The sequence below is a fragment of the Stigmatopora argus genome, chromosome 22 (assembly GCF_051989625.1).
Source record: "Stigmatopora argus isolate UIUO_Sarg chromosome 22, RoL_Sarg_1.0, whole genome shotgun sequence".
Lineage (NCBI taxonomy): Eukaryota > Metazoa > Chordata > Actinopteri > Syngnathiformes > Syngnathidae > Stigmatopora > Stigmatopora argus.
This window is the reverse complement of record NC_135408.1, coordinates 5,781,718-5,905,447: the sequence shown is the minus strand read 5'-3', so window position 1 is coordinate 5,905,447 and position 123,730 is coordinate 5,781,718. Positions and strand designations below refer to the sequence as shown.

The 123,730-nt window shown below is 44.9% G+C and overlaps 19 protein-coding genes, 2 long non-coding RNA genes and 7 other non-coding genes across 43 annotated transcripts; 16 read left to right on the top strand and 12 right to left on the bottom strand.

Moving 5' to 3' along the window:
- Positions 1-3,459: 3,459 nt before the first annotated feature.
- caln2 (calneuron 2) lies at positions 3,460-9,328 on the top strand. The gene is made up of 6 exons (XM_077592111.1): positions 3,460-3,753; positions 5,299-5,423; positions 6,889-7,032; positions 7,105-7,217; positions 8,227-8,380; positions 8,612-9,328. Exons 2-6 carry the CDS (start codon positions 5,306-5,308, stop codon positions 8,737-8,739), a joined length of 657 nt encoding a protein of 218 aa, XP_077448237.1. The 5' UTR covers positions 3,460-3,753; positions 5,299-5,305; the 3' UTR covers positions 8,740-9,328.
- A 573-nt stretch (positions 9,329-9,901) lies between these two features.
- On the bottom strand, positions 9,902-12,286 carry sdf2 (stromal cell-derived factor 2). The gene is made up of 3 exons (XM_077592104.1): positions 12,001-12,286; positions 11,223-11,419; positions 9,902-10,438 (listed from the first exon to the last, which is right to left on the bottom strand). Exons 1-3 carry the CDS (start codon positions 12,215-12,217, stop codon positions 10,136-10,138), a joined length of 717 nt encoding a protein of 238 aa, XP_077448230.1. The 5' UTR covers positions 12,218-12,286; the 3' UTR covers positions 9,902-10,135.
- A 311-nt stretch (positions 12,287-12,597) lies between these two features.
- supt6h (SPT6 homolog, histone chaperone and transcription elongation factor) lies at positions 12,598-23,404 on the top strand. Of its 2 annotated transcripts, none has more exons than XM_077592054.1 (37): positions 12,598-12,740; positions 13,509-13,619; positions 13,679-13,843; positions 14,400-14,470; positions 14,539-14,716; positions 14,793-14,874; positions 15,001-15,259; positions 15,786-15,887; positions 15,968-16,081; positions 16,204-16,293; positions 16,795-16,937; positions 17,014-17,159; positions 17,624-17,731; positions 17,800-18,080; positions 18,152-18,306; positions 18,378-18,573; positions 18,651-18,790; positions 18,866-18,983; positions 19,043-19,119; positions 19,211-19,346; positions 19,415-19,552; positions 19,616-19,783; positions 19,850-19,977; positions 20,051-20,258; positions 20,330-20,477; positions 20,547-20,689; positions 20,782-20,922; positions 20,989-21,184; positions 21,270-21,415; positions 21,480-21,572; positions 21,650-21,763; positions 21,827-21,951; positions 22,025-22,137; positions 22,218-22,301; positions 22,363-22,544; positions 22,622-22,842; positions 22,944-23,404. In XM_077592054.1, exons 2-37 carry the CDS (start codon positions 13,520-13,522, stop codon positions 23,143-23,145), a joined length of 5,211 nt encoding a protein of 1,736 aa, XP_077448180.1. In that variant the 5' UTR covers positions 12,598-12,740; positions 13,509-13,519; the 3' UTR covers positions 23,146-23,404. The 2 variants fall into 2 exon arrangements, with proteins under 2 accessions (XP_077448180.1, XP_077448181.1); XM_077592055.1 differs by having other exon boundaries at positions 12,611-12,740; positions 13,512-13,619.
- A 183-nt stretch (positions 23,405-23,587) lies between these two features.
- rab34b (RAB34, member RAS oncogene family b) lies at positions 23,588-26,492 on the bottom strand. 2 transcript variants are annotated; one of them, XM_077592103.1, is made up of 11 exons: positions 26,236-26,492; positions 25,955-26,009; positions 25,783-25,874; positions 25,554-25,619; positions 24,982-25,094; positions 24,849-24,913; positions 24,727-24,778; positions 24,132-24,213; positions 23,970-24,060; positions 23,803-23,910; positions 23,588-23,728 (listed from the first exon to the last, which is right to left on the bottom strand). In XM_077592103.1, the coding sequence occupies exons 3-11, from the start codon at positions 25,810-25,812 to the stop codon at positions 23,667-23,669; spliced, it is 669 nt and encodes a 222-aa protein (XP_077448229.1). In that variant the 5' UTR covers positions 25,813-25,874; positions 25,955-26,009; positions 26,236-26,492; the 3' UTR covers positions 23,588-23,666. The 2 variants fall into 2 exon arrangements, with proteins under 2 accessions (XP_077448229.1, XP_077448228.1); XM_077592102.1 differs by having other exon boundaries at positions 24,982-25,083; positions 26,236-26,485.
- Positions 25,990-27,900, top strand: LOC144067983 (uncharacterized). The gene is made up of 6 exons (XR_013298073.1): positions 25,990-26,798; positions 26,862-26,889; positions 27,076-27,146; positions 27,334-27,393; positions 27,579-27,638; positions 27,821-27,900. It is a non-coding gene; the product is annotated as an uncharacterized LOC144067983 (long non-coding RNA).
- On the top strand, positions 26,928-27,004 carry LOC144068626 (small nucleolar RNA SNORD49). The gene has a single exon (XR_013298222.1). It is a non-coding gene; the product is annotated as a small nucleolar RNA SNORD49 (small nucleolar RNA).
- Positions 27,190-27,263, top strand: LOC144068629 (small nucleolar RNA SNORD65). The gene has a single exon (XR_013298225.1). It is a non-coding gene; the product is annotated as a small nucleolar RNA SNORD65 (small nucleolar RNA).
- On the top strand, positions 27,436-27,509 carry LOC144068628 (small nucleolar RNA SNORD65). Its single transcript, XR_013298224.1, has one exon. It is a non-coding gene; the product is annotated as a small nucleolar RNA SNORD65 (small nucleolar RNA).
- Positions 27,679-27,752, top strand: LOC144068627 (small nucleolar RNA SNORD65). Its single transcript, XR_013298223.1, has one exon. It is a non-coding gene; the product is annotated as a small nucleolar RNA SNORD65 (small nucleolar RNA).
- A 116-nt stretch (positions 27,901-28,016) lies between the features above and the next one.
- LOC144068630 (small nucleolar RNA SNORD65) lies at positions 28,017-28,088 on the top strand. Its single transcript, XR_013298226.1, has one exon. It is a non-coding gene; the product is annotated as a small nucleolar RNA SNORD65 (small nucleolar RNA).
- A 241-nt stretch (positions 28,089-28,329) lies between these two features.
- nsrp1 (nuclear speckle splicing regulatory protein 1) lies at positions 28,330-30,557 on the bottom strand. Its single transcript, XM_077592099.1, has 7 exons — positions 30,329-30,557; positions 29,987-30,077; positions 29,848-29,904; positions 29,647-29,775; positions 29,375-29,582; positions 29,198-29,300; positions 28,330-28,929 (listed from the first exon to the last, which is right to left on the bottom strand). Exons 1-7 carry the CDS (start codon positions 30,346-30,348, stop codon positions 28,401-28,403), a joined length of 1,137 nt encoding a protein of 378 aa, XP_077448225.1. The 5' UTR covers positions 30,349-30,557; the 3' UTR covers positions 28,330-28,400.
- Positions 30,558-30,623: 66 nt separating this feature from the next.
- ssh2b (slingshot protein phosphatase 2b) lies at positions 30,624-39,749 on the top strand. 3 transcript variants are annotated; one of them, XM_077592080.1, is made up of 18 exons: positions 30,624-30,869; positions 31,650-31,693; positions 32,322-32,434; positions 32,514-32,578; positions 32,657-32,778; positions 32,842-32,907; positions 32,987-33,052; positions 33,133-33,327; positions 33,400-33,493; positions 34,682-34,810; positions 34,888-34,934; positions 34,993-35,139; positions 35,825-36,025; positions 36,115-36,457; positions 36,555-36,965; positions 37,074-37,387; positions 38,183-38,273; positions 38,356-39,749. In XM_077592080.1, the coding sequence occupies exons 1-17, from the start codon at positions 30,807-30,809 to the stop codon at positions 38,205-38,207; spliced, it is 2,445 nt and encodes an 814-aa protein (XP_077448206.1). In that variant the 5' UTR covers positions 30,624-30,806; the 3' UTR covers positions 38,208-38,273; positions 38,356-39,749. The 3 variants fall into 3 exon arrangements, with proteins under 3 accessions (XP_077448206.1, XP_077448203.1, XP_077448205.1); XM_077592077.1 differs by having other exon boundaries at positions 36,555-37,387; XM_077592079.1 differs by having other exon boundaries at positions 36,555-37,506.
- Positions 36,472-49,181, bottom strand: LOC144067956 (arf-GAP with Rho-GAP domain, ANK repeat and PH domain-containing protein 1). Of its 7 annotated transcripts, none has more exons than XR_013298069.1 (28): positions 48,732-49,180; positions 48,474-48,556; positions 47,289-47,326; positions 46,777-47,082; positions 46,649-46,708; positions 46,304-46,469; positions 45,879-45,980; positions 45,545-45,649; positions 45,404-45,464; positions 45,215-45,335; positions 44,779-45,043; positions 44,384-44,583; positions 44,221-44,306; positions 43,963-44,145; positions 43,830-43,898; positions 42,853-42,952; positions 42,728-42,784; positions 42,530-42,656; positions 42,345-42,444; positions 42,076-42,277; positions 41,951-41,996; positions 41,103-41,299; positions 40,529-40,741; positions 40,294-40,399; positions 39,964-40,105; positions 39,836-39,900; positions 39,423-39,500; positions 36,472-38,251 (listed from the first exon to the last, which is right to left on the bottom strand). XR_013298069.1 is itself a non-coding variant. In XM_077592059.1 (27 exons), exons 2-26 carry the CDS (start codon positions 48,554-48,556, stop codon positions 39,856-39,858), a joined length of 3,180 nt encoding a protein of 1,059 aa, XP_077448185.1. In that variant the 5' UTR covers positions 48,732-49,180; the 3' UTR covers positions 36,472-37,496; positions 39,836-39,855. The 7 variants fall into 7 exon arrangements, 5 of the variants coding, with proteins under 5 accessions (XP_077448185.1, XP_077448187.1, XP_077448188.1 ...); XR_013298071.1 differs by having other exon boundaries at positions 39,836-39,897; XM_077592059.1 differs by lacking the exon at positions 39,423-39,500 and having other exon boundaries at positions 36,472-37,496.
- A 251-nt stretch (positions 49,182-49,432) lies between these two features.
- On the top strand, positions 49,433-57,307 carry LOC144067982 (platelet-derived growth factor receptor beta-like). The gene is made up of 26 exons (XM_077592115.1): positions 49,433-50,341; positions 50,413-50,507; positions 50,778-50,976; positions 51,041-51,301; positions 51,388-51,518; positions 52,003-52,084; positions 52,165-52,239; positions 52,305-52,494; positions 52,557-52,672; positions 52,729-52,840; positions 52,939-53,041; positions 53,101-53,209; positions 53,463-53,557; positions 53,617-53,749; positions 53,827-53,931; positions 54,046-54,150; positions 54,227-54,329; positions 54,509-54,585; positions 55,207-55,322; positions 55,398-55,520; positions 55,590-55,701; positions 55,771-55,870; positions 56,036-56,141; positions 56,212-56,314; positions 56,375-56,519; positions 57,104-57,307. Exons 1-26 carry the CDS (start codon positions 50,254-50,256, stop codon positions 57,171-57,173), a joined length of 3,054 nt encoding a protein of 1,017 aa, XP_077448241.1. The 5' UTR covers positions 49,433-50,253; the 3' UTR covers positions 57,174-57,307.
- Positions 51,939-86,219, bottom strand: LOC144067985 (uncharacterized). 2 transcript variants are annotated; one of them, XR_013298075.1, is made up of 8 exons: positions 85,879-86,219; positions 61,660-61,756; positions 57,306-57,436; positions 53,425-53,545; positions 52,745-53,206; positions 52,575-52,659; positions 52,284-52,420; positions 51,939-52,158 (listed from the first exon to the last, which is right to left on the bottom strand). It is a non-coding gene; the product is annotated as an uncharacterized LOC144067985 (long non-coding RNA). The 2 variants fall into 2 exon arrangements; XR_013298074.1 differs by lacking the exon at positions 52,745-53,206 and having other exon boundaries at positions 85,879-86,212.
- Positions 57,429-66,732, top strand: csf1rb (colony stimulating factor 1 receptor, b). 4 transcript variants are annotated; one of them, XM_077592065.1, is made up of 22 exons: positions 57,429-57,535; positions 59,199-59,468; positions 59,539-59,838; positions 60,987-61,120; positions 61,191-61,350; positions 61,415-61,739; positions 61,870-61,985; positions 62,054-62,162; positions 62,241-62,395; positions 62,582-62,688; positions 62,790-62,919; positions 62,999-63,100; positions 63,187-63,297; positions 63,746-63,890; positions 63,975-64,036; positions 64,111-64,202; positions 64,280-64,402; positions 64,729-64,840; positions 64,902-65,001; positions 65,081-65,201; positions 65,267-65,360; positions 65,439-66,732. In XM_077592065.1, the coding sequence occupies exons 1-22, from the start codon at positions 57,484-57,486 to the stop codon at positions 65,501-65,503; spliced, it is 2,985 nt and encodes a 994-aa protein (XP_077448191.1). In that variant the 5' UTR covers positions 57,429-57,483; the 3' UTR covers positions 65,504-66,732. The 4 variants fall into 4 exon arrangements, 3 of the variants coding, with proteins under 3 accessions (XP_077448191.1, XP_077448190.1, XP_077448192.1); XM_077592064.1 differs by having other exon boundaries at positions 61,173-61,350; XR_013298072.1 differs by lacking the exons at positions 64,902-65,001; positions 65,081-65,201; positions 65,267-65,360; positions 65,439-66,732 and having other exon boundaries at positions 61,173-61,350; positions 64,111-64,176; positions 64,729-64,837.
- tmprss15 (transmembrane serine protease 15) lies at positions 67,011-73,470 on the top strand. The gene is made up of 27 exons (XM_077593039.1): positions 67,011-67,122; positions 67,202-67,332; positions 67,391-67,458; positions 67,565-67,701; positions 67,759-67,824; positions 67,905-68,024; positions 68,094-68,184; positions 68,284-68,393; positions 68,834-68,974; positions 69,053-69,202; positions 69,333-69,438; positions 69,519-69,669; positions 69,739-69,880; positions 69,965-70,054; positions 70,168-70,293; positions 70,458-70,601; positions 70,671-70,781; positions 70,870-70,993; positions 71,420-71,515; positions 71,607-71,656; positions 71,728-71,784; positions 71,985-72,129; positions 72,241-72,416; positions 72,811-72,906; positions 72,999-73,138; positions 73,213-73,267; positions 73,342-73,470. Exons 1-27 carry the CDS (start codon positions 67,011-67,013, stop codon positions 73,455-73,457), a joined length of 3,051 nt encoding a protein of 1,016 aa, XP_077449165.1. The 3' UTR covers positions 73,458-73,470.
- Positions 73,503-83,659, top strand: LOC144067954 (A disintegrin and metalloproteinase with thrombospondin motifs 2-like). The gene is made up of 25 exons (XM_077592056.1): positions 73,503-73,933; positions 74,730-75,100; positions 76,959-77,136; positions 77,208-77,311; positions 77,366-77,449; positions 77,672-77,755; positions 77,815-77,968; positions 78,084-78,189; positions 78,272-78,415; positions 78,551-78,683; positions 79,153-79,266; positions 79,343-79,488; positions 79,589-79,681; positions 79,879-79,961; positions 80,171-80,304; positions 80,664-80,787; positions 80,962-81,042; positions 81,118-81,281; positions 81,409-81,568; positions 81,636-81,768; positions 81,989-82,196; positions 82,253-82,382; positions 82,462-82,527; positions 82,597-82,708; positions 82,850-83,659. The coding sequence occupies exons 1-25, from the start codon at positions 73,864-73,866 to the stop codon at positions 83,355-83,357; spliced, it is 3,684 nt and encodes a 1,227-aa protein (XP_077448182.1). The 5' UTR covers positions 73,503-73,863; the 3' UTR covers positions 83,358-83,659.
- On the top strand, positions 85,278-86,385 carry ndufa2 (NADH:ubiquinone oxidoreductase subunit A2). The gene is made up of 3 exons (XM_077592114.1): positions 85,278-85,456; positions 85,890-85,996; positions 86,194-86,385. Exons 1-3 carry the CDS (start codon positions 85,353-85,355, stop codon positions 86,283-86,285), a joined length of 303 nt encoding a protein of 100 aa, XP_077448240.1. The 5' UTR covers positions 85,278-85,352; the 3' UTR covers positions 86,286-86,385.
- A 245-nt stretch (positions 86,386-86,630) lies between these two features.
- Positions 86,631-87,960, bottom strand: LOC144067980 (ribonuclease kappa-B). Its single transcript, XM_077592113.1, has 3 exons — positions 87,677-87,960; positions 87,127-87,209; positions 86,631-86,995 (listed from the first exon to the last, which is right to left on the bottom strand). Exons 1-3 carry the CDS (start codon positions 87,752-87,754, stop codon positions 86,851-86,853), a joined length of 306 nt encoding a protein of 101 aa, XP_077448239.1. The 5' UTR covers positions 87,755-87,960; the 3' UTR covers positions 86,631-86,850.
- Positions 87,961-88,234: 274 nt separating this feature from the next.
- On the bottom strand, positions 88,235-102,753 carry nup98 (nucleoporin 98 and 96 precursor). Of its 2 annotated transcripts, XM_077592556.1 has the most exons (35): positions 102,605-102,753; positions 101,326-101,435; positions 101,026-101,121; positions 100,760-100,951; positions 100,489-100,628; positions 99,780-99,887; positions 99,459-99,639; positions 99,097-99,263; positions 98,879-99,016; positions 98,672-98,810; positions 98,454-98,546; positions 97,707-97,850; positions 97,477-97,610; positions 97,191-97,378; positions 97,006-97,122; positions 96,161-96,350; positions 95,973-96,072; positions 95,792-95,905; positions 95,264-95,402; positions 95,024-95,201; positions 94,800-94,961; positions 94,512-94,727; positions 94,114-94,231; positions 93,793-94,001; positions 93,536-93,711; positions 92,838-93,076; positions 91,818-92,075; positions 91,591-91,748; positions 91,349-91,489; positions 90,429-90,577; positions 90,132-90,353; positions 89,812-90,053; positions 89,295-89,449; positions 89,123-89,240; positions 88,235-88,786 (listed from the first exon to the last, which is right to left on the bottom strand). In XM_077592556.1, the coding sequence occupies exons 2-35, from the start codon at positions 101,402-101,404 to the stop codon at positions 88,593-88,595; spliced, it is 5,394 nt and encodes a 1,797-aa protein (XP_077448682.1). In that variant the 5' UTR covers positions 101,405-101,435; positions 102,605-102,753; the 3' UTR covers positions 88,235-88,592. The 2 variants fall into 2 exon arrangements, with proteins under 2 accessions (XP_077448682.1, XP_077448683.1); XM_077592557.1 differs by lacking the exon at positions 101,026-101,121.
- A 1,746-nt stretch (positions 102,754-104,499) lies between these two features.
- LOC144068486 (odorant receptor 131-2-like) lies at positions 104,500-105,420 on the bottom strand. The gene has a single exon (XM_077593057.1). The coding sequence runs from the start codon at positions 105,418-105,420 to the stop codon at positions 104,500-104,502; it is 921 nt and encodes a 306-aa protein (XP_077449183.1).
- Positions 105,421-106,617: 1,197 nt separating this feature from the next.
- LOC144068485 (odorant receptor 131-2-like) lies at positions 106,618-107,568 on the bottom strand. Its single transcript, XM_077593056.1, has one exon. The coding sequence runs from the start codon at positions 107,554-107,556 to the stop codon at positions 106,618-106,620; it is 939 nt and encodes a 312-aa protein (XP_077449182.1). The 5' UTR covers positions 107,557-107,568.
- A 1,677-nt stretch (positions 107,569-109,245) lies between these two features.
- Positions 109,246-110,404, bottom strand: LOC144068440 (odorant receptor 131-2-like). The gene has a single exon (XM_077592986.1). The coding sequence runs from the start codon at positions 110,393-110,395 to the stop codon at positions 109,457-109,459; it is 939 nt and encodes a 312-aa protein (XP_077449112.1). The 5' UTR covers positions 110,396-110,404; the 3' UTR covers positions 109,246-109,456.
- A 1,739-nt stretch (positions 110,405-112,143) lies between these two features.
- On the top strand, positions 112,144-116,792 carry trappc14 (trafficking protein particle complex subunit 14). The gene is made up of 13 exons (XM_077592364.1): positions 112,144-112,426; positions 113,132-113,442; positions 113,511-113,606; positions 113,809-113,938; positions 114,386-114,472; positions 114,532-114,652; positions 114,752-114,899; positions 114,972-115,054; positions 115,109-115,260; positions 115,799-115,935; positions 116,005-116,083; positions 116,147-116,261; positions 116,333-116,792. Exons 1-13 carry the CDS (start codon positions 112,228-112,230, stop codon positions 116,481-116,483), a joined length of 1,809 nt encoding a protein of 602 aa, XP_077448490.1. The 5' UTR covers positions 112,144-112,227; the 3' UTR covers positions 116,484-116,792.
- Positions 116,793-117,034: 242 nt separating this feature from the next.
- On the top strand, positions 117,035-117,107 carry trnav-uac (transfer RNA valine (anticodon UAC)). The gene has a single exon. It is a non-coding gene; the product is annotated as a tRNA-Val (tRNA).
- A 187-nt stretch (positions 117,108-117,294) lies between these two features.
- On the bottom strand, positions 117,295-117,366 carry trnaa-cgc (transfer RNA alanine (anticodon CGC)). The gene has a single exon. It is a non-coding gene; the product is annotated as a tRNA-Ala (tRNA).
- A 961-nt stretch (positions 117,367-118,327) lies between these two features.
- On the bottom strand, positions 118,328-122,562 carry LOC144068068 (endosialin-like). Its single transcript, XM_077592292.1, has 3 exons — positions 122,511-122,562; positions 121,304-121,648; positions 118,328-120,124 (listed from the first exon to the last, which is right to left on the bottom strand). The coding sequence occupies exons 2-3, from the start codon at positions 121,644-121,646 to the stop codon at positions 118,569-118,571; spliced, it is 1,899 nt and encodes a 632-aa protein (XP_077448418.1). The 5' UTR covers positions 121,647-121,648; positions 122,511-122,562; the 3' UTR covers positions 118,328-118,568.
- Between the last annotated feature and the right edge of the window lie 1,168 nt (positions 122,563-123,730).

Sequence of the window (123,730 nt, the reverse complement as noted above, 5' to 3'; positions counted from 1 at the left end):
TAAACCGTGAAGAAGAACAGATGTCACCGGTGTCGACCAAGGTGTTGCGATTGACAGCTCGGCCGTTGGAACGTTATTAGATTTCCGCGCCGCGGGGATTGTCTTTTCCTGCAATAAGCGCCACTTTTGCCATTTTTAGGGGGAAGTTCTCCGGCCCGTTGCCATGGAAACCCGAGCATAACGCACTTATTGGGCCCGCTCCGCCCACGGGGTCAGCGTGGGGTCAAATGCTGGAATAAGAATTGAGAATTCAACGCATGACATGTTTGAAAACCAATCTAGTTATCGTTTCTCAGCCCCTCCCATTTGAAATAAAAAATACCCAGAAACACTTCTTTTTTTGCATTTAATACAGTTTGTTCAAATGTCATTTTTGCAATACTTTGATTTAATCTTATATTAAAAAAAATATTTTTATTATATTTATATTGTTGATGACTCATGGCTGTTGTCATTTGAGTTTTTCATCTTTTTATTTATTCATCACTATTTGAATATGTTTAATATGTTTGGTTCCCTTCATAAATTCATTCATTTTATTTTCAATTGTTTATATAAATATAGAATTTTCACAAGGGTCCCAGGGGGTGCTGAGAAAACCCACACAGGCTCAGGGAGAACATGCAAACTCCACACAGTGAGGACCCAGCTGGGATCGAACCCTCGGCCCTAGAACTGTGAGGCCGGCGTGCTAACCACTCGTCCACCGGGCTGCCCACATGAATGTAATAATAGAAACATTTAAAATCTTTGATTTTGTGAACTTTTCAACTGTGACTCAAAATTGGTCTTTAAAACGAGTGGTAGGAAAAGAGATCTAAAACGCAAACGGCCGGTCAGACGCACCCTCATTTCGTTTCGCTAATTGGCTTATCATCCAACTAAAATCTTCTTTGAATCCGCATTGATTAGCCGAGTGGGCGTGCATGTGAGCTGCTTTGATATGATTAAGTCATTGCCTGTGAAGTGAAATATTTTCACATGACCGCGTGTAATCCTTCATTGCTTTTTAATCATGTTTACTTTTAATTATCTTGCTCTCGTTATCTCGATTTCTGTGTCTTTGTCGTCCGTGCGGTCATTCCGTGAACAGACAAATTCCTTACATTCTTATTTTAAAGCAGAGAATAGACTCTCCTTCGCCTAATTGGTCAGCCGGCCATTAAATTTGGTTGCTAGGCAATTTAAGACTGTGGAATAGGTTCAATGGTTTTCTTTTCTCTTATCAGATGAAAACTTCATTGTCATTCGTTCTTTGTCTGTATTCTTCTTAATACATTTCCTTTTAAGGTCATGTTTTAGATTGGATTAAACCTTTGCCAAAACTATGGGCGTAAACTTCATTGTTCATTTGCATATACATTTAAAAGTGGGTGTGTCTTGAAGGGTGGCAGACTGGGCCGTATTTTCTAAATATTTTGGTTCTGTGTGTTTTGTGGTTGTTGTTGTTTACCTTCTCCTCAAAAATTTGCAAGAACACACAAAAACTACAGCTGTCATTGGCTGCCGTCCCTCCCGCTCCAAATAGTTTGGACGTGTATTGCCGTCAATGGCGTTGAAACACACTTGTTCATCGCCCTTATTGCCTGACGTTCCCTTCTGTAAACAACTTTGTGTATTTTTCCATAAAAACGCTCCCAAAAGTGTGTCTTTGATGTTTTGTGAGTGTTGATAAATCCAAGTCGTCCCGAAATCCATAAAAAATGTAAACGTTGTTCCAGTTGAGCTTTTAAAAGGTGCCAAAACTTTATTAAATTATGATGATGCTGCATTCAAATGCACTTTGAGGGAAGATGTGTGTGTTTGTGTGTTGCTAGCGAGCATTTCAGAATACCCTCTTTTCTTGTTCTTCATTATTTCCACATGCCGGCGGGTTGTTAGCGCGTTTAAGCGGGCGCCGCTAATGTCATTAGGGATTTTAAACCACGCTCGGATTTCCGGACTTTTTAAGGGGTAAAAAAAATCAAGCACAAATGGCAGGAAGTGAAAAGTTTTCGGAAATTCATGCAAGTCCCAACTTATTTGGGGGTTGATTGAATTTTTTTTATGGGGGAGGTTTGCTGATCGTAACTCTCGTTGTAAAAGTGACATATTTTTTATGATTTTGTTGTGCAATAAATTATGGTCGGGCCAAAATAGCCATAAACGGATGTGCAAGCATTCCCAGTCAAAAAGAATTGGACATCTAGCATCAATGGCGTTCAAGCATGAGCATTCCAAAAACAGTCCTCCCTGTTTAAAGATGATCTAAACTATCATTTGAGGATTTTCTGATGAACACGCCTCCAGAATCCTAGCACTAACACGACAAAGCAATGTCAAACATTTATTTCATCTACGTTTTTTTTTTATTCAAATTTTGTCAGGGTTATCAATGTCCTTATTCGCCCCAATGTAACAATATTCAACTGTGACTAACTTTTCAGGACCTTTAAATAATTTGGATATTTCTCAGTCAATGGCAGACACTTTCTTTCCTTTTAATTGTCCTCTAGATTTCACTCTGTGTTACAATGACAAGGGGCTGCCTTCATTTATCTCATTGGCGGAGGTATCACACAGTTAACATTCGGTTGCAGTGTCCTAATGTTCTCCTTGTTGCTGCTTAAACACACACACACACACACACACACACACACACACACACACACACACAACCATCTTGTGAAAAGGGAGTGTGTGTGTTGAGTTGAATTATTCATGAGACTCTGCAGACTCAAACCTCGCAGGACCAGGCGCAACTTTTACCTCCAGCTTGACTACATTTTGTGGTACGATGCAACTCTATGCTCTGAGCATGTGCGTTGCTGTCTGTGCGTGTGTGTGTGTGTGTGTGTGTCTGTTTGTGCATTAGCAATATTACACCAGCTCCCGAAATGCCAATATCTATCAAATCTGGATACCTCTGGATTTGATACAATTTGCGATACAAGGCTTATGGTCAGATATTGTTGATACTTGGCTCACGAAAAATATCTGAGAGAGGCAAAGCTGATTTATTTTTTAACTCAACACAAGGTATTTCAAAGTGTTTGGCATCACATAAATATATATCATAAATCACGGGTGTGAAAGTGGCAGCGTGGGGGGCCAGATGCATCCCACCCCACATCACTTTGAAAAGTAAAAATCAGGTTTCATGATAAAATTGTACAGAGAATATCAAATATAGAGAGAGTATCTATAGAATCTTAATTCGTTTTTTATAAGAAAATAAAACAAATTCTTTTTTCTCTTTCAAATATTTAGTTTAAAAAAATGGATCTAAAAAAAGGACTGTTCTCTGTATTTGTTGTTATTTTGAATCACAGTATCAAAGTGGCAGATCAGGCCTGGATGATTGAAAAAGATGGATGATGGAAGAAAAAAAACGATGGGCAGGTGGGAGAATGTGCCAATGTATGTCTCTCTCTCTCTCTCTCTCGCTCTCTCTCTCTCACCCAACCTCCCCCTCTCTCGTCGTGCGTGGCGTCGGTCTTTCCCAGCGTTTGAAGATGAGATGGAACATTTGATTTGACGCCTCCCGTCCGGTAAAAGAAGAACGCTGGCTTAATTGATCGCCTTCCTAATTCCATGGCTCGCCCGATTGATCATTCTCACAAGTGGGACGCGTGCGGATGAGAGGACGCGGTACGCGCGCTACGAGACGGAGTCGAGCGGCAGCCGCCTCCAGTGTCCCGATTCCTCGGAGACCCGTCTCCAGCCGGGAGGGGACCCCGGCGCGAGGGGGCCGGCTGGCTCCGCGTGCCGCAGGTAGGCTGCATGCGGGAATAGGTTCTGGATCTGGGCGGGTGGATGGGTGCACCTGTTGTGACACATATGACTCAGGGAAGCGAGCGCCATGGCCAGCATCAGCACCATTTTGCACCAACTCCAGTTTGAAGCTAAATCGGGATTCGCTAGATCATCCAGTTCCAATGCAAATAGTGATTTAGCACGTGCCCCACTTTGGGGTGAAATGAGCGTTTGTTACAAACTTTGCTTTAAAGTGAGATTGCAATTTGCATACCTGTCAACCTCTGCCGATAACTGCCCTTATAAATGATTATGATTCCCCTTACAAACCCCCAAAAAACCTTACAAACACCGTACGACGAGTCGTACGGTGTTTGTAAGGTTTTTTGGGGGTTTGTAAGGGGAATCATAATCATTTATAAGGGCAGTTATCGGCAGAGGTTGACAGGTATGGACCCAGGTGTTTGTGATTGTCATCAACCCTTGTCTGTGTATATAAACCTCGTGTTTTTGTATGGCGGTGTGGAAAATGGGGAGGACTGGAGTGGAACCCAGGAGCAGGAAGTTGGCAATGAGAGCAAAGGGCTGGTGCACAAATTAAGATTCTAATGAAATGTATAACTATTAACCTAACAGATAATTTAAAAAAACTGGGCAAAAAAACGAACTAAATCAATCACAATTGGGCATGCATTTGATATAGAATTGTGATTGGTTACGTAGTCTAGTTTGACTTGAGATTTCAATTTCACATGTACTCAAATTTGAAGTTGAAGCGTGATTGGGGACAATTTCCTGTTTGAAGTTGAATCATCAAAATTAAATCACGAACTGGTACTCTAGTTTAAAATGAAATGACAATTTGGTGCGCACTCAAGTTTGGAGTTAGCTCGCCATTTGGTTCGTATTCTAGAGGGGAGTTTAATTCTAACTCTTGTTTAAAGTGAGATTACAATTTGGTATGGAGTCAAATTCAAAGTTCAATCGTGATTAGGCAATGAAATGACAATGCGCATGTACTTAAGTTACCAAGGTAGTATTCTAGTTTAAAATCAAATCACAATTTGGCACATTGCACAGTTTGAAGTGATTGATTGGCGAAAAGAAGGAAATGGAGCAGACAAGGTGACCTGACAGGAATCAAACGGTGACCTTGAGACAAAGATGGCCCGAGTAATAGGATCATTTTTCTAATTGGTTTACTTCCTCATGCCATAAAAACACTGTGACGTGAGGCGGGTACCGATGCGCTGCTTCATTTTCCACAATGCAGCAATTCTCCATCCAAACTACATGGCATTTCAAACTATACTTTTGATTTTTACGCAGATGAACGCGCATGGACGGACCCAGAAACACGGTCATCCTTTAGATTTGATTTGAATCCGCTAGTGGTGGTGACTTGCCAAGTTCAAAGGTCATCTCCATTAGAGCTCCAGTGCGCCATAAAAGTCCGTTAAAGGGAAATTACAGTAACAGTAATTACAGAAAGGACAAAAACGGTCAGAGGGGGCGCTCAGGGCGATCTGTTCTTGCAGCAATTCCAACGCTGTGTGTGCGCAGGAGGAAGATGCCGTTCCATCACGTGCGTGCGGGCCTCCTCTACCCCGACAACTACTTGACGGGTTCTCTCGCCGAAGGAGCGCAAACTTTCAAGCTCAACAGCATCTCCACGGAAGAACTGGGAGGTCAGAACTACTCCTTTTTCTCTTGCTTGGGTGACTTTAATGCAGCTGACGCGGGCAGTTAGACGTTTAGAACCCTCCCATGTAACGCGTTGGATTATAAAACGCACGTTTCCCCCCACCCCCATAATTAGAAGAGATTTATTTATACGAGCCGTGACAAAAATGATTGAATCACCAGTTCACTCAGTTGTTTCATTGTGTTGAAAAAAATGAAAATTAGAGACAGGATGCAAAATTTAAGTTATTTCAAGTAGACTCTTTATGGCTTTTTAACTCTTTCAGGGATAGTGGTCACTACAGTTGACCGCTATGGCAAGGTTGATACTTATGACCTTTGACCCTTTATAGAGCCAATGACCATTATTGATCAATTATTTTTTAGAAGGGGTGGTGGTGCTTAAGACATTTGACCCTATATTTGTTTTGTTTTTTTTAAGTAAAAACTATTCATCATTATTGTATTTTTCAAAAATTATAAATAAATTTATACATTACTACTATTTTTAAAAAATACATAAAAAACTGAAATACACAAGTTATGGTTCCCAGTTTCAGTTTGGTTAAAAAAAAATGGGCAAAAAATGATAGACTCACTCATTTCTATGAAATCGTTCAATTCAAATCTGATTGCAGCTTTGCATTTTCTGCAAATTGCGTCACATTCTTCATTTTAATTGAATTGAGCTCCAGATTACTATTATACAATAAAGTTCCCGAGTGTTGCTTACAAGTGATGCTCAAGATGAAAACTTGAATCAACATGGTAGTGATTTAGAATGTGATTGAGAATTTGGTAAACAGCTTATCTGAATGACTGCATATCTTACATTGATTGATTACATTTAAAAAATAATGTATAATGCTGGTTATCAGACTGGGATCAAATGATTTTTTGCCCGGGGTAGACTTGCTCGAGGGCTTGTGAAGGTTCTTCAAGGATCATCTGAGCTTGTTCATCATTCCAAGTGCGACCAAAGCTCTCGGCACGCCTTCTACGGGCCTTTCATCAATCACATGCACACACACACACACACACACACACACACACACACACATGCATTCAGTTACATTAGAGAGCAGCTCTTCACCCGCTGCATACAAATCGTTAGGTTGCGTATCTTGGCAAAGTTTCTTTGTTTTTCAAAGCCTGGTGAGCAAGGTGGTCCCGTTTGATTCATTGATTCACGATTCACGAACCACTTAGCGACCATCTTATCACCGAACCAATCAGGAGAAAGGAGGTGCAGACGTGACCAGGAAGCTGCTATCCACTTGAATACAATGTCAGGGGTACATAGGTCCATTTCTGAAGTTTTAATTTGAACCCTAGAACCGTGAGGCCGACGCACTAACCACTCATCCGCCTATTATCTAAACAGCAGTGGTATATTTTTGGACGATTCCTTCCAGTGAAAAGGTTATCAAAGCGTATTTATGTTAACAAAGATACGCAAATATGTGGTAGAAATCCGCGAGGCCTTCCGCGTGCTGGACCGAGACGGGAACGGTTTCATCTCCAAGCAGGAGTTGGGAATGGCCATGCGTTCGCTAGGCTACATGCCCAGCGAAGTGGAGCTCGCCATCATCATGCAGCGGCTCGACATGGACGGTGAGGAATTTGCACTTTAGCGAGTCAGCCTGGTCTTCCCGTTTTTGATTATTCTCCACGCCGTGTACGCAGGAGACGGGCAGGTGGACTTTGACGAGTTCATGACGATACTAGGGCCCAAGCTCTTGTCGTCTGACAACAGAGAGGGTTTCCTTGGCAACACCATCGACAACATCTTCTGGCAGGTGACCCATGATAACTTTATTTATACAGATATTATTTATAGGTGGAGTGACTGATGGTCTAAAACTAATGTCAAGTGATCTATGGTCCTCGAGGGCACCTATCCAGAAGCAGCATTAAAAAAAAAATCCAATCGGCCAAATTATTTTTGAAATATTATTTGTTTATAATGGGCCCTGATGAATTTGAGTGTTTTTAAGATAATAAAAATAAGAGAAACATGGAATGAAGCAAATTGCCACAGTATACAAAATAGGATGAGAAGCAAAGAGCCGCATGAGGCTCGAGAGCCAGGTGTTTTGCCACCCCTGATCTAGTGCAAGCGTTGGTTGGTTCGTGGGGCGCTTTAACGTCAACTTGATTTCACGTTCATTTTAGATATAATATTTAGATTTTTTAAATAAATGGATTAAAAGAACTGGATTAAAAGGCCTGAATATTCAGTTTTTTAATAGACCTAAAACAATATTTATTTTAGCTTTTTTTATATATATTTTTAGATTTTACAAAATGATTTTTGAACTAAAAACACAGAAAAAATGGATTAAAAATTACAATTATTGATTTAAAAGGGGGAAAATCAGGAAATGTAATATACATCTATGCTCTTCATTTTAATTTGATCCTAAAACAGAAAGTCGGCACTCATGATTTTTTTTCCGGGGCCACACAAAATGATGCGGCGGGCCAGATTTGGCCCCCGGGCCGCCACTTTGACACGTGGCGTAAGCGATTTCGGTCCTCGAGGGCACCTATACAGTCCACGTCTCCTTCCACCAACACACCTGTAGCACCTCGATAAACATATTTACAAGACTAGATTTGACGGGCCTAAAATAAAAAAAAGAAGTCTACTGAGTGCTTCTTTGTCGGAGTCTACCTGTTTATAATTGCGCGTTTAAAGGCGTTGTTTTTCCATCGAGGCAGAAGTAGAAAGACCTTTGGCGTGCCGCAGCCAAAGTGACAAGCAAAGTCACCCTGCCGCGTTTGCGTTTGTGTTTGTGCGTGCAGTTTGACATGCAGCAGCTGTCGCTGGACGAGCTCAAGCAGGTTCTATTCCATTCCTTCCGCGAGCACCTGACGATGAAGGACATTGAAAACATCATCATCACCGAGGAGGAGAGCCTCAACGAGACGTCGGGAAACTGCCCCGAATACGAAGGAGGTCAGAATAGAAGTATTTGCGTAAGTCTTTGAGTAAGTGTCCACAGGTTTTGTGGTCTTTAAGTTCTCTAGGTCTTTGAATCATCAGGTTCTTTAAATTCTTGAGGGTCAGAAAGGCTTATTGTGCCTTCTGTGGTCCAGTGAAAAGAGAATTCACTACACTTCCTTTCTTTCTTGGAGCAATGTCATTTCTTGTGGCATTCTTACACTGTTTCTTCTCGTGTGGCTTCAGTTCATCCCAAGAAAAAGAACCGCCAGACCTGTGTGAGGAAAAGTCTCATCTGCGCCTTCGCTATGGCATTCATCATCAGCGTCATGCTCATTGCGGCCAATCAGATGCTGCGCAACGGCATGGAGTGAAAAGAGTGTGCGTCTCGCCACAGTTTTTTTCTTTGACCTCAGGAGCAGGAGGTCATGTTCGGATGACCCTGCTGATGACGCCCAGCGACGCCACATGGGATCATCGCCCATTCGAGAAGCGCAGCTATCATTGACTATCTCAACTTGAATATTTTTTTTGCAAATACTGATTCTTGTTGTCAACCACTTGAAGGTTTGTCACCTCAGTATTGTTTCCATTTTTCACAATCCAATTTTATTTCTTATTTATGAAGTTGTTTTTAAAAAGCATATCTATATATATGTATATAAATAGCATGTCAGCATCTTTGCAGCATTCACAATGCCAAAATTCATTTGAACTAGACACGATTGTAATGCTTGAGTCCATAGCACTTAAACGACGGATGCAAAAGAACACGTGATATTCATGACATCATCGGGCATATATGCAAATCACGCCCAAATGGCGCTGGCCGAAAGCTCACTTTTTGACCTCGGCGACTCGGGTTGCGAGGAGTCGGAAGAGCAATACTCGACATCAGATTCATCTTCTACTGTGTAAATCTTGATTATGCAATAAAGCCTCGTTTCGGTAAGAAAAGGCCAACTTTCCACGGGTGGCTTCTTTCAATTGTGAGGATAAGGGCTAAAGAAAATGGATGTATGCATTTATCTTGCGGGGGTGCTGGAGCCTATCCCAGCTGACTTCGGGCCAGAGGCGGGGGACACCCTGAATGAAATCATGAAACTAAAATGAATAAAAATACTATAACTACACCCTGCTTACAGGCCAGTTTAAAACCATAGATTTTTTTTCATATATTTAAACCGGGAAGACGAGCTGTGAAAATTCATGTTTCAATTTATCGATTGCACGAGATGTCCAATTCAATTTGACTGGGACATTCTACTAGTTAAAATAAATTGATGTCTGGAGCCATCAATGTTAGCCAAGAATTTTTAAAAAAATCTATTTGTCCATAGAAGGGCTAAAAATATTATTGCTAGACATACTTCAGTTGTATTTTAGGTTAAAGTACATTGGCAATCAAAATTGTTTTCAATTGTTTCCAGATATATTTTCCAAATCAATTTATGTGTAATAACTATTTCAGTCAAGTTTTTCTTTCCCTATTTCCAAAGATCAATGTCTGACCATAACCACAAGAGAAATGAAAGCTGCTGGAAAAATTATATATATTTAATTTTTTTTATTCCAAGATGTGAAACACTTGGACACACAACAAGGACAATAAATACTGCCACGCGCTCGCTCAACACTGCAGTCAAACGGAGTTCATTTCTTTTTATTGTATCCAAACGTTTTGCGCAAAGGGCGCACGCCTTGGCGATTTGTTCACGGACAGGAAGTCAGAACATTTAGGCGGCGAGTTCAGAAAAAATGGCAAAGCTCTCAGAACTCCGTGTGCGGGTAAGCGGCGTCCCGCTGGGCAGCTTGAGGGCCGTCGTCTGGCTTGACGAAGATACCTTCGGCCGCTCTCCACAAGCCTTGTTGGCCGGCGCCGACGGCAGCGTGGACCTCGTGCTGGCCGCTGATTGGCCGCCCGTACTGCTTGCCCGTGGCCGCCAGCGAGGCCTCGGTAGCTTTGTGGCGAAAGCGGACGGCTGCGGCGCGCTTCCACACCGCCTCCCCACACTCCACCGTCCATTCGTCAAGGTGGTCGCCCTCGCCTTCCTCGCCAAACGCGCTCACTTCCTGTATGGAAACACCAGGACATTTGCCATCAATTAGTTCGTTTTTCAAACATTACAATATAGATCACATGCGTTAAAGTGGCGGCCCGGGGGCCAAATCTGGCCCGCCGCATCATTTTGTGTGGCCCGGGAAAGTAAATCATGAGTGCCGACTTTCTGTTTTAGGATCAAATTAAAATGAAGAGTATAGATGTATATTAAATTTCCTGATTTTTCTCCCATTTAAATCAATAATTGTAATTTTTTAATCATTTTTTTTCTGTTTGTAGTTCAAAAATCATTTTGTAAAATCTAAAAGTATATAAAAAAAAGCTACAATAAACATTGTTTACCCGGAATATTCAGGGCTTTTAATCCAGTTCTTTTAATCCATTCATAAAAAGTCTATCAAAGTTTATCTAAAATGATCCGGCCCACATGAAATCGAGTTGACGTTAACGCGGCCCGCGAACCAACTGTGGATTTTGCATGTCCTTGCGTGGGTTTTCTCCGGGTAGTCCGGTTTCCTCCCATGTCGCAAAAACATGCAGCATAGGCTGGTTGAACGCTCTAAATTGCCCCTGCAAATGGTTGTCTGCCTCCTTGTACCCTGCGATTGGCCGGCCACCAATTCAGGATGTCCCCTGCCTGCTACCCGTAGTTAGCTGTGATAGGCTCCAGCACCCCCCACGACGTTCAGAAAATGAATGAACAAATAGTGGTAGTCTATCTATGCCCCTTTTAGGGAGTACTTGAGTACTTTGTGTATTTAAATCTCCTTGTATTGCAATAGACTTGATCCCCACCTGATTGGTGGTCAGTGGCGAGCTGTAGTAATGGCTATGTAGGTTGCGTCCCGTGTTGACGTGTGTCAGTCGGATGTTTTGTCCACACTTGATGGCGCTTCCCCGAAGACAGGCGGCATCGTCCGTGCCGCGGATGCGCCAGTAGCTGTTGCTGTCCTCCGCACTGGTAACGCCCGTCACCGACTGCTGGCCACTTCCTGTTTCAAAAGGGTACACCGTAAATGCTCAGTAATAGGATGTGGACTAAAGCTAAATGATTACGTGTCTACTTTGAAAATCCTACACGCTCCACCCTTGATGGTTGGTAGTGAATGAGTTTTTCTTAACTAATTTGTATGGTATTTTAGTGAGTTCAAAATGATAACATTACTTGAATATTAAATTAGGATGGAAAATTGTTTACATGCAACCTAGGGTTTAGGTCTGGTAAATGTTGCTGTTAGCAAACAACTAGCTCTTTTATCAACTGTTTTAGATCATGTTGAAATAGAGGTTTGTCGCTTAATTGTCAATGTTTTATTGTGAAAAAAACGTAACAAGAATAAAAGTGTCAGGCGAAAAATGTTGAGTACGGATATATACATTGAACATTTGACGGACACGTCATGCAAATTCGTTCCCACTTGGAAATTGAAAGCGTAATCAAAGACCTTGAACAGTTAAAACCGAAGCAGGTGCAACACACGACTTGTTTCAACGTGCCAAGAAAAATTGCCATTCAAAGTAATTTATTTGATTTTGATAAAACTGGGAATTATTTCCCTGTGTGGATTCTGACCTGAGCCGTAGCGGACGTCATGCGAGTGGAGTCTCACATTGTGTTTAATGTTTAAAAGTTTCAATACCGAACCGCACGTGACGAACGTCAACTCTGTGCCAAGCGAGCAACGGAAAAAGAACGACGAAAAGACAAAAATAAAAGCTAGAAGGCGAGATATAAGAGCACAATTTAACGAATCCATCGTTCTTTTTCTTTTTCCGTCCCAGGCTTCCATCGCTGTACTGTGATGGCGTCATCGAGGACGACACACAGGCCGTTGACCACAGCGCCCCTGGTGGCGAGGTGGAAAAATAACAACAACGACGTCTTATTGATATTCATCACGATCTGTATCTATATATGCAAGTGAAACCCCAATCGTCGTAAAGGTACCGTTTATTTTGTATTAAATCAGCACAGTGTGAAACATCTAATGTGGCAAATGAGTGAGGCGAATGAACGCGGCATACTGTCGTACATATAAGGTTATGCAACATACATAAACATAAGTTAACATAAGAATAGTAAATAGCGTAAAATGTGTGATCAACCCTTACATAATGCATTTTTTTCACCGTAAAGTGAGGATGTACCAGCAGAAGGCAGCATAGTGCCGTTGAAAACGCCGGAAGTCGTGCCCGGCATCCCGGAAGCCATCACGCCGTCCGCCATTTCTGTACCAATCGCACACAAAACACTGCGAGCATAATTTCCTTTTTTTCTTCAAGACTTCTCTCCGCAGCGAGACTGCAGGACGCGTAAGTACAGGTTCTGGGATCTTTGGTGTCGTGACGCCACCGAACGATTGGTCAAGTAGGTGTGTATGCTAATGCTAAAGTTAGCATTGGAATTAAGCCTGCTCGCAAGCGGGAATTATTTCCATCGGAGCCTCCCCCTTCCTGCCAAAACATATTTGCTTGTGTGTTTTACAGTTGCATTTGACGTACAGAAATGAATTTTAGACAAACTGTAAACATCATCGCCCAGAACGATTTAAAAGATGCATGCTAGGCTAGCGGGCTAACAAGCGAGTGCATTGGCAAACAACATTGCTTGTTTGTTTTAAAAGCAGGTTAGATCGAATGAAGTTTTTCACGAAGTCGTGTCTAACTACTATTATTTTGATAATATCTTACGATTATGTTCCTTGTAAGCAACGAACTAGTTGGTGTTCAGGTGTCGTGTGGATGATGCTGTCCGCATTGCGACATTGCTCCTCTTCTTTTTTCACCACTTAAAATCACATACCATGAAATTCTTCATTTTTAATATTAAAAACAAGATGGCTTCAATGATTTTATTTGACAAGATTCCGATTTTCGCCTCAAATCGTGAGTTGTTATTTGGCCTAAATTGGTAAACCTTAGATTTTTTTGGGCATACACTGTGACACTCTTCAAGAACACTCTATTTGTCTTGCTTTATTCTCGTGTATCTTCTAGTAAAATAATATTTCCAATTGGAGTGTGATGAAATGCTTCATGATGTTCTCTGTTTACCCGCCGGAATTGCCAACGCCTGGACAGCAGCGCCAGTCATGTCGGACTTTATTGAAAGCGAGGCCGAGGAGTCTGAGGAGGAGTTTGAAGAAAAAGACCTGAAGCCCAAGAAGACACAGCGTTTCATGGAGGATGACGGTGAGATGCGGCGACCGACGGGTGTCCCCGCGTTGCGCTCATACAGTGTTTGCTCACAGATGAGGAGGAAGAGGAGAACACAGAAGACCAGGACGAGCGTGGCAACCTGCGGGGGCTCATTGATGACGGTGACGTGGAGGAAGAGGAGGACGAAGGTCAAAAGAGTGCGAGTGTAGTTGATAGCGACGACGAGGAGGAAGTCAGGCATCGGCGGAAGAAGCGAAGTAAGTTTAGATTCAGCCGGGGAGGGAAAAAAAATGTATGTCTGCCCTTCCTCTCTATCCACTACACCAATGGGTGTCTAACTCAGTTTAGTTTGTGGGCCGCATTCATGTTGACCTGATCTCATGTGGGCTGACTCGATTTATTTTTGGTCTAAAAAAGTTAAATTGATGGCACAAATAATGAACGCTCGTTCATTATCCCCGTCAAAATTGATGCAACGTCAATGGCACTGAAAGATGAGCAATTCTAGTTTCACAGCATGTAAAAAAGATAAAAATAATAATAGCAATTGAATTGGGTTGAATGCTTTTATTGTCATTATACAAGTATAATGAGGTTTAAAGCTTTTGCCACGTAGTGCACAAATAACACACAAACCGACAAATAAATAATCAATAAATAAATAAGTAGTCCAAGTGAGATCATCAGATTGCCAAACGCATAGATAATCAATATATACTAATGATAAATAAATAGTAATATATGCGCGGGCCGCTTCCATCCCACAGACCGTACTTTTGACGTGGCGCACATCTCTTCTGACACTTTTCCCAGGTTACAATGATCTCGATGAAGACGACCTTGACCTCATTGAGGAAAACTTGGGAGTCAAAGTCAAGAGGAGGGTAAGCATGCTTGGCTTCTTCATCCCCAAAACGCCTCTAAATGCTCCCCCTCTGACCCGCACCCGCAGAAGAAGAAATACGACCGCGTGAAAATGCTGGACGACGACGATGACGATGACGAGAAGGACCTGATCGCGGATGAAATCTTCCACGGCGACGCGGAGGGCGAGCTGGAGGATGGCGAGGCCGTCCACGAGCCGCTCCAGCAGGCCGACGAGGACGAGGAAGGAGAGGACGAGGAATCGGGTAAATCAGGAAGAGTCAAATCTCGACACAAGTCATTATTAGCAAGTGTAATGATCATTTTTTCCTAACTTTGCAGATATTGATGACTTTATCGTGGATGATGACGGACAACCCATCACAAAGAAAAGGGGCAAGAAATTTTCGGGCTACACAGACGCGTGAGTCAACAGTGTCATTGTCGAAACCCTCCGTGATGCCTCATCTATCCATCACTACTTTATACCTTTTAGAATTGAACGGAAAGCTTCCCGTTGATCAGATCTGTGCTCATTTCGCACCCACAGAGCCCTGCAGGAGGCCCAGGAGATCTTCGGCGGCGACTTTGACTTTGCCGAATTCGACGCCGACGCCTACGACCAGGGCGAGGAGGAGGAAGAGGAGGACCAGGATGAAGAAAGTTGGGACAGGCCCAAGAAGCAGATCAAGAGACGGCAAGGCCGCAAGAGCATCTTTGAGATCTATGAGCCCAGTGAGTTGGAGAGCAGTCACATGACCGACCAGGATAATGAGATTCGCACTACAGACATGCCTGAGAGGTTCCAGGTGGGCACTTCATTTTTTCCCCCTCAAAATGTTTTCACTACCATCAAACATTCTACGCTCGGTACCACTGTAATAGCGTTTCCCAATCATATTTGAGCTGCAGCACACGTTTTACATGTCAAAAATCTCAAGCTACACCACCAACTTTAGATATTCTAATTTAAAACTCTGTCACCTATATTTACAATGTAAAGTCATTCTCAGCCAAGTGTTATCAACAGGAATCAAAGAAACACAAAAATAAGTATTTTAGTATCTAATTAATCTTGTAATACTTCAACATGCTTTTATAGTTCTTCATATTTCAATTTGAATCTCATAATATTAACATTTTTCTTTCGGAATATTACAATATATGAGTTCTTGGCAGCTCATCACTCACGGCGCACCAGTTGGGGAAACACTGCACTATAAAGATCAACATCAAAATACAGATTTAACCCAGTATTTGAGGGTTTATGTAGTCCAAAAACTTTCAACAAGTGCAATTGAATGTCTCACTCAGACAATCTCCTCCTTTCTTTAGCTGCGATCGATCCCCGTCAAAGCAGCTGAGGATGAAGAGCTAGAGGAGGAAGCGGATTGGATCTTCAGACATGGTTTTTCCACGCTCACCATCTCCATTCAGGTGCGCCCCCCCCAAAAAAAAGGAGGTCACCGGCCGTCGAGACCCAGGCGCCGTGAATTTATCCGCCTGTCCGCGAGCAGGAGAGCACGGACTACTTGGAGCGCGGCACAACAACAAACTTCAGCCGGAGAGGCCCTAGCACCATCGCCAAGATTAAAGAGGCGCTCAACTTCATGAGGAACCAACAGTTTGAGGTTTGTTCATTGAAACACACTTTAACCTGACTGTGGTTTGGATGCTGATCTCACTTTGCGTTTGCATTGATAAAAATCTAAAATTTCCCAATTTCATTTTCTTATTTTTTCCTCCCCTCTAGGTTCCCTTCATTGCGTTTTACAGAAAAGAATATGTGGAACCAGAACTGAACATCAATGACCTGTGGAAGGTGTGGCAGTGGGATGAAAAGGTACTCGCGTTCGACTCCATTGTTAAGTAGGACAGTGTTTTCCAACTACTGTGCCGCGAGCGATGGTCCAGTGTGCCGCAGAAAATGAAAAATCTTAAAAATATAAGATTACAATTGAAATATGATGATCATTGTACTATTACAAGATTCAAATCTTAATACTATGCGGTTAAAGTCATTTTGTAGCTTATTTTTATGTAACATGAACCAGAAGTTGTTTGGATTCACAGACTTCGACTTTTGCCGACGCTTAATCTGTCTGAGCACAAAACTGATTCTCGTGTAATATTACAAGATTGAAGTAGCATTAAGAGATAAAAAAGACGTAATATTACGAGATTTAATAAGCCATGGTGTTTTTATGTTTTGTGAACTGGATATTGTTAATTTTAAATGAGAAGATTTTCATAAGGTGGTGTGCCTTGACATTTTTCAAAGTAAAAAGTGTGCCGCAGGAAGTATGGATCTTTTCTTTACGGACATTTTTTGTTCGTCCTCTAGTGGACTCAGTTGAAGACGCGGAAGCAGAACCTGACTCGACTTTTTCGAAAGATGCAGTCCTACCAGTTCGAACAGATCTCCGCAGACCCCGACAAACCTTTGGCCGACGGGATTCGGCCATTGGACACGGCGGATATGGAGAGGTCGGTTCCTCCATCATTCCCTCCGTCCGTCTGTCTTCTGGTTTGTGATTAATCCCACCCGCGACGCTTTGCGCAGGCTCAAGGATGTCCACACTCTGGAAGAACTGGGCGACGTGTACAACCACTTCCTGCTCTACTACGGGCGAGACATTCCTAAGATGCAGAACACCGCCAAGGCCACCAAGAAGAGGCTCCGCAAAATCAAGGAAGTGACGGAAGATGGTGGGTGAACAGTTTGACGAACTTCCGTATAAGCCGCACCCTTAAAATTGCCCCCAAATCATTGAATTTGGCAATTTCTCGCGTATAAGCCGCCCCCTGATTCACAATTTTCACCTCCATGTTCATGGTTTTAATAGGGAGTGCAAATGTGTTACTTTGAAGGGAAAATCTTAGGAAAAATCATTGCACGTGGTATTTCTGAGATACTGTATGAATCAAAAGCACATTATTAGGGTCAATATAAGGAATTAATTCATCCAGTAATGCCTGTTTCTTACTGCAAAACAGAAAATAACCAACAAATGGTAAATGTTACTTTGCCAACATATACTGGTGAAAAAGAGTATAACTTGTGCGCATATAAGCCGTACGCCTGATTGTCATAATTTTTTTTAGTTACAAATACGGCTTATATGCGAGAAAATACGATGGCCAGAAAGTGCAATTGTAAGCGGTATTTCTAGGAGAAGAGGAGGAGGTGGAGGTAGAAGAAGAAGAGGAACAGAAGGCTCCAGACCTGAAGCTGGCGTCTCGCAGGGACATGTACAGCATCTGTCAGAGCGTGGGACTCGGTACGTACGCTTTTGACTTGCACTACGGTTTTGCTCTGGGCTTCACGGTCTCCCATGCCTCATCTCAGACGGCCTGGCCAAGAAGTTCGGCTTGACGCCCGAGCAGTTCGGCGAGAACCTGCGAGACAGCTACCAGCGCCACGAGACGGAGCAGTTCCCCGCCGAGCCCGTGGAGTTGGCCAAGGACTACGTTTGCAGCCAGTTCCCCAACCCAGAGGCCGTCCTGGAGGGCACGCGTTACATGGTGGCCATGCAGATAGCCCGCGAGCCTCTGGTCAGGCACGTGCTACGCCAGACCTTCCAGGAGAGGGCTAAAATCAACATCAAGCCCACGAAGAAGGGCAAAAAGGTCCGATGCGCCCTGCAGGGAGATCGACAAGCGGCGAAGACAACTGTTGATTCGTGTTTCTCCTTTGGCAGGAGGTGGACGAGGCCCACTTTGCGTACTCCTTCAAGTACCTGAAGAACAAGGCGGTGAAGGAGCTCAATGGGGATCAGTTCCTCAAGATGTGTTTGGCCGAGGACGAAGGGCTGCTGTCTGTCGACATCTGCATTGACCTCCTCGGAGTCAAGGGGTAATGAGAAGGTCAGAAATCGAACGGGACCGGAGCCCCCGATCCGACCGGGTGGCCGTCTCATCCGTCAGGTACGCCGGTGACCAGACCTACTTTGACGAGATCAAGCAGTTCTACTACCGAGACGAGTTCAGCCACCAGGTGCAAGAGTGGAACAGGCAGCGCACGTCGGCCATCGAGAGAGCCCTCAACCAGTTCCTGTACCCTCAAATGGCCAAGGAGCTCAAGAGCAAGCTCATAGCCGAAGCCAAAGAGAGCATCGTGCGGGTGCGGGATTATCGCCCGGGTCAAAACACGGAAAATATATCACTGTCTCACGGCCTTTTCCGTTATTCTGGGTGCAGTCGTGCTGCCGGCGACTGTACAACTGGTTGAAGGTGTCGCCTTACAGGCCAGACCAGCAGGTTGAGGAAGACGATGACCTGATGGACGAGAGTCAGGGCAAAGGCATCAGGGTGCTCGGAGTGGCCTACGCGCCCAGCAGGTAAAGTGCCCACCCAGATCCAACTCCTGAGACCTCCCAATAAAAGACAGAGGTGGGTTTTTGTCGCTTCCGTAGAGACACGCCGGTCTTCTGCGCCCTGATCAACGGCGAAGGCGAGGTGGCGGACTTTCTGCGCTTGCCGTACTTCATGAAGAGGAGGAACGCCTTCAGAGAGGAAGAGCGAGAGAGGAAGGTGAGTCGGAAGGTCGGCAACTCCGTTTGAGCCGCTCTCACTACTTTTGCCGTCCCCAGGCCAACGATCTCGAGAACCTCAAGAAGTTTTTGTCCGGCAAGAAGCCTCACGTGGTAGCGGTTGCCGGGGAGAACCGGTAAGAACTTTTGCGGCAATGAACTAGTCCCGAGGCGTCGCGGCAATTAACTAGTGCCGAGGCGTCGCGTCGAACGTGCCCCTGCGCGCAGAGACGCTCAAATGATCATGGAGGACATCAAGAGGACCATCGGAGAGCTGGAGCAAGAGTCGTCGCTGCCTGCCGTCGGCGTTGAGCTGGTCGACAATGAGCTAGCCACGCTCTACATGAACAGCAAAAAGTCTGAGGTACGTGACCCCGCCCGCGCACGCCACATCCGAAAGCCAGTTTAACACCCCGCCGTCGTTGCCCGCAGACGGATTTTCGGGATTACCCGCCATTGCTGCGCCAGGCTGTGTCAGTCGCCAGGAAGGTCCAAGATCCCCTGGTGGAGTACGCTCAGGTCTGCAGCTCCGACGAAGACATCCTCTGCCTCAAGCTACACCCCCTACAGGTCAGTTGCCGCATTTGAAAACATCTCTGCTGGGGCCATACGAGCGTTTCTCGTGGCTTACAGGAGCACGTGGTAAAGGAGGATCTCCTCTCGGCTCTCTACTGCGAATTCATCAATCGGGTCAATGAGGTGGGCGTGGACGTGAACCGGGCCATCGCTCACCCTCACACTCAGAGTCTGGTCCAGTTTGTGTGCGGTTTGGGTCCGAGGAAAGGCTCGCACCTTCTCAAGGTTGGTTGGCGACGTGGGCTTTTCTCGCCGCCGTTGGGGTCTGACCGGAGTGAGTCTGTCGAGCAGATCCTCAAGCAAAACAACACCCGTCTGGAGAACAGAACCCAGCTGGTCACTATGTGTCACATGGGCCCGAAGGTGTTCATCAACTGCGCCGGTTTCATTAAGATTGACACCGCGTCGCTCGGGGACAGGTCCGCGCTCGCCACATCGCCCAGCCGCCGTATTCCACCTCACTAGTTTTGACCTTTTTTTTTTTTTTTCTAGTACCGACTCTTACATCGAGGTTCTAGACGGCTCACGTGTCCATCCGGAGACCTACGAGTGGGCGCGCAAGATGGCCGTGGACGCGCTGGAGTACGACGAGTCCGCCGACGACGCCAACCCGTCCGGCGCCCTCGAAGAGATCTTGGAGAACCCGGAGCGGCTAAAAGACCTGGACTTGGACGCTTTTGCCGAGGAGCTGGAGAGACAGGTCGGCGCCAGCGCTCTGACCTGCCCGCGGGCGTCCCGTCCCGTTTCATCATAATCGTTTGTCGTCTGCAGGGTTATGGAAACAAGGGCATCACTTTGTACGACATCAGAGCCGAGCTGAGCTGCAGATACAAAGACCTGCGAGTCCCGTACAGAGTACCCAACACAGAGGAGGTCTTCAACCTGCTCACTAAGGAGACTCCCGAGACCTTCTACATCGGTAAGGCGTCTCAAAACGACGGGATGTGGGTCTGGCGGATAAACCAGGACCCTATTTCGTCATTTCCAGGTAAGCTGATCACCAGCGTGGTGACTGGCATTGCTCATCGGCGCCCCCAAGGGGAGAGCTACGACCAGGCCATTCGGAATGACAGCACGGGTTTATGGCAATGTCCCTTCTGTCAGCAAGACAATTTCCCAGAACTCAGCGAGGTGGGGGAATAGCTTTGCACCCCTCCTTCCCCAGACGTGGAGGAAAAACAAGCAGTCCGGGGACCGACATGGCTCCTCTTTGCCATCCGCAGGTTTGGAACCACTTTGACAGCGGCTCGTGTCCCGGGCAAGCCATCGGGGTGCGCAGTAGATTGGACAACGGCGTACAGGGTTTCATTCCCACTAAGTTCCTGAGCGACAAAGTGGTGAAGCACCCCGAGGAGAGGGTGAAGGTGAGTTCGAGCGTTCGTTGGCGCTGCTTTAAGGCTTTCCGCTCACAAAGGGATCTGGTGCCGCAGGTGGGCATGACGGTCCACTGTCGCATCATGAAGATTGATATCGAGAAGTTCAGCGTGGACCTCACGTGTCGCACCTCTGACCTGTCGGACAAAAACAACGAGTGGAAGCTGCCCAAGGACACGTACTACGATTTTGACGCGGAGTCGGAAGACCTCAAGCTGGACGAGGAGCTGAAGAAGAAACAGCAGCGCACACGTCAGTCGGCGGCCGAGTCCTCGACTCCCCCCGCCCGCCACCTCCGGCTCGGCTAACCTCGCGCTCTCCTTTTTCATCTCGGCAGCGTACATTAAGCGCGTCATCGCCCACCCCAACTTCCACAACATTAGCTTCAACCAGGCTGAGAAAATGATGGAAACGCTGGATCAGGGAGACCTGATCATTCGACCCAGCAGCAAGGGAGAGAACCACCTCACCGTCACCTGGAAGGTAAGAAGATGGCCCGGGAGGGGGCCCGCCGTGGCACCTCTCTTCACGTTTGTGCGTTGTCCAGGTGGCCGACGGCATCTACCAACACGTGGACGTGAGGGAGGAAGGCAAAGAGAACGCCTTCAGCTTGGGACACGCGCTCTGGATCAACAACGAGGTTAAGCCACGACCTTAAGCATAACGGCCATCTCGACAAACTCTTCCGGTCTTGATGAGCGGCTTCCATTATTGCAGGAGTTTGAAGACCTGGATGAAATCACGGCACGCTTCATTCAACCCATGGCGTCATTTGCCCGCGACCTGCTGAGCCACAAATACTTTCAAGAGTGCAACGGAGGAACCAAGGAGGCAAGTTTGTCGTCACTTCCAATGGGAGACGGGAGTGCTAACCAGTTGCTTTTGCCTTGGCAGAAAATGGAGGAGCTGCTGGTCAGGACCAAGAGGGAAAAGCCCACCTTCATTCCGTACTTTGTGTCGGCGTGTAAAGCTCTGCCCGGAAAGTTCCTGCTAGGATACCAACCTCGAGGAAAACCACGGTCCGTGACCGCCCGCTCTGACATGGTTCAGTGCCCCAATCGCTCTGATGCCAGGGTCTCGGGCTCCTCACAGGGTGGAGTACGTGACCATCACCCCGGATGGCTTCAGGTACCGCTCCCAGATCTTTCCCTCGGTCAACGGCCTGTTCCGCTGGTTCAAAGACCACTACCAGGAGCCGGTCCCAGGTAATGAAAATGACACGACTCCCGCAGAGGTAGGGCTCATTCGTCGTGCGCGTACTTACCACCTATCTACTCTGGCCAAGGCATCACGCCGACCAACAGCAGCAGCAGTCGTACGCGCACGCCGGCTTCGCTCAATGCCACACCGGCAAACATCAACATCGCCGGTGAGTCTCCTGGCCGTCCGTCCTTCTTCCCCGCCTCGTCGTGACCGCCCTCTATTCGCAGATTTGACGCGAGCCGTCAACTCGCTCCCGCGGAACATGACCTCGCAGATGTTCAACGCCATCGCCGCCGTCACCGGCCAAGGCCAGAACCAAAACCCCAACACTACCCCGGCGCAGTGGGGATCCAGCCAATACGGATACGGGGGAAGCACCGGTGGAGGCGGCAGCTCCTCGGCTTATCACGTCCGTGCTCCTCGCTGTTACCTGTGTGCGCGTGCACCGCAACTTGTAATTTCAGTGTCCCCACTCCACCCGCGCAGGTCTTTGCTACGCCCCAGCAGCCCATGGCTACGCCTTTGATGACGCCCAGCTACTCGTACGCCACGCCCAGCCAGCCGGCTCTGGGCACGCCGCAGTACCCGGGCTCCACCCCCCAATCGAACCACCCTCACGTGTCCCACCACAACCACCACACGACCGGCACGCCATCACCGTCCGTGTCGTCGTCACGAGGCCGGACGCCACAGCATCAACAGCCAAAGTGAGTCTCAAAAACTGGTGCCACTGTGTCCATGTTTTTTGTTTTATACCTCCTTGTGGCTCGAGTATCTACCAAACAACATCCCGCTCCGTTTCACGCAGGCCGAGCAGCAGCGTCGGAGGCTCCACGGCGGCAGTGGACTGGGGCAAGATGGCCGAACAATGGCTGAAAGAAAAAGAGGCGGAGGGACGGAAGAAGTCTCAGAGGATGACCCCACGACCCTCGCCCAGTCCCATGATCGAAAGCACGCCCATGTCGATAGCCGGGGACGCCACGCCCCTGCTGGATGAGATGGACCGATAGTAGGGCACCCCCCTTCACCCCACCCCTTCCGGCACCATCTGTTTCCGTGACGACGTACCGCTCAGTGTTATTGGAAGCTGACCCGCCATCGGGCGACCCGTATCGCGGTTTACGGTTCGTGTCGCTCTTAGCTTGGTCTCAGGTGGGCCGGATAGGTTGCACGGGGGGAGCGGAATACTTGGACTGAAAATAGACAGCTGTCGCCAACAAAGACAGAATCTTTGTAAGAAATAATAAAAACCAGTCTTTTTTGTTGTAAGTTTCGCATCCCATCCCGTTGCTGCTTGGGCACAAGGGTGCGCGAAGGCTGAAAAACAATCGTCCCTTTTTGTCTGCAAGATGTCGCTATCAAAGAGCACCCTGGCGCCGGTCACGGGACGGCGGGATTAGTCACGCTGAGGCACATGACGCGCACGCGCCCCGACTCAATGAGACACAGGAATGCGGGAAAAGCTTTTTATTTACACAAATTACGTCTCTGCTCTCAGAGGGATGGGTTCTTGTACACGGTGGCGGCGTCATCAGCAACAGTTGGCCTTCCTCTTGACCAGCTTGCGCTCATCCTCCAGGCTTCCGGTAATCTCTGAAAAGACAGAAAACTTTAACGATTGAGGAAAACCGCTTGGCAAAATAAGTTGAAAATGTGACTCCGCTTACTGATGACGTCGGCAGCGTTCCTCGGCCCGCTTTTCTTCAACTCTGACAGTACATTGGCTTCAAATGTCAAAGCCGCCACACGGAGGAAAAAATCTCTCACGCCGTCTCCTGCGGCAGACACGCAATCACGTTATCTGCACGCCTTCCACGCAGAAACTTTGTCGTACCTGATTTGGCTGACACGGCCCAGAACTCGGCCCTGATTTCATCCGACATTGTGATGGCTTCTTGTTCGACGTAAGCCAACTGCTCAGGAGTCTGAGAGTGGAAAATGTCAATCAAGGACTCATAATATATATATACATTCATTTTTTAATATCTTCACCCACGCTGATGTCCTTCTTGGTGCCCACAAGGAAGAGAAGAACACTGGAGGGATCGTTCTCCTTCATGGCGTCCTCCAGCCACTGCCTACATACACCCAACATTTTGGATGTAGGTTATTTTTAAACAAATATTTCATTATGTCTAACTCATGTAAATGTTTGGCTTTTACTTCTAATGAATGTTATGCATTGAAATACAATTCATATCAGTTTGAGGGAATATTTTGGTGGATTTATTTTATGCCTTTTATGCAATTCCCCTCCGTAATTGCCTTTTTCTATACAATGGCCCATAAAACAATTTTAAATAGAGTTGAGAAATAAATATTTCAATAGTAATTAATAGAAAAATATAAGTAAATCAAATAATCGTTTTAAAAAACTAGTATTTTAAAGAGATTCAAACAAGTGTGGCCTTTCTGGGGCTTTATTGAGTTTTATAAATATTTTAAACTTAGTTCAGTCTTGTTGAGTCATTCGGAATATTTAGGCCCTTAAAAAAGTGGATTTAATTGTTAGCAATAAATTGGGTGTGGCTTGTGTTGACCATAGGGCTGCAATTTGAATGCAAGACATGTTTAATGCTAATTCTTGATACCTGGCGTGGGCTAAGGAACTTCCTCTGCTCAAATCAAAGACCACGATGATGGCTGCGGGACACAAAATGGAGCACGTTGCATCAATTACAACAGGAAATCCCCTCCCCTCCCACACACACACCTTGAGCTCCTCGATAGTATGTGGACGCGATGCACTTGAAGCGCTCCTGGCCCGCCGTGTCCCACCTGCAAAACAACATCACCAACTCAGCGGTGTTCTCTTTTACGCCAGCGACCCGGTTTTGGAAACTCACAACTGCACACTGAAGGGGACCCCGAGCACCTGGAAGCGTTCCGTGTCAAAGTCCACGCCGATAGTGGCCTTGTAGTTCTTCGCAAAGCCGCCCCTGCAGAACCTGACCAGATTCTTTAGCAGTGTTGGGAATGATACGGCACTATAATAATGTTGACTAAAAAAAACTGCTTTTCGACATCTAGTTTTGTCTAATCAAATCAGTTTATCACTAGTAGACGTCCAATCCATTTGAAGTGGATTTCCATCCTCATCAATTTTTAGTTGGTTGGTTGCGTGGGATTTCTCCAGGTACTCTGGTTTCCTCCCGCAACCCCCCCAAAAAACTGCAGGATAGGCCGGTTGGACACTCTTAAATTGCCCCTAGGTATGATTGCGAGCGAGAATGGTTGTTGGTCTCCTTGTGCCTTGTGATTGGTTGGCCACCAATTCATTTCATAGTTAGTTGGGATAGGCTTCAGCACCCCTTGTGAGGATAAGCGGTTCAGAAAATGAATGGTCAGAGAAAACCTACAACTGAAGTGCGTCGACGGCTGTGTCCTCATCAAAAACAAGATTTTCTGAGACATTTACCTGCTGACCAGGCATGTTTTCCCCACCGACACATCGCCCACCACTATGACTTTGGCAACGTTGAAGCTAGGAAAAATCGAGGAAAAAATGGCACTTATATTCAGTTTTTAGTCTTCTGGCTGACAAAAAAATATGCTGCGACAGACTACAATTCAAATTTTTGATACAACATCATCATTCCACAAAAGATGGAAGCAAGAGGGGGGAAAAGGAGCGGAAGTGGACTGACCATATGCCATCTTGCTTGTAGTTTTGGCATGCCGCTTTCACCTGAGGGTGGAAAACTTCTTTGGTCTGCAAGGCCGACTTCTCGCTGAAATACTAACGTGACGTCATCACGCCACGACACCAATCTTATGAGAATTTGCACCTGCGTGTCACTGTGCGCGTGCGTGTATCACCTTAGGCATGTGTGTTATGATCCTGTCGCTCTTGATAGGAGGCAACATGATGGCCCTGCAGGTCAGTGGAGTTTAAAACGAGATTAAACATTAATTAAAACAACTTGCTTTTTTGCATAGTCTGTCCATGATAAACAATTAAGGCGTCGGTCCAGCTAAGCGATGGTCGTCACATCGCTGTTAGGTCGGAAAAAAAGTCGAGTATTTCCCTTCGCAACCCAAAAGACATTGAAAGAAAAGATTAGGAAACGAGAAGACGCGTAGAAAAAGAAAAAGTTTACCTTCTGTCGGTGACTGCAAAGGAAAAAGTTCCGAATGTGTGAAGAGAAAATAAAAGCCGAGCAGCTGATGCTTGTGGCCCCAAATCAAGTCAGCAGACTTCGCTCTCAATCAAATCAATTGACTTCTTTCAGTCGGCAACACAACAGCTCCGCCGTGTGGCTCAAACGAGCACCCACGAGACTTTGTCGACTATACACGCAAAATTCAAACTTTAGAAAATACAATACCTCAAAATGCCAACGTGTATTTGTTGTAAAATACTTTAATATATATTTTTTGTTACTATTTTCTTTTCTAACGTGGTTATGACGTCACATCCGCGCGACTCTCGGTGTATAAATATTTCCGCCGCAACGTTGTCGCTCTTTTCGATTGCGGTTGAGTTAAACTGTACGTCTCGCGTTCTTGCGTTGTTTCAAATTCGAATTAAAAACTCAAATTCCAAGCGAAATGCTCGGAATTCCTCACGAAATGATGCTTATGTTAAATATTCAACCTTACTCATCGAATTTGAACATTTTCGTGACCACGTTGACACGGCGAGGGCACTCGTGAGACAATGGTAAGGCTTTTCTCCTGTAAAACACGTTTATCTGTTATTTACCCCCTTTTCTATTCTTTATAGGTGTTAGTTGATTCTCAATCATTTTAAGGTGAGTTTTTTTTCACAAGAAAGTAAAATGATAATTGAAGCAATGATGAAAATTGTGAATAGGAAGTGCCGTCTGATGCGACAACTGACGATTTTTCTTGATCACGATTCTGAGTCGCCATTGAAAATATTCTAATACTCAAAATGTATCATCACAATTTCTAAAAAGATACTTACCCATCAACAGATGACGTCAGTTGGAGAAATGAACCCCAACCTGTTGTTGGGTTCTTAAAAGATTCTCATCGTAATCGCAAGGTACTTACAATTGAAATAACCACACATTTTTAAAATTAAATTGTCATGATGAAATTAAAACTGAAATAGCTGGAATTACCGGCAGAATGTCCAGTGGTGATACTCGGTTTTCTGAACTAGTGTAAAGAAAATAAACGGGATCTAGTTGATTTTCAACTCAATTAATTTGTATGGCATTTTTTTTCAGATACCTGAAGATTTGGATGTGATTTTTCATTTCAGGTTTGCCACTGAAAGTAATCGCAAGGTACTTACAATAAAGCAACCACACATTTTTTAAATTACATTGTATTGATGAAATTAAAACTGAAATAGCTGGAATTACCGGCAGAATGTACAGTGGTGATACTCGGTTTTCTGAACTCGTGTAAAGAAAATAAACGGGATCTAGTTGATTTTCAACTCAATTAATTTGTATGGCATTTTTTTCAGGTACCTGAAGATTTGGATGGGATTTTTCATTTCAGGTTTACCACTGAAAGTAATTGCAAGGTACTTACAATTAAAACAACCATACATTTTTTACATTAAATAATGATGAAATTAAAACTGAAATAGCTGGAATTACCGGCAGAATGTCCAGTGGTGATACTCGGTTTTCTGAACTCGTATAAAAATAAACGGGATCTAATTGATTTTCAGCTTAAATTAATTTGTTTGGCATTTTTTTCTAGATACCTGAAGATTTTGATGTGATTTTCTCCAAAACAGTGCAGGTAAGTTTAAGACGTTTAATGTCCAAATAGTATGGTATTATTGTTAACCAAATGTTTTTGTTTCAGGTTTACCACTGAAAACCGGCAGAGTAAAAATTTCAAGTTTTTGCTATTGGTTCCTGTATAAAAGGTGAGCTACAATGTGTGATTTCTGTTGTGATGAAATCTAAAGTTCACAGCTGGAATTACCATCAAATGTTTGGTGCTGACACTTGGTTTTCTGAACACAAATTTAACATGCCCAAAATTTTGTCAGGCTGTTAATAATTGTGACTTTTTTCCCGTCTGCTCCAGATTTCAAGGGTGGGTTACTGTTGAAGCTGTCCAATTTTTGGCCACGTTGCTACATAAAGCATTTTTCCTGTGTTTGAGATTGAGTGCTTTTGAATAAAAAATTAGGACAACCATTTTTTTTGTCATGAATCTATTTCCCTATTTAGAAAAAAAAACTCACGTTAAATCACAAATGTTTGCATGCAATAATTTTATTTCCACAAGTCAGAACATTTGAGTAAAGGGCAAGGAAAAGACATTGGGTTCAGTCTTCTTCACGTTCAACGTAAGTCTTGGCTGATCGAGCCAACTGACGGGCCAAGTAGCGCTCGCGGGCCGAACCTAGCGTCTGCTCCGTTGAACGTTTGGCAAATTTGTTCCCCTCCTCCTTTTGGCTCTTCTCGCCAACCTCTTCCTCTTCACCTCCGACCTTTTCCACCACATTTTGCTCCTCCTTTCTGGTCTCCTTTTCATCTTGTTTTTCTTCCCTCCGACTCTTGGTCTCTTTTTCACTCTCACTGTCTTTCCGTCGGCTTCTGTGACTTCGGTCGCGCTCTTCTCTCTCCCTATGCGACCCCTCCTTTTCTCTCTCCCTACGCGACCCCTCCTTTTTGCGCTCTTTCCGCTCACTTTCTGACGAGGGTGACCTCCGTCTGTAATGCCGTTTGGAATGCGACGAACCGCCCGCACGCTTCTCCTCTTGCGCTTCGTCTTCGTCGCTTTCGGGACTTGAGGTGACGTCTTTACTGGTTTCGTTTTTTTCCACGTGCTTAACGTCTTCCGAGTTTTGATTTCTGCGCATAAGCACATGAAGAGAAGCTTGAGTTTAAAGGTACTTTGAAATGCTACAGAAAGTGACAGTACAGGTTTAATGTTCACATTTGCCAGCTGATGCATTGTTTAGGATGGAAAAACGATGAAATGGTAAACAACTATACTTAAATGCCAATGCCATGAATTGACGTGAATGCAGTCATTTTCATTTTTCGACATGCTCACCATTTCATAGCATATTTAACAACATCAGACATAAATGTAGTGTTTTCGAAGACAGTGACGTACTTGTTTGCCGAGCGGTCTGGGATGGCTTCCTCTCCGATAGTTTGGTTAAGAAGATGTCGGTAAAATCCACTCAGGTCTTTTTGTTTCCTCACGTCCAAAGCGGCTGATGAAGTGGAAAAAAACCCAAAAGCATTACAACACTGCTCAAAGTATTTTAAGTAATTTAATTTAGCAGACCTTCAATGGCGACTTCCCTCCTTTCTCGCTCCGCTTCTTCCTTCTGCTCCTGCAACTTGTGCTCGTAGGCGGACGTGACGTACGCCTCCTTGTCGGCGAAGCGCTCGCCCTCCGCTTCGCGCTCCTTCTGAATCTTACGCTCATCCCTCCGCTCCTGTTCCTTTTTGCGGTTCTCCACCGCCTTCTTTAGCTGCTCGATATACTTGGGCTGCGAGCGCAAAAGAAAAGCGCGCTGGAGTCAAATCAAACAGTTGCTTCGCATTCAACGTTACCTTCTTGTCGGCCCTGGACAAGACTTTTTGTCTGTTGTCCAGTTTCTGCTTTTGGATGTTGTCGTAGACTGCGTCATAGTCGTACACGGTGCTGTCCTCCTCCAAGGCTTTCTTCATCTCAAGCTGTGTCTGCAGGCATGGAACAGTTAGTGGGGTCGGCGCCAAGATGGAAGTAGATAGACACGGTGCTCTTGTGCTTACCTGCCTCATCGTCTTCTTCTTGGCTGCTTCTTTTTGCAGGCTCTCTCCGACAGACGTCTACATCAATACAAGCATTCATTTAGATAAAGCCATGCCTGTACACCAAACCAAGTAGGGATGGCTGGTTTTATTGCTTCACCTCATCATCAGAGTCATCTCCAAACACTGAAAATTTCTTGAGACCAGTTGGCTTTGCCAAGCATTTCTTCTGAGGCAAAATGAGCCCATATCTGAGTGCAAAAGACAATTGGCAAATTAAAACAAATAATAAAAGAGCAATTGACAAGTAAAGCAGGTATTTGCAGTCTCTGTTAAAAAGATTAGCGATTAGCAACACGTAGCAGTAACCTTATATTTGCAATATATTTTTCTACAAACACGAATGAAATGGCCACTCCATCCTGGTCTTGGATTTAAAATCTTTGGAAATCCTAAACGAACCGATTATTGTTTATTAGTTCGCACTGTTGTTAGCACTTACTGTTTAGACGGCAGCGCCATTTTAGACCACTCGGATTGAATGCTTGCGGCACTTTCGACACACTTTTTGTTCCGTCAAATTGTCCAAGATTGAGCAAATCGAAGTACTGTTTAATATGCCTGAATTGGTATGATTAATAACAGTTTGCATATTATTAATGCTATTTACTAAATGTGGTGTTATTTTCTAGATGAAATGCCACTGACACCTTTATTAATAGCGAAAGTGCGAGTGTTTTCAATCTAGTTTCATATACGTATCTGGGAAGCAGGAGCCGTACGCATGCGTGGTTTTACCGGAAGCGCCCAGCGACGCCGACTCGACCGCGGAGGGAGGAGCCGCTGAGCCAACGGAAGGAAGACGCCCAGAAAGCTCCTCGACAAACCATCAGGCAGCCATGGAGAGACGACGCCGAGCGAGGTGCACCTGATTCTGTCCATTATGCTCTCGGTGCTCAGGGTTGGCGTCCAGCTCGTGAATGGCGCTGGTGACCGTTCAGCGTTCCCCGACCCCCAGCAACACCTCCAGCCCCTGCGTATCGGTAAGACATTTTCCATCATGGAGCTTCCCGAAGCTTTATTTGCATGCTTTTTCGCTCCCAAATGGTCTCGCCTTTGTGCTCGTGCGCATGCGCCAATCTAGCACCCTCGCTTGTTGTTTCACATTCGACTCGCTACTTGTACTGGAATCATTTCTAGCCTTTATTTTCATGGGCAGGGTGGTGTGCTCCTTTTACTCGTAATGTAAATGTGACCCAAATCTTATAAATGTTCATATTTCTTATGTTTTTTTCGGTAGGGAGTATGGGCGGACATTTCCGGTCGGTGGGACCGCTTGAAACGGGCCCCAAAAATATTGAACTTTTAATTCTACTCGAACTTTTTAGTTGTTTGGTTTATGTTTTCTCCAAAATGTATCGTTTTTAGCGTGTTTTGCGTGTCTCAAGCGTACTTTTGGTTTGGCTGAAGCCCGTGCAAGCGTAGCTGTAGAGCAAGTGCGCGCGCACACTGAGGCAATCAAGAGCAGGTGCGCGCGCACATACAGCCAATCACAGACGAGAACCATGTTGTGACGTAATGTTTACAGTGGCACTTGGTTTGGGGTTGTCTTGGGGACTGAAAGAAAAAAAGGTTGTCTGGGGGACAGAGGTGGCAAAACAGTAGTTCATCAATTTAAAAAATCGTAGTTATTTACAGACACACGTGCCCAAAAAGGGACATTATCCTCCCCTTTCAAATGGATCGGACGTCCATTGCCGTCAAGGGTCACGAGCGGGTAAAAAATTAATTTCGCTGATAAAGGTTTTCTTTCTTATTTTTAGGAATCGGGCAGTGGTGAGGATGATCGACGCTCTCAACCTCGCAGGTTAGATTATGACAAGATGGAACTAAAGTCATTTTCACATGTTAGATTTTTGCATGTCTAACAAATGTCTTTGGAATATAGTTGGGTGTTTGCAAAGAAAAACATGTGTGTGTGTCCCAGTCATGCATGCTGCTCTGCTCTCAGTATGGAATCTTGCTCATCCTGTTAGACTTTCTATCCACAAATCCGCTTCAATTGTAGCAAATGTGAACAAACACACAAGCAATTTTTTCCCTTCATATTTCTGATTTTGGACCAAATGTGTTTCTTCATGTGGTAATGTTTAATACTTTGACTAATATACATTTTCAAAATTTAAGTGCAAATCTAAAATCTGAAGTCTTGTGAACACAACTCTATTTTCTATGACCACAAATAAGTGGAGTGGGTAAGATTGCTGCAAAACGGTTGTAGACTGTGAAAATTGGAGTTTTGATGTTGGTTATTTCACTGCACTTGTTCTCCACCTGTTACTCTGCAGCAGTCAAGCAGGCTAACGTCTGAGCTAAAAGCCCAGGCTACACGTTTCTTGCTCTTTTGAAGGCTCTGGGTCCAAGTTGTGTGTCTTATACCTTGCCTCTTTAAGCTTTAACACTGCATCTAAATTATGTTTTATGTTTGTGTCCAGTATCAGTGAAAGTTTCCTGACCGTTAAAGGGGCGGCACTCTTCCTGCCTGGAGGAAATGGCTCCTCAGCGTCGTCATCAGCGTCTCGCTTCTCACTGCGCAGCAAACATGCGGGTAAAAAGGATTTTTTTCTTTCTTTTCTGTCAAATGTGTCTTTATCACACAATTTGTATTCGTTCTGTGTCTTTCCTAGATGATATCCAGCAACACCTTCAGACCATGTTCACTGTCCTCCGACCAGAGGACAACATCAAACTGGTGGGTGTACATACGTCCACAAGGGTAAACAAATTGAGTGGTTATGTTTCGGGCCTAAACTTTACGGTTTCCTTCCAGGCGGTCCGGCTGGAGAGCGTCCACGCCCTTTTGACCCGCTATATGGTCGTGGTATCCACCAATGGAAGGCAGGACACGGAGGAGAGCGTCCTCCTTGGCGTGGACTTTAGTCCTGTGGACAGGTGAGTGTGTCAAAACGCGCTCGAGCCTGTAGTTCATGACGTCAAATGACGTGCGCCCCTCAGCTCGTGTTCAGTGGGTTTGGTCCTTCCGCTCTGGAGCGACACGCTGATTCACCTGGACGGAGATGGGTACGGACTCGCCAACGCCGTTGTCCGTCATCGTAAGTGACGTTGTCCGCCTCACCGCATCTGGTCTCCTCCTCCACAGTGGCTTCAGCGTGTCCACCGACGGCCGAGTGCACGTCTTCAAGCCCGTGTCCGTGCAGGCCATGTGGTAAGTCGGCTTTTGCTTCCGGACACGTTTTCTACCTCCCTACGTTTCGGTAAAAGCGGGGTCTTCCTCTTCGATGGCAGGTCGGCACTGCAGTCGCTGCACAAAGCCTGCGAAGTGGCGCGTTGTCACAACTACTTTCCGGGAAGCCTGTTCCTGACTTGGGTCAGCTATTACCAGAGCCGCGTCTCGTCCGACCGGGCCCGCATCAACGAGTGGAATGCCATGCAGGACCTGCAGTCGCACCGTGCTGACTCCCCGGTCCTCTTCTCCGACACGTGAGTGACGAGCGTCAAGCGCGGCGGCAGGGCACGCCGTTGCGGAGTCGACTAACGCCCGTGCTTGTGCAGACCCACGGAACGCGAGCTGACAGAGCGCGAGATTAAGAGCAGCTTGAGGGAGATCATGACGCAGCGAGATCTGGAGAACGTCACCTGCAAGGAGGTCAGCCAATAACTACTGCTTTTGTTGGTCTCATTTTACGAGAAATTCTGCAATCTTTCACCGCCAGGCTCTCCCTGTTAAAATGGATTGTCTATTGCTGCAAATGGCATTAAATTAGTTAATACCCGAATATTAATAATGTACAATTAGAGCTGGGCAATATGACAAAAATTGTTATCACGATAAAAAAAAAAAAATCAGTCTATCGATATTTATCATAACTATCACATCTTTTTTTGTTCAAATCTGAAACTTCAAACTTCTGTGAATAAGTAAATAAATAACTTTTCTCCTTATTCAAATCTGAAAGTAGCTAACAATGTTACCTTACTTTATAAAAGAGAATATGACATATGATGATTTTAAAAAGTATTTTTGTTGTACTGTTGTGCAATAAAGATAAGACAGATAAGACTATGAAAAGTTAAGAATGAAACCGGCAGAAATTTTGACAGATGCTTTTATTTTTATGAATTTACCTTTAAACCAAAAGTTGCTGTGCAATATGAAATAAATAAAATAATCAACTGAAGACATTGGCAAGCAGACTATTTTCAGCCTCGCAAAAAGAAACTGTGTTAATATACCTCACATATGGTCAAAAATACAATAAAAGAGTTGAATGAACTTAACCCAAGATAACAAGTTTTAGATTTTTACGTTTTCAGAACATTTGCATAAAATGGGGAAACAGCTTGACATTAAGTAAGAAACATATTACTGGCTGTCCTCAAATGAGTACAGTGGCTTAAGGCTCAATAAGGCTGCTCTTTGCACACAGGTATTTACGAGGCATTTAAAAAAAGAAAAGAAAAAACGCCAGGGAGAATTCAGTTGGATCTATTAGTGGGTCGGCTCGGTGTTGTCCTGCTTCTCATAATAGCTTATTTTAGCTGTGTTATTCTCCTTTTGTGTTTATGCTATGTGTTAGCCTCTATTGCTAACATGCTAAAACACGTTTGCCCATCATCCTGAGCGTTAGTCTGGAACTAGCGTTCAACTCACAACAGCGCCCCCGTTCTTTGATGGTCGGGTGGTGTAATTGCAGTTTAAAATGATCAAATTTTCATGGAAAGTTTTTAGTGTCGTTAACAAAAAATATTTCACGATACTTATCGCTTATTCGCACAGCTCTTTGTACAATGAATCAAAGTTCAACATATACGTTTTCTTTCCCGTGTGGCACAGATTCGCACTGAGCTAGAAATGCACATGACGTGCAACTTGCGCGAATTCAAGGAGTTCATCGACAACGAAATGATCGTCATTCTGGGCCAGATGGACAGTCCCACGCAGATCTTTGATCACGTCTTCTTGGTCAGCGCCCTCAATGAAAAAAACCCTTCTAATTTAAACTGATGATCTGATGCACACAATGCTTTTCCTTTCTTCAGGGATCCGAGTGGAACGCGTCCAATATGGAGGAGTTGCAGAACTGCGGGTGAGGAGAAGGCCACCCATGACTTTTGAACAGGAGCTAACGGGCGGCTGTCACACAGAGTCCACTATATCCTGAATGTGACCCGTGAGATTGACAACTTCTTCCCGGGCATCTTTGAGTACCACAACATCCGCGTGTACGACGAGGAAGCCACCGACTTGTTGGCCTACTGGAACGACACCTACAAGTTCATCACCAGAGCTAAGTGAGTCACTGTTAGCCATTGAAATGTATGGGGCCTTTTTTGTTGTTGCTGCCATATCTGCACTTTTGCTGGGACTGTAACCGTTAGGCACAAAGTCGACAGGGAACCTGGATCGCTTAAATTTTGGGGGAAAAAAGGTTGAGGGTGTTAGCTGTACACTGCAATGAAAAACATGCTGGAATAATAATTATTTGATAAAGAAAGGGATTAATGTGCTAAAGCTACTAAATAGTGTCCACATTAGCGTAGCATTAGCGTTAACATCGACATAGCCTTATCAGTGTAGATACCAATTATATTAGCTCACACATACTAGATGACAGAGCTTACTTTAACAATGAACACTAAAAATAGCATTCACGATAGAGTAGCATTATCTATACTAAAATATGCATTAAAAAAAAATGCAATAAAACAAACAAAACAAAAATGCATTATTTGCACATGCGCACATTGTTTTTAAAAGACTGCATTTTTATTGTCAAAAATGCATTTGTGAATGGATAATAAGAAAATTGTAGAAAAATGTAATAAATAATCAGTTACAAATAGCACCAACCAAACCGCAAGCATAACAGTTGTCCTGGATATCAGGTTTTGTTTATCTATCGTCCGATGGCCTATTTTTAAATTCATAAACCGGTCAAACCAATGAAACGATGTCTTACACTGGTGGCGATTTCAGGAAAAATGGATCCAAGTGCCTGGTGCACTGCAAGATGGGAATAAGTCGCTCAGCGGCCACAGTTATCGCTTACGCCATGAAGGAGTACGGCTGGGATCTGAGGAAGGCTTTCGATTATGTCAAGAATCGGCGAGCCGTCACCAAGCCCAACCCGTCCTTCATGAGGCAGCTGGAGGAGTACCAGGGCATCCTGCTGGCCAGGTGAGCCGCCCGCGTGAGGCGTGGATTCCTCGTCCAGACGCAACTGACCCCCTCTCTCTCTCTCTCTCTCCCTCTCTGTTGTCGCGCAGCAAGCAGCGGCACAACACGCTTTGGCGTTCTCATTCGGACAGCGACCTGTCCGAGCACCACGAGTTCTTGTCTAAAGCGTATCGCCGGCCCCGAGGCTCGGAGCGCTCGGCCCCCCCGCTAGAATCCTACGTCAAACAAGCGGCGGGACTCGTCGCCCCGTCTCGTCCGCTCAGCTCGCCGCCTTGCGGCACGGCGGCGACGCCTGCCGACGTGCCCGGTGCGGTATTTGGCCACGGGGACAGCATCGACTTCCTCAGTGCCAGGGAGAAATTCAAAGGGATGGCGCGGCGACGTTCACCGCCGCCTCCCGAGTTCCTCGCCGGCGACGAGTCCAACAAAAAGGTGAGACTATGGCGTCACGGTTAAATATTATTTATTTCATGTTTCATCGAGCAACTTTTCAGACCTATTGTTTCTTTTTGTGTTTTCTGTGAAACAGAGCCCCATTCCCGTGCAGCTCGCAGAACGGAAGCCCGACGAGTTTGAGCCCGGCCAATTGGAGGACGGGGGCCGGGAAGTGGCCCAGTCTGCGCAGGATGGAGATGTTTTTTGTCAAGGCGTAAAACAGGAAGGGCAGAACAAAGAAGAGGAAGAGAACAACGGCGCCCGTCTCTACAGAGATTGGACACGAGGCTCGGTGCGTCGCGTCACACGCGAGCTGGAACGGCAGATGAAGCGAGAACTCCACGCCCCCTTGCCGCCCGCGCGCCAAGAGAGCCCCACCGGGGATGGCGAAGCTTGCGTCGCCGCGCCGAGGAGCGCCGTGGGTTTTCTACGTCCGGACTGGGGCGGTGCCGTCCTGAAGGAGACGTGGCAGACGCTGCGAGAGCTGGGAGCCTTCCTCCAACAGGTGAGCGTGGCCGGACGCAACGGGAAGCGAGGTGGCGAGCGGCAGCGCGCCCGAGAGGCGGAGGCTCGCATCCGCCGGTCCGGACTGACGCCGCCTTCGCTGATGAAGCGCTCGGCTTCCCTGGCCAAGCTGGGCTGTTTGGAGCTGCTGGTCGACGACCTGGCCGAGTGGGAGCTGAGTCGCGGTGCGCCGCCGGCCATCGAAGCTCCGGTCCACCGGAGCGGCGAGGACCCCAAGAAGCAGCGGGTCCACGACGCTCGCTCTCCGGCCGAGCCGTCGCCCGCCGAGAGCCCGCGGTGCCTCCGCGGCGCTCAGTCGTCCTCGCCGCTTCCGCCGCCCTTCACGTCCAGGCAGCAGTACGGCAGAAGTCACCCCGTCCGGCGCCTCAAAAAAGCAAACCTCAGCGCCCTCTACCAAACCATGTAGGTACCACATATATATTCCTAAAACAAAGTCTCTTGCCTTAAACCAGGGGAGTCCAACCCAGGAGCCAACTTGAAATTCATCCGGTTTCATTTGCTATACATAAGACTGAAATCAGGTAAAAAAAAATTTTTTTATTTTAAATCAGAGTTTTAAAATGTTTGTTTTTAAGTTTTAACTCACTGGCTAACACTGATGGTGATTGACATCCAATCCATTTTGGCTGAACGAGTGCTGCCAGTCCCTCAGTCAATATTACATGGTACCTCTACTTACGAATGATTCTATGTTCTATTCTAATCCCTTCTCGTGCGATATATTTGAGGCCACCTAAAAAACTGGGTCGCGGGCCGTAGATTGGATAGCCCCGCGCCTTAGCGCAGCTAGTAAGGTTAAACGAACCCAATGGGGAACCACGTGTTTCCTCTTATAAAACATTTTGTAGTTTGTCGGAATGTTGGAATGTGACGCCGCAGTCACCTCTAACCCGTCCGTCAGGTGCTCTTTCACTCACAGCCAGCCAGCTAGTCAGTCATTGTCACGTAGTCCTGTTTCAGGCCATTCCGGAAGCAACTTTATTCCCTTTTTTGATGACGTACCTCAGAGGCGCGTGAGCCGCCCACCTGAATTGTTCCGACTCCCTCATCAAGCGCTGACGCCATTCGTGTGTATACAGTGTAACTGGGATGTCAAATGGGGCTTTAATGTCTTTTTGTCTGAAATTTGTGAAACTATTAAGCACAATTTTTGACCATTTTTATGTGTGCGTGAGGCAAGTGAACCTTCTATTGCAGGGGTGGTCAACTCCGGTCCTTGTGAGCCGTTACTTGGTCTGTTTTCCATATCTCCCTCCACCAACACACCTGCAGCAGATCATGGGGATTGGTCGGTATCAAGCTTCTGGATGGCTTGCTGATGAGTTGATCATTTGATTATTTGTCTAATGACACAAGTTCCCTCTTTTCAGGTCAAACTGAAAAATAGTGAGCCCAATTGCATGATGGGGGACTCGACCCCACTACGTCTCGCATGGTAAGCGCACATCTTACCATGTGAGCTAAGTTGCCTCCCATCTCCCTACTTTGTCACAAACTTCGACTGGCTAAGTATTTTCAGTAAGAGTACTTTGGCTAAGTGTGCAAGCCGCCTCCCTACTCAGCATGGTCCTGTCCAATCAAACTTTTTGGCTGGCTTATTTGAAATCCTAGTTAATAGCCAGTGGCTTTGTTTTTTTATGCCAATTATTTTAACACATTTTGATGTAATGATGAAACGTAAAATTTAATTTTTAAAGTTTTTTTTAGTAAAAGGTAATTAGTCTTTTGTCGCAGGTGTCCCTCCCGCCGAAGGCGGGAGGGGCACCAAGAGTACGTCTGCGGGACGCGAACCAGCTTCCACTCGGTGGTAGGCGCATACTCTACTGTGTGCGCCAAGGGGCCCACCCACACACCCACTAAACTTCGACGGGCTAAGTATTTTCAGTAAGAGGGCGCTTGAGTAATTTGGCTAAGTGTGCACGCCCCCTCCCTACTCAGCATGGTCCTGCCCACTCGGTTTTTATTTGGTAAGTGTCAACTTGCATGATGTGGGATTCGATCCCACTACCTCTCGCATGGTAAGCGGATGCCTTACCATGTGAGCTAAGTTCCCTCCCACCACCCTGCTAAGTCATAGACTGGCTCACTACATTTCCATTGCAGTTGTAAAGTGACAACTTGCATGATGTGGGATTCGATCCCACTACCTCTCGCATGGTAAGCGCATGCCTTACCATGTGAGCTAAGTTCCCTCCCACCACCCTGCTAAGTCACAGACTGGCTCACTACATTTCCATTGCAGTTGTAAAGTGACAACTTGCATGATGTGGGATTCGACCCCACTACCTCTCGCATGGTAAGCGGATGTCTTACCATGTGAGCTAAGTTCCCTCCCACCACCCTGCTAAGTCACAGACTGGCTCACTACATTTCCATTTCAGTTGTAAAGTTCAGCTGTAAAGTGATAGTTGAATGATGCAGGAATTGATCCCCCTACCTCTCGCATTGTAAGCAGACGTCCTCATCAGCAAGCCGTCCGGAGGCTCGATACCGATCCCAAATATTTGATTCAAGGCTGTTGGTGGAGGGAGCTATGGAAAACAGACCGGATAGCAGCTCTCCTGGACCAGAGTTGGCCACCTCTGTTCTATTGTGTTGAGTCACACATGCACTTTAATCTTGTTTATTGTATTATTTGTACATGGTTTCCTACATGTGAAGGGGTGTATGAAGCATTTATGTGTGTGTGGGAACTTTATTTTGTATTTATTTTATTTTTTACCATGTCCTTCTACTGTGACCATTAAATAGATGGAATATAACACATTATTTGTATTTGGTCATTGTTTCAAAAATGCCTACAAGACAATCCATGCAAATTGCTTTGAATGATTTACGGGAAAAGGATACGTCAAAAGAATCGAGCTTGTTCAGAGGATGGTGATCTCTTCCTCCTCATCCTGCTGCTGCTGCTGCTGCTGGAAAGGATTCCATTAAATCTGAGCAATCGCAGAACAAACAGCGGACTGCAGGTTTACCAAAAAGAGCAGCGTGTGGTGAAGGATCAGCTCGCGGGTCATCTTAAGAAGGTCAGTGTTCAGACTGTGGAAGAGTGTTGGGACCAGAACCAAGGCCAGGTTCTGGGGTACCATCTTATTGACTTGAGAGAAAGTCTGGACCCTGGTGGGAAAAATGTTAGAAAGATCATAAGTGATAGGTTTAAACATGATCTCTTTCTCTCACACACACACACACAACTTTCTATAAGACATGTTTTAAAATGGGTTTTCTGTTGCATGGCTGACAACTGATTCAAGGTGAATCGTGCCTTTTGCCTATAGAATGTGTGACGTTTCTTGCTTTCTTACATGTAGAAATGTCCAAATAAGGCATTCAGAGTGGCTCGCTTTTCGGAGGGCAGTTGCTGTAGCACCTGACGGTAGGCTGAAAACCGGGCACGCTCATCTGAAATGACTTGACACACAAAATACGGTGTCTTAATGTCAAGGCAGTGCACCCTCAAAGTGATTTCCAGCAAAGCCCATGACTACAAGGTGGAAAATCCACCAGGAGAATTATATGCAGTACCACCGTAATACCCACCAGCAGCTCGGATCCAGTTCCTCCGCTCACTCTCGGAAAAGAGTTGCACTTCCTCTTGCCGTATGTATTGCTTGAGGGCGGCGGCGGCATCCAGTACACCTTGTTCGTCCGACTCGAGGGGGGCAGAAACTGGGGATCTCACCAGGGCCTCCACCAGCTGGGATACTTTGGAGACCAGCCCGCAGCGCCGATAAACGCCCTCCACCCTCAGACCTGAAACAGGCGCAATAAACGTTTTCCAGAGTGGAAAAAAAAACAAAACGTGAAGGAGTACCGTATTTTTCGGACTATAAGTCGCACCAGCCAAACAATGCACATTGAAGAATATATTGAAAAATATATATAGAAGTCTCACTGGGGTATTTTTGGGACGAGAACCAAAAACATGTCAAAGTACCAATAGTAAAATGGACAACAACAGGCTAATTAGGCTGTTAACATAACATTAACAACATTTTTCAGATAACAATTAAAAAAGATACATATATAAGTGGCAGGCCCAGCCAAACTACGAAAAAGGTGTGACTTCTATTCCCAAAAGTACGGCACTAGTAGAAGGAGAAGATGTGGCGACCATGTTCAGTGATGTGTTGGATGCATCGTTGGACAGCTAGCGGCACCAAATTCATCTCCTTGAGGTCATCCAGTGGGTACAGCATCTCCTTGGACGCTACGGACGACTCTCCGGCGTTGTGATTGGCCAGCGCGTCCTGTAGGAGACTGTACCACGTTCTGCAGCTATCGTGCTCATCAAAGTGCAATGAAACACGCCTGGACCAAGGTTAGATGTAGATCACAAAATTAGTGCCAAGTGAGGCTTAAGTCCTGTCAAGTGATTTTTGTCATGTTATGTGGAATTAAATCAGTCAGTGGTCCTTTAAAAAAATATTCAGGTACATTGATTCATTGTTAAGGTATGAGTTGATTTCATTTACTGTTTGATATATTATACTAGATAGAAATTTGCAGCTTAAAATGGGCAACGCGACAGGCAGATAACAATGCGAATTCATCATTTTAAAAGGGTTAAACTACTGTAGAGTTCTGCTGCAGACTCCGAGAAACACTCAGAAACATGGTGTTTTCTCCTTCAAAATTGAATTTGGCTTGGATGACTTAAAATGGCATGACTGAGTTGACATGCCAAACATATCAGCATCAATGCTAGCAAGCACCGGGAAAGTGATTAAGACATGCCTACGAAATCTTAGCGCTAACAGCTCAAGTTGTTTTTAAAGCCTTATTACATTGACTCATTTGATTTATTGATTCAAATTTGTCAAAGTTGTTAACAACAATTTTGACTTCATTTGAAATTTGACTTTACAAGACTTCTCAGATTGTTGTTGTGTCAACGTGGCCTTATTTTTTTGTCTTTTCAGTGGCTCAGGCTTGTCATTATGTGTTAATGTGTATTGTCACCTTTGTCCTAGGACCATGGTTACGATGTCTTCAGATGGAACCATCTCTGAAGAAACATCGATTTGGGTGCAGATGCAGATGAACACATTGGAATTGGCACCGAGACATTATAAAGGGATGCTTACCGTGGTGACCGAGTGCTCCTAGTTCCATCTTTAGCGACGGTTTGGCGTCCCTGCGAGCTCGGTAAACGCTCACGCCATCATCCCACAGTAACAACCAGGCCTCGGAATTGTCTGGGGCACCACTGTCTTCTAACACGCACACTTTACTGACTGCCACCGCGCCGCACACCTCAGCGTAAGACACACCACTCGGGAGAATCACCTGAAAAACAGGCAAATAAATGTCGGCTGGTCCAAGTCTTATTGTGCCCGGTTTTGTTTTGTCTCACCTTAAGAATGTGGACCAGGTGGACGAGGAGTTCATCCTCACTCTCAGCCCCACAAATGAGCTGATTGTCCAAGGTAATCAACTCAAACTCAAAAGTTGTCCTGGAGGAACAAAGAGGAAGAAGAAGAAGCGCCTGGGTGATTATTCCAGAGTTTTTCTCGCCAATGGAGGACTTTGTTTATTTACCCGTCTTTTCGGAAAAGTGATAAAACTTCGCGTAGATCGAGAACATCGCAAGCCGCCGAGTCGTTTTCCAGAGAGAAGAGGAAGCGATCTTCTTCTAGCTTGCCGTGAAGCTCCTCGTCTTCCTCTCCTATGTGTACAAAATTGTGAAAACTATGTCTTAAGTGACACATTATACTTTTCACTTTTTCAAAATAGTACCTGAAGGAGCCAAGGCAGGTTTCTGATAGCCCGATTTTGGTGCGTAAGGGGGCATCTCTGTGGAAATGAGACCATATGTACTCCATATAACGTGAATTTCTGTGTGTATGTGTATGTTCGCTGACCTGTGTACTCGTTGAGTCTGAGAAGCTCAGTCTGCAAAGCTTGTCCTGCTCGCTCAGCTAGCTGAATGACGGAGGGGCTCTCAAGATCTGTTTGACACACCTGCAGAAAGGAAAGGATGTCATAGCGCAAATTTTGTAGAAAAATCCAAGGCTGCAAGGGCCAACTTGAAATCATCCCACTCCCATTTGTCAAACGTCATCAGAATCAGATAAAAATGAAAATTATTTGTTTTTATGTTTAAGTATGGATTTATTGGCTGCCATTGACTGGGGTGTTGGCAGCGAACAAATCCCTATCAGTAACACTGGATTGGACGTCTATCGTTCTCAATGGCAGTTAAAAATAATCCCCACTGTTATCACTAGCTATTTTTAAAAAAAAATATTTATTGGTTTATATGTGTCAAACAGCAACGAATGAATTAGGGACTCCAAGCAACAAATTGACATTGCACATATCTATCCACACTACTTAAACAAAATGCAAAACAAAGAAAAAAAAGTTCAGCAACAGCAAAAAAAAAAATCACAATGAAAATACAGCACAATTTCTTTTTTCCAAATACATAAATTTAAAAAATATTCAGTTTCCTACATTGATTTCACCATTTTGTCAGATTTTGACACTTAAGTCAAAACCGAGGCACAGTTTAATTTATTAATTTATTTGTTTATTTATCTATTAATTAATTTATTTATTAACTTATTACCTATTTATTTATGTCTAAAATGTCTTTTGCTGTGTCTGTATTCTCACCCTCTTGCTACTGTGACAACGAAATTTACCGAATACGGGATGAATAAAGTTATCTCATCTAATGGACTGGCTGCATCTAGTGTTCAATAAAAAAAAAATACAACAATATAGTTTGACATCAAGCTTCCTGTGCAGGCCATATTCAATTCAATTTTCTTTTCTTAGAATTTGCTGCCGAACACACTCCTGTCATAAGCGTGTGTGTGTATATGTGAGTTACCTTTGAGCCCGAACAGATAAGTGACAACGTTTCTTCTACGTCCCCACCACAAGCGACCTCTCGCAGCCTCTGAAAAGAAATGCAGCCATTGACGGCACCGACATCAAGTTGACTCAACCCCGGAGCATCGCACCTGTTGCATCAACTCAGTGGACGATGCGAGGGCGTGCACTCGTCGGTAGCGACCCTTGCCGTATTTATCCTGGATGAACTTTGACCTGCTCTCATCGGAAGCATCTGGACCGATCTGTTCTGCGGTCGGTACCAGGGTCCCCCACACCTGGTTTCCCAGGCGGTTACCGTGGGCAACAAAGAGCTGCGAGATAGGGAAGGGGGTCCAAAGTCAGAGACAACCCACCTTTCTGGAATGCTGTATTCTGTCCCAGCTTACCTGTATCAATGGTTCAGTCCACACCTTGCTGTCCATCTTCAGACTGCGGATCTTGGACCGGGTGCTGCCCAGAGCTCGATGTTGTCCTGAGAAAAAAGAAAAAAAAAAGAGCGTGAGCATTTAGCATTAGTATCGGCAAGAGCAACGAAGGGGGCGTACTTACCCGCGCAGCTGTGACAGATGACGAGCAACAGGTTGACCGAGGCCCACTCGGGGTCGGAGGCGCCACAGTCTGCGCACTGACGGTTAGACGGGTTCTTCCACAGGCGGGTTGCCACCTGGCTGCAGGAAAGAGCACTGCTTATGGACGATGACAGACCCTCCAGCCAGATGGACAGATCCTTCGAGGAATCGACAGACAGACTGTTGGTGGGCGGGGCGAAGAGGGAGAATAAAATGAGATGGACCCAGAACAAAAACCAAAAGAATTGTCACAGACCTCTCAAATGCATTGCTGACTAGTAAAAACTCACTTCCGAATCTCTGACAAACACTTGCCTAGAATTATTTTTGCTACACAAGTTTGTTCAAAATAGAAAAGGCGAGTGGCATGCATACTTGAAGTTCTTGAATGGTGTGGTGAGGGTCAAGGAATGTTTTCCAGTGGTTCGGATTGTGGCCAGATTGAGGGGAATGCTGTAGCAGGCAACGCCCAGCTGGAAGCCGTCTTTATTCGGGTAAATCCACAAGTCGTGACCCCAGATGGCCGCATAGATGCGGCTCCTGGGGTCTTTGACGGTGATCGGTCCGTGGATGTTTAAATCGTCTGGACCAGGCTGACCCCGAGTGGCCAGCAGAGACTGGATCCAACTGTCCTGAACATCTGCAAAAGCAGAACGTAGTATGCAAGAGACTTTTTGGGTAGAAAGAAAACGCAGGAGATTTATCCATTAGCCAGCGTACTTAACTAGTCAACTAATTGGTTCAAACTCTGGTTTTTGATAGTTGAGCGTCTATTGTAAGGAAAAGTGTGTATTTTTGAGCCGTATCGGACCATCACTGTGAGCCAAGAAGTCATAATGTTTCTTCTTGAAGAAGATGGAGAATCTCCCTCTCTCAAGTTTCTTGACATTTGTGATGCTGGACACGTGGAAGAGAACCTCACTGAACTGGTCCTGATTCAGAATGACACACATGACTCTCACACGCAAACACACAAACACACATTGGAGCACACACTTACTGTCCGTTTTTTCCAAAGAGACATCAATTGTCCATCCAGAGTTGCCCAATAGACATTGTGTCTAAAGAATCAATTATCAAATGTGAATGACAGTCAGTGTGAGTCACTCCTTCCATCTCTATATAGATATGAAACTTCTACCTGAAGCCCTTCCAGACATCCAACCAGCTTGCTCGGACCACCGCACTTTGCGGGCCAACTGGCGTGCGCTTTCCTTTCTTTCTTGACACTCGGATGGTTGCCACGCTTCACCGTCAAAACAGCAATGCCATAAGCACAACAACCACAATGGCAATAAGAAGAAGAAATGACAAGAATGACAATAAAAACAACCATCACGATAAAAGTTTAGGAGAGGCATAAACAACAACAACCAGAAGCAACGAGAAACGGAAAAATAAGAACAGCAATAACATTGACAACATAACAAACACAACCTGCATGTTGTCTAGAAAAACACGAGTCTTTTGTGTACCTTGGCATCTTCTGATTGGCAGGCTTCCTATCCTTTGCTGATTGGCTAACGGGTAAGGGAATTGGCAGAGGTGGCCGAGCCGGTGCCAGACTTGGGGAGCGACTGGAATTGACCGAGCAAACAAAGCAGTATTAGTGAAGAACCGGGTGTAGTATAAGCTAATTGTATTATTATGAGTATTGCCAGTTAGTGTTCTCCCATTAGTTGTACTCAGTCGCATGCCAACTATAGTATTTGCTCTAGCACCAAATTTTGTGTATCATTTTAGCACTAGTTTTTTCACAAGTGTAATTCCAAGTGTACTGTAGTAATACTGTAGTACTAGATGTATAGCCAGTGTGGTACCTGATGTAGTAACAGCTATAGCCTTAGTAGTACAGGGCAAAGTATTAGGTATAGGACAGAGTTTTGCGGCGACTACATACGCAATGTTGTTTGGTAGGTTGTCTATTTGGTCTCGTCTCATTGGTCCATTAGCCATGGAGGAACCTGGCCAATTTTGATAAATTTCCTCCTCATTGGATGAATCCGAATCGGCATCATCGTCCCAATTTTCCAACACAGTGATGTAGGGATCCTCTTCCTCTTCTTCTGTGGATTTTAGCACAAAGCAGAAGGACAAATGTGTAAAGTAGTCCCTCCTCAATTTGTAGATATTTTTCCATGTTGAACATAGATAATCCCATCAAATGTTTCTTGCAGTGATTCTGGAGTAATGAATGAGTAGATGATTCTTAATAACATATTGCTTGACTTTTATCCAGCATTACCTGGTCCTGCTGGCTCAGCACGGTCTTCTACCGGCGCTGTCGAGTCCACGGCAACGAGATCTGGACCAGAAGAAAAACAAGAATGACTAACGTGATGACCTCCAGTCAGAAATGATTGATTTATTTACCAGCTGAAGTCAAAGGAGGTACGCCTTTGACAGATTGGGAGGGGGATTTAGCCACCATGCTAAGCATATCCGCCAAACTGGGTATGTTTGACAAGGAGCTAACGATGGCGCCTAAGTTAACAGGTGCCGGAGTGGAGGAACTTGGCGTAGGGGCAGGGTTAGTGATGCTGCCAGCAGCGCTTGCTAAACTCGGTATGCGGCTAGCTATGTTGCTAACCATGCTGTGTATGGAGGGTGGGGATAACGGGAGTGGGCGGGAGGTAGAGTTGTCGGCAGGAACATCGTCTCGTGAGCTGGTGACTTCATCTGACGGAGAAGAGACATTGACATCGTTTAATAATTGGAAGGATGCACAGAAGATTTATGAATGAATGATGTGTGAGGGTGTGTTTGTGTGTTATGGTGACGTGGCAAACAAGTTTGAAACTAGTTTTGTGTGAAGACGTTGAATTGATCTCATCTACTTAACTCTTTCGTCAATGAATAAAAGTTGTGTGTGTGTGTGTATGTACCTGTGTTTAACTGAACTCCCGTCAAAGGAGTCTGATCTCTGAAAAACAAGAAAATTTGTCAGGATGACAGACAGGATAAAGTGTTCTTTTCGGGTGACTGTAAACCAGCATCACCACCACGACAAAAAGACAGGATTGTTGATTGTGTATATGTATATTGTTGCGTTAGCGTCACCATCTTGATAACATGAGAAGAAAATTGTGTGATTAGAATGTATGCACACAATTTTCAACTGGCAACTCAGTGAAATTCCCACTACAAATGTGTTGTATAGCTATAACAGTACTACTTCAGGGCTATCTTATTAATATGCCTAACAAAAAATGTATTGAAACTTAGTCTACAGTGGCACCTCTATTTACGAAATTAATTCATTGTAGAACTTGTTTCGTAACTTGGATTTTTTTTCAGAAGTAGAGGTATTTTATATGTACATTTTCTAATTTATTCCATGATTCTCAAAGGCATTACCAAGTAAACCCTTTATAAATGATCCAAAGGTCCCCATTTTGTATGAAAGATGAAACAGAAAAATGAGATGAAATGAAAAGAAAATAATTTATTAATGTATTACAATATAATAAAAGCATGCAAAGACATTTTCTAGTCTTGCAGGTGCATAAGTGTAAGAAAAACAAAAATAGCATGGAGAGTTGTTTTTGTGAGACAGCCAATGGGAGGCCAGCGGAATGTAGTGAGCTTGTCAAATAGAACGCAATGCTACCGCGACAATTTCAAAATAAAATAACAGGTACAGGAAATGTACTGACGTTTTGGGAGATTTTATAACTTAAAATTTGTAAATTGGAAGTTATTTGCATATCAAAGGACTTTGTAACCTGAAAATATCGCATGTAGAAACATTCGTAAATAGAGGTAGTATCATAGTAATAGTGCTCTCTGACCCACTGTTAATTGTGGTAACATTGCGCACGTATAGGATCACTTGAGGGCTCAGGTCTAAACATTTCTGCTTTATACAAGCATGGCTTTATGTCAGACTAGTGACAAAGATAATAGCTGAATCAGAAATCGCGTGAACGCAGCCAAAGTAAAAATTCTACTGAAATTAAGGGAAAGAAAACAGGCAAATTTGAGTCTCCAGCTTTTGTGATTTCTCCAGTTAACTGGGAAATGTCAACGCTTGGATACGTGTGTTGCTGAATGTTTGTGTAACGACTTACTTCCCATCCGGCAAGGAGGTAGAACCACGGCTATTCCTTGAGTAGCGAGCTCTTGGCTTGGGGACAGGTGGGGGTGTCGTCATCTAGAGTGGAAATGACTTGGCATGATTAATAAATCAGTGATCAGCAACAGAGGTAATTCGTCAATGATAAGGGGCATTTGCTCAACAAGTATTGGAATAAAAGATGATTTCCTTAGCAAACAGACCATGTGAATAATCTGCTACAGAGATGATTGATTGTAAGACTGTTTCTTACCGTGTCTATTCAGAAATTGTTCTATCGCTGTCTTCTGTCTTCTTCTCACTTCTGTCCTCTGGTTTTTGGTATTCCTGTCTTCTATGTTTGTTCCGTGACATATGTGTTTCTCCGTTTGGACGTGGGTAGGACAAGTGAGCTCATATGACTGCTAGATATCGTCCAACCTGCTCAGTCACTTTGATTATTTTTTTTTTCTTTCACATAACCAGTTTCACTCGGTCACACCATCCCGCAAGTATGCTTTGAAACGTGTATAAATACACTACATCTGTGTGGATATGTGCATAATAAACATAATAATAAAAAGTACTCCGTGCTATTTCAAAATAAATTAATTTTCTTTCTTCAAATTTCGACATGCAAAACAACCAATAACAACAATGAGGTACTGTGTGCCTGTCAATGAGTGAATGTGAATATATATATATATATATATATATATATATATATATATATATATATATATATATATATATATATATATATATATATATATATATATATATATATATATATATATATATATATATATATATATATATATATATATATATATGGTTACAATGTAATGGTGTACTGTCCTGTAGCGCTAAAGACTAGCTACATAATACCAAGTTTATTCACAACTTTTCACTAATGGGCCATAATTTTGCATCACTTATTGGAGAAGATTTACTGTGTGTCGTAAATGTAAACATGAAAGTAGTACCATGTTCCAGTGGCAATGCAATGCAATGTAGACATTGTAAATATATTATATAAATGGACTACAGTTGATGTCTAAGTTTATGAAGACTTCCCAAAAAACTTTCCACACTTTTATTGCTCAGTGTGTGGACGTGCGTGTGCGTATGTGTATGTTGGACCTCAGTTGACTTCCTGTCGGGGTTGGCAGAGATGCAGATTGAAAACAGACGCTCTTTCTCTCTGTCCGTCTCTCTCCCTCTCTATTTGCCCCTCTCTCTTTCCCCTCGCCTGTTCAGAGTGACTCACTTTCTTTCCACTCATCCAGCAGCGGGAAGAAAAAGTAGCAAGAAAGAAAAAAATAAGAGAAGAAAACGGGGACGAGGAAGGAAAAAGGTTTGAAGAATACCTTTTTTTGAATATGACTTGCGTTCGGGATTATTTTCTTGATGAATTTAGTCTTCTGATTGTGACCAAAGTATTTTAAAATAGATTTGGAATAGAACGACCCTTAGAAATAGATTTTGCGGCAATAGCACGTCCGAGAAAGTTTGTTGATGCTTTTAGCAGACACGTGTTGACTTGGCAAAATATGACTCCGCCCCTCATATTTTCCACACGGTCCTTCTCATTTCTCTGGTGACATCTTTCCATGAACATTTCATCGGTGTGGTACACTGTTGACGGTCTACGTTTGTACTGGTTCATCTTTTTTTGCACCATCTCATCCTCAACCAAGTCATTATGGCCAGCTGATGTCTGATGGTGAGTCTCACAGACAAACAAGGGAAACGTTTCAAACGTAACTATTGGACGGTCGAGTAAGAAAATATGCATGCGGTGTGATTGGGCAGAATCTGGAGTCATGCTGGTGAGCAACAGAGGTCAAATGGGCAGTCTGGCACTGCTGCATTTCCTGTTGGGTAAGTAATAACGCGGCAAAAAATGTCGAATCTGGTTTGAAGGACTTAATACGATCTGTACATGTCCATAGGTGTGCTCCTGATTCTTCCACAGGGAGTCGCTAGTCTGGAACTTACTCCACTCGCATCTCAGGTTCTGCTCCAGTCTGACTCAAACTTTAGTGTGGTCAGTAAAACTTTACGTGCCTCTTTCTCCATGAACAGTCTGTTTCTTTGGTATCTTCTACCTGGGTGTCTCTTGATTTCCCTTGAGGGGGTCTAGGATGACTTCTGTCTGTCTCTCTGGTGTCTTGTGCTACCTCTCTCCTGGGTCTATACCTTGATCGTCTTGAGTTCTGTGTCTTTTTCCTCAGATGTCTGATGGTACAGGTCATTCTTTCAGGTTTTGCTGTCTTGATCTCTCTCAGTTGTCTGCTATGGCCCGTCTGTCTTTCAGGTGTGTTCTGGTTGGAGCGAGGTGTCATGGCGTTTGCCTTGGCAGGACTCTCAAGGTGGCAATGTTGTGGTGGAGCAGCAGGGATCCCGCAGCGTCTTGCAGCTCTTTAATCTCACCTGGAGGAATTCCGGGAGATACGCTTGCGAGGAGTCAGCGTCCGAGCAGATCAGAGAGATGGACATATTCATTCCTGGCCGAGGTGAACCTTCGATCCTTGCCGGAGAGATCTCCCAGTGTTTCATGACATTTTAAAACCCCGCCAGGTCCAGATGAGTGGTTTGTACCGGTGGGTCCAGGTGTAGTGATGAAGGACAAGGAGGAGGACACTATCCCCTGCGTGGTGTCTAACCCTCTTCTGAACGTCAGTCTGTACGAACGTGGGGATGACACTCCGGCATTCGGACTTAAGTACGAACCGGCCCACGGCTTCACGGGAAGACTGAACGATTCGTCTTATATGTGCGTGGCTTCCAACGGTTCTGAGACGAGGCAGTCGCAGGTTTACTATGTCTTCAGTATCGTTGGTGAGTTTTGTCGCTCCCCTTTCAGGTATCCATTCTTTCTCGGGCTTACCTTTTTATCTCAATATTTTGTCTCATGTCTTTTCCAGTCGCCAAGGAGATGGATGTAGAATTGACGGCGACCAGCAATGTTTTGATACGTGGACAAGAGCTCATCATCAACTGCACTGTTAAAGACACCGACATCGTCTTCTTCTCTTGGAACTTCCCCCGCAAAGAGGTAACTCTGTGGCTCAGTTCAGTCATATCTTTTCTATTGTATTCTTCCTAAAATAAGATTTTTTGGGGTTGACTGTTCAGACTATTTTTAGCAAGTCTTCGAATCAGATCAGGGCCAGTTCAGACTGGGCCACATCATTGACTCAACTGACAAGTTGCTTAGGCAACAAAGGCGTCATTCAGCGTAGAGTGTCATCACTGAGAGTCAAAAGCCATCCGAGCTGTTCAAAATAAGGAGCATCTTGGTCATATCAGATATGAACCTCCCGTAGGGGATGCAGTCTGTTTTGCAAAAATCTGATTTTTGTGCTTTGTGACTGTTCACACTGGAGAGAAGCCAGGTTTACAAAAAAAAACAGATTTTGGTTGTCAGTCTGAACAAGGCGTGTGTGTGTTCATTGAAAGCTTCATTTACACATTTTCTTGAGCCACATTTTGATTCACTGAAGGACAAGGTGATTATTTTTTTCTTGTTTTCCATTGAGGAATTTGAGCCGCTCACAGAATTTCTGCCCAATCGAATCTGTTCATTTGTGAACATCTCATCAGTGACGCTGGCAGACTCTGGTATGTCCTGCCGCCGGTAATTAGTGGCGACTCCAACTATTTCCACGGTATTGTTGAGACGTCGGGGATGCTTCCTGCAGGTGTGTACGTGTGCGCAGTGCAGGAAACACAACATGGAGGGCGGGTGGAAAAAAACATCACAGTGAACATACTTGGTAAGCACATTCACACAAAGTCACACACGTACACACAAACTCACACTGTCGTGTGGATTTTGCAGATCGCGGCTACATTTCCGCACTTGCGACGCATGAGAACAACGTTACTTCATTAGTTGGCCACACAGTGGTGCTGAGAGTAGCGGTAGATGCTTATCCCCCACCCGCCGTTGAGTGGCTGAAAGACAACCGGAGTGTTATTGTCGCTGCAGGGACAACCACTATGTTGACCACGCGTGTGGCGGCTGGCAGGTAGGCTAACCCCAATGCTAACAACAATGCTAACTGAACTCCTAACAAGTTGATACCGCTAGATACGTCAGTACACTGACCTTGCCGAGGGTCCGCTTGGACCAGACAGGAAGTTACACGGCCAGAGTGTACAACGAAGATGATCAGGAGAAGGTTGTCCTCTACCTGCAAGTTAAAGGTAAGAGAGGCAAAACTATTATTGATTGATGTTACAACAACTTACTGTGTGTGCAGCACCCGCTAGGATCACCTTGCTAACGGAAAATAGTTCTCAAGGCGTTATGTGTGTCAGTGAAGGAGCTCCGCCCCCTTCGGTCACTTGGTTCACTTGTCACACCGCACATGGGTAAGAATAGCCTCGTTTTGTTTGGCATCATCCAAAACCACCAGACTGCCAATTTTGTGATGTTATTCACAGGCAGGACGTTTTGCATTTGTGTGCAGGTGCACTAATGGGACAGGCACCTGGACCAGGCAATCGGCGGCTTCGGTGGGCGTGGTTATTCAGGAGAACACCACTGTCCTGGGGGGCAGTGGCTTATCCCAGGTAAGCATTGACTTTATCGCCCACGAGGACAATGACAGCATCAGCCCTCATCCTGGCAGGTGCACAGTGTCCTGACGCTGGAGACCTTAACAACCTTGACTGCCGTTCGATGTGAGGCTTCAAACTCTGCAGGGCGGCGTGCCAGGGACCTCAGACTGGTGACCACTTGTAAGCAGATGGATGATTGGTGGATGATAAATGATCAATAATGAATAGAAAATGCACGATGAAGTGATGGTTGGATTGATGGTATTTAGACGATTGATCTTGGGTTGTATAACGGGAGGACAGTTGGATGACTGGTGTGATGATAACGAGTGGATGATGGAGGGATGATTTTGGATGGAAAATGTAGAAAGGGGCAGTTTAGATGACACACTAACCTATCATGAATCCTGTTGATGAAGCGCTTCCTGTCCAGCTCTCTTGTCTCAGGTGGCCATGTTGGTGCTGGTTCTGGTTTTAGTCATCATCGCCATTGTCTTCCTGGTCATTCTCATCATCCTGTGGAGAAAAGTCAGTGGTAGTACTCTTGCATTACTCGGAAGTGCAGTACAGGATCTGTCGTCCTTCAGAAACCTCGCTATGAAGTCCGCTGGAAGCTCATTGGTTCTGTGAGTCCCGATGGCCTGGACTATACCTACCTGGACCCTGCCGAACTCCCCTATGACACATCCTGGGAAATCCCAAGAGACAATGTAGTACTAGGTAATGGAATTTCTTTTTCGTACAGTATTAGTACTCAGCCCAAGACCATCTCCTAGTTGCTGTTTTTTTGCCTGCAGGTGAGGTGTTGGGTTCTGGAGCTTTCGGTCAAGTGGTGGAAGCCAACGTTTCTGGTCTGCTTCATGACCAGGGCACCACCAAAGCTGCCGTAAAAATGGCCAAATGTGAGTACTACTTAGTTTTATTTCTTTGTATGTATACGTACTACCTCTTGTTTACCAATGTGTATGTATGTCTCAGTGTCTGTGTCTATTTCTCTTCTGAATGTTTATGTTCAGCCAACAGCAACACAAGTCAGTCATTGCTGTCCGAGTTAAAGGTTTTGTGCCATCTGGGTCCTCATGTCAACATTGTCAACCTGCTGGGAGCATGCACGTCAGGAGGTGACCGTGAATTTCGATTCCAACATTTGGGATGAATTTCTGATGGCCACTTTTATGTTAATCGCTGCCTCTTCAGGTCCTGTTTATCTTATCACCGAGTACTGCTGCCATGGAGACTTAGCCAACTACCTGCGACGCCACAAACAAACCTTTGGGGACGGCAATGTCAATGCGAAAAGGTAAACGGACAGACAGCAACAAAGAGGGATACACTAACACATGAACACAGACTATGAAGTCAATACACATACAGGTCAAATCCGTGCGCCTATTGAAACACCAATTGTACTTATGTAAACCAAACATGAAAAAAAAATGTGAAAATGCATGAATACACACCAAGTATGTGTGCATACAGAGAGGCAGACGGAGGTTACATGCACATGAGCAAGCAGGATGTGGGAGCCATTACGAGCAAGAACAACGCTGAGTCTGGTGAGACAGAAAAGTATACCTGCTGCATACTTCTGTGTAATTCCTCTTTCTTACCTTACTGTGAATTTTGCTTAAACTGAGTCCTGGTTCTCTAATTCTCCAAGTAAATACTATAGTTTGTGTGAATACCTGTAACTGGTGTACTGCAAGCTGATTTTATGACTGTTTGTGTATGCAGAACTGTATCTGCTTGTGTGTGTTTGTGTGTATGTACATTTGTTGGGTCTGTTATTGTACTTTTGTGTATACTGTCCTTACCTGCTTGTGTGTGAATACCAATTTTATTATTGCTATATATATAACAGCGGCCTGGTGAGCTAGTGTTTAGCACGTAAGCCTCACAGTTCTGAGATTCCCAAGTTCTGTGTGGAGTTTGCATGTCCTCCCCGGGCTTAGATGGGTTTTCTTCTGGTACTCCGCTTTCCGCACACATCTTAAAAATATGCAAGTTAGGCCGGTTGAACACTCTAAAATCCGAGTCTGATTGTGAATGAATGTTCGTGTCCTTGTGCTCTGCGATTGGTAGGCCACCAATTTAGAATGTCCGCCCCATAGTTGTCTGGGATAGGCGGCTCCAGCTCCGGCTCCAGTATTAACCTACTCCATTATGTTCATCTACAGGCAAAGAGGATGCATTGATGCCCCTCCTGACCAACTCTCCCATACTGGAGGTCAGCGACCTTCTCAGCTTCTCCTTCCAGGTCGCCCACGCCATGAATTTCTTGTCTTCACGTAACGTACGCTCACACAAGTCAACAGAATGTGCGGAATCCAGTGATTAGCATTAAGTCCGAATGTTCCACGGTTTGCAGTGCGTCCACAGAGACTTGGCAGCTCGCAACGTTCTCGTGTGCGAGGAGGGGCTGGTGAAGGTGGGCGACTTCGGCCTGGCTCGAGATCTTCTCAAAGATGGGGACTACGTGGCCCGAGGACAAGTCAGTGTGATAAGACAGCATGAGGATGTCGCAAAAGGCGTGTCAGACATTTAGTTTTTCCTCCAATAGGCCTTGGTGCCGCTTAAGTGGATGTCCCCAGAGAGTATTTTCCAAAGTGTTTACTCCTCCCAAAGCGATGTTTGGTCCTATGGAGTTCTTCTTTGGGAGATCTTCTCTTTGGGTAAAATGATCAGATACGTTACGACACACTGTGAGGGAACATCGGTTTTTCATTTTCAATTTACCGCAGGGGAAAGTCCATACTCGGATGTCCCCATGAATCACCAGTTCTATGCTGCACTGAAGAGAGGTCACCGATTGACACGACCACCACATGCCAGCTCAGTCATGTATGACCGAAAAAAACCCAACATGCATGCCGTGAAATGATGATGAATGGTATCGGACGATACCAGTAATGTATTGATAGCACCTGTTTTTTCTTTTTCTAAATACGAAATGACATTCTTTTTCCAAATCGGACACGTCAAATGACATGTATGATGTGTCTTCAGTTACGACGTGATGCAGGCATGTTGGAACGAAGATCCCGTTTCCAGGCCATTGTTCTCGTCCTTGGTGGCGTCCCTGGACGCTATGTTGCCAGACGAATGCAGAAAAGTAAAGAGCACCCTCCACGTCCACGAAGTCTCTTGAAAGTCTCTCATGGGGGTCAACTTCTTTTACTCAGACGTACGCCAGGCTGAATGATAGCTTCCTGTCAGGTCATCATCCGGCTGTCGTCCAATCCCGATTGATGTCTGCACCAAGCAATTCGGCGAGCGACACGAATGGTGAAACTCCATCGGGCAAATTTCTACAGGTGCCGTCTTACAGCATGTTGTCGCTCTCAGGTACGAGTAGTCCCGCTTCTGAGGCGACAGTTCACCTGTTGGCGGCGGGACCGGAGGAGGCGGGACCTTCTCATGGCGAGTACATTCTTCCTGTCAACGTGACGACAAGCAACAGCTGCGGCGGCACTGCGCTGGACGCAATCAGGTACTGTGATGATTAATGACCGGGGGTGTGACGATATATTGCGATACTTAAAGGTTAGTTATTTTCTCTTGCCAACAATCTATATATTGCTAGCAAATTTATGTTAACTCATTAGCTGCCATTGACGGCGTATCCAGAGAATCCCATCCCTATTAATGTTTATGATGATTATTCATTCATCCAGTTTTGTACCGCTTATTCTCACGAGGGTCGTGGGGGGGGGTGCTAGAGCCTATCCCAGTCAACTACGAGCACCACCCTGAATTGGTGGCCTGCCGATCGCAGGGGACAAGGAGACAAAGGACAACCAATCATGCTCATACTCGCATATAGGGGCAATTTAAAATGTTCAACCAGCCTCCCCTTCATGTTTTTGGGATGTGGGTGGAAACCGGAGTACCCGGAAAAAACCCACGCAAGCCCAGGGAGCACGCACAAACTTTACACAAGGCCCAAACCTGGGATTGAACCCTCTTTCAAAGAACTATGAGGCCACGGGACTTCCAGTATGATGACTAGGAATTACATAAATAGTAAAATAATGACTGTCACTATTTTATTAATAATGGTCTACTCCTATTCAGAGCTGAGGAGTCGCTGGCCACACAGGAAGTGACATCGACAAGTGAAAGGGAGGAGGAAAGCTGCATGTAAGAATCTTCTGCTACATACATACTAGTACATATTTGTAACATTGACGACGTTAACGTGTTATCATACACCTATCATTTATTTTCATATCAATTTGTTATTATCCTTAATAGGAATTAAAAACTTTTGACATACCAGCTACTTGTTGATGTTGTTTTGTTCCCTTGTACGGAACGTACGCTCGTACTACTGGATGAGTGAGACCCCGGCAGGAAGGGATGAGAAATCTTGGCCAAGTTGTAGGGTGGGCCGAGCCAGCGGAGTGCCTATCAGGAAGTTAAGAGGGTTCTTAGTATTTGTCAGTCAGTAGAAGATGAAGATGTTTTTGTTATCTTTGCTCCTGATGTCTATCATCTCAGCAGAAGGTAAATGCAACCTTAATCCTTGAGATTATTTATACATCGTAGTAAACAAAAGTAGCCATGTCTAGCTATTATTAAGTGGAAAGACAAATAAATGTTAGGCATTTTGACAAAGCAAATGTTAAACAATGTTTTTCGACAACATATTTGTTTACTATTTGTTATATATATATATACATATATATTTACATACATATATATATATACATATATATATATATACACATATATATATATATATACATATATATATATATATATATATATACATACATATATATATATATATATATATATATATATATATATACATATATATATACATATATATATATATATATACATATACATATATACATATACATATACATATACATATACATATACATATACATATACATATACATATACATATACATATACATATACATATACATATACATATACATATACATATACATATACATATATATATATATATATATATATATATATATATATATATATATATATATATAAATTGAGAAAACCTGTTCCATGATGCCCAGCCAGTCCAAGGATTGTGTGGGCGGAGCTACATGCTTTAAATCAGTGCAGTGCGCCGGATTGATAGGAGGCAAGTGTGCAAAAATATGTATTTCCCGATCATTAGTTAAAATGAGTGTTAACAATTGACCATTTTGACCAACATTCTTGATCCTGATGAAGAAGGCACTTTTCTTCCTCTTTTAATATTTCCAGACACACTCACACGCATGTTCCTTCCAAACTGCTGATAGACGTTAAAGTCGAAAATTTCACTTCTGTTTTTCTCACCATCTTGCGAAACTCAACCGCCAAATCAACAAAAACTGATCCTTGGTCTCAAAGTAATCTCCCAAATGGACCTTAGGTATACAATAAGATTTATATACTGTAAAGGGCAGTATTAATATAGGTGGTGGATTCGCCTTAGAGTTCGGAGGTTGGAGTAAGTCAAGGAACCGGTAAAGTTCGGGGGACCCAATTGCTGGGAAGCAAGCAAGCCAGGCAAGGTAGCAAATAATTCGAAATGTTTTAATAATAAAGTCAAACAAAAGCCCCAGAGGCAAACAAAGCACTTGGTACCCAAAACAGCTTACAACCCAGGAACAAGGCTTGAATGGGGATTTTGGAATAAACCACTGACGTGGACTACGATGTGACCAAGAACCAACAAAAACTGAGGGCTTATATAGACAGACAGGGGGTAACAAGACAATGCCAGGCAGCTGAATGGTTGGAACTGGTGAAATCATTGAGCAATCAGAGGAACAGGACACACTAAGGCAAAAACATTGAAATGAACCAAAAACAAAACAAACTTGCGCTCAAACGTTACCAGGAACTGAAACATTTCTTATTTGTTTGTACGGTTCACCATAAAGCCGTATCAAAAGACTATCTAATGCTTGTCCCGTCAGAAATGGAGTCAAAAATACGATGTTGTGCCTGTTCAGAGTGGCTGGTGAAACATTGGTCCTGCATATAATAATGACTTCACCTATAGTATAGGTGGGTATAGGTCCTATACCCAACGAACGGCATTATAAAGTGCCTCTTTTAAATGCCGTTGACGTTTCCTTGTTGCGTTCCTTTTCATTCCTAGTCAGCCAGCATATGATTGACCTGTACATCTTCCTTCCAGAAATTCCACCGCCATCCATTCGTCTGAACTCAGACCCAGCGCAGAACAGGTCCGAGGCGGTTTTGACCGCTGGCTCTAATTTCCGTCTCAGCTGTCATGGCAACGCGACGTTGACTTGGTCCAGTACGGCGATCAAGCGAGGATCGGAGGTGCGAGGTGACACACTGGAGATCTTTAAAGCGGACCCCAGACACACGGGAACATACAAGTGTGCGTACGCCAACAGCACCCTGAAACACCTTCATGCCACGGTGCACCTCTACATCAAGGGTAAGTGAGCTCACTTGATCCGTTATTCAAACCTTAGCTAACGTCACTCTTCGTGTCCATCATTCTTCAGACACATCCGTGGTTTTCGTTTCGCCACGCAAGACTCCCAGCGTCAGTGAGGGTGACGACTTCTTGTTCCGATGTCTACTGACCGACCCTTCTTTCACCAACCTGACGCTCCGATTGGTTCAGGACCGGAATGAGAGACCCGGTCTTCGTTTACCCCCGGGCATGACTGTGAGCGTGGATCCTCACGCGGGAGTCATCATACACAAACTGGACAGGAAGTTCAACGGACGCTATGTCTGCACTGCACAGAAAAACGATACAGTGGCCACATCGAGCCCTCTAGACCTCAAAGTCATGCCAAGTAAGGACCTTGTCTGGACTTGCAGCTGTTTCTCTTTTTGTCAGTCTCTCTCTTCTACACACCTGTCTTATACGTGTCACCTTTGCCGGTTTGTCCGATTCATCCATATCTAGCTCCTGTCTGTCTTCCTTCTCTCATTTGTCTATCTTTTGGGAGTCTGTCTGCCACTTATTTGTCTCCACCCTGTCTATCTTTACTTATTTCGCACCTGTCTTCAATTTACCTGTTTCACCTTGATCTGTCTTTCACTTGTCGGTCAGTCTTTCCATGTGTTTTGCACCTCTCAAACACAAACCAGGTCGTCTCTGACCTGTCCACCTCTTAACTGTCGTTGACCTTTCTGTGTCTGACTTGTCTCACAGCCGTCCAATTGTCTCCTAATTGACCTTCTTTGACCTGTCATTCCATTACCTATCTTCAACAAGTTACAGCGCAATTTTCTATCAGTCAGACTTACAATAGTTAGCTTTTTATTTTTCAACATAACGCACATAGGTGCCCATACACTTCTGCCCGCTGTGCTTCTGAATTTAAATCCCTGATTTGTAGATTTAAAGCGGGTATGACAATTATTGCCGGTGTGAAAATCCTACGGAGATTACTTTTTCTCCAGGTTTAGAATTAGATGGATGTCCAATGGACTATGGAGAATACAGCGGTTAGGGAATTAGTTCAAGTTCAAAGCCACAGTCATGCACTCATGCTATGGAACCAATTGACTCGTGTGGCCAATCGTTCTCCAGATGATCCTTTTGGTTAATTTTCCCTTTTTTTCTTGATAGCTTCCCATAACTGCTTGCAAAGATTAGAACAATCCTGTCCATTGTTGGTTTTTCCCTTTCCTTAACAATGCTCAAACACAGCACCCTTTAATTCCTAGAAAACTGAGAACATCACCTTCCCCAGTTAGGGTGTTTTTAGAGTCCAAATGATTTTTTTCTATGGCTCAAATATTAGACCCAAAATTCATCCATAATCAGAAGTTCATGATATCATCTGGATCTTCTCCAAAATTCTCCCTAGATATGTCAAGCCAAGTGCATTTTCTGAAAGGGTGGAACTCATCTCACCGGCTCTCACTTCTGTCTTTTCACTAAATTGCCCGACTCAGTAATTTTTCTTGATACTTTCTTTATGTGTATCTTCAGGACTGAGTCGACCTCAAGTGTTGGTAAATCAGCGTCATTTTTTACGCACAATGGGAGAAAGCTTTGCAGTAACATGTGTAACCAGTAACCCCTCCATGGTCTTAACCATCTCATGGACATACCCTGACATTGAGGTGAGACTGTGACTTTGCTGTCTTTTGGTGCTTTTTGACCTTTGATAGACAGTTTAACGGCTGCCCCCAGGCTCCAAATATGACGGGCACTTCTCAATATAGCAACGGGTTTTACAAGAACAGCACACTGAGCATCGCCACCGTTGGTCCGCAACACAGTGGACGATACACGTGTACGGCGAGAAACAAGGCCGGCAAAGCCACAGCGACAGCCACATTGCGTGTCATTGGTAAGGATCGTGTCGAGTCAAAGAAGACTGTACTGTGACAATCAATGTGGGTTCTCTCCGACAGACGCTCCCTTTGTGACCGCTTTTCTGCAACGCCGTACTAGCCCTCAAAGTGAGGCTAACGTGAGCGCCGGTGGAAGTGAGGAGTTTGGACAGCGAAACGGCAGCCATGTTTTAGCGACAGACGACTGGATGGTGCTGGTTAATGTTAGCGTCAACCCAATGGGGGTTCAAGATGTTATCAGAAACAGCACGGTTGACGTGCTCGAAGGCGGAGACGTTACGTTGAGTGTGGTTTTGGAAGCTTACCCGCCAATCAGCAGCCTCGAATGGATGTCACCTCACCGCGTCTCGGTAAAGACGTGGAACTGCACGACAGATGGTTACAGGTCAGCATAAAAGGTTTCTGAAAATGGGGTTAAAAAGAAAATCATGTTGATTGACCAAATTGGATGCCTTGCTTACTTACTACTATGTGATAGTCATAAAATGTTGTCATTAATAAACTTCCATTTGCAGATGTCAAGCGAGCCTGGCTCTGTACCGAGTGCGTGACGAGGAGAAAGGTCTTTACACGCTACGCTACGCCAACGCCCGAGTCAGTGGCTCCTTCAACTTTGACCTGAAAGTTCTTCGTAAGAGACTCTTTATCTTCTCCATCCTCGGCGACAGCAATGTGATCACTATTTTTTGCGCGACTCAGGCGCCCCGAGGGGTGTCATCACCTTGGAGAACGGTACTCTGATCTGCACCAGTTCAGGTTTTCCCCCGCCCAATGTTTCGTGGTCACAATGCAGTGGTCTTGTCGACACGTATGTTCAAAGCAAGAGGGATGGGTCGCCGCGGTAAAGGAAACTCTGCCCACACGGTGCTTCAATTGATTTGCGCAGGTGTGGCGACGTCTCAATCTCCAGACTTGAGAATGTCACCTCACAGGAGGGGCTGAAGAAACGCTTGGCAGTCCCAGAGACTCTGGTTGAAGACATCACCATCGAGTGTGTGTCGGTGAACAGCGTGGGACGCTCGCGGGACGTCTTCTTCCTGCGTGAGCGCTTAAACAAACCTCTCTAAATCTGTTTTAGTTATTATGCTGTCATTGAGGCCATTTTGGTTACTGCTATTTAAAAGGTGCCATGAAACAGTGATCCTGTCAAAAAATACTATCATTATAAAAAACAGTTGCTGTCCCAATTTATAGCTTTTAAAGACCTGTTCATATTTCCAAGTTCAGCAGGTTCAGCTGCTAGAAGCCTGTGGACGGCGCCCATGCTAGCCGCCTCCGCGGGGGCGACCATGCTCCTCCTACTTGTTATCGCCCTCATTTTCCGGATCAGACGGGTTTGTAGGCCATCCACAGACAGAAGCAAATACAAACATGCTTTCTTCGTCCTCCTGCCTCCTTCTCATTTTCTTTCCTCGTGCCTTTTGTCTATTTGCAGCAACCAAAGTACGAAATTCGTTGGAAGATCATAGAAAGCTTTCACGGAAACAACTACACCTTCATAGACCCCGGCCTGCTGCCTTACAACAACCTCAAGTGGGAGTTTCCCCGGGACAAGCTGCGTCTAGGTAACATTTGACCTCGGCCAGTCCATCACTGACCCCTGCCTGACCTGGCCCTGACGTTTCACCCGTCTACCTCCCTCAGGAGGCGTGTTGGGTTCGGGGGCATTCGGGAAAGTCGTGGAGGCCACGGCATACGGCCTAGGAAGTCAGGATGAAACACGGGTTGCTGTCAAAATGCTGAAACGTAAAAAGGCGACATCATGACAACTACACTAACTACTAAGGGCTTTAAAATGAACACCGCACAAGTGAATTCTATCTTTTCTGCAGCGAGCGCTCACTCTGAAGAGCATGAGGCTCTGATGTGTGAGCTGAAGATTCTCAGTTATCTTGGTTACCACGACAACATTGTCAACCTGCTGGGAGCCTGTACTCAAGGAGGTAATTTACCTTATTTAAACTTATCGGAGGCGGCTCGGTGGGCGACTGGTTAGCGCCTCGGTCTCACAATTCTGGGGTCGAGGGTTTGATCCCAGGTGGGTCTGCACTGTGCGGAGTTTACATGTACATCCCGGGCTTTTGTGGGTTTACTCCAGGTACTCCGGTTTCCTCCCACATCCCCAAAACATGGTGGGTAGGCTGTTTGAACACTCTAAATTGCCCCTAGGTATGAGTGTGATTGTGAATGGTTGTCTGTCTCCTTGTGCCCTGTGATTGGCTGGCCACCGATTCAAGGTGTGCACTGCCTGGTGCCCGTAGTTAGCTGGGATAGGCTCCATCCACCCCCGCAATCCTTGTGAGGATAAGCAGTTCAGAAAATGAATGAATGAACTTATTGGAATGTATCTAAAATTGAGCTAGCCTAGCTTAATCCTGCCTGAGTTTACAGGGCCCATGTTGATGATCACCGAATACTGTTTCCACGGAGACCTGCTCAACTTTCTGCGCACGCACGCCCATCATTTTGCAGCGGCTATTTTGAGTCTGGAGCTGGCAGAACACGATATCAAGTATTTGAACATCAGACACAGGAGGTCAGAAAGCAAACTGGTTTCTATTTCGCCAAGGCGCGGAGTTGTCACGATCGCATTTGACGTACGCCAACGTTTGTGTCGTAGTGACAGCGGGATCTCGTGTTGTTCGGAATATCAGGAAATGCATCCGATGCTTTCCCCCTCAGGTAGCGCACACCCCTCCGTTGCACGCAAAGACATGCGTGGGACACATATTAAACCCTCATGGTTCCTTCCTCAGGTTCGCAGCTAAGCGAGTGTTTGGCAATGAGTGACCTGATGAGATTTTCATACCAGGTGGCTCAAGGTTTGGACTTCCTGTCAACACGAAATGTAACAATCCACAAACACAAGGGCACGATTTGCAAAGCGTTAAGCGTGGTAAGATGACGTGTGTTTGCCTGTGTCAGTGTATCCACAGAGATGTGGCGGCGAGGAACGTGTTGTTGAGTGACAGCCACATTGCCAAAATCTGCGACTTTGGTTTGGCCAGAGACATACGCAATGACGACAGCTACATCGTACAAGGAAATGTCAGTGGACAGAAGACAGGCACTAGATTTCTATGACACAATGACTCCAAAAGAACTACAATACCACTATACTTTAAAAGTGCAACAAATACGCCTCACTTATATACACAACAATGAAGTTGTCTTTTATTAGGAAAGGCAGCTTCCACTTGTGATCTTCGATTTCCACTCGTACTTTCCGTTGTCTTGTATTGTTATTAGCCAAATTCTCTTTTTTCATGATCGTGACAATACACTTCCTGAGGTCTTTTATTTTGACATGCAGCTTCATCTTTTTCTTGACTAGAATGGTAAGCATCTGACTTTGCTTTGCTTTATTTTGGCAGGCACGCTTGCCCGTCAAGTGGATGTCTCCCGAGAGCATCTTCCAATGCGTGTACACGGTGCAGAGTGATGTTTGGTCCTACGGTGTCCTGCTGTGGGAAATCTTCTCCCTTGGTAACCATCGGCAACACTTTCATCACATGACCTCAGGTGACCTCTGTCTATCCTTCTTCAGGGAAGAGTCCGTACCCCAACGTCGCCGTAGATACCAAATTCTACAAGATGATCAAAGATGGCTGCCACATGGAGCGACCCGACTTTGCTCCGCCGCAAATGTGAGGCCACGAAGCCGTCAATCGACTCCTTTGACAGAGTTACGTGTTATTTAGGCTAATCGTCAGGTCGGTTTTTCAGGTATCAGCTGATGACGTCGTGTTGGAGTTTGGAGCCGACCGAAAGGCCGACATTCAAGACGATTTGTCGGCTGATCGAACGACTCTTCCCCTCGGTTGGCAAGGCGGGGCAGAGCCAGCAAGTGAGTCTCAATTGCCGATTGTTTGGCGGTCCAAACAACCGACCAATTGCTTTCTGCCACTCAAGCCGATCTACAAAAACATTGACGAGCGCGGCGAACACGAAGAAAGCGAAGAAGAGGAGGGCGTGGGTGGAGACTCGTTCAAGGGGGAGGAGCCAGGTGATCGCAACTACTGTGCAGTTTTTCACATGTCATGAAATGTGAAGGCTATTATTGATTGTGTCTTGACCAATTCAGACAATGGTGAGGAAGATGAGTCAATAAAGATGACAAAGATGAAGAACATTTACCAACTCTCATGATGCTCTCATCCAATGACCTACGACTAACATCTTTTACTTTTCATCAATGACCACAAACATGCCATAGAAGAGGGGTTACTCGGATACAAACCTTTTTATATCAATAGCTCAGGTCTATTTTTGTTCAGTGACCTAAAATATAAGCTAAATATGCTCACTTTACAAATGATAAAGAATATTGTTAAGGGAGTAAAATTTACAGGGGATCTATAACTTCCTGTAATGCATATTTCAAACTCTCATTAATGTATGCAATCTGGCTATGCTGTCACTCATACGCAACTACAATTTTGTGTAGCATCACTAGCATGTATAGAGCAAACTTCTGCTGTACTGTATTTTTTTTAGTTGTTGTTGGTTTAAAAAAAAGGAATTTGATGTTGTTCTACAGTTGCGTTGTTGGGTGTTGTGTTTGTATGCGTTGCTGCTCCGCATGATTTCGAGTATCATCTGTTCTCATAGTGTATTATTACTAATACAAGCAATACTTTACTGTACCTTGGAAAGTTGTCACAGAAGGAAAACTATTTGCAAACGTTTTGATATCGTTGCTGTATATTGCAGGTAGATGTGGTGCCCTAATAAACATGGCTTCAGTCTTTTAAATGGCATTACAGGAAATAAAATATAAATTACAATAAGTATCAGATTGTAAAAAGTCAGGCTGACTGATAGCTGTTGGTTTAACGCACGCCGCCTGTTTGCTCACGTTGTCCTCTTGTACTTTTCTATCGCATTAATAACAATAACGCAGCAATGATGTGACATTTTTACGACCCCTGGACTCTTTCACACGCGTAGGGAGGGGCATTTAAAAAAGATAAATTGCGTCCGTGTGTGCAGTAGCCTGGTTAGCATTGTTTACAAATCCTTTTTCAGGCTTGAGACGTTGGTAGAAAAATAATTGACAGGTAAGTCATGGTTTAACACATTCATTTTTTTAAGTCACATCTTCCCATATTTAATTATTTATTGGTTAATATGTTTAATCACTTGTGTTAAATGAATATGTAAATTTGTTTATTGTCTGTTTTGTGCTTTTAAGAATTGGAGAAACCTTTCGCTTTCTGATTTTCTGCTACGCAGAAATAACAATGCCTAATAAACGATCAAAAGCTCGATAGATTACAGATCAATACTGAAATTAGTATTTGATATTTACCTGATAAATAATGTAATTTGCATCTGAAGAAAAAATAAAAAAGATGATTATTATTTCTTATTTTAAACATGTGTAAGAGTTGAATGGCTTTCTTTTATGAGTAGAGGCTACACTATTATTTATAATATAAATAAGTAAACAAAAAAACAATATTGTGTCATTCTAATCATGCAATCATTGCAAGAAGTAGAGTGAAAGATTAAATGAAGGCTGACTAAGTTACAGAAATATGAAAATAATGTAAATTTGAAAAACTGATGATATCACACGTTTCATCGCTTTCTTCTTCTACCATGATAGAAAGTTTTGGTAACAGGACTCGGTTTTGGTTTGTTTAGAATGCCAATGCGTAGCGGTTGTTCTACGTTTAACATCCTGCTGGTGGTGCTGTGCACGCTGCTGCTGCTGTGCTGCGCTGCCTTCATGACAGTGATGTGGACGGACACCCAGCCACCAGGTGAGATCCTCCAAAATTTCAAAGACGGTGCTTTGCCGCCCATTGGCTGGGCAACGTTAATCAAAGACGCGTGTCTTAGAGGACGACGTGGCAGAGGTGGTTCGACTGTGGGGTGAAATGGTGATCAGGCAGGGAGCAGAGTTCACCCAGGATCTGCGCAACCACAGCAGTGTTGCCTTCAAATCCCTGGCCTTCGACGTCCAGCAACTGGTGAGCGCGAAACGAGACGCTGCTGGAGACATTTGGCTAACATGTGATTGGGCGACAGGTACGTGATGCATTTCGTCACGGTGGGCTCGGCCGGAGCTTTATGTCCTGTGATGTCATCAGATTTGGGTGAGCACATCACTTCTAAATATTCCATCACCGACACACGCATCACTTGGCGTTTTAAAAAATGTTGAACTTATTCTAATTTACCATTGACACAATCCTCCCTCAGTCAGGGCAGCGTGCTGGTGACCTTTGACCTGTGGTTTACTCAGCTGGTGGACAGCCAAGAGGTGGAGCGGGAGTTGAAGGCAGGTTTAGAGCAGAGCGGGGGATTGGTCGTCGACCGAGACAGCATTCATATCATGGGTGAGTTCACAACTGACGTGAGGTCGTAGTTCACCGGCCTAAGACGACTTCCGACAGAGAATCACCAAGAGGCGATGACTACCACAACTGAGACGCCAACTGAGATGCCGACGCCCGTCACAAGTGAGGAAGACATTTTCTTGCGTGCCCGCTGAGGTGTTCACATCCTCATCTCATGTGTCCGTTTGTCGTTGCGCGTCCAGTTGCATGTCCGCCTTACTACACCTCCTGCTATGATTCTTCCACGTGCGTCCACATCGACCGCCTGTGTGACGGCGTCCAAGACTGCGCCGATGCTTCTGACGAAGATGCCGTTCGCTGCGGTCTGTGCCTTACTGGCTCAAGAGTTGTTTGTTTATTCACACAATATTCACATTGCTCTCTTCCTGCAGCAACAAACTGTGATGGACAGTTTTTGCTGCTTGGGCCAACGGGGTGGTTCACTTCAGCTGGAAACAGCAGCTTCTGTCGGTGGATAATCAGGTTCCAAAAACTTCTAGTACTAGGTGGCACTGACCACAATTGGTTATTGACCAAACATCACTAAAGGTTAACCTTAAATGTTTTTGTCTTTGCTCTCAGGGTCCAAAAAGGACTCTCTGTTCAAGTCCATTTCCATTGGTTCGAAAGCCGAGAGTATGTCGACATTGTAAGACTTTACGAAGGAGTCGGTGACGAGAAAATGATGGCAGGTTAGAAGAGAGCACAGCAATGCACAAAGGTCCTTGTTAAGATCTGTGATCAGATTATCAATCAGGTACTGATTCAGATCCTACATTAGGTCTTGGGGCAGGTCCTTGAGCTCTCTTGGATTAATTCTTGGCTCCAACAAAAGCTCCTTATCAAAATTTGTGTTAGCTCCTGGAAACCTTCATATAACAGATCTTGAATCAGTCTTGAACAGATCCTGAATATGGTCCGAGTGGGCCTCAGATTTTAATAAATTCCAAAGTGCAGTTTCGGTTTAGATCCTATTTCTGGCTCCAGATCCAGCCCTGGAGAAAATTTTGGATAAAGTTATGTTATGGTTCCGTATCTGATCTGGGATCACATTCTTGATCAGTTCATATCAGGACCCAGAACAGATCTTGATCAAGCACTTGAATAAGCATCATCGCTTCTTCGATTACAGCTGAGCTCTCGGGCCCCACCTATCCGAAAACTGTGTGGCTGCTGTCCAACCATTCCACCATTGAGTTTTTCTCAGACAATTTTGAAGTGATGTCAGGATTCAATGCTACATTCAGTGCCGGCGACCTGTCGGAACTTTCGGGTAAGATCCTGCTCACCCAGGACCTGCCATGACTGGAGTTGTGTGAGTATTATGATATCAGTGTTGTTGTTGTTTCAGATTCAGATAAGATATCATGCACTTTCGAGTCCGGCCTTTGCTTCTGGAGGCAGGAACATGATGATGACGGTGACTGGCTCTGGAACAGAGGTGCCACTTTTCCGCCGCTCAGTGGTCCAAGTGCAGATCACACATTAGGAAATGTATCAGGTTGGTTGACGTTTGCTTTAGCATAGGTGCGATTTCTATATTGACATTATGCCTTTGCTGTATTTGTTTATGTTGGTAGTTATATCTAACCATGGTGTAGGCTGCTAATCAAATGTGTTTGCTCACACAGGTTTCTACTTGATCACGTCTCAGAGTCCTGGCCAGTGGCTGAAAAGCTTCAGGATCCACAGCCTACCTTTGATTCCAACTTCCCAGCCCATGTGTCTGCGCTTTTGGTAAACAACACAATTTATCAAGAAAATTGTTACCACATCTAATGGGAATTCAAAGTATGTGTGTTTGTGTCTATGTGAAGGTATCACATGTTTGGAGAAGACGTTCATGCTCTTCAAGTGTTGCTACTTGGTTCGTCTCCAGATGTCGACGTGGTGTTCCGCAAGGACGGTAACTATGGAGACAATTGGAACTATGGACAAGTGCTCCTCAACTTCACGACAAACACACTGGTGACTCAAATGCTTTGAATCTGATTTCTGAGTTAAACGTGATCTTTGACTCAACTTCATTGCATGCAGGTTGTGTTTGAAGCTCTGAAGAGAGGTGGAATAAGGAATGACATCGCATTGGATGACATAACATTGACATCAGCGCCCTGTGGCCCTGCTCCCCCTGAACCCACTTTAGTGCCGACTCCAACCCCTGTACCCACCATACCAGGTGAACTCGGCGTGCCCTCTACAAGATCATAGTTAAACCATGTGAAATCTGACTTACTCTCCACTCTCTTTTTGGAACGGTCAGCTGACTGCGGAGGTCCTTTTGACATGTGGGAGCCAAACTCCACCTTTAACTCTCCAAATTACCCACACTCTTACGGGGACAAAGCTCGCTGTGAGAAAACCTGGGTCGTGTTGTAAATCACTTGAAGGGAATGAGTGAATGATTAGCAATGTCAACCTTCATATCCATTCATGGAAGATATCCAAAAGCCTTTGTTTCCACAGGTGTGTGGACACTTCATGCCTTCCCAGGTCAAAACATCCAACTCCACTTCTTGGATTTGGATGTTGAAGAGAACTACGACATTGTAGAGGTGCGTGATGGAGTGGGGCCCAACTCTACCTTGATGGGTGAGTTGATATTTACCAGGGCACAAAACGTAAAAACAGTCATGGGCAATTAGATGATCACCAGTCCGGGATCTGCCCCACCTGTTGTCTGAAGGGCTCCAGTATATTGGCTATCTTAATGTGTAAACATATCTAAATATTTGTTCTGAACTTGCTTCTCACAGCCATTCTCACTGGCAGCGGTGGACCTGAAGATGACTTTTTTTCAACGACCAATCAGATGACAGTCTGGTTTTTCACAGACAACTCACATCATGGACGAGGGTTCAAAGCAAACTTTACTTCTGGGATTGGCTTGGGATCTCCAGGTGAGGTAACCTGAACTGAAGCAGCAACTTATTTGAAAATGACAGTCTATGCTTGCTTGCGAAATCCAGTGCCATGCGGAGTAGACCAGTTTCAGTGTCGGACAAGCAGTTGTATCCACAAAAATCAGCAGTGTGATGGGAAAATTGATTGTAGTGACTCTTCAGATGAAGCTTACTGTGGTGAGGACAGCCCAAGTTATGTGATAAACAATTGGTAATGTCCCTAGAGTACCAAGTACTTCGCATTTAGCGAGATGTGTGGGTCCAGTTGTGTTGCAGGTGAACACTTCCAGTCGTCTCCAGTTCCAGATTGGGTCCTCTTGGTTCACTGTGTGTGCAGATACCTGGAGCTCGCTACTGTCTCGCTTCACCTGTCAGTACCTGGGATACAGGTAGACTACTTCAGAATCTGGAATACAATATACCATCTGTAAGACCAGACCAGTAAGTGTTTGGGCTAAACTTAGACTACTTCAGGACCTAAGATACAGGAAGACCAACCGTAGGATCTGATGCATAAGCAATGGGATACAAGTAAACTACTTGTAGGACCTGCCAGTCCTTGCAATACAGGTAGTCCACTTGTGAGACCATACCAGATGGCTCTGGGATAAAGTTAGACTACAACTATCGGACCTTCCTGCGATACATGTAGAAACTTAGAATATGTAAGACCTGACCAGTCAATAGCTGGGAGACAGATAGATTTGTCAGACCTATGACACAACCTGGAAGAACAACTGAGATTTGCCTGTTTCTGGAAGAAAAGTAGACTAATTGTAGGGTCTTATTCAGTCTTGTTCATTGTCATTGTTCAGGTCCGGAGATGCCACTCTGATGCCGGCTCTGGCAGGAGATTCACCCTTTACCAGTGTCAGTGTCACTAGTAATGGAAGTCTAGAAGCAAGTGTCAGGTAAAAAAAATGCAAAGAGTTCTTCTTGAATACATGAACAGTTATCGTGATGTACACAGGTCCTGAGAGTAAATTGATCGTTGTGTTTCAGTAACAGTTGTATTGGTGAACACGTGATATCTCTCCACTGTGACAACCAGCGTAAGTGTCGGTCATGTTCATGTTTCAGAACTGAAGTCAACACATTATATTTTTTTGTGTTTATGCTTCAGCATGCGGTGTTCGTTTGGTTGCTAATGACACCAGTGACAAATCGAAAATTAAAGACGGTAAGACCAAAAAACGTCTCCAATTGTTAATTGTATTATTTTACGTGGAACCTAACAATGCTATCAGTTAAGATGCAGCCACAGCATTTGAACCTATTATAATGATTTGAAAGGGGAAATACCAATTACTGGGAGTTCCCATGATCCATTCCACTCAATCTCTCCCAAAATTATTTAGCATGTTTTTTATTTGAAAACAGAGGAGGTCAGAGTGGTAGGCGGATCAGATGCTGCAAAAGGGGCGTGGCCATGGATGGTATCCCTGCATTGGAATGGACGGCACGTGTGCGGCGCAACATTGCTCGGTCAACGTTGGTTACTGACTGCTGCCCACTGCGTGTATGGGTGAGACCCCCAACAGCCGAGGATTGACACATTTCAGTAATTGAAATGTTTTAATTTATTGACTTTTATAATGACACGCCTCTATGGCTTGGACTGACACGTCTTTGACAGGAAGGAACGTCCCCTGAGCAGGTGGTCGGCCAAGTTGGGTCTTCATGCTCAGACCCACGTCGATGACATGCACTCGTTCCAAATCGATGGGGTGTTCATGAACCCGCGCTACAATAGGCTCACTAAAGAGGCAGATATCGCCATGATGCATCTCAGTACAGCTGCAAACTTCACTGGTACATCAACTTTACACAAGTAGATCTCATGTCTTGTGGTAGTTGTAAGGAACTAGATCCCATGCTCTTTTCTGAGGAGCTAGACTTCCTCATCTGGTAAAAATCATCAGATGGTTGACTTCTTGTCATGGTACAATGGAAGTCGACTTTCCGTTCTAGGGTAGGGATGTTGAATTCTATATTTGTAGAGCTCCTAGACTGCCTACATCTGTAACTGTGGTAAGTTAGTATACAGCTTTTGTGAGCAGAACTGAACCTTTGTCGATGTAAGGAAGTGAACTTCTACTTGTTGTGGAAGTCTTGCGGAAGTAAAATTTCTCTTCTCAGAAGTGAAGGATCCACATGCACATATTTAACCACTGTGTGTGTGGTGGGTGCGTGGGGGTGTGTACAGACCTGATCCAGCCAGTGTGTTTGCCTAAAAATGGTCAAGAGTTTCCAGCCGGAAGAAAATGTTGGATTACTGGATGGGGACAACAGACAGAGGAGGGTCAGTCACCGTTCTATTGATTCATCTGTTTAGTTATCTTTCCGTATGTGTATTTGTTTATCCAAAATTCCGTCTGTGTTTGAGTTGCGCAGGTTCCCTTCCGGATGTCCTGCAGGAAGCCAAGGTTCCCCTGGTGGACCGGGCTTCATGCCAGCGTAACTTGCCCGAGTACACTATCACTTCTAGCATGTTGTGTGCGGGCATCAGAGAGGGCGGAATCGATTCATGTCAGGTGATCACCATTCAACCGCTAGATTGAACGTCGTGAGGAGAATCAGAGGTTTATTTGTTGACTTTTGCAAACAGGGTGACTCCGGAGGTCCGCTCATGTGCGAGATTGAAGGACGCTGGACTTTGATTGGTCTGTTTCTTTTCAACTTTTCTTATCACAATAGGCGTTGCTAATCACCACTCTGCTCGATTGGTCGCCGACAGGTGTCACGTCTTTCGGGATCGGTTGCGGTCGTCCCGAGCGACCCGGAGTTTACGCCAGAGTCTCGGCTTTCGTCGAATGGATCGCGGAAACGCGACGTTCCTCGCCCTCGTCGTGATACTATTCTTCGATCAAGACATTGAAATACCAGCGTCGACTTGTCATCCAGCTCTTCTTGCAGTTTTTTTCTCTTCCTCCATCCCCCATTCTTCATTCTCTTCCTCCTCCCCACGGAGGCCGTGGCGACCGATGACATCACCCAGCCTGAACAGCTCTAATTGGGCGCGCTGGAGAATCCATGTGCACAAAGTTGTTATTTTATCATGTTACTGTTTTCTTTTTGGCCAACTTTGAGTCTGTCGCGGCAGCAACACACACGCACACAAAAGCCGTGTGGGTGGAGCCTAGAGTCCGGAGGACTTGTCGGTTGCATGTGAGCGCGCACACGCAAGAGTCATTCGCCGGCTCACGAAGACATGAAGATATGAGCACATGAAGACGTGAACACGTGAAGACATGAAGATATGGACTTGTTAGTGTGTGCAGTGTTGATTATATTTGTGCGCGTTTCTGCCATCAGAAGCCACAGTACAGGTAACTACAAATTCCACAATCAGCAATCTACAACAAATACTGTTATTGATTGAACTTGAATTCTCCAGCTTGCATGTAAACAGAGTACAAGTACAACATACATAGAAAATGTGCTGTATATGTTTATAATCAAATACTGTGTTTACAGTTAAAAGACTTTGTACTTACCTCATTCATTCATGTATGATGATTAGGCTAGTTATCTAATGCTGTAAAAATGTGTTATGAGATGACGTGTTGTGATTTTAGCCTGCCTGTACTTGAAAAAACTAACAAGATGGTGGTTACTTTATCAGCGACTTTTGTTTGAACCTTATCTGACACTTCAAACAATTGAAATGAGTTGTCGATCAGGTTGCAATCAAGCAAAGACAGCACAGACAATATATGGAGTGACTTGATGGAAGAAATATTGACCAGGGTTTAGGGAATAAAAAAATTCCATCTCTGTAGTTTAAGCAGACATAACAACAACCAAAGACATCATAAATAATAGTCGCATCACATTCCAGTGGCTTCTGTGATCTACTCTAATAAGAAACAAGATGGAGTCTTTAGTGTTCCAACAAGTTTCCATGCTCTAAATCATGTGCTGGAAAGTCTGTCTGTGACAGCTGGAAAAGTTATCAATGAGGATTGGCATGCAAAAAAAAAAGCCAAAAAGTCATCACTGATTAACCGAGTGTTGGAATGTGTTTTTCATTTTCACTGGTTTTTCCGTTAGGGGATTGAATTTCTTATTCAATTGAAGTGTACATTTTCCATTTAAAAGTCCTCATTTCATTGTATTTCTCAGATTCCCTCCATGAGCTATTGTCAGAGTTCAGCGTGATTCGACCAGTCAGAACCGACGCTCGGGGCAATTTCCTGACGGCGACGGTTGCCCGTGTCAAAAGACACGCGCCCTGGGATGAGAATTCGTGGAAGGATGCTGCGGAATCGGACGCAGAGTCGGAGATTTTCTACAATGTGACGGTGTTTGGGCGGGAGCTGCACCTGCGGTTACGCGCCAACCGCCGCCTGGTGGCCCCGCGCGCCACCATGGAGTGGTGGGAAGAGTCGGGACATAAGCGATTGGAGCCAATCGGAGACGCCGCTTGCTTCTACACGGGCGGCGTGTCCAACATGGCTGACGCAGCCGTTGCCCTTAGCAACTGTGATGGACTGGTGGGTGCCGCTTGTCAAAATCTATTTATGTCTTAGATAAAAAACATTTTTTTGGCCAATATTGGCAAAAAAATGTCTTTTATCTAAGACAGTGACATATAGTCACTGGTTGAATAATTAAATGATCCTCTATCAGATGGCGAAATGTCCGCTGAACCTGCGTAACCGCTAGGGGTAGAACTATTTTACAACCTCTCTACCTGGTATCATTTTTTAATCATAAATTGAAAAGCCTCCCAACAACCAGAATAATACCGTTAGGTTACTGAATGGAATATCAACTCCATTTTGAGCTAAGCATTCACTATAGAACAGCATAAAAAAACACAAACTTTGCCAATTCAATGTGGTAGAGCAGGTATGAAATTCAGAACAGAAACTCCAGGATTCTGAAGAAGATGCAGGCTACAATTATCAAACCAGAGATTTTCCACAAGTATAAAGTGAAAGTAAAAATATAACGTGAAACCAATGTATTTTGATAGCAGTACACCCTATCATGGACCTATTTTGAGTCCAACTGACCAAATATTCACAGTAATTGGTTCCGCATTTCATAATATTAGCTGTAATGTGTACTTTATAGTTTTTGTTTCAAGGGGACCTTTTAAAAAAGAGTGTTAGAAATGAAGTCTGGTTACCTCATTGATAGCAACAAATTTTTCATTCATTCATTCTTAGTACAGAAAAAGCCAGAATACTTATTCAGAGCAATTTTCAGAAAGTTAAAGCGAGGTTGCCATTGTATCATTAAATCAAATTTAATTGAGCCGTACTGTATTGCATATTGCTTATTGCATGTTCCTGGCCTTATTTAACGTTGGTAAACAATGGAGACAAAAATGGGCGATAGTTGATGCATAGAATGAATTGAGCGAGAGTGAAAAGAGAGAGAGACAGAACGCAAAAGCCGTAAAAAGCAGCAGCCACGTGCACACTAGCCACACTGGCGGTGCGCTCAGACTTTTTCAACATACGACTGCTCAGAGTTCAGCAGTGATGAGATCCAGATGTGGCGGAAAGATGAACCCGGTTGAAAGGAATGAGCTGCACAAATACTTGCACAGCAGGATTTTTCAGAATTTAACTGACCGTGCCTTTTATTTTGAAATCGGACTTGCAAACTTCCTGCTGCTAGTAACACCTCTCCGTTCCAATTTCTTCTGTTCTGGTCTTAATCAACTACAATCTTTCAACATTAGATTTCCATCCAACGTGGATTGGTTCTAGACACTCACTGGAATTTGAATAGAATTTCAGGAAATCCTCTTTAGTGTAGCATGCCCAGAGACGAGCTCCTGGGGATCAACAGTACGAACTCAGTTGATCTTCTGGAATTCTTCAATAAATCCTTGGTAAATTCTCAATAAATATTCCCTAAGCTTTCTGTACACACTCGATAGCTCTTTGTTCGGTAAACACTAATATACTCATTCGTTTTTCAGTAGGTCTGCAATTAACCCTCTGAAAATTTAAGCGAATCTTTGCGTGATGCTGTAGAGGACCTGAGTAGACACTCAGAACAGATTCAATAAACCTACAATAGAGAAGTCTCTGAAGATCAAATTTACAATACCTGATCTTTAGTAACAAGAAAAATGTAGATATTCAGGAAATATTTAGCAGAGCTTCAGTAAAACCGCCCTAGGCCCTAACCCCAATACTTTCTATCTGCAGTAGTTTGTTCGGTAAACCCGAAATAGAATTTCAGACGATATTCAGTAGACTCTACAGTAAATAGATCATTAATTGGTCTAAAGCAAATGTTGTTGGGTCTTCTGTCAAGCTTAAAATGTACCAACAGTACATCTTCCTTGATGGGTTCCTCAGCAGATGAGTAAGTCGTATCTGTCTCCAGGCCGGGATGATCCGAATAAGCGAAGGGGAGTTTTTTATCGAGCCGTTGCATCGCTGGGAGCAGGGAGGCCAGGCCGAAGACATCGCCGATGGAGGGAGACAACATATTGTCTATCCGTCTTCGGCTATCATCAGGCCAAAGCAACATCCAGTCAATCAAACTGCTGACTTCCAGCGAGGTCAGAAGAACTCGTACAATCTCACGATGACATGAGTGTAGATTTTCTAAAGATTGTTGTGATGTCTTCAGGACCTCTTTTAGGTTCATCAGATCTGTTGTGGTCCAAGTCTTCTTCACGCGGGCAGCAGCGGCGGCGGCGATACATCGAAGAGGCTGATATGTTCAACATAGAGGTAAAGAATGTTGCGTGTTCCTCAGCAGCCAATCATAGCATTCTTCATCTGCAGGTCCTGCTTGCTGTTGATTATTCCGTCCTTCTTTTCCACGGACAAGAACACGTGCAGAAATATCTTCTGACCCTGATGAACATCGTAAGTGAGCCCATCTGAAGTGGGAGTAAGTCACGTGTGACCAGGTCATTTGTATTTGTCAAGTCCTTCATTTCGCTTTCCAAGCAAGACCAAAGTTCCACGTTTTCATAAAAACAATCTTTGAGTCCAAATGCAATAATCTCCTCTCAAATTACCAGTCCACACAATTTGGATTTTTGAATCAAGTTCCTGCCTATTTGTTTTTCGACTGGTGTGTTGCAGGTTAACGAAATCTATCACGACCAATCCCTGGGTGCCAACATCAATGTTGTTGTGGTCCGAATCATCATGTTGTCTCCATCCAAGGTACCGCCAAAAATGTGTAATATATAAACCGCTGAGTCACTTATGGTATTTTCCTCCAGTCCCTAGAGTTAATCTCAGTGGGGAATGCCCAGAAGAGCCTGGAGAATGTATGCGGCTGGTCCTACATCCAGCATATGGATCAGAACCCCAACCAGCAGCACGACCACCTGGTCTACCTGACCAGACGAGAGTTTGGACCCACCGGCATGCAGGGTACCAACGCCAGCGTCAGGCTGCTGCTGCTGTACCAGCTTGACCCTCAATGACTACAACATCTAAGGACATAAGAAAACTGATAACATTTCAATAATAGTAGCTCTCTGTGTAGGCTACGCTCCGGTCACAGGAATGTGTCTGATGCACCAGAGTTGCGCTCTGGTCTTTGAAGACGGTTTCTCATCAGCCTTCGTCGCCGCCCACGAAATCGGACACGTGTGAGGCGCACAAACACGCAAATCCGTAAACGAGTGGTGCGATCAGTGCCCGTGTTAGAGTTTGCCTCGTTTCCCCGATCAGGTTGGGAATGGAGCACGACGGTGAGGCTAACGAGTGCGACGACGACGTGTCTCTTGGAAGCATCATGTCACCGCAAGTTGAGGCCACATTTTACCGTTACCACTGGTCCCGATGCAGCTGGAGCGAGCTGCACAAGTACCTACAGTGAGAAAAGAATCACTGCTAACAGTCGGTTCAATGCCAATCCACTTCTTGTCCTCTTTCTGGACAATTCCCATCCACTACTTGTCTAGAGCCTGTCTCTTTCCCCGTGTCACAAGTGTTTGTTTCCCCAACTAGCACATACGACTGTCTTCGCGATGACCCGTTCAGCCACTACTGGGCGACACCGCCGCTTTTGCCGGGATTCGAGTACTCCATGGAGCAGCAGTGCATCTTTGACTTCGGTCCAGGATACGGAACCTGTAGAGCTGTATGTCTTAATGTTTACCTCATACCATTGTTGTCATTCTTGCCATTGTTTTAGCTGTTTTTACAGGCTGAATCTTTGCCAAGTCACCACTCAAGTAGTTCTTGTTGTTTTTCTTCTTGTGGAAAGTAAATTTGAAGTCCTGCCAATCCCTTATTCATTAACGGATTGCCTTGGCGCTCGGTAGCCAAGTATAATTGAGGGAATCCTCAGAGTTCAACTTTTATTTTTCATTTTAGGGCTGATTCAATAACTGCAGAACTATTTGTAGGTTGGGAGTTAGGCAGTAGAGGGCAGCTTCTAGTTGCACACTTATGCTTGGTATTGCAATTGTTTGGTTCCAGTTCTCATCATAGGTGTTTTTGTTGTTGTTCTCAACCATCCATTTTGACTTGTATATTAGGAGCACTTGAGTCGGTCTCTTTACGAGGAAGGTTTTGATCCACGCTGGTCTGTCTGATGTTCTTGTCAGTATAGCAACACGCATCCTTGCCAGCAGCTTTGGTGCAGCGACTACAACCATCCTTTTTTCTGCAGAGCCAAGAAGGGTCCACCTCTGGACGGGACGCCATGTGGAATCGGCCAAGTGAGGTTCCCGCAGTCGCCGTTTACAGGTGCCCAGAATGTTTCATTCCGCGTGATGAACATTGCATCTTCCTCAGCACTGCTTCAAAGGCTTCTGTATCACACTGACTGCCAACCTACTGAGGCAAGATGGCGGGTGGAGTCCTTGGAACAACTACACCAGCTGCTCCAGGACGTGCGGGGGTGGAATCCAGATCCGGTCCAGAAAATGCAACAATCCACCGTGAGTGAGCGGCCCTTCCACAACAAAATTTGGAGACTGTTTTAGGATTTGTCCCTCTGAGGATCCTCCAATCACATTGGTTTACTGTTACTATGCCCAGGCCAGCCAATGGGGGGCGCACCTGCTTTGGAAACAGTTTTGAATTTCAACTGTGCAACCAGCAACACAAATGTCCCCCCATGACAGACTTCAGGTCAGTAAGAGGCTAGCTTTGTGTGGAATGAACTGATGAAAAGGACTTGAAATCTGATGGAATATTTTAATGACTTGGAATGACTTGAACTCAACGACTTGAAACGTCTGGAATGACTTAGTAACCTAGAATGACCTGGTTACTGGAATGAGCTGCAAAGTACTGGTGGATGATTGGAATGATGTGGTGTCTTTCAGGGCGGAGCAATGTAGCATCTGGGATGACTTTTTAGAGCACGAAGGAACAAAACATCACTGGCTGCCCGTTGAACACGCCAACCGTAACTACACACAGACTCGCACACACCCTCAACATGCCCGTGATTGTTTTCCTGTGAGCACACCACATGTATCAGTCTGTAACATAGGTGGCAATCTTTTCTTTGAAGCCACCAAGGGGCCAAAGTTTCGACAGGACAGGGGGGCTTATATCTCACTCTGATTCGCTCGCCATGCGTGTCCACGTCTCACTTTGGCTGTATTTCCTCAGCCGACGAGAGATGCAATCTGTTCTGTCGTTCCAACGAGACCGGGGCCCTGGTTTCGATGAAGACAGAAGTTCACGACGGGACGCTGTGCTCCTACAACGACGCCTACAGCGCTTGTGTGCGAGGAGAGTGTGAGGTCTCATATCTAGCTACATAATAATGACTAAAGTCGTATTCACACCGGGAAAATCCGTAATTCGCTGTTTTCGGTCGGGACGCTTTTGGGTTTGGTGCGGTTCCTTTTCCCATTGCAATTACAAAACCATGGATATGCAAACATACTGAGATCATTAGACAAAACAGGCTGGGTGGGACACTGCAGTAAAATGAAGTAAGAAATCATGGAGCTGTGATGCTAACCTGACAAAATTTCCCATAATGCCGTTGCCGGTGTGAATACGCCCTAAAAAAGGCCTCTTCTCTATGGTCTACTACACCCTTATTGTGTCCCTTTTCACCCTCGTCTTATTCCATTGTCTTATTTTTTCCATACAGCACGTAGGCTGTGACGGGGAGATCGCATCAGACCGCCAAGAGGACCGATGTGGGGTCTGCGGAGGGGATCATTCCCATTGCCGGGTGGTAAAAGGAAACTTCAGCCGCAGCGCCAACAAAACAGGTGACTTGAGGAACGCATGTGAACCTTCAGCTTTCTGGCTAGAATCAACTGAAAACATAAGCTACCTCAAACCACCCATTTCTATTAAAATTCCATTGTAATCAAGGCTAAGCCTGGAGTATGGTGACCCAAATTTGCTGCCTTTGATTTGATTGCCTGGTGGCGGTGTCCTAGGTTACCTAAGGATTCTGGACATCCCTCGTGGGGCCCGCCATCTTCTGGTGCAGGAGTTCAAGAGTACCCCACATGTTCTGGGTAGGGTGTGTCGCCGTATTACGAGCCAACTCATATTTCCACGTGTGGCTCACGCTAAGTCTCTTGGCTGTTTAGCTCTCAAGAACCAGGAGAGTGGTCGGCTCTTCCTGAACGACGAGAACATGGAACCAAAGTCCCGCGAGCTGGTCGAGATGGGCGTAGCTTGGCAGTACACGCACAGCGAAGAGCGGGAGGTAGTCCAGACCGAGGGGCCGCTCAAATACCCTGTGGTTCTTATGGTGAGTCCGACATAGACCCATGCAAATTCTTCTGATTTCCCCAAAAATGGAAAAAGCTAGAACATTTTTTCCCCGTTGAAAGATCGGTCGAAATCTGTCTAACCAGTGACTCCACTCTCTTCATCAGCTCCGTTCCCATGGTGATGCCAAGGTGATGGTGTCCTACAAGTACGTAATCCATGACCACCTTCGCGCATCGCTGGAGTCCAACCTGGTACAGGAGGACGCCATCTTCTACGAATGGGCTCTCAAGCAGTGGTCTCAATGTTCCAAGTCGTGTGGAGGAGGTACCACATCCTCACGGGTCCTTACGGCAATGAAACACAGCTCGAACCCTTCTCATTCTGTCACCAGGGAAACAATACACCCGCTTCGGATGCCGACGGAAGGCGGATGGGGCGATGGTCCCGAGAACCTTCTGCTCCAACATCAGCAAACCGAGAGCCATCACGCGCAGCTGCAACGTTGACGTCTGCAGCCCGCCACGGTGACGTCCCACAGTCGTCCTCATAAAAACACTAACATGACACGGGTTCCAATAGCACCCAACTCTCAAATGTTAACATCCGATGCGAGTCAAGATAACACCCAACTCGTGAAGGTTAACTGACAGTCACAGTAACACTTAAATGGTATCCAGAGTTAGCTCTAATTGCGTCATGACTCATTGTATGCACACTGAGCACTTCCTGCTCTCAAACTATCAGCTGGATGACAGGCGGCTGGGAGGCCTGCAGTGCCTCGTGTGGACAAAGCGGGTGGCAGCGTCGCTGGGTCGGGTGTCAGCTGGTGTCTGTTGGAGGGCGGCGGCTTTCCGTCAACAGCGAACTCTGCCAAGACCGCCGGCCGGACGCCAAGCGACCCTGCAAACGCTTCCCATGCCCGGCGGTGTGGCGGACCGGCCCCTGGACACCGGTAGGAAGGGCGGCGTGGAGGTCGCCACATTTCATTGACACGGCTTCTTTGTGTAGTGCTCCGTTACGTGTGGCAATGGAACCCAGTTGCGTCAAGTGGCCTGCGTTCGCCCTGGAGGATCTTCGGGGAACTGCAGCCTTGCTCCACCCATCGCTAAACGCATCTGCCGAGCTCCACCATGTGACGGTAACCATGCAGCGCCACACGGTTTATTACAGTGCGGCAGGAAATAAAAACATACTACCCGGATTTTTTTCTTTTACAGGCTCAAAGAACTTCATGGTCCAGTGGCTGTCCCGGTCCAGTCCAGCCATCCCTGGGAACGTTTCAAGTAGTTCAACTTTCTTCCACTTCTTGTTGTTTGTGTCTTTTATGACAGTTTGCGCTGCTGTATGTGCAGGACAACGATGTCGCGGCGACCGCTCCTCATTTTGTCGCATGGAGTCGCTGAGTCGCAACTGTGCTAACGCTGGCTACAGACAAATGTGCTGCAAGTCCTGCAGCAATTTCAGGTGACTGGCAATAAGCACTCGTGATGGTTCCTTTGAATAAAGTACTATATACTATGTGGTTCGATCTACTCATCAGCTACCATTGATGACGATAAGCTTTCCTACTAAGTGCTCCTGATGCTCATTTTTGTTGCTTTGAAGCTTGTCCGCCACCACCACGATGACACCGCAGCAAAGTCCCTCCAGTACCGCTTGGACGACTACTTTGCCCCCCAGCACAACCGATTTTATCTACGTGAATTACGAGGACGACGAGCTTTCGGGCACACGGGAAACCACCTCGCTCATCCCTCCCACACACCCGCCGCCGGTTTTCCCCAGGAAGCCCACACCAACTGTTGCTACGCTTAGTTACGTCTCGGCCACCGGTCCAACATCGCCGCTCCGCAAGACAACTGAAGAAACCGTCACCCCCGTCGGACTTTCGTCTCCCTTCCCGGCGACATCTCAGAAGACGGTGAAGGACGTGGCGGGTGAGGTTTCCTATGGCATCGTGGGATTGGACGCTGAGGGGTCAAGGGTTCCGCAGAGCCACTTTGTGCCCCAGATGGCCCCCGTCCAGAAGCGGACGCAACACAAACGCATCCGGGAGCTTCTGAATGGGAAACTGCGGAGGCCCGGACGCCGCCACAAACACAGCGCCTTGTAGGACTCTCTGTCTATATTTTATGGCCGCTTTTTTCCGGGAGTTCAGTCAATAAAATCTCAACTTTTCCTCCTCAATTCAATGACAAAATAAATTCAATGACAATGAAATGAAAAGGCAATCCAGCATTCATTTGCATCGGTACTTTGAATTAAAAGTTTACTGTAACTATGCGGTAGTCCAACATATTTAACTACACAGGCTGGCAGTGACAATTCAATCTTGGATTTTGGGTTTCAATTCAATTGATCAGTTTTAAGGTCTATCAGTTGATTGATTAATCAATTATCATTTTAATCGTCCCACTAGTTTGATCATTAATCACCGTCTCTCCATCTAAATTATTATATTTTTGGGAATTGCTAATTTTATGACATTTCATAGATCAAACTAGGGAATTATTCATCAATTAATGTTTGTGCCTTTTTGAAAGAATGTCCTGGCTATGAATAAATGGATAATACAATACACATCTACAAATTATTAACACTGTGCCCGTGTTCTAGTGGCTCTTCTGGAATGAATTAAAAATGTATATATTTAAAATTGACACCATTCTGTTTCAAATTGCAAAAATATCCTGCTGATTTGATAATAATCGGACCTTTCCTGACCTCTTTGACCTTTGACCCTAACCCCAAAACACGAGTGAAAGACTTTTTTTAGGCCAGGGGTCAGACATTTTTCATCAGCCCACCCCAGCATTTCCCCCATGGACACCGACACACTCACACGAACGCACAAGGTATATTTTTGACTAATTGAAAGTAAATATGCACTCAAATGTAGGAATAATAAACACTACAATACTTACCCTAATCTCATGTGGACATTTTCATAGAAACACTCACCTGTGGCTGTGGCGACCCACCAAATATTTTAAAGCAAAATATAAAATAATCTGTAATTACTACACGATGGCGAATTCATTTCATATTCAAACACACCGATGATCAAATATAATAAAACTAAAGCTCAGAACACACTTTTGAAGCATCTTTACACACGACTTCATAATCTTTCAAAATCCAACTTATTATAGCCAAAATAAAGTACTGTAAACATGTTAGTAATTATTGATCTTATTAATATTAAAAATTCAATTAATTTTTGCAATGACCAGTACAAAGATTATCACAGAAAACCATAAAGTGCATGGAAGAAAGCCTAACAAATGACTGTTTAGCTTGCAAAACCAACTAGAAAGAAAGCAAACAAATAATCCATAGAAAGCCAACATTGTTCACATGAGAGATGGACATACTGGACCTCTTATTGACACAAAAAATCATTGATTGTTTGTTGTTATCATAATTATTTTAAAAACTTACTTTAAGATGCATCTTTATTTTTGATTGCAGCGTGGCTGTAGTGCAGATCGTAAAGACTTTTTTTCATCTTGGCCTTTGCTCTCTGTTTCCTCTAAGGGCGGGTTTTCACGGAAACAAACCAATCGTCTCACCCTCTCTGGCCTGAGTGGCTTCTGATTGGCCCGTTCCAAGTCAACAACGCATGGGGAGCAAGCCAATGATTGGGCTAGCGCAAGTGGATTACTCCACCCATTCCCAGTGCATTTTACTAAATTATCTTGCAGGTGCGTCGTTAGGATAACTTTATTTGTTCTTGACTTGACGCAAAACTCACGCTTTGACCTTATTTACCCTTGACACCATGAAACAAAAATATAACTTTTACCGTTCCTTATTACGTATACCCTGCAAGTTTGATCATTTTATTGGTTGGTTGGACTAAAAAAGGAAGACATTAAGAACCGAATATATACCCTCACTTTACTTAGGTTTTACATACTGGTGGAAGGGATAAAATTACAATGACGTCAATTCTGTAATAATTGTAATTACAGGTTATAAAAGTAAATTTACACCAATAAAACTTCCAGTTGCCTATACGCTAAAATGAAGCAGAAGTATCCCCTGCTCGTGCCTGTCAGGTAAAATTCAGGGTTAAATTTGCCCTCAAACCTGACAACAAAACAAGATGGCAGCCGCCGTAGTTCGAGGTCTCGGCTCAACTTTGGCCAAAAACCTCCGCGAAATCCGAATCCACTTGTGTCAAACCTCCGCCGCCAGCAAGGGAGTGAGGTGGGCCAAAAATCTAACAGAAATATGCCGCGGGAGGCATTAGCGTGTTGAAAAAATAGCCGTTGTCCTCACCGACCTGCTGATGATTTAGCCACTGCTAAATGCTAACGTCAAAGCCGATGTAACCCTGACATTCTGCTTCGTATAGCTTGTCAATGATGTTTATGCTATTACCTTGTTTAATAATAATCAAATTGAGTCCTCATTCTTTCCGGTGTCGTGGTTCATATTTGTTTACTAACGTTGGTTTTTAAATGTACCTTGGTGTACAGAACAATTTGTAATTTATCAATTCATTGAAAACAAATCTATTTTCAAATGACTTCCCTGCAGTTATTTTTAATCGGATGACTGTTTTGAGTTTTAGTTGAACTTCATTGTCAATTCATCATTTGGTATTTGAAATATTCACAAAATTTTACCTGCTTCCCAGAGATTTTGTGGAGCAACACTATGTGGATCTGAAGCGAGCCAACGCAGACTTCCCCATCATGGTTCGAGAATGTTCCGGTGTGGAGGCCCGACTGTGGACTCGTTCTGGTGAGTTGGCCGCAAGGCACCCTGGTAGAAAAATCATTGCTTCCGATTTGGGAATGTTATCATTCAAATGTAGATCACACACCTAACCTACCTTTTGTCGTGAAGAAGGGTGCGAATGAATGAATGATCACAAACGCACTCAAATTATTCTTCCCAGACCCTTGAATTTGACACTATACCATGTCGTTTCCCGACAGGTTTTGGGAAGGAACGCAGCATCTCCCTGGACAACATGTCTGCAGATCAAGTGGCTCAAAGTCTAAAAAATCTGGTTGAGTCCAAACCTTGATGGAATGATGAAAACCACAATACCACCTCCAGAAATGTCATGTTATGTATTATTGCGAATTCAACACAAGTAAAGATTTTTGTTTTCAATATGAAACTGATTCAAATAGTTGTCAATTTTTGCTTCATCTGCACCATTCGGTCCTGGCGGACCTTCAGTAGTGACACACGAGCCCTGAGGGGGGCAGCAGTGCTCAAGTCCACAAAATATACAGTGGTAGTTTGTCATTTTGTGTGTGACAAAAATTGACATTTCCTGGTATAAAAATTTTAGGCTAAAATGTTAGCAACAAAGGTGAGAAGACACCTCAGTGAAAATGTCCACTACACCACAATAACCCCCCAAAAGATTTTTTGGACCCTTTATTACCACACAAAACCACATTCTGACTTTCACTTTGACATACACACTTCGTGTCACGTTTCAACTTGGAAAAGAACGTCAACAATGTCACAACTGTGATAGGGAATGACTACGTGAACACCAAACTTGCAATAAATTACGGGATTTGAACACCAAAAAGGAATAAGCTTCCTCCAGCCAATGGGCCGCAGTGAGTGTCGACTTATGTCACCATGTACTCTTGCCGCTTGTTGAGCCGAACCTGGCACAGCGACACGGCACCCACTGCCACGTAAACACTGGCGGCGATGAAGCAGTTGATGCCAACTTGACTGTACAGACCGTATATAGTCTGAGGAGGATGTTGACTGTGGAAAATGACAAACAAGTGAGCTCAAGAACAGGAAAACAAGCTTCTGGCACAGGGCATGTTCAAAGATTTTTGACATTTGCGCATACTTATGATGGCACAAAAAAATGGAAACAAACTATTACTGACTCGTTGCGGATGTCCTCCTCGGTAAATGGCACGTCCTCAATGAGGACGGCAGACTTGGCGCTGAAGAAGATTCCCAGCATTGCCTACAAAAATAAAAATTAAACAAGCTGAATTTCGACAAATGATTGTCAGCAGTGTTTCATTTCATTAACAAATTTGATGTTTGCTTCATAAATGTCAACACAATGTAATCACAATCGATAAATCACTTTGTATGTTGAGGGGCTATTTTGACACTTCCTGTTTTGAGAAGTCACGTGAAGGTGAAAATAAATCACATGATCCGAAGAAATTTTATTCAATGTTCATTGGTAGTTTTAGGTACATTTCAGCGAAACATTTAATTCTGAAACAACTACAACCACAATGCTCTTGTGTTTGTCGAAATGTATTTCTTGCTACTGAATAACGGTTGGCACTGCGTTTCTACACGCAGTTTAACTCGACCCAAACGCGTTTGTGCCACATTTACGCAAATTGTCGCCGTCATTTTTACGTTACCAAACGATAGATATGAGTAGAATAATGCTGTGGGTTTAGTCTTTCTTACCAGCATGATGACGCCCCAGATACTGATAACGATGCCACACGCAGCCATTTTGGGGCCGCAGAAGAGCAACGACGGCATTATTGTCGCTCAAACTGCTCCCGATTCACACAGAAACTACGATTCACCTTAGTGGTCCTTCTAAAAAGACCACAAGAGGCCACCCGAGAAAGGAAGCAAGAAGAACGACGGACGGTCTGAGGTGATTCGGGCTATCCCTCAGGTGATTCTGAGAGCTCGACTCGATCTACCTCGGACAGCTTCGGCTTCTTCAGTGAGCCTTAATGGTGTATATGCCCTTTGCCGCCACCTACTGGTAGGCAGGTGAACTCATGGAGGTACAATTAAGAGCTTCTCATTTTCTGAACGCTTTATCCTCATTAGGGTCGCGGGGGGTGCTGCTGGAGCCACGGACAACCAACCATGCACAATCACACCCATACCTCGGGGCAATTTAGAGTGCTAATATACTCATTTCAGTTTTGTGAAATTTGTAGTGTAAAATTTAACATAATCACCATTGGAGTATTATTTTTACAAACGAGACATGAGCAAAGCAGCTTAATTTGTACTCAACTTTATTGAACTTTAACACTTAAATCAGATCAGAGTTGTCACATAACAAAAATAACACCTTATCAGCCCATTTGTACAAAAGTGTGTTTAATATATCTAAAAACAATGGAAGTCAGGTGAAGCCACTTGCAAACATTTTCAAAACATTTTTCTTCATATGCTTACAAACACTCCAAAGGAAAAACAAAAATCTACAAAAATAGACCATCAGTCATTTTTTCCACTCGTTTTTGTTTTGCTTTTCTTATCATAAAACATCCAGATAGATTTATGGCCTTTCCTGGGATATAGACAAATTGCCATAGTTCTACGCTAAGGTAATCGAAGCCGCGGGAAATCGTGATCATTGGCCGATGGTCAGCAAGTATGACATCGCGAGGCCCCGTAGCTCTTCCATGCCGTAGTCCTCGGGCATGGGCAGTTGCGTGAGGTGCGGCACAAGCTGGGAAAGCGGAGGTGGCAGTGATGACGGCACGCTCGCGTCATGCTGAAGGCTCTGCACCACACGCAAGATGTTGGCCACGCACTTAGCCATTTCTGATGGTGACAAATAGGAGGGGTGTCCAGGTTAGCCAAAACCTTGAAAGTAGGATTCCCTTTTTATGTGAAGCTTGTACTTCATCCATAAAAAGGTTGTCCTCATCCAATTTGAACTTTTTCCAAGTTAGAAAACGATTACGCCGAAAGAAAACATTGGCAAAATAGGGCTTTTTGCCCCTCCTGATTTGCTACTTGAAAATGATCTATCCAGTCTCCTCCCCAAAAAAGAAGAGTTGAAATGTTTTTTTGTTTTGAAAATAAAAAAAAAATGCATTTAAATAATAAAAATAAGTGATTTTTTCCTGTTCTGTTGCCGAAACAGCAATGACTTACCCGATTGTGCCAAGCGGTCTCTGGCGCTACCACAGGGTAGCAGCTGAATCCTTCCGCACAACGACGTCACACGAGTGTGAAGACGCTCCAGCTCGTAGCCACCGCCGCCGCTCTCCGTCTGGAAGGAGACGTCATTAGCTCGCCATTTGCCGAAACTCGCCGAGCCACCCACCTGCTGCATGTCCCGCAAGCTCTGCGTGACCTGCATGTAGTCCAGGTAGACCTTTCCCGCCGTGTCCCAATCGTGGATGGTGGCGCTGCGTTCGGGCGCCGACAGCCCCTCCAGGAACTCCAGAAGGTACGCGTGGTTGTCGTTGATGATGCAATCTAAAAAAAAAAAGTTAAATTGTCAATACCAGGAGTCTGTCATTTACCGTATTTTCTCGCATATACGCCGTATTTGGCGCAAAAAAACTGCAAGGTGACAAACGAAACGTCACAATGCGGCCAATACGGTCATTTATTTCAAAATAGAGAAAAGAAAAAAACAGATAAAACGCTAAACAAAATGTATTTTTCTTAAGATTTTTCCCTTCAAAGTAACATTTGTACTCCCTATGAAAATGGAGGTGAAAATTGTGAATCAGGGGGCGTCTTATAGGAGGGAAATAGCAAAATTTAACAATTTTAAGGCATTTTTAAAGGCGGCTAATGTGCGAGAAAATACAGTAAGACCACTTTCCGTGTACCTGCGGCCAGGTGCGCCATGAGCAGCCTATGACAGCGGCTCCAGTTGCCGGCACGATAGAGATGCAGTGCCTCCTGGTGCTTATCGCCGTCGTGGCGGGCACGCGTGCTCTTGGCCTCGTGGATCCATTCCTCGGGCACCAGCAGCCGCTCCGTCAGGAATCGTTCCCTTCGCAGCGACTCTTCCGTCTCCTGGGGGGCGCAGTGCAGCATTAGCACGGCCCGGACCGCGCGCTCCCGCTGGCTGGAGAGGACGACAAAAGGGGGCGAGGCGTAAGGTTTCGGCGCCCGAGACAGTGATCGACGTACGGTCTGCGCCTACCGGTGATCCGGTATGTGCAGCAGGATGAATATGGCCAGGTGCCAAAGCCCTCCGCTCTCCAGCTGAGCGGCGTAGCTGGTGTGCAGCAGGGCCTGGCGGGCTGCGCTCAGGTGGCTGTAGTGCAGCGCTTGCAGGACGCCCCACAAGTGCCAACTCAGGCGGAAGTCCAGCCGGTCCCACGTGGCGCTCAGAGGCTCCAGCAGCGGCGGCAGGCTGTAGTGTCTGCACCGGTTCGCAAAAAGAAAGTCTTCAGAAAAAGGTATCCCGTGGAGAAATGTCTCCTGGACTGGTTGGTACCTGTCGCTGTAAAGTTTAAGCAGGTGGAAGCAGACGTCGTAGAGAGGTTGCTTTGACTCCTCCTCCTCTTCATAATCCATATCTGATGGCTCATCCTCCATGTATGGAGGCAGGGGTGCGCAGGCGTATTTGCTAGTATCGCATGATCCCTGCAGGGGGAAGAAAAAAAACACAGGTAGGGTAGGGCTATTCATCCATTAGAGAAAGGAGCTCAAACTTTCTTTGCTTAAACTCTTCTTTTTAAAAGGAGCCAACCTCCCGCAATCTTCCTTTTTTTTCCCGGGCCACCAACAAAGCTCAGTAGTAATGTGTATGTTCAATGGTCAGGGGTGCTCACACATTTTCAGCACGTGAGCTACTAAAGAAATGATCAAGTCAAAAAGATCTACCCATAGATTTATTCTTGAAAAATGTTGATGTACAATATCTCACAAAGTGAGGACACCCCTCTCATTTCTGCAATTTTTAAATGTATCTTTTCATGGGACAACACGAGACTTTGATACAAATTAAATTGTCCAATGTATTGTCATATCTTTATTGTATTATTATTTTTAAATATTACCACTGCCCGTAGATGAAACCTATGACAAAAAGTGGAGGTGAAAAATTCACTTCCGTATGTTCAAGATAACTATAGAACGAAAATAGGTATTATCATATTTTCAGAAAGCTATGTTGAAACAGTGATGACATTTTGGGGTAATGCAGTCAAAGTTAAGAAATATGGCAATGAATTAGGCTGCTGAAGCTGAAATCTTGTCTCGGAGTGCATCGATCAAAAATAGATTTATGAATAAAGCTAAGTAAAAACAATAAGAAACTTGATGTCAATTGTCAAGAGTAGTAGGTAGGCTTGTTATTCCCAAATTCTGTCTAGATGGGCCATACTATTCGGCGAATGATGACGGAGGACTCACCTGGAAGGCGTCTTGATACTTAGCGAGGGCGTCAGCTACGGAGGCGGTTGGTGGTAACATGAACCAGAGGTGAACAGCCACACAACGCTTCCAGTCCAGCTGCAAGCACGTGTTTACTATCGAATCAGACGTCTGCCACACCTACAAAACAAAAAGTCCATCACAATCAATAAAATGAGATTATTATCCAAGTAATTTCTGCTGTTGCTTCTGCCTTTTCAAAGATAACTGGTCAAACTTACAGGCTTTCCAGCTAGCAGGGTGAAGATTCGCAAGCGTTCTTCCGTCAGATGGGTGTCGGTCTGCATGCGGTTCCAGTCGGCCAGCTGCAGGGCCAGCAGGTCGCGGCTATACTGCGAGGCGGCGGCTTGTGACAGCATCAGGGCCAAGCGGTGGTCTCCTGCCGAGGAAAAGACCACGTGTCCCGCGTTCTTCATTTCATTTTTGTCATTTTCGACAGTCCACTCACCTTCCTTCTGCGCCAAACTACACGCCTCGGTGATGCGGTTTCCCGTCAGGTAGCTGAAAACGGCTTGCGTGTGGCGACCTTTACTGGCTAGCGCCACTTCCTCCTCCACCCGGTGGGCAGTGCGGCAAGACAGCCAGGCGGAAAAGGTGCGCCTCCTCTCCAGTTGCCGCTCGTAGTCATCCTGGGTCTCTGTGTGCGGCCGGAGGCCCCACAGGGCCTCGCATAGCGTCCATACTTCACACCAGTGGGCTAAAAGCGCTGAAGACAACAGGCAAAAGAATGCAACTTTGAACAGGGTGGGACATTCTTTAAAAAAAAAAAAATCTAAAATCAATCAAAATGAATGGGTGACTTTAATTCATATTTTAAATGAACAATACTATTGGTCTCCCCAAATAGTTTTTTTCAACAATATACAGATCTATAGACACAATTTGGAATCACAATTTAAGGTGTGTATATATAATAATAAACATATATATATATATATATATATGTATAAAATAATATTTACTTATTTATTACCTATCTATTTATGTCTAAAATGTCTTTTCCTGTATCTGCATTTTCACCCTCTTGCTACTGTGACAAGGACATTTTTCTAAGGTTTCTAAGGTTCAACTAGATGGAACTTTGTAATTAGCAAATATGAATAATCTTAAGAATTTTAGCACTGCAACATATTCCAAAAGAGCTTGGGACACGGCCATGTTTACCACATCGCTCTATCAATATTCAAAAAAAATTGGGGAATTGATGAGTCTAACTGTTCAACCATTGTAACTGGAATTCCTTCCCATTCTTATTTGAAGTATAGCTTTAGCTATTCAACAGTCCGCGGTCTTCATTTTCTTATTTTGTGCTTTTTAATACGTCACCCATTTTCAAATGGACAGATTTGGACTATAGTCTTGTTCCTTAGGATACCTGATAAATCCCAACGCGTTTACATTCCGCACTTACTTTTGACCCATTTGTTTTCTAGCCGGTTGGTAAACACGTAATTAAACGTAGACTTACGGTCGGTGTCTGCCCACTTGTCGCTGAGCTCGGTAATCCAATCTGCGTATTCGTGAAGTGCTGCCACGCCAGTGTTTGGGCACACTTGAGGGCAAGCAGAGACGTCCGTGTTGATGGTGCTGTGCTTCAGGCAAATGTCCAGGGGCTGCTCCAGGACCTCTTGGCTCTGCTCCTCACTCATACGAGCCTCCGGACCCAGCAGCTGCTCCAAAACCACCTTGTAGGGGCTTTCCGTCAACCTGCGTCAGGTCACAGTTGACAAAATTCGGACGCAGTCAGTGTCTCAAGTCAGATTAGCTAGTAAAAACTAGAACAATTGTAAAAATAATGCCAAACTTCACCAGTAGGTGAAACCGACAGAAGGCAGCGGTAATGAGTTTAGTTCATGTATGTGGATTGTTCCATTGATTTAGGGGTCAGGTACATTTTAAATACTATTCATATTATTTTGGAAATGTTATGTTTTTGTAATTAATGTATAAGAATTTCACATTGATATTATTATTTGCATCTGATACACATCCTCCTAAGTTCACTTGGTCTGTCCATAAGACCTTTTTTCAACATTTCTGGTGGCTAAATGGAAAATGCAGGCATAAGATAAGTGAAACAGTATTCACAAATACTTTTGAAAGATGGAATGTTTTTCCAAATGTAGTTAGTTTATCAGAAAATGTCTGCATCAACTTGTGTCTTACGGTTTGCTGCCGGCATGTGTTGGCAGGAAACTGAAGTCTGTCACTTGTTTCTGGTAAAATTGCGTGTCCAGCGGCGAACTTAGCCGACAGCCACTGTGCGCCAGCGTCCAGCCGGGACCCCAACCCACACGGAAGGAGCGACCAGCGAACAGACCGGCGTCCATCAGTAAGTGTCCCTGCAAGTCGCAAAAAGAAATACAAAATAAAAATATAATTTGTGAAACTATCATGGTCACTTCCTGTTGCCTGCCACTTGCCTTTCCTTGTGTGATTGATTTCTCTAGTGGGACGGGGCCTCCTAACCGCCGGACCCCAACGGTCCTCACTGGGGGCTCCGTAGGCTTAGGGGGCAGCGAGAAGGGGGACGAAGCAGGTGCCGCGCAATACGGTAAGCGGGCAGGAGCGGGCCCACGAGGGGACTCGTGGAGCAGGCCAGAGGAAAAACGAGCCTGAAGGAGACCGCCCACTGGCCACGGCCGGGAAAAAAACATTTCAGATAGTTGAATGCAAACTCTGGTCTGTGAGAAAAATATGACCTAACACCGTAGGTGTTCAACGTCAAGCTTTAACATTTGTACCAGGTGGTCGTCCTTGTGGGACAAACTGTGGAGAGGAGAAGTTGGGGGAATTCTTGGAAGGCTCCCTGAAGAAGTTACTCTCGTCCTCATCCTCAGCAAATAGAGATGCCTTCATGATCTAAAACCAAAGGAGACAGTGTTCTTGTTTCACGGTTGAAATTTCTTATAGCAACAAGTATAGTGATACCTCTAAATGTATGCCTATTAATCTCAGAGGCATTACAAGAGATGAGGTTTGATATTACTATTTTCATTAAGTACAATACTAGATAAGTTGACAAACTCTCCCTTAACAGAATTTGTTTTCTGGAATTGGAGTTTGTTCTCAAGGCACCAGAGTAATATAAAAATTGATTTTTATTTTTGTTGAATTCAGAAAGACTAATCAAATGGCCTACCTGTAGGTTGTGCGGGTTGAGGCCGAGTAAGGATGTCATGTGGCCAAAAGCAGAGACTCCATCCTGCTCAGGACCAGGCGCTTCGCCCTGGACCTCCAGCAACTTGCCGTCGTCCTCGTCTCCCATCACGTTGTCCACTGGGAAACTCTGGGTAACGTCGGCCATGTCGCTGTCCAACTCGGTGACGGCGCCGGTTGGATCCATGAGTGGCGCACTCTGACGAGACAGGAAGATTGCAGCAAATTTGGCATTTGTCCGAAAATCTTACAATGATGTCGATGTCTCTACCTGGGACAGCGGCGCCACGTGCTGCTGGGATGGGGGAGGAGGCTGCGGCAGCCTGGAGGCGGGAAGCGGCATCGTCGTCTTCAGCTTTTTGGGGTCGGTCTTGAGCGGAACGTCCTCGTCTTCGTCGGAGTCTTTCAGGCCATACTTGGAGAAATGTGAAACCTGGCGTAGAAAGCCACTTTGCTTTAGTAAACATGCACAATTACTTTCACGAGTGCACCCACCTCAAAAACCCAGGAGCCCGTCTCCGGTCTGTACTCGAGGAATCGTGCTCCTTGTTTACGAGCCGCTTTCTCCAGGCGGCCTTCGTAGTTCATATCCGTGAGCCGTTCGGGGCTACGGATTTGCGTGCAGCTCGTTTTGTCGTTTGGCCAAACGCCATCGAGAGTCACCTCGGCCCGCCTGCACACATCGCGTGTCAGAGAAGCAAGGCGACAAATACTAGCGCGCCATTGGATGCTCACCTGTTCAGACCCTCGCCCTCGGACGGCTTCTTCTTATCATCCGGGTACACGATGACTTCTTTGCGTCTGAAGTGAACGATCTCGTCCAGGTCCAGTCCGGTCACATTCACCGAGCCAGGGAAGAAAATTGAGCCGTAACCTGTGGTGGCCAATGGAATCGCAGCTTTGAGCGCACGGTCCTAATGGCACTCAAGATATTTTAGGCAGATAATCTTCGGTCGGGGTCATAACAATTTGGGAATTTTGTGCAAACAAAGCGTCCATTTTAGAGAAAATCTTATACTTATAAGTGCGCCTTATGTGTGAAAATACGGTACTTTCAGAACCTGACTTTGGACTTCTAGATTTTAATAACTTTGATATTGTCATTCATACATATTTTAAACTTTTCTCTAAACTTCCTGAGGTCATTAGGCATTAAAATGTTATATGTCATTGCCTGCCATCACGTTTGTGACTTCTTGCCACTCCACCAACTGCGCACGTGGTGAAAATGTCAAAGATGCTCCTATAACCAGGCGCCTGTACCTTTCCTGCCGATGGTGAAGTTGTCAACCACACACTCGCCGCCGTCATCCACCATGTCGGCCAGCTCTTCAATGGAGGGTATGGTGTAATAACCCACACGTCTCAGAACGATGCCTAAAAACAGGAAGGGACCCACCCGGTCAATTGAGAATCAAAGACAAGGGCGCGCAAGCTGTCACACCTGCTGGGTGAGGAGGCTGGTTAGAATCCTGCAGACCCTCGTCCCGCTCTTCCTGCAGAGACTCCTCGCCAAAGGATGCTGACATTTCCTCATTGCTCAACTACCGGCCAGTAATGAAAATCTCGCATTAAAAAATACAAAACTCTCCAATGACAACAATCAAAGCAAGTAAAAGCTTGGATTCTAACCTCCAGGCCATTTCTGGGAGCTTTGTGAACGTTGAGCTCACATATAGTGTCTTGCAGGTTGGAATGTCCGCGACCTTGCGGTATGGGCTTGGCAATGGGGTTGACGTAGAAATGTGTGATCTCAAGGTCGGCGTCGACCTGTCCGCCGCTCTGGCCCAGCGCCATACTCGGATCATCCTCCTCCGCTTGCCTGCGTAAAAGCATGCGTGACTTTAAAACTCATTCACTTTTCCTGAGAACAATGAATACAAAACATCTGCTTTTACTTTGGAAACCAATAATCAACATTTTTTGATGGATTTTAATTAGTAATAAATTGAGTTTGATTGATTTAATAAAGGTACAGCACATATGAATGAACCTATTTATATTCGTGTTAATGAACATATACATGTAAATATGTAAATTTGTAAGATTGTAGCCGAGGGCTAATTTCCATCTTTAGTCCCTTGCGTAGGTTGAAGATAAACTATGACACATATACACACACACACACGTAGCACAGTTTTAAACAGCATTGTGATCGCAATTTTGTTCGTCTAATAGCCAGGGTTTAAGATGATTGGCGAAGAGGTTCAGAGACAGATTTCACGTATGTCAATTGGTATTGAGTTCCAGATATGTGCGGCACGAACAGAGAAGGTGCTTTGACTGAAAGCACTCTTTTTGAAGGGAACTACACAGTCACCTCTAGAGCCAGCCCTTGTTAATGTGTCAGAATTTTTTTTTTTTTACAAAATCTTGCAGTGGAGGAAGAGCTTTGTGTTGGAAGATTTTGTAAACTAAGGTGGCATCCGCCTATTTAACAGTATTGTTCTTGGCAATCATGTGAGCAGATTGGATACCTGTGCCCATTTTGAAGGTATGCCGACGGCAGGGCGAGATCATCGGAGTCTTTGTTTATGGGGCTGTTGTACTGACTGCTGTTCAAGTTCTTCAACACCAGTTTTTTGATGCTCTTTCTGTGGACACAAACTTCAGTGAGCTCAGATTCAACACTTTACCTCATTGCTAGCATGACGGCGTTCACCTCGGAATGAAGGCCCCGTTAATGAGCGAGGGCTCGTCATCATCCAGGCCGTCAAATAGCTGTGACTTTGAGCCGCCCGATGAGGTCAGCGCTTTGGGTCGCACCCTGGTCGCTGGTCTGGGTGTCAGTTTGTAGTGTGTAGGGGTGGTCAGAGCTTTCTGGGCCGTTGGGTTGGTTGGTTTCAGACGCTGTGGTTGGACAAAGACAGACGGTATGAGTGTTTTGAACTTGAAATCAGAATTACAACCACAATGGCCTGCCGCTAAATTAAGGAATGAACACTTGCCTCCTCCTTCTTTTTAGGGTCAGACAAAGGGTTCCTGAAAAGCGGCGAGTCTCCATATGGCGAGTATGCCAGCACGCTAAATTGTTGCTGCAACATGGCCTGCTGGGCTGCGGCCACGTTGGGATCGGTCAAAGCTGAAAAATTAAATAAAAGGTGACTTTACGATTGACTTCACTAACTGCGCTCGTTGAATATTAAACCAATTAAGAAACCAAAATCCCGATACTGACCAACATGTTGCTGCGGTGCTCCGAAGCCGAGCGCGCTGGTGCCGCTGTTGAAGCCAGTTGCACCGAACGTCCCTATCGTTCCCAGCGTGGAGCCCAATTTGGTCTGGTTATTCCCAAACAAGGATGTGGTACCAGTGCCCATTGCTCAACAAAAGAAGTTGGATTATATGTTAAATACAAATCAAATACCCATCTGTTCTGATTAACAAATATAGACAGAGTCAAAATAGTGACATTGAATTGTGAATAAAATAAAACATTTTACACAGGAAAAATGTCATTTTGCAGACATGTAGTTTAACAAAGAAACTGATAAACAAACAAACATCAACCTTTCAAATTTTCCCCATATGTCAATTATATTTATCTGAATCGATAATATGTCCTGTCTAATGTTAGCACACTATAGCTTAGGTCTGGAACCTATGACTCTTAAGATAGGTGCATGAGAAACGAATATAAAATACCAAGTAACAATGTTAGGCTTTAATGTTTGTTCCCCCCTAAGGGTATGGTGTAATAACCCACGCCCCCTTTGTTTTATCATGTGATGCATCCATTAAAAAAACATCCTCACAAAACAGACTCAGATAAATATGCCCACATGATATGGCTATCGTGGAATCACAATATAAATGAGTGCATTTTTTGGGCTCTATCGATGAAAAATGCTCCAGAATGCTGGTATAGCTAATCACTGAGAATCAAACTATTGCAGTATAAGACAGGACAAACAAATACTAATACCTGCACCAAAGGCGGTTCCCAGTCCTGTGCCAAGCCCTCCAGTGGCAGATTTGTTGCCAAATAGATTTCCTCCTGCTGTGTTTGTTCCAAAGGCTACAAAGAAGACCAGTACAAAAAAATTAACTGTTGCACATTGTACAGGGTTTGCCAAGCTTTTTCATAGCAAAATTCAAGCATTTGTTTAAGCACGTTCAAGAGCAACCAAAGATGGTTCTTACCACCAAATGTGGATGGGTTCGCTGCGGTTCCCAATGTTAGCGCAGGCTTATTGCCAAAGATTCCGCTCCCAGTGCCAAAAGACGGGGCACTGGTCGTGGTGGCACCGAAGCCGCTGGCTTTATTTCCAAATATGCTGGGCTGGAAGATGCGACGACAAGACACATCAGACCGTTTCGTTTGACGCCCTTTCCGCTTAGCACGCATACCTGAGTGCCCACGGTGCCAAAACCGGTGGCAGCTTGGCCAAAGAGACCGCCTGCTGCACCGAAGCCAGTGGCGGTGCTCGCCTGAGCCGTGCCGAACAAACTGCCCGACTGAGACGCTGCCGTGTTGCCAAAAAGACCCTGGAACGCCATAAGTAGTCGATAATGCTCGGACGGTCACTTGGAAATTACACAAATATTTTGAAATGTGAAGCTCTCACCATGGTGCTGGTACTTGCTTGCCCCATAGTGTTGGTATTACCAAAGGAGAAACCGCTGCTTGGCGCTGTGGTGGTCTGGCCAAACGGCTTGAAGAGGCTGCCGGCTTGCTGCTGGTTGGGTTGGCTGAAAAGCCCCCCTGTGGTGCCACTGAAGCCCCCGGGCGCAGCTGGTAGGATGAAATGGTGAAATGCATTTTAAATGCCACATTTTTCCCCATTTTTTTTTGCTATAAGGATTCTTCTGTATGGTAATAGTACATTTAAACTTAGCTGTCGCTATCGACTGAAATAGATACCCAATCCATTTATACTGGGAAAACACTGAAACAATCATTCACTGCCAACTCTCCCTTAGAACTCACCTTGGCCAAAAGTGGTCTTATTCTGGCCAAAAGAGAAGTTGTTGTTCGCCGCCGCCGAGCCGAACAGGCCTGTGGGGGCGGTGGACGTGGGGGCCGCAGCGCTAAACAGGCCACCCGTTGCAGCCGGCATTTGGTTGGTGGCGCCCTTCCTCCCTGCCTGGTAGTCCTCCAGCCTCAACTCCTGGAGCGCAAAGATGAAAAGCCAACATAGTTAAAAAGAGGAGCAGGCAGAAGAAGGAGAAGCTCCACTGTCATTCTGCAACTTGTTGTGAAATGACAATAAAGGGCTGGTGCTGAGTTGTTGATTGTCCGCCAAATCACCTCCAGGGATTTGTTCTCGTACTCCTTCATGGCGGTGATGCACTGATGCTTGGTGTTGATGTTTGTGGTCACGCCGCCTTTCACCATGGTGTCATTTCCAGTTGGAGCCTAAGTACAACCCAAGGAAAATTGACACCATGTCGGTTGTGGACATTTCAGCATCAGGTGTCAAAATCAAAGCAAGGGAGCACATTTGGGCCTCAATAAATCATTACGCATCATTTTTGACTTCAGGTTCTGCATATAACTATAAGTTTCAATGATTGTCTTTGTTTGTGGCTTTGTTTTCCTCAGCGAAGCAGGAAATGGGATCAATGTAGATCTATCCAGTGTATTTATGTTTATGGCAATATCATTATGGCCAGTTTCCAGTCATTGCTATTATGACTATTCTAATAACTAGCCACCCCAAGTTCCACAATTTAAAACGCCTTAAAAGAGAGTATGATTATGATAACTGAATGTTCAAAGTGTTCTTTTATTTGTTTCTTATTAAGGGTATTTTTTCATTTCCTTGTGTCTATAATGAATGAATTGCATATAAATCATTTGCCCTTCAAAATAGTATTGCTTTAGTATTTTGTATGATTTCTTTTTAGTCAGACTTTCGATAAATGATTAGTAGTCGATTTTGATGGTGCCTGCAAGCAAAATGATTTTGACATCCACAAAAATTCAGCATTCAGTCCACATTTACATCTCAACTCACATTGAATTTGACCGTTGTTCCAGGTTGCTGTGTGGCCGAAAAACCGGAGCCTCCAAACAAAGAGGTTGCCCCTCCAAAAGGGTTGGCGGTGGTGTTGGTAGAGCCAAAGAGCCCACCTGTGCTGGTGCTGGTCCCGAAACCTGTGTTTCAGAAATACAGTCTTGGTCTTACATTTTCAGACTCTCATTCAAATGAATGTGGGAAAAAACTCGGAACTTATGAGCACAGGTATACGTGCTGTAAAAAAAAAAAAACAATGAAGGCGACTCACTCCCGAAGGTCGTGGGTTTGTTGGCGCTAAAAGCATTGTTCTGTTGGGAGAAGAGCCCGGCGGCGGCCGTGTTCCCCGCAGCCGCGTTGCCGAATAGGCTGGTGGACGTGGCGCTGGGAGCAGCGAAACCAAAAGTCGTACTGGTGGAAGATGTTGGCGGCTGGCTGAAGGTGCTTGATCCAAACAGGCCGCCTGGATGAGGGAAAGGAAAGAGGTGTACTGCTTTGTCTGCGAGCGTGAATGCATTGACATAAGAGTCCACCAACCGGGTTTATTCTGTGTGGTGCCAAACAGCCCTCCGGTGTTGGTGGTCGCCCCGAACGCAGACGTACCAAACCCCCCCGTGGTCCCAAAGCCCGTGTCTGCACAAATAAAGCACACTCTGATGTCACCCAACATACCCACCACCAAAAATGAACGGCGGCACCAAAGGGTGTTGCCCACCCCCTGCTGTGCCTTCATGACGCGTTTGAGGGGCTTTTTGTGGCATTCCTCAAAGCAAGCCCGTTGGTCCAAAAGTCTGATCGCGGCAGTCTTTTGACTTGGTGAAAAGTCGATGGACTTACTTTGCTGGCCAAAGGTGGACGAGGTACCAAACCCCCCCGAGCCTCCGCCGAAGGGGGTGCCAAACGACTTGTTGAACATCTTGCCCTGCTAGCAGGCCAGCCCGGGTTCGCTGCAATCAAGCAAAAAGCAAATCATTATCCAGCACATAAATTTTAGCGATCAGTTTTTGTTGTACAAAATAATTTCTCAAACTTTGCATAAAATTTCTTTCCAAAAATGTCCTAAATACCGGGACGGGAATATCTGGCTACCTCGGGAAATCATGATTATCTCACAATATGATCGAACAATTATCCATAAATGGGTCCGGAAATCAAGCTAGTGATGAACAGGAAAAACTAACTATTTTCTGCCGTAAATTTAAAGTTTATTACTAGTTTATCAACAGAAGACATCTAATTAGTTTTAAGTTGGAGGATGACAGCTAATATACCTTCAGTCGGATTGGATGTCAACGTGGACGCTAGCAGTGGAAAACAATGTCCATTTTTTAAAATCATAACAATTCTTGGCGTATCAAGTTGTCGCTATTTAAATTTCACCATATTGATATTTTCTCACACTCCTACATTGAACAGTGTTATCTACAAGTCCGAAAATGTACTCATTGTGTCACAAGGTTAACTGGTTGATACGTTTTGTTTTAGTTAAATGAAAATAAATCAGACGGCGTGCCTGGAATGCAGTTCGAATCGATCTACCTATCCGAGTCAAATGACTTCTTATTGGACTGAAATCTTATTTAATGGATGTCTAGTAATACTCGTCATTCGTAAATCAACTCATTTCTGACATTTTAGAGCAGTTTTCAACGTGAACACTCACAGAAAACTCGGTGAACGCGAAGGGCTCGCGGTCACCATGATACGAGCTGTTGTAGCGTGCATGTTTTCACATTTCATGTCATTTCGTCCAACGTTATTTCAACTCGATGAGGCAAATAACACATTATACAAATCGGCGAGTCTGGTCTGATGTAATAAAGCTGAGAAAACACGGTCGACGTCACAGCCAGCGGACAGTCGCATGCTGTTGCACACTTCCTGCTAGCACGTTAGCTCGCCAAACTCATCGCGCCGATGTCACCAAAGTGGCTTTTGTCTTACGTGGGGGTCAAACTACGTCGTTTGCAGATTGATTGCACCGCTAAGATGCGGGAAGAACTTGTCAAAAGTTCCAAGCGTTCGATCGTGTAGCGTTAGCCGCGCGCGGCTAAATGTGGCTACCTTTGCAAAACAAGATCGAGCGGACCACAGGCCCCTCACACCGGATACTGACCTTCGGCGACGAGTTTATAACTTTCCCCAGTAGTCCTTTCTAAGTAAAAACTTGAGAATTAGAATAAACAGTGGGGTAAAAATCGTGTAGCTAGCTTGACATGAAGCTAGCTTTCTCAGCGCGGGGGGAAATAGTCATCATGACGTCATTCCTTGGTTCATGGTGATATTTTATTGGTGGTTGGCAAACAGTTGATTGGCACACTAGCGCCGCCATGAGTGTGGAGGGCAGTCATTTACTCATGAATGATTAAAACTAACATACTGTACTGCTGAGCACTCTATTACCAATTTCAATAATACAATAATACATAATGAAGAAAATAATCCTGAAGATTTGTGCTTATATAATTACTATACTTCATAATGAAAGACGTTTTTGTCTGGGGATGTGTTCTGGTTTTATTGAAATTTTCCTTTATCACAGTTAAATGGTAATTTCTTGACATGCATACATACACATATTCAGGGTGAAGGATTTCTGACGTTGGATCATTTTATTTGGCAGTAGACCTGGCAAACACAGCAATTATAGCATTATAAAGCATTTCCCTCATCCAGCAGCTCAAGACAAGTCAAATGTTTCATGCACACATTTCAAATAAACATATAAAAGTGCATCCTTTTCACTCAGACAGTTGAAAAAATGAATGCAGAGTTCAAAATGATCTTTTTCTTGATACAAGTTGAATTTAAATGTGTTGCAAATCGAGCCATGAAGGATGAAAAGGACCCTAAGCATGAGTGGTTGACGATTATCGCCGTCGTGGCCATTTTAAGAATGTATTCATTCATTCATTCATTTTCCATACCGCTTATCCTCACAAGAGTCGCGGGGGGTGCTGGACTACACCCTTGACTGGTCGTCAGCCAGCCGTAGGCCATTTAGACGGTCATTTAGTCTCTGAATTTAGGTTGACAGGCCTGAATGACTAGTAAGGACGTGGGCTGCGACAGATACATCTCCCCCGGGAGAAATAAAGAAATGAGTCCAATTAATGCAGTTTATTATTTTCTTTCTCCTTAGTGTCATTTCATTTGTGTTCATGAGTGACATGTTTGTTGTTGTTCAGAACTTTCCTAATCAAGTGCTTCACCTTCCTTGTTTTCTCTGGTGAACCATTAACCGACCACCTTGTTTTCAATACCTTTGACTCATTTAGAGACATTAATTATTCAAAGTTTTTTCACCAATTATCCACTTGGTGAATGAGTCTTCTGGGTGTTGCACGGATCTGTCTGTGGGGAAAGACCAAAAAAAATGTGTTGCTGCATATGACGTCGTGGTGGTTGACCTTTAGTGTTTGCTGGATCAGTAATCGAATTTTTGGACAAATATATCAAAGAGTTTGTGAAAGACATTTGGATGAGAACCCCTTTGAGGTTCCTAAATGTTCTGATTGTCGTGGGGCTATTGTGGGTGGGGTGTCTCTGCTAGACAGGACAGCAAAGGCCTAAAAGAGGCCTAAAAGTTTCATTCCATGATGAAAATGTCACTCTCCAATGATAAAATCTCATTATGTTATGCCAATGAAAGTGCTTATTTCACTACTTCATTATGAAAGAAATGTGTCAGGGGATCATTTCGATTTTAATAAACAGTTATCTAAAACGTGGTTAAATGGTCGACAAATACATTCAGAGGTGAAAGATTTCTGATGTTGTTTATAAGTCAAGTCTGGTAACATTTCCCCCATTCAGCAGCTGAAGACACATTTAGTTTTTCATGCAAAAATTCTAGAATAAACATTTAAAAGTTCATCCTTTTCAGAGGGCAAGAAGGGTTCAAAATGATCTTTATTTCTTTGTATTGATATCAGTAGAGCAGAACTATCCCACAAGACACTACATCGGTGAAAATGCATCATTTTTTTCGGTTGGAATGAAAACCGGCTCTCACTTTGGACACCAATATAGATGGTACAACAGCACAACCCTGATCTTCTCATCCCGTAACCCATAAATGAGAGGACTCAGGCATTTGGGGAGTAGGAAAAACAAAACATATAGACCGAACTGGAATCGTAAGACCACCTCCCAGCTAAGTAAACTTGAGATAGCCAAGATTAAAGTGGTGTACATGATTGACAAGAGGCCAAGGCCCAACTGCACCATGTGTAACAGCAGAGTGCGCTGAGCTTTACGGACCGAGTCTTTGACCGTGGCGGCCGATCTGGCCACTGAGATTATGCCAACGTAGCTGAAAATGATGGTCAGTCCCGACGAGGTAAACAGGAAATAGATGTAAACCTTGTAGAACAATTCGGAAATAGGAAGAATGAATAGGGTGGTCATACTGCAAAGTTGTGTCATTTGCAGACCTCCCAATAGGTCAAAAGGAATCTTTATCAAAAAAAGCCCCTGAACAAGAACAGTCAGAAAACAAAAAATCCACACCGCTAGCACGGCAGCCGTCGTGTTCCTGGTGGTGGCGATGGAGGCGTGCCGGAGAGCGTGACATATTGCCACGTATCTCTCCAGTGACATTAACACCAGAAATACGGGAGTTGTCTGAGTGGCAAGTTGGCTGAACATAATGAGTATGCCGCACATGGGATACGAAAGGGTGGTGCGAGCGGAACTCAGCACGAACAGCACCTGGCTGGAGAGCAGCTGCAGCGTGTCTCCCAGCAGCAGGTTATACAGCAGGATGTAGCGCGATGCCTCCCGAAAAACTCTTTTCCTCCTCAAGGTGAACAAAAAAACCCCGTTGACAGTCAGGCACATCAGGCCACACATGGTGGTTGAGGCGGAATTCACGAGCCGCTCCGCTAGGCTCAGCCTGACCGTCCCATTGGCCTGCATTGAAGTCCGCATGACTGCGGAAAATGCGGGCAGGGCGGCAGATTTCAATGTCTTCCTACAAATACACTTGCTGCATACCATCCCCTTTTAAATTCTTATGCCACATGACGACACATGTTGACGACGTCATCCTCAGCCAACCAGCGACGCCAATTCAACTTCAAACATGCGTACGGGATGAACAAAATAATACAAGAATAAAATAATTTTCAGATAGTCAAAATACATTTACATATCTACATACATTTACTCTATCAAGTATCTTGGTGCGGCTCGGTGGCAGAGTGGCTAGGCTCCAGCACCCCCTGCGATCCTTGTGAGGATAAGCGATACAGAAAATGAATGAATGAATAGTATCTTGGTACTCATTCTGGAGCAATACCATAGAAAAAAAGCTAAATCAGGAGTTACCAAGAATTAAGGGTGCCCCGTGCCTGTTTCCCATAGTGGGCTCGGGTAGAATCCAGGACCCCCTGTGACCCTTGTGAGGATAAGCGCTATGGAAAATGAATGGCTATCACTGCCAGTGATAGGCGAACCGGTATTGTTTTAAAAATTGCAGGATTTATATTGACCACAATGTGTTGATTCATTCATTCATTCATTCATTCATTCAAAACGAACGAAATCTACTGGATATTTTATTGGTGGTTGGCAAACAGTTGATTGGCACATTAGCGCCGCCATGAGTGTGCAGGGCGGTCACTCATTTTACACATGAATGATTAAAACTAACATACTGTACTGCTGACCACTCTATTACCAATATCAATAATAAAATAATACATATTGAAGAAAATAATCCTGAAGATTTGTGCTTATTTAACTACTATACTTCATAATGAAGGACATTTTTGTCTGGTGATGTGTTCTGGTTTTATTGAAATTTTCCTTTATCACAGTTAAATGGTAATTTCTTGACATGCATACATACACATATTCAGGGTGAAGGATTTCTGACGTTGGATCATTTTATTTGGCAGTAGACCTGGGTAACACAGCAATTATAGCATTATAAAGCATTTCCCTCATCCAGCAGCTCGAGACAAGTCAAATGTTTCATGCACACATTTCAAATAAACATATAAAAGTGCATCCTTTTCACTCAGACAGTTGAAAAAATGAATGCAGAGTTCAAAATGATCTTTTTCTTGATACAAGTTGAATTTAAATGTGTTGCAAGTCGAGCCATGAAGGATGAAAAGGACCCTAAGCATGAGTGGTTGACGATTTGATGTGGCAGCATAGATAGTACCCCAGTACAACCCTGATATTCTCATCCCTTAATCCGTAAATGAGAGGACTCAGGCATCTGGGGAGCAGAAAAAATATTATATACAGACCAATCTGGAGTCGGACTAACATCACCCAACTAACTAAATTTGAGATACTTAAGATCAAGGGGTTATACATGAGTGACAAGAGGCAAAGTCCTAACTGCACCATGTGTAACAGCAGCGTGTGCTGAGCTTTCCTGACTGAATCTTTGACGGTAGCGGCCGATCTGGCCACTGAGATTATGCCCACGTAACTGAAAACAATGCTCAGGCCTGACGAGGTAAACAGGAAATACATGTAAACCTTGTAGAACAATTTGGGAATAGGATGAATGAACATGGTGGTCATACTGCAAAATTGTGTCATTTGCAGACTTCCCGATTGGTCAAAACGAATCTTTATCAACAAAAGCCCCTGAACAAGAACAGTCAGAAAACAAAAAATCCACACCGCTAGCACGGCAGCCGTCGTGTTCCTGACGGTGGCGATGGAAGCGTGCCGGAGAGCGTGACATATGGCCACGTATCTCTCCAGTGACATGACCACTAGAAATACAGGAGATGTCTGGGTAACAAGCTGGCTGAACAGAATGAGTACAGCACACACGCGATACGTAAGGATGGTGCGAGTGGAACTCAGCAGGTACATAATCTGGGTGATGATCAGCTGCACCGTGTCTCCCAGCAGCAGGTTATACAGGAGGATGTAGCGCGATGCCTCCCGAAAAACTCTTTTCCTCCTCAAGGTGAACAACATAATCCCGTTGACCACAAGGAACATCAGGCCACACATGGTGGTTAAGGCGGCTGTCATGATCCTCTCCACCAAGCCCATCCTGAAGGTCCCATTGCCCATCATCATAGTCTGCATGACTTGCGGCAGATGCGGGAGGGGTCCTGCTGCTTTCAATGTCCTCCTGCTATTACACTCAGTCCTCACCAGCCCTACTTTAAATACTTACATAGGAGATGACAAATGTTGACAACGTCACGCTCAACCAATCCCCAACGCCAAGTCGACTTTGAACTTGCAAACAGGATGGAGAAAATAATAGAAAAATAAAATAAAAAGCCAGCAAGACTCACACTACCAACAGTCTTGGGGGAAAAAACAAGAAATCTAGCTGTGGGGAAGTTTCATCCAAACTTATTTTTCAGCGTGGGCCGGTGGATGAGTGGTTAGCGCTTTGGCCTCACAACTCTAGGGTCCTGGGTTCGAATCCTGACCGAACCTGTGTGGGTCTTTCCCCCGGCCACTTCAGGTTCCTTCCACATTCCAAAAGCATGCATGACAGGCTGATTGGACACTCTAAATTGCCCCTAGTTATGAGTGTTAATGGTTGTATGTGTCCTTGTGTCCTGCGATTGACTGGCCACCTATTCAAGGTGTCCCCAGCCTCTGGCCTGAAATTAGCTGGGATGGGCTCCAGCACCCCCGTGAAACTGAAATGGTTCAGAATATGAATGAATGATTGAGCTTTATCCTTCAGAAAATCCCCAAATGTCATTATAAAAAGGGAGTGGGCCTTTACGTCTGCATGGGCCCATTTTAAGAATGCATTCATTCATTTTCCATACCGCTTATCCTCACAAGAGTCACGGGGGATTCTGGACTACACCCTTGACCCTTGTCAGACAGCCGTAGGCCATTTAGATGGCCATTTAGTCTCTAAATTTAGATTGACAGGCCTGAATGACTAGTAAGGACGTGGGCTGCGACAGATACATCTCCCCCGGGAGAAATAAAGAAATGAGTCCAATTAATGCTGTTTATTATTTTCTTTCTCCTTAGTGTCATTTCATTTGTGTTCATGAGTGACATGTTTGTTGTTGTTCAGAACTTTCCTAATCAAGTGCTTCACCTTCCTTGTTTTCTCTGGTGAACCATTAACCGACCACCTTGTTTTCAATACCTTTGACTCATTTAGAGACATTAATTATTCAAAGTTTTTTCACCAATTATCCACTTGGTTAATGAGTCTTCTGAGTGTTGCACGGATCTGTCTGTGGGGAAAGACCAAAAAAAAATGTGTTGCTGCATATGACGTCGTGGTTGACCTTTAGTGTTTGCTGGATCAGTAATCGAATTTTTGGATATCAAAGAGTTTGTGAAAGACATTTGGATGAGAACCCCTTTGAGGTTCCTCAATGTTGTGATTGTCGTGGGGCTATTGTGGGTGGGGTGTCTCTGCTAGACAGGACAGGAAAGGCCTAAAAGAGGCCTAAAAGTTTCATTCCATGATGAAAATGTCACACTCAAATGATAAAATCTCAATATGTTATGCCAATGGAAGTGCTTATTTCACTACTTCATTATGAAAGGAATGTGTCTGGTCATCATTTCGATTTTATTAGACATTATCTAAAGCGCAGTTAAATGGTGGACAAATACAAACAGAGGTGAAAGATTTCTGATGTTGTTTATAAGTCAAGTCTGGTAACATTCTAAAGTATTTCCCTCATCCAGCAGCTGAAGACACATTTAGTTTTTCATGCAAACATTCTAGAATAAACATATAAAAGTACATCCTTTTCAGAGGGCTAGAAGGGTTCAAAATGATCTTTATTTCTTTGTATTGATATACTAAGTAGAGCAGGGGTGTCCAAACTATCCCACAAGACACCAAATGTATCCTGTTTTTCGGTTGGAATGAAAACCGGAACCCCCTCCGGCCCTTGAGGAACGGTTTGAACACCAATGTAGATGAGTTTGAATGTGTTCCTAGTGTAGGAAGGAGAATAAAACAATGTTTTTAGGACGAAAAAGCATCTTAATCACGACTGGGTGACAATTTGAGGTGGCAACATAGATGGTACAACAGCACAACCCTGATCTTCTCATCCCGTAACCCATAAATGAGAGGACTCAGGCATTTGGGGAGTAGGAAAACCAAAACATATAGACCGAACTGGAATCGTACGACCACCTCCCAGCTAAGTAAACTTGAGATACCGACGATTAAAGTGGTGTACATGATTGACAAGAGGCCAAGGCCCAACTGCACAATGTGTAACAGCAGAGTGCGCTGAGCTTTACGGACCGAGTCTTTGACCGTTGCGGCCGATCTGGCCACTGAGATTATGCCAACGTAGCTGAAAATGATGGTCAGTCCCGACGAGGTAAACAGGAAATAGATGTAAACCTTGTAGAACAATTCGGAAATAGGAAGAATGAATAGGGTGGTCATTCTACAAAGTTGTGTCATTTGCAGACCTCCCAATAGGTCAAAACGAATCTTTATCAAAAAAAGCCCCTGAACAAGAACAGTCAGAAAACAAAACATCCACACCGCTAGCACGGCAGCCGTCGTGTTCCTGGTGGTGGCGATGGAGGCGTGCCGGAGAGCGTGACATATGGCCACGTATCTCTCCAGTGACATTAACACCAGAAATACGGGAGTTGTCTGAGTGGCAAGTTGGCTGAACATAATGAGTATGCCGCACATGGGATACGAAAGGGTGGTGCGAGCGGAACTCAGCAAGAACAGCAACTGGCTGAAGATCAGCTGCACCGTGTCTCCCAGCAGCAGGTTGTACAGCAGGATGTAGCGCGATGCCTCCCGAAATACTCTTTTCCTTCTCAGGGTGAACAAAAAAACCCCGTTGACAGTCAGGAACATCAGGCCACACATGGTGGTTAAGGTGGAATTCACGATCCGCTCCGCCAGGCTCAGCCTGACCGTCCCGTTGGCCTGCATTGAAGTCCGCATGACTGCGGAAAATGCGGGCAGGGCGGCAGATTTCAACGTCTTCCTACAAATACACTTGCCGCACACCAGCCCCTTTTAAATACTTATGCCACATGACGACACATGTTGACGACGTCATGCTCAGCCAACCAGCGACGCCAAGTCAACTTCAAACATGCGTACGGGATGAACAAAATAATACAAGAATAAAATAATTTTCAGATATATATATCTACTCTAGTGCTCTTGGTGCGGCCCGGCGGCTGAGTGGCTAGGCTCCAGCACCCCCCGCGATCCTTGTGAAGATAAGTGATACAGAAAATAAATGAATAGTATCTTGGTACTCATTCTGGAGCAATACCATAGAAAAAATCTAAATCTGGGGTTCCCAAGAATTAAGGGTGCCCCATACCTGGTTACCATAGTGGGCTCGGGTAGCATTTATAAAAACGAACGAGATCTACTGGATATTCCGGACTATAAATCATAGTTATTTTCATAATTTGGCTGGGCTTGCGACTTATAGTCAAGTACAATTATATATATCTTTTTTTATTTTTATTTTTTTACTTAGTTGGAAGAACAGTAGAAAGGTTGCTCATCTGTTTCCTTAACCCTTCCTGGATGCCATTCAAAGAGTTAATACTTGTGACCTTTGACCTCCAAAACTGTTAAAAGGTGTCAGGAGTGATCATGTTTAATGTGTAGTAGTGGAGGCATTTTGAGGGAATGTGTTTGTGTTTTGTGTGTATTAAGTTCATAAAACATTATTAGGAACCACTTTGAAAGAAAGGTTTTTAGTCATTAAAAAAACCCATGTCAAACTACTCCAATTCCAAATGAGGGTTATTAAAGTAAGTTATGAACATAGCGTTTTGTGTAGATGGTAATATTTCCACTGCTGAAAATGATATTTACAGTTGAGATGTGATGAAAGAGTAAAGTTCAGAATAAACTTTGCAACTATGGCGTGTTTGTTTTCCTAATTAAGTGCTAAGCCTACTTTCTCCTCTCTTGTGTATACGTGACCGAAAACCTTGTTTACATTACCTCAGCCCTTGTCCCCAAAATGCTCATTTAGGCACATTAATTATTCAAAATGTTTTCACCAAATATCATATTAGGATTAATGAGTCCTCTGAGTGTTGCGTAGGTTTCTCAGCGGGGGCACAAGTTGAAAAATCTTAAAAGAAAACTTGGTCAATTGATGTTATCATCCACTTTCCAAGTTCAAATTTCAGATTTAGTTGTCTTTGTTAATTTTAAGAGAAGAGAACACATTTTAATCGGTGCTAACCCTCCCAGTCAAAATGAATTGGACATTTAGAGCTGTCAATAGCACTGGGAAAATAGCATGAAGGGCCTTTCCTACCCGTTTGAATGAATTGGCTACTATAAAATAAATTTGTTTAAAAAATTCATGATTAATTATCCAATATGTGGACACCAGGTGTTTATGTTAAATATATTTACCTAAATAACTAAAAATAGTCTCTTGCCATATTATGGGGGAAAATAAAATAACTTTATAATAGACTATCATGACATTTTCAGTTTCTTTTGTGACATCACTCTGTTTTTTGACGATAAACATAACCCCTAACGAGTATAGAAGTTTCCTTATAAAGAATTGATTTATAATGGTGTATCATTAGAATGGAAACATATTATTACAGAATATCGGATCATTCTCTATTGTTATTTTCGTAGTTAGCCGAGAGCAGGCATAACCAGCCAAATCCTGCAGCTTCCAGCAGAGGGCGCCCAAGACCAACTGGGAAGTGCTCGCGTGTTATTGTTCCTCCCTCTCATTCTCTTTTTCTTGCTTTCTCCCTCCTCATCCGGCCGTCACCATGGTGCAGATGATGGAGTCTCAGTGCGAATATTTCATGTATTTCCCAGCGGTACCCATCACGGACCTGTCCGAGCCAGCCCGGTACCGAACCCTGCCCCGTCGGAGCCACCTCTATTTGGGGGAGACGGTCCGCTTCCTCCTGGTGCTGCGATGCAGGGACGCCGGCAGGACGACACCGACCGAACCAGGCCAAGGAGGTGGGGCTAAAGAACCGGAGGGGAGGATGCTGCTCTATGTTGACTGGAATAAATATTAATATGCAAAATAAATAGTAGCGTTTAAAATCAAGGATCAAAGCTTAAGAGGTAGCGCAAAGGATGTGTTGCGCAACCAAAATAATAGCAATAACTTCCTGTTGTCATTATAATACATCATGCTAGGGCTAAGATGTTTAGTAAATATAGAGTGTTTATATTGATTTAAAACCACAACTTTTGAACTGGATAAAGACATATGATAGAATTATTGCTTAATCTACAATTTTTGTCTCGAATATCGCCGTATACCGTGCCAATACCATATTTTTTGAAAACAATAGTACATTTCTTAGTTATAAGGAAACAACTCCATTTTTTCATTATAATGCTAAGCTAAGATGTTGTTTATATATTTGTATAAAGCTCAATTTATCTTGAATTTTAACTGTATAAATGCAGACGATAGAAGAATGATATCACTACTCTTCACTAGTGTTGAAATGATACCAATACCATGTTTTTTGAAAAGCTACATTTTAAAAATTATTTCTTGACAATAAAGTAACTGCCATAAAAGCTTGGCAGGACACAACTTAAGCAATTGAAATGCTTTTAAAGTGTTTTTATTAGGAGTTTTCTTTACATTTTTTCCCCATTAATGCCACTATTGTCCAGGAGACTCATGTCCGCGCCTTTTTTTGACAGAGGACGGTGTGGGGTTTGGGATGGAGACGTGCAGCGGTCGGGCCTGGCGCGAGTTGGCGGGCTCGCTGTGCGCCGTGGCCAGCGTGAGTCCGGGCGAGAGCGGTCGCCACCGGTCTGGCCAGCATCACCACGACTACGGCAGCAGCGGGGACGAGGCCGGCGACGACGGCAGCGACGACTACATGGCGGCGGCGGAGGCGGCCATCGCGGCGCTGGGCAGCAGGGTGGACTCGCGGTGTCGGAGCTTTCGGGACTGCAAGCCGCTGCTCATCCACAACTCCTACGGATCGGTTCGAAGGGCTCCGGTCCAGGTTGGTGGAGAACGAGAAGACGGTAAAGTGCGGAACCTCGAATTTTTTTGGGCTTTTCTCCGATTCAGTCTCCTCTGGACGAGCCAATGGTTCTGGCGGACGAAGTTGTCTTCCCACTTACCGTCTCCTTGGACAAACTCCCCGTCAACACCGTCAAAGTCAAGGTGGCGTCTCACACGTTAATATTTGATTTGGTGTGTTTGTGAGTGGGAATTGTTGTAAATATTTGCAGTGATTTGGCATTAAAAAGGAATAACATTGTATATAAATTTTAAAAAATATACAGAAGAGTATTGCGGATGATACCGTGCAATCGATATGGGGGGCCAAAAAATCAGTGTAACATTACATGCTAATGGGTCTTAGGTGATGGTGACAGTGTGGAAGAAGGAGGCGGAGCAAGCGGAGGTGCAGGAGTTGGGCTACCTGAGTGTTTTGCAGCAGCGCGAGCCATCGCTAACCTTCAAGCATGACCTCAACACTTTCAAGGCCCAAGGTTAGGCCCTCACGTCCACAGGTTTTCTTTTCAAAATCAGATAAGTCACATCTGAATTCACTGTAGACATGTACGTACAGTGATTTGCTGTACGTATTTCTTTACGTTTTTCTTTATGAAGTCCATGTTCATAAAGCGGGTTCAACCTAGGAGTGCAGCTATTGATGATTTAAATCGATTCATCTTGACGAATTGGTGCAATTTATGGAGCAATTGGAAAACAGGCATTTAATGCGTCCAAATAAATACAATGAAATACAACACTTTGAAAACAAAGCAGTGAAGCAGCAAAATTAAATTTGAAGCTTTTTCTTCTAATTGAATGACTCAATTATAGGTTGAATCGCTGCAGGGCTAGTTTGAAGACGGTAAAAGACTTAGACAGGACGACATGCCTAAATTTGCAACTTCACAGTAGATGTTATTGTCACCCTTATCTTGACTTAGTGAGCACCACCTTGACCGTCCTGCCACCTCCCGCCGTCCGCTGCAAGCTGATGAGTGTTTCGGGCCGCCACTTGGCTGTGCTCAAAGGTACGTCAGCATGCTGCCATCAAAACAGGAAGTGACATTGTTCCTCTCCTACCCCGCAGTTCTAAATAAGTCATCCCAGGAGGAAGTGAGCATACGGGACGTTCGTATTCTGCCTGACCTTAACGCGTCCTACCTTCCCGTAATGCCCGACGGATCCGTTCTGCTCGTGGACAACGTTTGGTGTGTACGCTCTCAGTTCTTGCGGTACCTTTAAATGATTGTATCTTGTCAAAGAGTATTCCAAAATAAATGATCAAGACCCCAATTCACCCGCCGCAGCCACCACTCGGGTGAGGTGGGCATGGCGTCTTTTTGCAAGGTGGACAGCCCCGCCAGCCGCCTTCCCAGTACACTCGGCGCCTTTGAGGAACACGACTTCATGTTCCGACTGCACCTCAACGACATGCCGCAGGAGGAATCCAATGAGGTGTGATGAGCGCGTGAACCCGAGATTTCATTCTGATCACTCTAAGGCCTGAACTTCCATCTATCTGTTCAGGGTATGGAGGTTCCTCTAGTTGCTGTCCTTCAGTGGTCAACTCCCAAGATGCCATTCACCAACTGCATCTACACCCACTACAGGTATGAGGGTCAACATCGGAAATCTGGTCTCGGCTTACTTCTCACCAACGGCAGGTTGCCGAGCGTACGTCTGGATAGGCCCAGGTTCGTGATGTCGGCCAGCTGTCCCGGCACTGTCAAGGTCAAAGAACGCTTCAAGGTCAAATATGTACTATTCAACAACCTGCAGGACTTCCTTTCTGTGCGACTCGTCTGGACTCCTGATGGTGGGGTTGACTTTTGAGACTCAAACGTACCGTATTTTTTCGCATATAGGCCGTATTTCTAGCAAAAAAAAATGATGACTGAATTAAGGGGACAGCTTATATTTGCACAAATTAGACTTAACATGCACAAGACTGCAAGGTGACAAAGACGAAACGCCATACCGCAAGACAATGCGGCCGGTACGCTCATTTATTTCAAAATAGAGAAAAGATAAACAGATAAAATGCTAAACAAAATTTATTTAGGGAAAAACATGAATCTTGCATACAATGTGAAAAAATCCAAAATACCACGTGCGGTGATTTTTCTTAAGATTTTCCCTTCAAAGTAACACATTTGTACTTCCTACTAAAACCATGAATATGGAATTGTGAATCAGGGGGCGCCTTATACAAGAGAAATGGTAAGATTCAATGATTTTAAGGCCATTTTAAGGGTACGGCTTATATGCGGAGGGGATCAAAATGCAAGAAAATACAATCTATGGAGTCTTGAGTGTGGTCCAAGGCGACAAGGTGGTTGTTTCGTGTTCATCAGGCCGCGGTCACAGCGAAGACACCACTTTGTCGGCGGTGGTGTGCCACACGCCACTCAGTAACTTGGGTCATTGCCGCAAAGGCAGCACTCTGACCTTCAGCGTGGCCTTTCAGATCCTCCGACCAGGACTCTACGAGGTACCCACCTGCGGAGAGTCATTTTAGAGTAGTGAACAGATAACAAATCGATTTGTCTTCTCCCCTCAGTTGAGTCAGCACATGAAACTCAAGCTCCAGTTCACGGCATCCGTGTCCAACCCCCCACCTGACGCCAGGCCACTCTCACGTCAGTAGATTTTGCCCAGTAGACATTTCGAAGTTCTGCGATTTAGAATTTGAATCCTTCCAGGTAAGAACAGTCCATCCAGCCCGGCAATGCGAGATCTGCTGGACCGTCACCAGGCCAGTTTGGGTCGCTCGCAGTCTTTCTCCCACCAGCAGCCGTCGCGCTCGCACATCATGAGGTGAGATGTTGCCATATTTTGCTTGGATGCAGACTGAAGCAATGTTTTCATCACTGTAACATATGGTTCAGGACGGGCAGCGCCATGGAGCGACGTGCCATCACACCACCAGTGGGGTCTCCGGTGGGCCGGCCGCTCTATTTGCCACCACAGGACAAAAGCCTCCTCTCGCTGGACAAGATTGCCAAACGCGAGTGTAAAGTTCTGGTGGTTGATCCGTGACGAGGGGAAAACATGGGAGAGGACTTCCAGTAGGAGAACTATGAAGACTTTTGATGGAACACGACAACTGGTTCACGGACGTCAAGGAGGACGTGGCAACAGCCTCGAGAAGAAAAAAAACAAAAAACAAACCAAAAAAACAACAACGTGATATTTGACGATCTGGCGATCGGGCCAAAGAAACTCTTTTTTTTGTTTAATTTTAGTTATGGCAGTTCCTTCCTAGGAACATTTTTCAGTATATATTATCAAACCACATCAGTGTCAAATAAACTACACACAATACAAAATAAATGTGGTTGAGTGATACGACTTACTTTATTTACAGTGTCTATTGATAGATTCACTTATTTAAATCACGAATTTAGTACGCTACATATATAACAACAACCATGCAACTATGTCTATAGAGATTCTATTGACTTATTTATGCTTTATTCACAGTGTCTATTGATAGATTCACTTATTTAAATCACGAATTTATTACGCGACTATATAACAACTACAACCATACGACTATATCTATAAAAATGACACGGAAATCTTCAACTGGTTCCATAGTGTAGCGGTTATCACGTCTGCTTTACACGCAGAAGGTCCTGGGTTCGAGCCCCAGTGGAACCAATTACTTTTTAATACGTTTTTATATATATTTTAAGCAAATCGATGTACAAGCGGTAGTAACACTAAATGTCCATGTAATTAATTTAATTACGATAATCAAAATTATTAGATCTAAACTTGTCAATAATATTATACTTCCATATTTACACTCATGTTCCGAACGTCACAGTTTATTCGTAACAAAAACTGGAGATGCCGGGGATTGAACCCGGGACCTCATACATGCGAAGCATGCGCTCTACCACTGAGCTACATCCCCATTTGATGAACGTCATCGGGGAGCTTACATTCAAATATCTTTACCAGTCCATTATCGTACGATTGTGAATTTTGATAAGATATTATGAGTTTTATCTGTTGTTGCAACACTTTCGCGTGTTCTATTTTATTGAGACAGCGTATCTTTTTGAAAAACCTCGCCACCAGAAACCCTTCCTCTAAAACAAGATCTAAAAATGTAAATTATTGGTCTCTTTAAATGAATTACTTCTAAAATTAAGACAAGAAAACAAATATTGAGACAGTTTTTATTAAATTAACTACGTATACATTGAAGGATTTTAAGACTGCCAAATAGCAACCGTTTGCTAGCTTTGGAGAGTGCCATTCTACGGAGCAGGGGCGGAGCTTAGGCTGAGAGGTCCTGTTTTTGGGCGGATAGGGGGCGCTGTTGGGTGTGGCAAGATGATGCAGATGACGCTATAATATGGACTTTAAGCGTCGAAATAGTATCACGCAAAGGGTCTGCGAGCATGTTTTGGGTATTTCAAAACCTGTATGATGGAAATAATGTAAAACCTATTTTCTTTTTGTGTGAGTTGCTAACAAGGGGCTCACAAAATTGGTTTGTCTCATTAGAGGACATTCCTGTGTGAAGTTTGGATATTCTACCTGGGCCTCCGTAGGTTTTCTCCAGGTGTTCTGGTTCTCTCCCACATTCCAAAAACATGCATGCTAGGCCGGTAGAAAACGCTAAATTCTCCCTAGGTATGAGTGCGAGCGTCTCCAGGTGCCCTGCGATTGGTTGGCAACCAATTCAGGATGTCCCCCCGCCTGCTGCCAATAGTTGGCTAGGATAGGCTCCAGCACCCCTGAGATCCTTGTGAGGAAAAGCTGCACTGAAAATGAGAAAGTGTAAAAGTGTCTCATCTGGTGTAATTGATAGAAGAACACTTTATACTAAATGTTGATATGTTTATCACCACACACATTTGTTTTGGTTCTTTTATTGTTTTTCAAAGTAAAATGAAAGTATTTACAAAAGGTGCGCGAGAGACAGAAAGTAGACTGAAAATGATCATGTCGCGTATCCGCGTAACATGACCCGTGTGGCATGTCCACGTTACATGACCAATGTCATGTGACTATCACAAGGCCACACCGAACGATCACGTTACACCATCGAGCAATATGGTGGTCAATGTTCCACGACGACGTGGCGTGACCGTGTTCCATTCAGCGTCACGCTTGTCCTTTGGGCTCGCCGCCGTCGGGGTTTGACGCGGGGAGGATCCATCGGCAGCATTCGGACAACCGCATGTTTTTGTCCACCGCGCAGCTGGTGCAGTAGACGATGCCCAGCGCCAACATCACCACCAGGAAGACGCAGAGCGGTACCAACAGCGCCACCAGCAGCCAGCTCTTGTCATGTTTGCCCTTGTCGCCATCCTCTTGGGCTCCTTGACCTCCATCGTCGTGGCTCCGCCCCGGCGCCGCCGTCGACTCCGTTCTGTACCGCCTCGACGATGGGGCGTCCCATCGATCGGCCTGCTCGTCGGACCCTCGAGCTTCGGGGGCGACGGTCGGCCATCGGACGTCGAAGCGGGGCCGAGAGGTCCCGTGCCCCTCGCCGTCCGATTCCGGGACGTCGGCCGGATCGGTGGGATCTGGGGTCAGGGTTGAGTATTCTTCGTCGGCCGGCGTCGGCATGCAGCCGAGTCCGTCGGCCCGCAGCTCGTAGCCGTCGTCGCAGTAACACTGGTAACTGCCCTCGTAGTTGAGACACTGCTGCTGGCAGGGCGACGCCCCCACGCACTCGTCCACGTCTTGGCAGTCGCCGGCGTCCGACAGATGATAACCATGACGACAGGTGCAGGTGAAGGAGCCCTCGGTGTTCTGGCAGGGGCCGTCGCAGCTCCCCTCGTCCTCGCACTCGTCCACGTCCACGCACTCGCCCTCTTCGTCCTGTCGATAGCCGGCGTGACAAGCGCAGTGGAAGGTCCCGGGTACGTTGACGCACGCCTGTGAGCACGGCTGTTGCGGGCACTCGTCCACGTCGGAACAGCTGCGCCCGTCGCGGCTCGTTTGGTACCCCGGGGGACACGTGCAGCGAGCCCCCCGAGCCGTCTCCGCGCAGTCGTACTCGCAGCCCAAGGCCCGGCAGGCCTCTTTGAGGCGGGGCGCCTCGCTGGATGCCGATGCATCGGAAGAAGGGGCGTCCGTGGGAATCAAGGGGTCCGCCACGCAATTGTAACCGTCCTCGTCTAGCGTGTATCCTTCTGAACAGTAGCAGTAGTAGTCCGTGCCCGTGTTCTGGCAGTACTGCTCGCACCCGTGGTCTTCGCCGCACCAGTCCCGGTCGGCCGGCTCGGCGGCGGCGGCGGCCCCGCACAGCGGCGCGTCCCGGGACCAGCCCACCGTTCCGTCGTCCCTCTCCGCGCACAGCACCGTCTGCTCGCCGGGGGAATCGGCGCCGGTAGGCGAGCTCGGGCAGGAGAGGGTGCCGACGGAACCGTAAGGCACGTGGGTCAGAACTCGACTGCTCAAATGGAACGGCGTGTAGTAAACGGCGGTCCCTTCGCCCTCGTCCTCCAGGGGGGAGCACATGCCCTTGGCGGGGTACTGGCAGACGAAACCATCCAGCGCCAACCCGCACGAACCGTCCAACCACTTGAAGTTGTCGGTGTTTTGGCGGGCGGCGTCTGCCGTGTTCACCGTCATTGCCACGCAGCGGGGCGCCGCACACGAACCCGGGGCCTCCTCGCGGAGCCAGTTGGTGAACTGGCCCTCCTGGTCACCTGCAGGCGGTGCAACAGAAAGCATAGGGTTAAACCATGGGCAATTTGTCAATTCTAATCTTATATAGTACGCCATAATCAAACGTGAGTATAGCCGCACCACGCTAAAAAATAAATATATTCTCAATATAGTTTATGTTTCGAGTTGTATTACTATTGCTCTTGATTCATTTTTTGGTTTAGTTCTATTTCATATTTAATTTAATAACAGTTTTGATGCCTTAGTTTAATTCTACGGATCACTTTGCTATGTTATATCAATTAATTTATCTTGCATTTGAAAAATATCACAATATTCTTAAAAAGATTTATAAGTGAATTTGAATGAAATATTGGAAAATACTGGCGACCAATTCAGGGTTTTGAGATGCCTGGTGCCCATAATAGGCTGCAGCACCCCGCAGACAACCAGACAAAGATAAGTGGTTGGGTTAACAAATGACTAAGTACTATGTGATAATATTAGCCATGTGCGAATGGTACTTAAACAAGACAGTCTTGAATTACAAATTTAAAAACAAACAAATATTCAATGCCATTGTCACATTACTGAAGCAAAATGTTTTTTTTAAGCTGATGTTACATGAATAATTTTTCGGATCCAATTTCAATAGTTATGCTTTTCTTGGTCAATTATTATTGAACACTGTTTGAAAGTAAATTGACTTAATGCTTTTCCTGTTTAGCATCCTCTGCCTTGTGGATTCATTAAGTGGCTTCCATTGTTTTGGACCCGCCCCTCCTCTTTCATCACTCCGCCCATCACCTCAGTTACCCTCAGAAATTTTACATCCCTGTTGACCTACTCTCACAGATCTTTTTATGACTTCCTTTTCTTGTTCACGTGTGTTTTTGAGTCGATTTAATAGGTTAACGCGCCAGACCGTAATAGCAATTCAGTGCAATGAGAGACGGATGGGACAGGTTTGTTTACATATTGACCAAAAGATGTCGCCATTGCTCAAAAGAAGGCTGCTGCAGTCCCAGGATTATAAAAACCCAGAGGAACCCCTAATGTTCAGATTTGACCTTTTTTTTTTTTAATATTTAATTTATAATTCACTGCCACGTTTCTCGGATTGGACGTCTAGTTCTTTTTCATCAAAACGTCAACATAATGCACACATACAGTACATAGTGACACAGCCCACCCTCCAAAAGTTGACCTTTGCTCCTTACCTGTGACCCAGACGAAGCCTCTCAGAGGCCGCACAGCCGAGCACTGACGGGGCGCTCGATGCAAGCCGATCCATAGGCGCAGACGCAACCTGGCGCCGTGCGGCTCGGCGCCCGCCAGTAGCCGATGGACGGCGTCGGCCGCCTGGCCGTCGTGAAGCGTGGCCAGGGTTCCGCCGCGCTCCCGGCAGCTACGCCCCGCCTCCCGGAAGGTTCTCTGCTGGGTGAAGACGGCCAAGCACCCGTGCGAGTGACACAGGGCGTCCTTTTCCTCCAGATCGCCATCGGCGGCCACCTTGGTGAGGCACAGTAGCAACCAGCTGACACACCCCAAAAACGGCCACATTGCTTTAAAAAACAGATTTGACAAATGGAGAAAAAAATTAAAAAGTACTCCCACAGTATATCTGGAACGAGAAGCTTAATTCGTCCGAATAGGAATGAATTTTGTTTATTTTGATCAATGAGGTGAACGTTTCACGTGTCTCCCCTCAGCCGAGCTCGCCTGCGACTGAAGGAAGGGATGGAGGGCTGGAAGGGGGGGGTCACGAAAGGAGGAGAAAAGGGGAGGGTGGGGAGGTAGGGGCTTCTTTTGCTGTGTTGAGGGAAAAGAATTGTGTTTTTGGAAGAAGGGGGGGGGGGCTGCAAGAAATGGAAGAAAGCCTGGAGGGGGTTCGCTCGATGTGTGCGGGTAGAAAGGCATGGGGATGGGGGTTATGAAAACCATATGCCCTTAGTGTGGAAAGTGTTTGTCATGTGAGTGACAGCCAACCCATATAAACTAGGATAGTCGCCATTGAATGATTATGTTTCAGCAAGGTTGATGGTGATAGACGTCCAATCCGTTCAGAGCTAAATGGATTGAATGTCTATTGGAGTCAATGGTAACCAATAAGTTAATTGCAATTGCGTATTGTGGAAGTGTGATTGAGTTAGCAAAAGTTTTGGAGTGTGGATTGCAAGTTTGTGTGAGTGTGGATGTGGAAATACTAGTGCATTTGGTTTGTGCGTGCATTTAATGTTTTCTTTTTGTGTGCGTGTTATTGTGTTGGTGTGCAGGAGAGAAAGCAGGAAATGCCAGATGTGCATCAGGATAAGTAGAAGTGTTTTTCGGGATTACCTTAACCATGAATGCATGTGTGGGTGTGTGTGTTCTGGCAAAGGCACAATGCAGTAGGACAGAAGCAGAAAGCAAAAATGAGAAGAAAACCTGAGTATCCCGAAGAGCCTTCTGGTCTTGCTTCCTGTCCCCTCCTCCTCCTCCTCCTCCTCTTCCTCCGCCTCCTCGTCAGTTCCCACTCTCTCCTCCTCATCACCTTCGGCCCAAAGCTCCCACCCGCTAGCTGCTTTGCTGCAGTCTGCTTTTGCCATCATTCCTCAGACATTCCACCGAGGCGATGGATCCCACAGACGCGGCCTGGTTTTTTTTCCCCAAGGTGAATCCGGGGCGCCGCCCGCAGGAAGTTCAGCAACACGTCAGAGGCGTTCAAAGGACGCTCCAAGTGTTTTCCTTAAATAAAACAGCTTTCAGACAAATGTTAAACTGATAATGGGATTTGAATTGACATGACGTGGTAAATGTGCTGTGGTTTTGTCATAAAAGAAGTAAAAAACTTTGATTAAAAAGACATCAAATCCCACCCAATTCAATCTATTACATGTCTATCAGTCCAATGACGATGATAGACATCCAATAGCCTGCCTATTTTAATCCGTTTGCTATGACTAGAAATTATTTTATAAATAGTAGGCGACCATTCCATTTAAACTGAGACGATTGGCAGCGAATGAAAGGTCGTCCGTTTATAGAATGGAGGTCTACTGACGTCAATGGCAGGCAACGAGTTAAATGAAGTAGTGGTTTATCATTTCCTTGTATTTTCTCACTTTGTTGTTCTTTGATAGTCAAACATATTTGAGGGCACTTATTATTCAAGAATAAAAGAATATCAACTTTGTGGGCTATTTTGTGGGTGCCTAGAAAAATTACAGAAAACATGTGTACTGCAATGCAGTGGTTGTACTTCTACTTATAAAATTAATTGGTTCCAGAAGTAGTTTCCGAACTTGGATCTTTCATAAATACAATTACATATACTACCTATATCGATATTGTATGGAATATGTATGCAAAAAAAGATTTGAAATGTATTTATTAAGCCATTAAAAGTAAGAAGTAATGCAAAAACTATTCATTTGGGTGGACTTGCGAATGGCAGCTGAGTAAACGTACGTTTACTGCAAAACACTATTTTTTTAAACTTCAAAAGATGTTACACATACTCAAAAAACTCTGACAGGGAGAATATGCAAAATCCACAGTGAGGACTGACCTGGAATCGAACCCTAAAACCTAGAACTCCGAGACCGACGCGCTAACCACTCGCCCTGAACGAAACGCAGACTAAAAAATTCATTTTACGTGACGCG

What these genes read in the sequence shown, in the direction of transcription:
- caln2 (XM_077592111.1), top strand. Translation starts at nt 5,306, where the DNA reads ATGCCGTTCCATCACGTGCGTGCGGGCCTCCTCTACCCCGACAACTAC. An exon ending in GCAGCGGCTCGACATGGACG is followed by an intron (nt 7,033 to 7,104) that starts GTGAGGAATTTG and finishes CCGTGTACGCAG; the next exon opens with GAGACGGGCAGGTGGACTTT. An exon ending in CTGCCCCGAATACGAAGGAG is followed by an intron (nt 8,381 to 8,611) that starts GTCAGAATAGAA and finishes GTGTGGCTTCAG; the next exon opens with TTCATCCCAAGAAAAAGAAC.
- sdf2 (XM_077592104.1), bottom strand. Translation starts at nt 12,217, where the DNA reads ATGGAAGCCTGGGACGGAAAAAGAAAAAGAACGATGGATTCGTTAAAT. An exon ending in TGACGTCCGCTACGGCTCAG is followed by an intron (nt 11,420 to 12,000) that starts GTCAGAATCCAC and finishes CTTTTGAAACAG; the next exon opens with GAAGTGGCCAGCAGTCGGTG. An exon ending in CGCCACTGACCACCAATCAG is followed by an intron (nt 10,439 to 11,222) that starts GTGGGGATCAAG and finishes GTTTCCATACAG; the next exon opens with GAAGTGAGCGCGTTTGGCGA.
- supt6h (XM_077592054.1), top strand. Translation starts at nt 13,520, where the DNA reads ATGTCGGACTTTATTGAAAGCGAGGCCGAGGAGTCTGAGGAGGAGTTT. An exon ending in AGGAAGAGCGAGAGAGGAAG is followed by an intron (nt 18,984 to 19,042) that starts GTGAGTCGGAAG and finishes TGCCGTCCCCAG; the next exon opens with GCCAACGATCTCGAGAACCT. An exon ending in GCGGTTGCCGGGGAGAACCG is followed by an intron (nt 19,120 to 19,210) that starts GTAAGAACTTTT and finishes CCCTGCGCGCAG; the next exon opens with AGACGCTCAAATGATCATGG.
- rab34b (XM_077592102.1), bottom strand. Translation starts at nt 26,002, where the DNA reads ATGTTGCCTCCTATCAAGAGCGACAGGATCATAACACACATGCCTAAG. An exon ending in TCATAACACACATGCCTAAG is followed by an intron (nt 25,875 to 25,954) that starts GTGATACACGCA and finishes ACGTCACGTTAG; the next exon opens with TATTTCAGCGAGAAGTCGGC. An exon ending in GAACGCTGCCGACGTCATCA is followed by an intron (nt 23,729 to 23,802) that starts GTAAGCGGAGTC and finishes CTGTCTTTTCAG; the next exon opens with AGATTACCGGAAGCCTGGAG.
- nsrp1 (XM_077592099.1), bottom strand. Translation starts at nt 30,348, where the DNA reads ATGGCGCTGCCGTCTAAACA. An exon ending in GAGGGAAGTCGCCATTGAAG is followed by an intron (nt 29,301 to 29,374) that starts GTCTGCTAAATT and finishes CCACTTCATCAG; the next exon opens with CCGCTTTGGACGTGAGGAAA. An exon ending in CCAGACCGCTCGGCAAACAA is followed by an intron (nt 28,930 to 29,197) that starts GTACGTCACTGT and finishes GCTTATGCGCAG; the next exon opens with AAATCAAAACTCGGAAGACG.
- ssh2b (XM_077592077.1), top strand. Translation starts at nt 30,807, where the DNA reads ATGGCGCTGGTGACCGTTCAGCGTTCCCCGACCCCCAGCAACACCTCC. An exon ending in ACTGCGCAGCAAACATGCGG is followed by an intron (nt 32,435 to 32,513) that starts GTAAAAAGGATT and finishes TGTCTTTCCTAG; the next exon opens with ATGATATCCAGCAACACCTT. An exon ending in GCGACGAGTCCAACAAAAAG is followed by an intron (nt 36,458 to 36,554) that starts GTGAGACTATGG and finishes TCTGTGAAACAG; the next exon opens with AGCCCCATTCCCGTGCAGCT.
- LOC144067956 (XM_077592059.1), bottom strand. Translation starts at nt 48,556, where the DNA reads ATGACGACACCCCCACCTGTCCCCAAGCCAAGAGCTCGCTACTCAAGG. An exon ending in CTCTTTGGAAAAAACGGACA is followed by an intron (nt 45,336 to 45,403) that starts GTAAGTGTGTGC and finishes ATTCTGAATCAG; the next exon opens with GACCAGTTCAGTGAGGTTCT. An exon ending in ACCACACGCTGCTCTTTTTG is followed by an intron (nt 39,901 to 39,963) that starts GTAAACCTGCAG and finishes CCTTTCCAGCAG; the next exon opens with CAGCAGCAGCAGCAGGATGA.
- LOC144067982 (XM_077592115.1), top strand. Translation starts at nt 50,254, where the DNA reads ATGCGGTGTGATTGGGCAGAATCTGGAGTCATGCTGGTGAGCAACAGA. An exon ending in GGGGCAGTGGCTTATCCCAG is followed by an intron (nt 53,042 to 53,100) that starts GTAAGCATTGAC and finishes TCATCCTGGCAG; the next exon opens with GTGCACAGTGTCCTGACGCT. An exon ending in AAGAGACAATGTAGTACTAG is followed by an intron (nt 53,750 to 53,826) that starts GTAATGGAATTT and finishes TTTTGCCTGCAG; the next exon opens with GTGAGGTGTTGGGTTCTGGA.
- csf1rb (XM_077592064.1), top strand. Translation starts at nt 57,484, where the DNA reads ATGAAGATGTTTTTGTTATCTTTGCTCCTGATGTCTATCATCTCAGCA. An exon ending in GGACATACCCTGACATTGAG is followed by an intron (nt 61,121 to 61,172) that starts GTGAGACTGTGA and finishes TTTGATAGACAG; the next exon opens with TTTAACGGCTGCCCCCAGGC. An exon ending in AGCCACATTGCGTGTCATTG is followed by an intron (nt 61,351 to 61,414) that starts GTAAGGATCGTG and finishes TCTCTCCGACAG; the next exon opens with ACGCTCCCTTTGTGACCGCT.
- tmprss15 (XM_077593039.1), top strand. Translation starts at nt 67,011, where the DNA reads ATGCGTAGCGGTTGTTCTACGTTTAACATCCTGCTGGTGGTGCTGTGC. An exon ending in TGTCAGTACCTGGGATACAG is followed by an intron (nt 70,994 to 71,419) that starts GTAGACTACTTC and finishes GTCATTGTTCAG; the next exon opens with GTCCGGAGATGCCACTCTGA. An exon ending in TCTCCACTGTGACAACCAGC is followed by an intron (nt 71,657 to 71,727) that starts GTAAGTGTCGGT and finishes TTTATGCTTCAG; the next exon opens with CATGCGGTGTTCGTTTGGTT.
- LOC144067954 (XM_077592056.1), top strand. Translation starts at nt 73,864, where the DNA reads ATGGACTTGTTAGTGTGTGCAGTGTTGATTATATTTGTGCGCGTTTCT. An exon ending in GGACCGGCCCCTGGACACCG is followed by an intron (nt 82,197 to 82,252) that starts GTAGGAAGGGCG and finishes TTCTTTGTGTAG; the next exon opens with TGCTCCGTTACGTGTGGCAA. An exon ending in CATCCCTGGGAACGTTTCAA is followed by an intron (nt 82,528 to 82,596) that starts GTAGTTCAACTT and finishes CTGTATGTGCAG; the next exon opens with GACAACGATGTCGCGGCGAC.
- ndufa2 (XM_077592114.1), top strand. Translation starts at nt 85,353, where the DNA reads ATGGCAGCCGCCGTAGTTCGAGGTCTCGGCTCAACTTTGGCCAAAAAC. An exon ending in GCCGCCAGCAAGGGAGTGAG is followed by an intron (nt 85,457 to 85,889) that starts GTGGGCCAAAAA and finishes CCTGCTTCCCAG; the next exon opens with AGATTTTGTGGAGCAACACT. An exon ending in CCGACTGTGGACTCGTTCTG is followed by an intron (nt 85,997 to 86,193) that starts GTGAGTTGGCCG and finishes GTTTCCCGACAG; the next exon opens with GTTTTGGGAAGGAACGCAGC.
- LOC144067980 (XM_077592113.1), bottom strand. Translation starts at nt 87,754, where the DNA reads ATGCCGTCGTTGCTCTTCTGCGGCCCCAAAATGGCTGCGTGTGGCATC. An exon ending in TCTGGGGCGTCATCATGCTG is followed by an intron (nt 87,210 to 87,676) that starts GTAAGAAAGACT and finishes TTATTTTTGTAG; the next exon opens with GCAATGCTGGGAATCTTCTT. An exon ending in GAGGAGGACATCCGCAACGA is followed by an intron (nt 86,996 to 87,126) that starts GTCAGTAATAGT and finishes CATTTTCCACAG; the next exon opens with TCAACATCCTCCTCAGACTA.
- nup98 (XM_077592556.1), bottom strand. Translation starts at nt 101,404, where the DNA reads ATGTTCAACAAGTCGTTTGGCACCCCCTTCGGCGGAGGCTCGGGGGGG. An exon ending in ACCCTAAAAAGAAGGAGGAG is followed by an intron (nt 97,379 to 97,476) that starts GCAAGTGTTCAT and finishes GTCCAACCACAG; the next exon opens with CGTCTGAAACCAACCAACCC. An exon ending in CCCACAAGGACGACCACCTG is followed by an intron (nt 94,002 to 94,113) that starts GTACAAATGTTA and finishes GGCCGTGGCCAG; the next exon opens with TGGGCGGTCTCCTTCAGGCT.
- LOC144068486 (XM_077593057.1), bottom strand. Translation starts at nt 105,420, where the DNA reads ATGCGGACTTCAATGCAGGCCAATGGGACGGTCAGGCTGAGCCTAGCG.
- LOC144068485 (XM_077593056.1), bottom strand. Translation starts at nt 107,556, where the DNA reads ATGCAGACTATGATGATGGGCAATGGGACCTTCAGGATGGGCTTGGTG.
- LOC144068440 (XM_077592986.1), bottom strand. Translation starts at nt 110,395, where the DNA reads ATGCGGACTTCAATGCAGGCCAACGGGACGGTCAGGCTGAGCCTGGCG.
- trappc14 (XM_077592364.1), top strand. Translation starts at nt 112,228, where the DNA reads ATGGTGCAGATGATGGAGTCTCAGTGCGAATATTTCATGTATTTCCCA. An exon ending in CAACACTTTCAAGGCCCAAG is followed by an intron (nt 113,939 to 114,385) that starts GTTAGGCCCTCA and finishes ATCTTGACTTAG; the next exon opens with TGAGCACCACCTTGACCGTC. An exon ending in TGCATCTACACCCACTACAG is followed by an intron (nt 115,055 to 115,108) that starts GTATGAGGGTCA and finishes CACCAACGGCAG; the next exon opens with GTTGCCGAGCGTACGTCTGG.
- LOC144068068 (XM_077592292.1), bottom strand. Translation starts at nt 121,646, where the DNA reads ATGTGGCCGTTTTTGGGGTGTGTCAGCTGGTTGCTACTGTGCCTCACC. An exon ending in AGGCTTCGTCTGGGTCACAG is followed by an intron (nt 120,125 to 121,303) that starts GTAAGGAGCAAA and finishes CACCGCCTGCAG; the next exon opens with GTGACCAGGAGGGCCAGTTC.